General features: G+C 43.8%; 2 protein-coding genes and 2 long non-coding RNA genes across 7 annotated transcripts; 2 read left to right on the top strand and 2 right to left on the bottom strand.

Annotated features, from left to right (window-relative positions):
- Window positions 1–37,839: 37,839 nt before the first annotated feature.
- Window positions 37,840–38,900, bottom strand: LOC123157608 (uncharacterized). Its single transcript, XR_006479073.1, has 2 exons — window positions 38,553–38,900; window positions 37,840–38,278 (listed from the first exon to the last, which is right to left on the bottom strand). It is a non-coding gene; the product is annotated as an uncharacterized lncRNA (long non-coding RNA).
- Window positions 38,901–57,474: 18,574 nt separating this feature from the next.
- Window positions 57,475–99,535, top strand: LOC123156705 (protein SWEETIE). Of its 3 annotated transcripts, none has more exons than XM_044574863.1 (48): window positions 57,475–57,751; window positions 58,268–58,475; window positions 60,144–60,250; window positions 60,635–60,871; window positions 60,978–61,067; window positions 61,134–61,221; window positions 61,879–61,943; window positions 66,191–66,295; window positions 66,743–66,832; window positions 66,929–67,009; window positions 67,389–67,457; window positions 68,293–68,418; window positions 69,096–69,202; window positions 70,063–70,195; window positions 70,284–70,390; window positions 70,991–71,107; window positions 71,191–71,358; window positions 77,317–77,403; window positions 77,505–77,598; window positions 78,306–78,374; window positions 78,475–78,597; window positions 78,683–78,754; window positions 78,839–78,943; window positions 79,171–79,259; window positions 80,804–80,960; window positions 82,147–82,296; window positions 82,763–82,812; window positions 82,918–83,017; window positions 83,154–83,210; window positions 84,239–84,306; window positions 85,688–85,781; window positions 86,378–86,598; window positions 86,709–86,856; window positions 86,962–87,030; window positions 87,500–87,556; window positions 87,749–87,835; window positions 87,921–88,049; window positions 88,153–88,353; window positions 88,429–88,872; window positions 89,474–89,527; window positions 95,940–96,037; window positions 96,137–96,230; window positions 96,336–96,471; window positions 96,793–97,103; window positions 97,185–97,328; window positions 97,408–97,572; window positions 97,662–97,787; window positions 98,061–99,535. In XM_044574863.1, exons 1-48 carry the CDS (start codon window positions 57,581–57,583, stop codon window positions 99,006–99,008), a joined length of 6,816 nt encoding a protein of 2,271 aa, XP_044430798.1. In that variant the 5' UTR covers window positions 57,475–57,580; the 3' UTR covers window positions 99,009–99,535. The 3 variants fall into 3 exon arrangements, with proteins under 3 accessions (XP_044430798.1, XP_044430800.1, XP_044430799.1); XM_044574865.1 differs by having other exon boundaries at window positions 96,140–96,230; XM_044574864.1 differs by having other exon boundaries at window positions 69,099–69,202.
- On the top strand, window positions 90,133–92,327 carry LOC123156706 (uncharacterized). The gene is made up of 2 exons (XM_044574866.1): window positions 90,133–91,743; window positions 92,025–92,327. Exons 1-2 carry the CDS (start codon window positions 90,663–90,665, stop codon window positions 92,069–92,071), a joined length of 1,128 nt encoding a protein of 375 aa, XP_044430801.1. The 5' UTR covers window positions 90,133–90,662; the 3' UTR covers window positions 92,072–92,327.
- Window positions 99,536–109,262: 9,727 nt separating the features above from the next.
- Window positions 109,263–116,469, bottom strand: LOC123155513 (uncharacterized). Of its 2 annotated transcripts, XR_006477474.1 has the most exons (4): window positions 115,104–116,469; window positions 112,095–112,229; window positions 110,878–111,312; window positions 109,263–110,190 (listed from the first exon to the last, which is right to left on the bottom strand). It is a non-coding gene; the product is annotated as an uncharacterized lncRNA (long non-coding RNA). The 2 variants fall into 2 exon arrangements; XR_006477473.1 differs by having other exon boundaries at window positions 109,263–111,312.
- Between the last annotated feature and the right edge of the window lie 27,710 nt (window positions 116,470–144,179).

The following is a 144,179-nucleotide window of genomic DNA, read 5'->3' on the forward strand; positions in this document are numbered from 1 at the left end:
GATGCTACGATGGAGATCAAGGTGTCGAGCCGGTGATGATGGAGATCATGACGAGCCTAGCATATACAGATATGGCCTCGGAACACCGGAGACCGAAAGGTCAAACGTGAATCATATAGTGGATATGATCAACATAGAGATGTTCACCATTGGTGACTACTCCATCTCACGTGATGATCGGACATGGTTTAGTTGATTTGGATCACGTATCATTTAGATGACTTGAGGGATGTCAATCTAAGTGGGAGTTCTTAAGTAATATGATTAACTGAACTTTAATTTATCATGAACTTAGTCCTGATAGTTTTTTGCAAATTACGTTGTAGATCTATAGCAAGCGTTGTAGCTTCCCTATGTTTTTTATATGTTCCTAGAGAAAACTAGGTTGAAAGATGATAGTAGAAATGATGCGGACTGGGTCCGTGATCCGAGGATTATGCTCATTGCTGCATAGAAGAATTATGTCCTTGATGCACCGCTAGGTGACAGACCTACTACAGGAGCAAATGCGGATGTTATGAACGTTTGGCTAGCTCAATATGATGACTACTTAATAGTTTAGTGCACCATGCTTTATGGCTTAGAACCGGGACTTAAAAATGTTTTGAATGCCATGAAACATATGAGATGTTCCAAGAGCTGAAATTGGTACTTCAGACTCATGCCCATGTCGAGAGGTATGATACCTCTGATAGGTACTTTGCTTAAAAGATGGAGGAGAATAGCTCAGCTAGTGTGCATGTGCTCAGAATGTCTGGGTACTACAATCACTTGAATCAAGTTGGAGTTAATCTTCCAGATAAGATAGTGATTGACAGCGTTCTCTAGTCACCGTCACCAAGTTACTGGAACTTTGTGATGAACTATAATATGAAAGGGATGACAAAAGCGATTCCTGAGCTCTTCGTGATGCTGAAATCGATGAAGGTAGAAATCAAGAAAAAGCATCAAGTGTTGATCATTAAACAAGACCACTAGTTTCAAGAAAAGGGCAAAAGGAAAGAAAGGGAACTTCAAGAAGAATGGCAAGCAAGTTGTCACTCCCGTGAAGAAGCCCAAAGCTGGACCTAAGCCTGAAACTGAGTGCTTCTAGTGCAAAGGAAATGGTCACAGGAAGCGGAACTACCCCAAATATTTGGCGGATAAGAAGGATGGCAAAGTGAACAAAGGTATATTTGATATACATGTTATTGATATGTACCTTACTAGTTCTCATAGTAGCCCCTGGGTATTTGATACCTGTTTGGTTGCTAAGATTAGTAACTCGAAACAGGAGTTGCAGAATAAATAGAGACTAGTTTAGGGTGAAGTGATGATGTGTGTTGGAAGTGGTTCCAAGATTGATATGATCATCATCACACACTCCCTATACTTTCGGGATTAGTGTTGAACCTAAATAAATGTTATTTGGTGTTTGCGTTGAGCATGGATATGATTAGATCATATTTATTGCAATATGGTTATTCAGAATAATTGTTGTTCTGTTTACATGAATAAAACCTTCTATGGTCATGCACCCAATGTTAATGGTTTATTGAATCTCAACCGTAGTAATACACATATTCATAATATTGATGCCAAAAGATGCAAAGTTGATAATGATAGTGCAACATATTTGTGGCACTGCCGTTTAGGTCATATCGATGTAAAGCGCATGAAGAAACTCCATGCAGATGGACTTTTGGAATCACTTGATTATGAATCATTTGATACTTGCGAACCATGCCTTATGGGCAAGATGACTAAAACTCCGTTCTTCGGAACAATGGAACGAGCTAATGACATATTGGAAATAATACATACCGATGTATGCAGTCCGATGAGTGTTGAGGCTCGTGGCGGGTATCGTTTCTGACCTTCACAGATGATTTGTGCAGATATGGGTATATCTACTTAATGAAACACAAGTCTGAAACATTTGAAAAGTTCAAGGAATTTCGGAGTGAAGTAGAGAATCATCATAACAAGAAAATTAAATTTCTACGATCTAATCGTGGAGGAGAATATTTGAGTTACGAGTTTGGCCTTCATTTAAAACAATGTGGAATAGTTTCATAGCTCACGCCACCTGGAACACCACAGTGTAATGGTGTGTCCGAACGTTGTAACCGTACTTTATTGGATATGGTCCGATCTACGATGTCTCTTACCGATTTACCAATATCATTTTGGGGTTATGCATTAGAGACAGTTGCATTCACTTTAAACGGGGCACCGTCAAAATCCATTGAGACGACACTGAATAAACTGTGGTTTGGTAGCAAACCTAAGCTGTTGTTTCTTGAAGTTTGGGGATGCAATGCTTACGACAAAAGGCTTCAACCCGATAAGCTTGAACCCAAGTCTGAGAAATGTGTCTTCATAGGCTACCCTAAAGAAACAATTGGGTACACCTTCTACCACAAGTCCGAAGGCAAGATTTTTTTGCTAAGAACGGAACCTTTCTAGAGAAGGAGTTTCTCTCAAAAGAAGTGAGTGGGAGGAAAGTAGAACTTGATGAGGTAATTGTACCTGCTCTCAATTTGTAAAGTAGCTCATTTGAGAAATCTGTTCCCATGATGCCTACACCAATTGGAGAGGAAGTTAATGATAGAGATCATGAAACTTCAGATCAAGTTACTACAGAACTTCATAGGTCTGGCAGATCATGGTCCGCACCAGAGTGGTATGATAATCCTGTTCTCGAGGTCATGTTACTTGACCATGACGAACCTACGAACTATGAAGAAGCTATGATGAGCCCAGATTCTGATAAATGGCTTGAGGCCATGAAATCTAAGATAGGATCCATGTATGAGAACAAAGTGTAGACTTTGGTGGACTTGCCCGATGATCGGCAAACCATTGAGAATAAATGGATCTTTAAGAGGATGACGAAGGCTGATGGTAGTGTTAATATCTACAAAGCTCGACTAGTCGCAAAAAGTTTTCAACAAGCTCAAGGTGTTGACTACAATGAGATTTTCTCAACCGTAGCGATGCTTAAGTCCGTCCGAATCATGTTAGCAATTGCCATATTTTATGCAATTTGGCAAATGGATGTCAAAACTGCATTCTTTAATGGATTTATTAAAGAAGTGTTGCATATGATGCAACCAAAAGGTTTTGTCAATCCTAAAGGTGCTAACAAAGTGTGTGAGCTCCAGCAATCCATCTCTGGACTGGTGCAAGCATCTCGGAGTTGGAATATACACTTTGATGAGTTGATCAAAGCATATAGTTTTATACATACTTTTGGAGAAGCCTGTATTTACGAGAAAGTGAGTGGGAGCACTACAACATTTCTGATAAGTATATGTGTATGACATATTGTTGATCGGAAATGATGTAGAATTTTCTGGAAAGCATAAAGGAGTGTTTGAGAGGAGCTTTTCATAGAAATACCTTGTTGAAGTTGCTTACATATTGGGCATCAAGATCTATAGAGATAGATCAAGACGCTTAATAAGATTTTTCAATGAGTACATACCTTGACAAGATTTTGAAGTAGTTCAAAATGGAACAGTCAAAGAAGGAGTTCTTGCCTGTGTTGCAAGGTGTAAAGTTGAGTAAGACTCAAAACCCGACCACAGCAAAATATAGAAAGAGAGTGAAAGTCATTCCCTATGCCTCGGCCATAGGTTCTATAAAGTATCCTATGTTGTGTACCAGTCCTATTGTGTACCTTATCATGAGTTTGGCAAGGGGGTACGATAGTGATCCAGGAGTGGATCACTTGACAGTGGTCAAAGTTATCCTTAGTTACCTAAGAGAACGAAGGAAATATTTCTCGGTTATGGAGGTGATAAAGAGTTCGTCGTAAAGAGTTGTCCCGATGTAAGCTTTTACACCGATCCAGATGACTCTGAGTCTCAATCTGGATACATATTGAAAGTGGGAGCAATTAGCTAGAGTGGCTCCATGCAAAGCATTGTAGACATAGAAAATTTGCAAAATACATACGGCTCTGAATGTGGCAGACCCATTGACTAAACTTCTCTCACAAGCAAAACATGATCACACCTTAGTACTCTTTGGGTCTTAACCACACAATGATGTGAACTAGATTATTGACTCTAGTAAACCCTTTGGGTGTTGGTCACATGGCGATGTGAACTATTGGTGTTAAATAACATGGCGATGTGAACTAGATTATTGACTCTAGTGCAAGTGCGAGACTGAAGTAAATATGCCCTAGAGGCAATAATAAAGTTGTTATTTTATATTTCCTTATATCATGATAAATGTTTATTATTCATGCTAGAATTTTATTAACCGGAAACTTGATACATGTGTGAATACATAGACAAAACATCGTGTCCCTAGTATGCCTCTACTAGACTAGCTCGTTGATCAAAGATGGTTAAGTTCCTAGCCATGGACATGTGTTGTCATTTGATGAACGTTCACATCATTAGGAGAATGATGTGATGGACAAGACCTATCCATTAGCTTAGCATAATGATCGTTCAGTTTTATTGCTACTGCTTTCTTCATGTCATATATATTCCTCCGACTGTCAGATTATGCAACTCCTGGACACTGGAGGAATGCCTTGTGTGCTATCAAACATCACAATGTAAATGAGTGATTATAAAGATGCTCTACAAGTATCTTTGAAGGTGTTTGTTGGGTTGGCATAGATCAAGATTAGGATTTGTCACTCCAAGTATCGGAGAGGTATCTCTGGGCCCTCTTGGTAATGCACATCATATGAAGCCTTGCAAGCAATGTGACTAATGAGTTAGTTGCGGGATGATGCACTATAGAACGAGAAAGAGACTTGCCGCTAAAGGGATTGAACTAGGTATGAAGATACCAACGATCGAATCTCGGGCAAGTAACATACCGATGACAAAGGGAATAACGTATGTTGACATTGTGGTTCGGACAATAAAGATCTTCGTAGAATATGTGGGAACCAATATGAGCATCAAGGTTCCGCTATTGGTTATTGACCGGAGAGATTTCTCGGTCATGTCTACATAGTCTCGAACCCGTAGGGTCCGCACGCTTAACGTACGATGACGATATGTATTATATGAGTTATGTGTTTTGGTGACCGAAAGTTGTTCGGAGTCTCGGATGAGATCACGGACATGACAGGGAGTCTCGAAATGTTTGAGAGGTAAATATTGATATATTGGAAGGTGGTATTCGGACACCGGAGGGGTTCCAGAGTGTATCGGGTACAAACCGGAGTATCGAAGGGGTTACCGGAACCCCCCCCCCCTAGTGGAAGATATGGGCCATATGGGCCATAGGAGGGAGGCTAACCAGGCCACAAGGGGTTGGTGCACCCCCACAAGGGAGGATGCCGAATTGGACTAGGGAAGGGGGCGCGACCCCACTTTCCTTCTCCGTCTCCCTCTCCCTCCCCCGTTCCCCCTCCGTTAGAAGGAAGGGGGACGACTAGGACTAGGAGTCCTAGTAGGACTCCCCCCCATGGCGTGTGCCCTCGGGCCGGCCTCCTCTCCTCTCCCTCCTTTACATACGGGGGCGGGAGGGCACCTCTAGACACATCAATTGTTTAGTCGTGTGCGATGCCCCCCTCCACTGTTTACTCCTCTGGTCATATCGTCGTAGTGCTTAGGCGAAGCCTTACGCGGATCACCTCACCAACACCGTCATCATGTCGTCGTGCTGACAGAATTCATCGAATCCTTCATACCTCTACTAGATCAAGAGTTTGAGGTATGTCATCGAGCTGAACGTGTGCAGAACTCGGAGGTGCCATACATCTGGTACTTGATTGGTTGATTCAAGAAGATGTTCTACTACATCAGCCGCGTTAAGCTAACGCTTCTGCTTTTGGTCTATGAGGGTACATGGACACACTCCCCCCCCCTCTCGTTGCTATGCATCTCCTAGATAGATCTTGCGTGAGTGTAGGAATTTTTTTGAAATTGCATGCTACATTTCCCAACAAGTGGACAGCCCACAAGGGGTGGCCGCGCCCTCCCCCCATGGGAGTCCGAATTTGACTAGGGGAGGGGCGGCACCCCCTTTCCCTCTCCTACTCCCTCTTCCTTTCCCCCTTTGTCACTCCAGAAAAGGAAGGGGGAATCCTACTTGGATTGGGAGTCCTAGTAGGACTCCCCCCATGGCGCGCCCCTCTAGGTCAGCCGCCTCCTCCCCTCCTTTATATACGGGGGCGGGTGGCACCCCAAAGGCACAATAGTTATTCTCTTAGCTGTGTGCAGTGCCCCCTCCACATTTTACTCCTCCGATAGTATCATCGTAGTGCTTATGCGAAGCCCTACACGGATCACATCACCAACACCATCATCATGCCATCATGCTGACGGAACTCATCGACTCCATCGACACTCTGCTGGATCAAGAGTTCGACGGACGTCATCGAGTTGAACGTGTGCGGAATTCGGGAGGTGTCGTACGTTCGGTACTTGATCGGTTGAATCGAGAAGATGTTCGACTACATGAACCGTGTTAAGTTAACGCTTCCGCTTTCAGTCTACGAGGGTATGTGGACACACTCTCCCCCTCTCATTGCTATGCATCTCCTAGATAGATCTTGCGTGAGCGTAGGAATTCTTTTGAAATTGCATGCTACGTTACCCAACAGCTGGATACCGGTCGAAGTGTGGAGTAATACTAGTAGGATCATTGCCTTGGATATCGTCATAATTATTTGCTCTTCTATCAATTGCCCAACAGTAATTTGTTTACCCACCGTATGCTATTTTCTCGAGAGAAGCCACTATGAAATCTAAGCCCCCCGGGTCTATCTTTTATCATATTGTTTTCAGATCTATTATTCCAAAAACCCAAAAATACCTTCCTGCACTTTTTCTTTACTTATATTATTTTGTGTTTTTGCTAGATCTATTTGTCCAATCTCATACAATTTAATCTATCTTTTTACCGAGGAGGGGCTGACAAACCCTCTTAAGCGTTGGGTTGCAAGTATTTGTTCTTTGTGTGAAGGTACCGTTTACATAGTGTTGCTGTAGCGACCAGACCTCAAACAGTCTAGTCTGTGTGCATCAGTGTCATCCCTGGATCGGTAATGCTGACACGCACAGTACTTGTGGATTTATAACAGAGTTTCAATCACACACTTATTACATTGAATGTCTCAAAAGAGAACTTATTACAATAATATGGCTTAAAGCCATCTAAATAAGATAACAATGGAAGGCTTGGAAGATAAAGTGAGTCCATCAACTCCAACGGCATAGCTGAGTGAACGACAACGACCTATAGGCACCTTACTTGTCGTCTGAAAAGTTTGCAACATGATATGTTCTAGCCCGAAACGGGTCAGCACATGGAATATGATGGCAATGTAACACAAGAGAGTAATGAACAGAATAAATGCTATCACTACATGCATATATGGCTGGTGGAAAGCTCTATGGTTATAGTTTTTGCATAAAGCCAATTTTTTCCTACAACAAAGGAATAAATTTTATTTAACTATCATGGTGGTTGTTAAACATTGAGAAGGTTCCTCCAACTCAATCCCAATTAAGCAATATCAATTAACCCAACAAAATAATTTAGAGTGATGAGATCAACATGATAATCCAAGAACCAGATACTCAAGATGTCCATAATCGGGGACACGGCTAACCATGATTAGTTTATACACTCTGCAGAGGTTTGCACACTTTTCCCCACAAGACTCGATCTCCTCCGTTAGATTTCTTGCACTACATGGTGTTTGAGAAACGGATGACCGAGAGACAATCTTTCAGAAACATTAACTCTTTACTCTGGATGGACAGTTACACCTACTTTCCCCTACATCTGATAGCCCACCACTAAAAGAGGTCATGCAACCTACTCAACTATGCTAGAGCCCATAATAGCTTGTGGCTGCACACGGAAGTTTCGAGCATGAAATATCTTATTATCCCTTTGAGCCTGGGTGGCAAACCATAGGATGATCGCACGGGTACTCCGGGATATCCTAGGACAACATTGGATTCTCCACGTGCCCTGACAACCACTGGGTGCTCCAGGGTGCCTCAACCAATCCACCCAGATGTGTATTTAAGTAGCCACCTTAAGTTAACCATTAATTAACAGTACTCACATCTGTCATGGATACACTCACCCAATCCACGTCTACGAGCATAGCATAGCAATCCTGAGCATAACGTAGAAGTAACTCCCAAAGGTTTGATAATAAAAAGGGCAATAGGTTCTACCTCATCATCTACTTCCCAAACCCACATGTTATTCAGATCCTAACCATGCAATGTTTGAGGATTGGAACTAATGCATAAAAACTGGGTAATAAAGGGATATGATCAAAGTGTTACTTGCCTTGCTGATGATCCGCAAAACCTAGAGACTCGTAGTAGCACGCTTCGCACTCCGGAAATTCTATCGCAAACAAACAATAGCATACATAAGCACTCAATCTAAAAGCACGGGTAAAACTCAAATAGGAAGATCTAACTAGAAAGTTCAACTGGAGAACTCCGGTTTGCAAAAAGAATCAAATCAAACGAAGCAACGAAACTCAAACTACGAAAGAAACAAGATTCGTTTACTAATCTGGACTAAAGTCAAGTTTTACAGTACCAAAATCATGTTCAAGTTGGTTAAACAGAAAGAAGGCTTCGAGACGAAGATTTAAGCGCTTGTTTCATCTAATTTGGATAAACGAGCGAAAAGTTATACTAGATCGAAGATCAGGGCGGAGATCGTGATCGAAAATAATCGCGGATAAAACCCTGGAAAATAAATGAGACGAATAGGCTAACGAACGAACGTTCGTTAACAGAACCTAAACTATGAACATCGTTTGTTAAAATGAACGAACGGACCAACGTCCGCTAAATAACTAAACCAAAAAAAACCGAACCGATCTATTTTAAAAAATAGATCTAGGGTTTTAAAAAAAACGAATGGTTAACCAGAAAAAAAATGACAAACTACGGCGGCGGTGGCGGCTACCTTCGGTGAGGCGTCGACGGGGCGGGGTGGCGTCGGCGGGGCTCCGGCGGCTGCGGTGGTGAGGGGCGACGGTGGCGCGGGCGATGGGCGACGGCGGCGCGGCTGCGGTGGCGGCTGTGGCGACGGGCGACGGTGGTTGTGGGTGCGGGGCGGCGGTGGCGGGTGGCGGAGAGGGCAGCGGCTTATATAGAGGGGGGTCGGGGTGGAGGCCGACTTGGGGGAGGGGGCGGCCAGCGGCGGCTCCGAGCCGGACTCCGAGAGGTGTCCGCCGCGAGCATGGAGGGGAAGGCGGCAGCGTTGGGTGGGCCGGCCTGCTCGGCTCGGCTCCGGCCTAGTCGGGCGGGGATTTTTTTTAAATAATTCCGCTGAACAAGAAAAAAAATCCTACTAAATTAATTTAAAAAATTCTAAAAAAATGCCAAAAACAATTTTCACCATCTAAATAAAATATTTAGAACAGAGTGAACATTTTTCTGGCCTAAGAATGCAATTTTGAAAACATGCATATTTTCTAATTCAAATAAAATAGCAATAAAACTCCAAATAAAATAAACTATTTGATTTTAACATTTTCATCCAATATTTCTTTTATTTTGGAGAAGTCATTTTATCCCCTCTCTTTTATTTTGATATTGGAAATATTCGGAGAGAAAATGATTAAAACCAAAATGATCCTTTTTTCAATATTTGAGAAAATTCAAATATGAAAATAAACGAAATCCCCAACTCTCTCTGTGGGTCCTTGAGTTGCTTAGTATTTCTAGGATCAACCAAAATGCAATGAAATATGATACACTTATGATGACCTATGTATAACATTCCAAATAGATGAATCTTGCCTGGGAAGCTTCTCTGGTATCTTGCGAGGGAAGATTGGGTTGCTTACACCAGAAGCTTCTTATTGTGATATGCGGACCGATTTCCACATGTATAACCATCTTAATATTTTTGCTATTGATTTCTTGTATGAAATGGGGTTTTGGAGGACTATCCTTCCTTCTGAGTATTAAATACATGCCATATTTTTGCTTGCTTCTAGGTACATCGGGTTCCAAAATCATCCTCAACGAAAAATTAAACTTGTATCTGATCCATACCTTTGATAATATTCTGTTAGTCTTGCACACAATTTATCTTCTTGCTGATTTAATCATTTTGTTGTGAGGAGTACATGCTAATGCAATCTTGATACTGACAGTCCATCCATGATTTCTTTGCATTTAGATGAGATATTTCCAATTTTACTGCAGTCTGCTGATAATTCCATTTTTTAGCTGAGTTTCCAAATATATGCATTTCTGGCTGACTCTTCGGGTCCGGTGTCGGCTGACGAGCAACATTAATAGGGGAAAATTTGTAACACCTAAGGCCCAAAGAAAGGAACAAAGGAAACGACTAAAACAAAAACACACAAGCATACTACTAATATAATTAATCAAGCAATCATCACATTTTTACTGTTACTCACACAATAATATGCATGCACACCTAAGCACACAAATCTCGCGGAAACTCTGGTATTACGGGCTAATATGTTGTGGCGGTGTGCACGAAAATTGTATCCATGTGTGCAATGAGTTGGCGTAACCGAAGCTACACCAAGCACTGGCTGAACACCGGCTAGATCTAGATGGATACACAGGTGAGGACGGACTTGATGTTCAAGTAGCGAGACAAAAAAGTCACGACCACATCATCATCAAGCGTACGAAAGGAACCGTACACGTCCAAAGAATAGAATGACTGGGTAGAGTAGCGGTGGAAAAGCAAGGCTCGCTGACATTGCCCTTTTTCTGATAACCAAGATCAGTAAGGGTTGCCAGAGGGATGAGAGGGATGGCATGATTCGGGATAGAAACAAGTCTATCACCGAAATAATATGGGTGGGTGGCGAAAAAATATACGCGATACCTGATCATAACTCCTGCAAATGGTGTCTGGAACACTGGGTACAAGGGCATCACTCTGTTGGGACAAAGATGACGCCGAACACCAAAGAGCAGACATGCTAAGAAGGAGGGTGCAGGCGGTGGATCGAAAACGACGCCACCTACACTCACAAGATTAACGGTTAGTGACAAAATAATAATCTATATGCATGCTATGCGACAAACAAATGCAGCAATCAAGTGCAACAAACCAACTGGGGTCTATACTACCGCTTTCTAACATTCACGCGGTCTAGGGCGCCCTACAGCCAGACCTGCTCTGATACCAAGCCTGTGGGCACTAATACGTCTCCAACGTATCTATAATTTTTTATTGTTCCATGCTATTATATTACCCATTTTGAATGTTTATTGGCTTTACTTTACACTTTTATATCATTTTTGGGACTAACCTACTAACCAGTGGCCCAACCCATATTGTTGTTTTCTTGCCTATTTCAGTGTTTCGAAGAAAAGGAATATCAAACAGAGACCAAACGGAATGAAACCTTCAGGAGCGTAATTTTTGGAACGAACATGATCCGGGAGACTTGGAGTACAAACCAGGGAAGCTTCGAGGAGGCCAGGAGATAGGAGGGCGCGCCCACCTCCCTGGGCGCGCCCCCCTATCTCGTGGGCCCCTCATGGCTCCACCGACTGACTTCTTCGCCTATATATTCCCATATATCCTAAAACCATCAAAATAGAAGATAGATCGGGAGTTCCGCCGCCGCAAGCCTCTGTAGCCACCAAAACCCAATCGGGAACCTGTTCCGGCACCCTGCCGGAGGGGGATCCCATCACCGGTGGCCATCTTCATCATCCCGGCGATCTCCATGACGAGGAGGGAGTAGTTCACCCTCGGGGCTGAGGGTATGTACCTGTAGCTATGTGTTTGATCTCTCTCTCTCTCATGTTCCCTCTATGGCATGATCTTGATGTATCGCGAGCTTTGCTATTATAGTTGGATCTTATGATGTTTCTCCCCCCTCTACTCTCTTGTGATGAATTGAGTTTTCCTCTTGAAGTTATCTTGTCGGATTGAGTCTTTAAGGATTTGAGAACACTTGATGTATGTCTTGTCGTGCTTATCTGTGGTGACAATGGGATATCACGTGATCCACTTGATGTATGTTTTGGTAATCAACTTGCGGGTTCCGCCCATGAACCTATGCATAGGGGTTGGCACACGTTTTCGTCTTGACTCTCTCGTAGAAACTTTGGGGCACTCTTTGAAGTACTTTGTGTTGGTTGAATAGATGAATCTAAGATTGTGTGATGCATATCGTATAATCATGCCCACAGATACTTGAGGTGACAATGGAGTATCTAGGTGACATTAGGGTTTTGGTTGATTTGTGTCTTAAGGTGTTATTCTAATATGAACTCTATGATAGATCGAACGGAAAAATAGCTTCATGTTATTTTACTACGAACTCTTGAATAGATAGATCAAAAAGGATAACTTTGAGGTGGTTTCGTACCCTACCATAATCTCTTCATTTGTTCTCCGCTATTAGTGACTTTGGAGTGACTCTTTGTTGCATGTTGAGGGATAGTTATATGATCCAGTTATGTTATTATTGTTGAGAGAACTTGCACTAGTGAAAGTATGAACCTTAGGCCTTGTTTCCTACCATTGCAATACCGTTTATGCTCACTTTTATCATTAGTTACCTTGCTGTTTTTATATTTTCAGATTACTAATACTCATATCTACCATCCATATTGCACTTGTATCACCATCTCTTCGCCGAACTAGTGCACCTATACAATTTACCATTGTATTGGGTGTGTTGGGGACACAAGAGACTCTTTGTTATTTGGTTGTAGGGTTGCTTGAGAGAGACCATCTTCATCCTACGCCTCCCACGGATTGATAAACCTTAGGTCATCCACTTGAGGGAAATTTGCTACTGTCCTACAAACCTCTGCACTTGGAGGCCCAACGTCTGCAAGAAGAAGGTTGTGTAGTAGACATCAAGCTCTTTTCTGGCGCCGTTGCAGGGGAGGTGAGTGCTTGAAGGTATATCTTTAGATCTTGCAATCAAATCTTTTTGTTTCTTGTTTTATCACTAGTTTAGTATATAAAAGAAAACTACAAAAAAATGGAATTGAGTTTGTCTCATACGCTTCATCTTTTTAATATCTTTCGTGAGAATGATGGTAAGGAAAATTGTGCTCACATGCTAGAAGAAGAAATCTATAAAATGTTTGGTACTAGATCTTTGTATGATGAGCATGATTGCAATGTTGTTAGTATGAACTCCTTGAATATCCATGATGCTAATGATATGCAAAGCCACAAGCTTGGGGATGCTATGTTTGATGAATATGATATTTTTTGTCCCCCAAGTTTTGATGAGAATATTTATTATGATGAAAGCATGCCTCCTATTTATGATGATTATATTGATGAAAGTGGGTTTGGAAGAGTATCAACTTTAGGGAGTAATGATCCCACTATTTTGGAGGATGTTGAATCTTATTGTGATGAATATGAAAGTGGATTTGGAAGAGTGTCAACTTTATTTAGTGATGAATCCACTATTTCGGAAGAGGTTCCAATTGATTATGAGAATAAAGTTGCTACCTATGATGATTATTGTGATGACTTGTATGCTATTAAGAATAATCATAACCATGAAACCCGTCATCGTGATTTTAGTTTTCAATTGGATTATGCCCCACTTGATAGTTATTTTGTTGAGTTTGCTCCCACTATTATTCATGAGAAGAAATTTGCTTATGTGGAGAGTAGTAAATTTTCTATGCTTGTAGATCATGAAAAGGATGCTTTAGGTGCTGGTTATATTGTTGAATTCATTCATGATGCTACTGAAAATTATTATGAGGGAGGAACGTATGCTTGTAGGAATTGCAATAATATCAAGTTTCCTCACTATGTGTTGAAAATCTTGAAGCTATGCTTGTTTTGCCTTCCTATGCTAGTTGATTATTGTTCCCATAAGTTGTTTGCTCACAAAATCCCTATGCATAGGAAGTGGGTTAGACTTAAATGTGCTAGTCATATTCTTCATGATGGTCTCTTTATGTTTCAATTCTTATCTTTTATGTGAGCATCATGGAAATCACCATGCCTAGCTAGGGGCATTAAATGTTAGCTCTTGTTGGGAGGCAACCCAATTTTAGTTTTGTTCCTTGATTTTTGTTCCTGTTTAGTAATAAATAATTCATCTAGCCTCTGTTTAGATGTATTTTTATGTTTTAATTTGTGTTTGTGCCAAGTAGAACCTTTGGGAAGACTTGGGTGAAGTCTATATGATCTTGCTGTAAAAAACAGAAACTTTAGCGCTCACGAGATTAGCTGCCCTTTTTTACTGGAGAGTGATTTTAGGTTGATTATTTTTGCAGATGATTAATAGACAAATTCCTCAGGTCCAGAAATTTATTTCAGAATTTTTGGAGTTCCAGAAGTATACATTTGATACATATTACTACAGACTGTTCTGTTTTTGACAGATTCTGTTTTCTATGTGTTGTTTGCTTATTTTGATGAATCTATGAGTAGTATCGGAGGGTATGAACCATAGAGAAGTTGTAATACAGTAGATATTACACCAATATGAATCTATAATGAGTTCACAACAGTACCTAAGTGGTGATTTAAGTTCTTATACTAACGGAGCTTACGAGTTTTGTTTTGAGTTTTGTGTTGTGAAGTTTTCAAGTTTTGGGTAAAGATTCGATGGACTATGGAATAATGAGTGGAAAGAGCCTAAGCTTGGGGATGCCCAAGGCAGCCCAAGGTAATATTCAAGGACAACCAATAGCCTAAGCTTGGGGATGCCCCGGAAGGCATCCCCTCTTTCGACTTCGTTCATCGGTAACTTTACTTGGAGCTATATTTTTATTCACCACATGATATGTGTTTTGCTTGGAGCGTCATTTTATTTTATTTTGTATTGCTTGCTGTTTGAATAAAATACCAAGATCTGAAATTCTTAAATGTTAGAGAGTCTTCACATAGTTGCACAATTATTCCACTACTCATTGATCTTCACTTATATCTTTCAGAGTAGTTTGTCATTTGCTCTAGTGCTTCACTTATATCTTTTAGAGCACGGTGGTGGTTATATTTTGTAGAAATTGTAGATCTCTCATGTTTCACCTATATTATTTTGAGAGTCTCTTAGAACAGCATGGTATTTTCTATGGTTATAAAATTGGTCCTAGAATGGTAGGCATCCAAGTTGGGTATAATAAAAACTATCATAGGAAGTGAATTGGATGCTATGATCAATTTGATACTTGATAATTGTTTTGAGATATGGAGGTAGTGATATTAAAGTCATGCTAGTTGGGTGATTATGAATTTAAAGAATGCTTGTGTTGAAGTTAGCAAGTCCCGTAGCATGCACATATGGTTAAAGTTGTGTAACAAATTTGAAACATGAAGTGTCCTTGGATTGTGCATCCTTATGAGTGGCGGTCGGGGACGAGCAATGGTCTTTTCCTACCAATCTATCCCTCTAGGAGCATGCGTGTAGTGCTTGGTTTTTGATGACTTCTAAATTTTTGCAATAAGTATATGAGTTCTTTTGACTAATGTTGAGTCCATGGATTGTACGCACTTTTACCTTTCCATCATTGCTAGCCTCTTCGATACCGTGCATTGCCCTTTCTCACCTTGAGAGTTGGTGCAAACTTCGCCGGTGCATCCAAACCCCGTGATATGATACGCTCTATCACACATAAACATCCTTATATTTTCCTCAAAACAGCCACCATACCTACCTATTTATGGCATTTCCATAGCCATTCCGAGATATATTGCCATGCAACTTTCCACCGTTCCGTTTATCATCATGACACACATTACTATTGTCATATTGCCATTGCATGATCATGTAGTTGACATCGTATTTGTGGCAAAGCCACCATGCATAATTTTTCATACATGTCACTCTTGATTCATTGCACCATCCCGGTACACCGCCGGAGGCATTCATATAGAGTCATATTCATATGTTGTAATCAATAAAAGTGTGATGATCATCATTATTAGAGCATTGTCCCCAAAAATAAAAAGAAAAAGGCCAAAAAAGGGCAATGTTACTATCTCTTTTTCCACACTTGTGCTTCAGAGTAGCACCATGTTCTTCATATAGCGAGTCTCATATATTGTGCTTCAAAGTAGCACCATGTCATTCATATAGCGAGTCTCATATGTTGTCACTTTCATATACTAGTGGGAATTTTTCATTATAGAACTTGGCTTGTATATTCCTACGATGGGCTTCCTCAAATGCCCTAGGTATTCGTGAGCAAGCAAGTTGGATACACACCCAGTAGTTTTCTTTTGTTGAGCTTTCATACATTTATAGCTCTAGTGCATCTGTTGCATGGCAATCCCTAGTCCTCATGTTGACATCAATTGATGGGCATCTCCATAGCCCGTTGATTATCCTTGTCAATATGAGACTTTCTCCTTTTTTGTCTTCTCCACACAATCCCCATCATCATATTCTATTCCACCCATAATGTTATATCCATCGCTCACGCTCATGTATTGCGTGAAGGTTGAAAAAGTTTGAGATTATTTAAGTATGAAACAATTGCTTGGCTTGTCATCGGGGGTGTAGAATTTGGGAACATTTTTGTGTGACGAACATGAAGCATAGCCTAACTATATGATTTTGTTGGGATGAACTTTCTTTAGCCATGTTATTTTCAGAAGACATGATTGCTTTTATTAGTATGCTTGATGTGTTACTATTTCTTATGTCAATATGAACTTTTATTTTGAATCATTTGGATCTGAACATTCATGCCACAATAAAGAAAATTACATTGAGAATTATGCTAGGTAGCATTCCACATCAAAAATCTTGTCTTTATCATTTGTCTACTCGAGGACGAGCAGGAATTAAGCTTGGGGATGCTTGATACGTCTCCAACGTATCTATAATTTTTGATTGTTCCATGCTATTATATTACCCGTTTTGGATGTTTATGGGCTTTACTTTACACTTTTATATCATTTTTGGGACTAACCTACTAACCGGAGGCCCAACCCATATTGTTGTTTTCTTGCCTATTTCAGTGTTTCGAAGAAAAGGAATATCAAACGGAGTCCAAATGGAATGAAACCTTCGGGAGCGTAATTTTTGGAACGAACATGATCCAGGAGACTTGGAGTACAGGCCAGGGAAGCTTCGAGGAGGCCAGGAGATAGGAGGGCGCGCCCACCCCCCTAGGCGCACCCCCTGTCTCGTGGGCCCCTCGTGGCTCCCCCGACCGACTTCTTTCACCTATATATTCCCATATACCCTAAAACCATCAAAACAGAAGATAGATCAGGAGTTCCACAGTTGCAAGCCTTTGTAGCTACCAAAAACCAATCGAGACCCTGTTCCGGCACCCTGTCGGAGGGGGGTCCCATCACCGGTGGCCATCTTCATCATCCCGGCGATGTCCATGACGAGGAGGGAGTATTTCACCCTTGGGGCTGAGGGTATGTACCAGTAGCTATGTGTTTGATCTCTCTCTCTCTCTCTCTCTCTCTCTCTCTCTCTCTCTCTCTCTCGTGTTCTCTCTATGGCACGATCTTGATGTATCGCGAGCTTTGCTATTATAGTTGGATCTTATGATGTTTCTCCCCCCTCTACACTTTTGTGATGAATTGAGTTTTCCTCTTGAAGTTATCTTCTCGGATTGAGTCTTTAAGGATTTGAGAACACTTGATGTATGTCTTGCCATGCTTATGTGTGGTGACAATGGGATATCACGTGATCCACTTGATGTATGTTTTGGTGATCAACTTGCGGGTTCCGCCCATGAACCTATGCATAGGGGTTGGCACATGTTTTCGTCTTGACTCTTCGGTAGAAACTTTGGGGCACTCTTTGAAGTACTTTGTGTTGGTTGAATAGATGAATCTGAGATTGTGTGATGCATATTGTATAATCATGCCCACAGATACTTGAGGTGACAATGCAGTATCTAGGTGACATTAGGGTTTTGGTTGATTTGTGTCTTAAGGTGTTATTCTAATATGAACTCTATGATAGATAGAATGGAAAGAATAGCTTCATGTTATTTTACTATGGACTCTTGAATAGATAGATCAAAAAGGATAACTTTGAGGTGGTTTCATACCCTACCATAATCTCTTCGTTTGTTCTCCGCTATTAGTGACTTTGGAGTGACTCTTTGTTACATGTTGAGGGATAGTTATATGATCCAGTTATGTTATTATTGTTGAGAGAACTTGCACTAGTGAAAGTATGAACCTTAGGCCTTGTTTCCTACCATTGCAATACCGTTTACGCTCACTTTTATCATTAGTTACCTTGCTGTTTTTATATTTTCAGATTACAAATACTCATATCTACCATCCATATTGCACTTGTATCACCATCTCTTCGCCGAACTAGTGCACCTATACAATTTACCATTGTATTGGGTGTGTTGGGGACACAAGAGACTCTTTGTTATTTAGTTGCAGGGTTGCTTGAGAGAGACCATCTTCATCCTACGCCTCCCACGGATTGATAAACCTTAGGTCATCCACTTGAGGGAAATTTGCTACTGTCCTACAAACCTCTTCACTTGGAGTCCCAACAACGCCTGCAAGAAGAAGGTTGGGTAGTAGACATCAGGCACCCCGGCTTAGAGAAAACCAGAACGCCCCGTATTCCAGCCCAGAGATCAAGGAGAAGTCTTCTGGAATACGACACTGCTTAGCATAGAACAAACCAGCTCTTTATTACAATTCATTTGGGTACAAGGGTTTCCGATATAATGGGGAATTACATCGGCACGACGACACTATGCCTGCCACTGTTGCTCTATGCAAGCAGCAGAACAACTCGAAGCAGCGGAATAACTCTAGCAGCGGAATAATGACGACGGTGGTGAATTCCACTCCGTAGGGACTCTGACTAGAACACTTATCCTAGCTCGCAAACAAGGAATCCACGGCAAACAAGCAATCAACTTCGGCATGACCTGCAAACTGGCATGACACGCCATGTCAGTACATTGAATGTACTTGCAGGCTCACAACAACCAGAAGCATTCAAGACAAACAACATCATGGCAATTACAGGTTAAGCAGGAATTAACATGATATCATCAGAACAACATAGCATGAACAACATGAACATGGTACAGCTAGAACAACATGAACATGGCATGAACATATGAATCTGACGATACTAGCATGCAACATGATGACACTATCATGCACCATTTATTCTGTTCGGGTTACCTCATGACCATCACATGCACAAACTTACCAACCTCGGACATCACATGATCATCTCAGGATCAAATCAAGCTTGGTACAAACAATACCACAATAGTCGTTACATGACCACAAGGAGCTTGATCTTTACCCATGATTCTTGCACAACATCACGAATATCCAACAACTCGGTATGCTCGATACCACAATGATTAATCACGGATCACAAATGGAACCACACTTGGTTCAACGGGTTACATCATAACCAAACGGTGATCATTCACGGATCACAAACGGAACCACTCTAGGCTCAATGGGTTACCTTGTAACCAAACGGTGATCATTCACAGATCACATAACCAACTTATCTCATCATCGAACCGTGTTGTTATTAAGCACATTATTATTATTATTACTGTTGACCCATAGTGTGACCGACACGAACTGGCCCTTATCCACGGGCACGGCTATCAATAGATTTAACACACACTCTACAAAGGTTAGCACACTGTACCCACACCATGGAACCCATGGCCTCGCACTCCCATTTGGGTGGACCAACGGCGTTCCGACAAAACTGCCCTACTGCCATGACACTCTCCCGGCCACTCCGACTCACTCCCCACTGGGCTAAGTCATGGGTGCCCCCGTGTCTACCCCAAACACCAACAGCCACCGTTGTGGCAAAACGGCCACCATAGTGGCAAAATGGTCCCAAACAGGGACAAGGATCCATACAACAACAACAAGCACACAAGGCTTATGTCCACCTACCTGATCAGGGTAGTGCGCGCCCATAACCTTCCCTCGTTGGAGGCACCGGTGAGAGGCATGACAATAGACCCAGTTAGGTCCTTCCCATAAAGGCAAGCGTGGTTGCACTGGTCAGCTTGATATGGTGGCACCATGACTTAGCCAACAGTTGTTCAAGTTCAATTTAATCCAGTTAAACTTGAATGCAAATATGTTGAGTCATGATAAAATAACATGATGCAATTACAATGCATGAGCGTGGTATCAACATAAGTATGAGGGTACAACATAACTATCAACCATATCAACACTGAATCATATCCAACTGAGCATGGCACAATGACGTGCATGAATATAACAAGTACAACACTACTCATAGAAACCTAGCATGACCACTAGCATCAACAATAAATACCATGCAAGAACATATCAACAATGCTACCATGCAAGCATTTAACCAACTGGATGCAATGGAACATGCATACGACGGCACTCGGAACAGACGATAGTCATGCACCGAAAACCAACACCAACATCAACATGCACTACTAGCAAGCATAAGCATATGAAAGGAATACTAACAGGTAGAACATGATAAACAGGTGCATAAAAACAAAGCACGAGAGTAAACATGAAACTCTAAGCATCACCAGAACAACGATCACCAAGTTTTAAATAGACAAACATTTATTAAAAATGTTGGGGAATGTTGCAGAAAATAAAAAAATTCCTACGGTCTCACCCAGATCAATCTATGAGTTCATCTAGAAATGAGAGAGAGGAGTGCATCTACATACCCTTGTAGATCAAGCAGAAGCGTTCAAGGGAACGGGGTTGAGGGAGTCGTACTCGTCGTGATCCAAATCACCGGAGATCCTAGCGCCGAACGGACGGCACCTCCACGTTCAACACACATATGGTTGGGAAGACGTCTCCTCCTTCTTGATCCAGCAAGGGGGAAGGAGAGGTTGATGAAGACCCAGTAGCACGATGGCGTGGTGGTGGATGCAGCAGGGATCCCGGCAGGGCTTCACCAAGCGTCTGCGAGAGGGAGAGGTGTAGCAAGGGGAAAGGGAGGCGCCAAGTGCATAGGTGCGGCTGCCCTCCCTCCCCCCTCTTTATATAGGGCCCCTAGGGGGGCACCGGCCCTAGGAGATGGGATCTCCTAGGGGGCGGCGGCCAAGGGGGTGCCTTGCCCCCCAAGGCAAGTGGAGGTGCCCCCACCCCTAGGGTTTCCAACCCTAGGCGCAGGAGGGCCCAAGGGGGGTGCACCATCCCACTAGGGGCTGGTTCCCCTCCCACTTCAGCCCATGGGGCCCTCCGGGATAGGTGGCCCCACCCGGTGGACCCCCGGGACCCTTCCGGTGGTCCCGGTACAATACCGGTGACCCCCGAAACTTTCCTGATGGCCGAAACTCGACTTACTATATATAATTCTTTACCTCCGGACCATTCCTAAACTCCTCGTGACATCCGGGATCTCATTCGGGACTCCGAACAACTTTCGGTTTACTGCATACTCATATCTCTACAACCCTAGCGTCACCGAACCTTAAGTGTGTAGACCCTACGGGTTCCAGAGACATGCAGACATGACCGAGACGCCTCTCCGGTCAATAACCAACAATGGGATCTGGATACCCATGTTGGCTCCCACATGCTCCTTGATGATCTCATCGGATGAACTACGATGTCGAGGATTCAAACAACCTCGTATACAATTCCCTTTGTCAATCGGTACGTTACATGCCCGAGACTCGATCGTCGGTATCTCAATACCTCATTTAATCTCATTACCGGCAAGTCACTTTACTCGTACTGTAATGCATGATCCCGTGACCAGACACTTGGTCACATTGAGCTCATTATGATGATGCATTACCGAGTGGGCCCAGAGATACCTCTCCGTCATACGGAGTGACAAATCCCAGTCTCGATTCGTGCCAACCCAACAGACACTTTCAGAGATACCCGTAGTGCACTTTTATAGTCACCCAGTTATGTTGTGACGTTTGGTACACCCAAAGCACTCCTACGGTATCCGGGAGTTGCACAATCTCATGGTCTAAGGAAATGATACTTGACATTTGGAAAAGCTCTAGCTAAACGAACTACACGATCTTTGAGATATGCTTAGGATTGGGTCTTGTCCATCACATCATTCTCCTAATGATGTGATCCCGTTATCAATGACATCCAATGTCCATAGTCAGGAAACCATGACTATCTATTGATCAAAAAGCTAGTCAACTAGAGGCTCACTAGGGACATGTTGTGGTCTATGTATTCACACGTGTATTACGATTTCCGGATAATACAATTATAGCATGAATAACAGACAATTATCATGAACAAAGAAATATAATAATAACCATTTTATTATTGCCTCTAGGGCATATTTCCAACAAAAAATTCATGTTGAAAACCAAGGCTACTGCATGACTATCATGCAAGTGGGTATTGTGGCTTGCCTGGGGATGAAGAAGGCACCGGGGAGAAGTGCGGTGAAGCCGCGGAAAGATTTGTCGGAAACAGTTCTCTCCCAGAGGGGGCTATTTACGTGCAAGGGCCAAAAGGTCATTCTTAGAATGTTAACTGTAACGCCCCGGATACAACTTTCCATATTAGTAACTCCGACTCTTGCCATTTCCGGCTATGTGATTTATTATTTCCGTCGTGGTTGGGTTTTTGTCTTTTGTTTTGCATTTTGTTCATGTCAGGCATTTCATCTCATAGCATCATGTGCATTGCATCGGCATCGTTTTCATAAAACTTGCATCCGTTCTGGTTCCGCCGGTTCTCTCTGTTGTCCGTTCTGAGCACGACCACACTCGCACGCGCCCGCGGCACCTCCGAAATATTATTTTATAAGTGGCATAAAAATGTTCTCGGAATGGGATGCAACTTGGCGTGCGATCTTATTATAGTGTAGACAGGCCGCCTGCCAAGTTTCGTCGCATTCGGAGTTCGTTTGATAGCCCAACCGTTAAATGTATAGCGGCACCGTTGCCGGTACCTTCGTCGGACGTTTTCGGTATTCGGAAACTGTTGCCGGGCCTCTCTTCTCTTCTCTCCTCTCAGCTCGAGGCCTCTCTTCACAGCCCGTCTAGCCCTCCTACACTTCCCCTCGATCCGGAGCCGTCCGATGTAGATCTGAGGCCCCGAAACCCCCCTAAACCCCCTAGAGACTAAACCCTAGCCCCCCTTTCCTATTTAAACTCCCCCTCCTTCCAAATCTGGTCGTCCTACCCCCCCCCCTCCTCCTCTTTTTCCGCGCCCCCAACCCGCAGCCACCACCTCCTCCCACCTCGGGGGCCGCGCCGCCGCCTTCCCCCTCCAAATCCGGCGCTAGCCACCTCCCGGGCGCCACGTGGCAGCTCCCCATTGGCCAGCCGCCTCCGTGCCGTCGCCCTCCACCTCTCCCTGCGCGCCACCTCGCCTCCCCCAGCGCGCCTCCTCCACCTCAGGCCCGCGAGGACCAGATCGGGGCCCGCCGAAGCCCATCTGGGCCCGAGCTGCCCCGCCCCTGCGCCCGAGCGCTCGCCCGAGCCGCCATGCTCCTTCCTCGTCCCCGCCTCCAGCCTCCCTCGCCGGAGCCGCCGTCTCCGTCATCCCAGGTCGCCGCCTCCGTCGTCTCCCGCCCCTTCTCCTCCTTCTCTCCCTCTCGCTGCCTCACTCCCTCTCTCTCCATCAGGGATCTCGCAGGTCGCGCCGCCGCCTTGGAGCTCACCGCCGGCCCCATCCTGCCCTGCTTCGTCCAGCTCCGGCCAGATCCGGCGCCCCGAGGCCGGATCCATCCATCCCCGACCTCGCCGGAGCTCTTCCCCACTGCGTCGTCGTTCCACATCGCCGGTAGCCGCCGCCGCGCCCGTTCCTGCCTCTGCAGCGAGCAGAGGAGGACGGCGATCCCCAGCCCCGTCCGCCTCCATGTCCGCGCGTGGGCCCGACCGCGCCAAGGCCCAGCCGCGACCCGCGCCACCTGCGTGGGCCTCCCCAGCGCCCCGGCCCAGCCAGCGCCAGGAAGGCCCAGCCTCCTATGCGGCCTGCCCGCACCCCCTCAGCCGCCTACACCGACTGGGCCTGGCCTAGGGACCGGCCTCGCTCGGCCTCTCCTCCAGCTGGGCCGAAGCCCATGGTGAGCTTTAGATCCAGCGCCCCCCTGTGCACTATTTGGGCTAGGCAGATTCGGCCCAGAGTCTATTTTTTTAGGCTATGCGATTTTGCCTTTTATCCTGTGATTTACCAGTTTTGCAGAAAAACCCTTGAACCTCATGCATGTAATAACTAATTAACCGTGCATCGGATTAAAGTAATTTATATATGTAAAATGCTTAGAATTTTGTGTAGATTAATAATATGCCATTTTCATCCATGTTTAAAATGTTTAAAATGATGTTTGTGTTAATTTGCTTATATGCCATGTTAAAATGCTTTAATTCATAACTAAATAACCGTAGCTCTGAATTTAATAAACTTTATATGTAAATGGGGTGGAAAAATGCCTAGATTAACATGGTCCACTTTATTTTCCTGTTTAACAACTCTAAAATTATGTAATAGGCAGATCAGTACCAAAACTAGATTATGGACATGAGGATTTTCCGGACTTGTTGTTTGTTGTTTCCGGCCTCATTTAAACTTGCCTAGTAGGTAGTTTCATTATGTTTCACCTCTTGCCATGTTTAACAACATTTAATATTGTTGGGTACAAAACCGAGCGAGAACTAAATAATTGATGTGGTGTTTCGTCAATATGCAACTCGTTGCATATTGAGCTCCACTTAATTGGTAGTATTGTTTGTTGCACTTTGCCATGCCATGCCTTATTAAACCGGACATGCATCATACTTGTTTGTGCATCATGCCATGTTTATGCTTGTGCATTTACCATGTTGTTTGTTTCTTTCCGGTGTTGCTTCTTAGTTCCGGTAATGTTGCGATTGTGAGGATTCGTTCGACTATGTCCGTTCGTCTTCTTCATGGACTTGTTCTTCTTCCTTGCGGGATTTCAGGCAAGATGACCGCTACCCTGGATCTCACTACTATCATTGCTATGCTAGTTGCTTCGTTCTATCGCTATGCTGCGCTACCTATTACCTGTTTATCAAGCCATCCCAAATTGCCATGAACCTCTAACCTTTGACACCCTTCCTAGCAAACCATTGATTGGCTATGTTACCGCTTTGCTCAGCCCCTCTTATAGCGTTGCTAGTTGCAGGTGAAGTTGAAGATTGCTCTATGGTGGACCGGATTTTGGTTGGGATATCACAATATCTCTTATATTATTAATGCATCTATATATTTGGTAAAGGGTGGAAGGCTCGGCCTTATGCCTGGTGTTTTGTTCCACACTTGCCGCCCTAGTTTCCGTCATACCAGTGTTATGTTCCTGGATTTTGCGTTCCTTACGCAGTCGGGTGATTTATGGGACCCCCTTGACAGTTCACTTTGAATAAAACTCCTCCAGCAAGGCCCAACCTTGGTTTTACCATTTGCCTCACCACCACCTATATTTCCCTTGGGAGTAATTAACCCAAGGGTCATCTTTATTTTAGCCCCCCGGGCTAGTGCTTGTCTAAGTGTTGGTCCGAACCGGGCAGACTACGGGGCCACCTCGGGGCAACTCGAGGGCTGGTTTTACTCGTAGGCTGACCTATCCGGTGTTGCCCTGAGAACGAGATATGCACAGCTCCTATCGGGATTGTCGGCGCATCGGGCGGTTTTGCTGGTCTTGTTTTACCATTGTCGAAATGTCTTGTAAACCGGGATTCCGAGTCTGATCGGGTCTTCCTGGGAGAAGGTATATTCCTTCGTTGATCGCGAGAGCTTGTCATGGGCTAAGTTGGGACACCCCTGCAGGGTATAATCTTTCGAAATCCGTGCCTGCGGTTATTGGCAGATGGGAATTTGTTAATGTTCGGTTGTAGATAACTTGACACCAGATCCGAATTAAAACGCATCAACCGTGTGTGTAGCCGTGATGGTCTCTTTTTGGCGGAGTCCGGGAAGTGAACACGGTTTCTGGGTTATGTTTGACGTAAGTAGGAGTTCAGGATCACTTCTTGATCATTGCTAGCTTCACGACCGTTCCGCTTGCTCTCTTCTCGCTCTTATTTGCGTATGTTAGCCACCATATATGCTTAGTCGCTACTGCAACCTCACCACTTTACCCCTTCCTTTCCCTTTAAGCTTTGCTAGTCTTGATACCCATGGTAATGGGATTGCTGAGTCCTCGTGGCTCACAGATTACTACAACAACAGTTGCAGGTACAGGTTATGCGATGATCATGACGCGAGAGCGATGCTTGCTTGCGTTGAGTTCGTCTTCTGATACTTCTTCGATTAGGGGATAGGTTCCAGGTTGGCAGCCTGGGCTAGCAGGGTGGATGTCGTTTGAGTTTCTGTTTGTGATTCATCCGTAGACGGATGATGCTCTGATGTATTGTAATGTCGTATTCGTGTGGCATTGTATGCCTTATGTATGTATCCCCATCTATTATGTAATGTTGATATAATGATATCCACCTTGCAAAAGCGTTTCAATATGCGGGTCTATCCTTGGTGGGACCTTTGAGTTCCTTTTGGATAGGGTCGCATATTGGGCATGACAAGTTGGTAATCAGAGCCTCGACCGACCATAGGAGCCCCCTTGATTGTTGGCCGTTGTTGAGTCTAGAAGAAAAACTATTTTGAGTCTTAGGATTATATATATCGGAGAGTAGGATTCTTTTTACTCCTCAGCCCCCTTCGTCGCTCTGGTGAGGACTCATGACGTAGATGTTTTGACTTTCCTCTCCTCAAATTCCACTAAATTTTTGTTTAGGATCACGCGGGTATCTTGGAATCGTTCCTATGGTTTTGTGACGAGAACATTGTTCTTGGTGCCTCCTGTCTATTTATGTGGCTTTGACCCGGGGAGTCGAGCTCTGAGGTGTTGTCGTCACAATTTTATCGTTGCAATTCTGGAATACCTGAGATTTGCCGACATCAAAAATCTCTTTTATGCAGTTGTTGGTGAGATAACCCCGATAACCCAGTACTGGGGCGAGCTCGGGAGTATTGCCATAACTCGTATAACGGATGCTTTTCGAAGGTTGAGGTACACGATTTCCGAAGGTTTCTTGGTTATGTGTTGACGGATGGATACAGCTGGATGTAGGTATTGTTAGTTTGGGTGAGATATATTGCTTCCCCTGTATCCCCAACACCAGATTGCATAACCAGAAAGTTTCGGGAGTTTTATAGGTGGGAATTCAAGTAGCTCCTAGAATATCTTTTCGACAGATGCATGATATGAGATTGGGGTTTGACGTCTAGTGGTCCGCCTTTCCACGGTCATTTTTACAGTGGTCTCGTTATGTCTTAAAGAACCCTTGGCTATGCTGGTTCGGGGACACTTCGTATGTCATGTGCACTGCCTTGTACATGATGGTGTTGTACACTCGAGCCTGTGTGGGCCCCACCACGAAAACTTCGGACGAAATCTCTATCATATGTATTTGTTCCGGCTTATTCTGCAAGCCAAATCCTTTGTTTTGTTTTGAGTTGTGGTATTTGAGTTGCTTCAATGTCAAGTGTTGATTCCATACCTTTTCTAAGCGGTGGTCTCATATTTCTATGGGAGTGCTAATCCTTTTGATCATCGAGATTGTCATGTCAATTCTTTTCAACCGGCGCGCCTCTCTTCAAGTGGACCCGATCATTTTCAACATCCGTAAGATCAACTCTAAGTTTTCTCACCGGTGTTTGTTTCATCCATCCCAAGTTGTCTTTGTTTTCCCGCCCTCCCACCCTTTTTTCTTCAAGGACTCATATATGTTAATCAAGTATCCATTTATGCATATGAAGTCTCTTCACTCTTTTCAATCAATGTTTTTATCCGGTGATTCTCAGGAAGATACTAACGGAGCTTCAAGTTCATCATCCTTCGTTCTTTTTCTTCTCCGGTGGATCCATTTCAAGCTTTCAGTGTTGATCATATTCTTTTCCTCGTGTCAAATGCTTTTTCATACCGGTGCACCTCTTAATCTTTCACTTCTCGCTATTCATTTGGAGTGCTGAAGATATCTCGGAAGACTTGTGTTTCCATTCTCAATCCGTTCAAGATATTTCGAGGTTGTTATCTCATTCAAGTCATTTAATTCAACCGGTGCAATCCCCCCTTTCAATCATTTCAACGGTGTTTCTCTTGAGTGGGCCCATAACCCACAGGTCTTTTCCCAGGATCTTACCTGACTCTTCTAATTATCAGGAGTGATTCTCAAATTCATTTCCAAGTTTGACGTAAGAATGAATTATCACCAGTCAAATGTCTTTCTCCAAGATCTTTCAAATTCTTTCGTCGTTGGTTCAACCTTTCTAATTTTCATTCCGGAGTGTCTCAACAACTCATGGTGGTGTTTCTCATCGTCTTTCTCAATGCTTGAAGACCGAGGAAGAGTTTTTCCTCCAAATCTTGGTCCATTCTATTCAAGATTCGTGGTTCTAGCTTGATGCCATCCTCTCATAATTGTTTGGATTGTGAGAATTCTTTTCACCCATCCGGAGCATTTCATGAGTTGTTTCCATTTCTTTCCTCCGAAGTCCATCATGTCATAATTCCTCATTCTCAACCTTCAACTCTTGTTCTCCAAATCTTACCAGTGCACTGCTCAAGTACCCTCTAATCAGCTCGTGATCTCTTCGTTCTCTTGTATCAAAATCCCTCAAGTATCTTCATTCGTTCTCTAATTCTTACCGGTGATTCACCCCTTTACTTCTTTCATTTTCAATTCTTACGGTGGTTCGTTCAAGATTTCTCTTCCTTCGTTATCATATCAATTCATTCATTGTTTCCAAATCCTACCGGTGGTTCCATCAATAGCTTCTCAAGTTTGCGCTATATCTCTCTTAATCCTTTCTACGAGAATAAGTAGTATGCCTAATCCATTGCTTGCCATCAATTTAATTTGATGAAGGATAAGCACACAATAATTCTTACTCTTGTTTCATCCAAGTGATTAATTCCTTCTTCCGGAGTTTGTTCATCAGGAAGTAATTCTCGGTTCTAGTATTCATCTTTTCTTTCCGGAGTTCCAAGTTCTCTCGGTTATATCATCGCAAAGCTCCATCTAAATCATTTCAAGGCTTCACCTTGTTCTTTCAACTTCTCTTTCTTTCTATCATCCTTTCATTACCGGAGTTCTTCATGGAAGCTCTACATGATGGTTCATCAAGGATTTCTTTCATTCTCATTTTGTTCTTCAAGATTTCTCTCGGAGTTAAGATCCGCCAAGCTATACTCTAAAATAAACATGGTGCTCAACACATGTCTTGTTTTGAGGAGTTCAAGTGTTTCTTCTTCTTGCATTCCGAAGTGCAATTCTTTCTACCTTATCTTTTGAGGTGGTGTTATATCATTCTTGACAATTTTCATTCATGTTTCGCGACTCACATATTGTCAAGAACGAGGTATTTTAAATCCATCAATATCTTCCTTGGAGTTATCTTGGTATAGATTTCACCTAAAGCCTTCCCTAAGGAATGTTGCTATTGTGGTGCTTATCTAAGATCCAAGTTTTTCTCCTATCCTCGCGGCGAAAGCAGTTTTCATCTCTTCGTTGATCTCAAGCAAGCAATTGTTTCAGTTAGTGGTCGGTTGTCACCTCATAATGTTGAGATGTTTCCATAAGCCCACTACAAGCTTATTCTTTTCGTTGTTGGTTTTCCAACAACCCCGTTGTAACCATCTTGGAAGGGTGCTTTCCAAGCTCATTTGTGGTAGAAGTTGGCATTTTCTCCTACATATTGTTATTCCAATGATCTATCTTCTATTCTTTCTTCCGGAGGCATTGTGATGTTGCTCTTTTCACTCATCATCTCGAATTGTGAGGATCGTGTTCTTTTTATGCTTATCCATTTAACCGGAGTGTTGTGTCATCTCTTCAAGCTCTTTCATCTTATCAAGTTTTGCCTCTCTTTTCAACCGGAGTGCTGTCTGAAATCCTTCTTACCCATTATGCCATTCTTTCAATAGTTCCGGAGGAAGTGTGTTGTTGATTTCATCAAGTATCTTCCCATCTTCTCAAGTTCATGTTCCATTCCATCCATGTTCAACCAGAGTGTTGCCCGAATTCTTCCTCTCTCATCTTGTTTCAACCAGAGTGGTTTCAATTCCTTCTTGTCCATTAAACTCTTGATTCATGTCTTTGCAACCTTCAAGTTCTCGTAATGTTCCTTGTTCCTCTTTTCTAACGGATTGTTTGCAATATCGTTCATCTCTATTGTACTCTTTCTTTCAATTTGTTCAACCTCTCAAGGTTCGTGGTTTCACTCATTTGTCAAAGAAGCAACTTAGTTTTACCGCTTATCTTCCTCTTCCTTTTCCCTACGGGGCCATCCTAGATCTCGGGACGAGATCCTCTCGTAGTGGTGGAGTGTTGTAACGCCCCGGATACAACTTTCCATATTAGTAACTCCGACTCTTGCCATTTCCGGCTATGTGATTTATTATTTCCGTCGTGGTTGGGTTTTTGTCTTTTGTTTTGCATTTTGTTCATGTCAGGCATTTCATCTCATAGCATCATGTGCATTGCATCGGCATCGTTTTCATAAAACTTGCATCCGTTCTGGTTCCGCCAGTTCTCTCCGTTGTCCGTTCTGAGCCCGACCACACTTGCGCGCGCCCGCGGCACCTTCGAAATATTATTTTATAAGTGGCATAAAAATGTTCTCGGAATGGGATGCAACTTGGTGTGCGATCTTATTATAGTGTAGACAGGCCGCCTGCCAAGTTTCGTCGCATTCGGAGTTCGTTTGATAGCCCAACCGTTAAATGTATAGCGGCACCGTTGCCGGTACCTTCGTCGGACGTTTTCGGTATTCGGAAACTGTTGCCGGGCCTCTCTTCTCTTCTCTCCTCTCAGCTCGAGGCCTCTCTTCACAGCCCGTCTAGCCCTCCTACACTTCCCCTCGATCCGGAGCCGTCCGATGTCGATCTGAGGCCCCGAAACCCCCCTAAACCCCCTAGAGACTAAACCCTAGCCCCCCTTTCCTATTTAAACTCCCCCTCCTTCCAAATCTGGTCGTCCTACCCCCCTCCTCCTCTTTTTCCGTGCCCCCAACCCGCAGCCACCACCTCCTCCCACCTCGGGGGCCGCGCCGCCGCCTTCCCCCTCCAAATCCGGCGCTAGCCACCTCCCGGGCGCCACATGGCAGCTCCCCATTGGCCAGCCGCCTCCGCGCCATTGCCCTCCACCTCTCCCTGCGCGCCACCTCGCCTCCCCCAGCGCGCCTCCTCCACCTCAGGCCCGCGAGGCCCAGATCAGGGCCCGCCGAAGCCCATCTGGGCCCGAGCTGCCCCGCCCCTGCGCCCGAGCGCTCGCCCGAGCCGCCATGCTCCTTCCTCGTCCCCGCCTCCAGCCTCCCTCGCCGGAGCCGCCGTCTCCGCCGTCCCAGGTCGCCGCCTCCGTCGTCTCCCGCCCCTTCTCCTCCTTCTCTCCCTCTCGCTGCCTCACTCCCTCTCTCTCCCGCAGGGATCTCGCAGGTCGCGTCGCCGCCTTAGAGCTCACCGCCGGCCCCATCCTGCCCTGCTTCGTCCAGCTCCGGCCAGATCCAGCGCCCCGAGGCCGGATCCATCCATCCCCGACCTCGCCGGAGCTCTTCCCCGCCGCGTCGTCGTTCCACATCGCCGGTAGTCGCCGCCGCGCTCGTTCCTGCCTCTGCAGCGAGCAGAGGAGGACGGCGATCCCCAGCCCCGTCAGCCTCCATGTCCGCGCGTGGGCCCGACCGCGCCAAGGCCCAGCCGCGACCCGCGCCACCCGCGTGGGCCTCCCCAGCGCCCCGGCCCAGCCAACGCCAGGAAGGCCCAGCCTCCTCCGCGGCCTGCCCGCACCCCCTCCGCCGCCAACACCGACTGGGCCTGGCCCAGGGACCGGCCTCGCTCGGCCTCTCCTCCAGCTGGGCCGAAGCCCATGGTGAGCTTCAGATCCAGCGCCCCCCTGTGCACTATTTGGGCTAGGCAGATTCGGCCCAGAGTCTATTTTTTTAGGCTCGGTGATTTTTCCTTTTATCCTGTGATTTACCAGTTTTGCAGAAAAACCCTTGAACCTCATGCATGTAATAACTAATTAACCGTGCATCGGATTAAAGTAATTTATATATGTAAAATGCTTAGAATTTTGTGTAGATTAATAATATGCCATTTTCATCCATGTTTAAAATGTTTAAAATGCTGTTTGTGTTAATTTGCTTATATGCCATGTTAAAATGCTTTAATTCATAACTAAATAACCGTAGCTCCGAATTTAATACTCTTTATATGTAAATGGGGTGGAAAAATGCCTAGATTAACATGGTCCACTTTATTTTCCTGTTTAACAACTCTAAAATTATGTAATAGGCAGATCAGTACCAAAACTAGATTATGGACATGAGGATTTTCCGGACTTGTTGTTTGTTGTTTCCGGCCTCATTTAAACTTGCCTAGATAGGTAGTTTCATTATGTTTCACCTCTTGCCATGTTTAACAACATTTAATATTGTTGGGTACAAAACCGAGAGAGAACTAAATAATTGATGTGGTGTTTCATCAATATGCAACTTGTTGCATATTGAGCTCCACTTAATTGGTAGTATTGTTTGTTGCACTTTGCCATGCCATGCCTTATTAAACTGGACATGCATGATACTTATTTGTGCATCATGCCATGTTTATGCTTGTGCATTTACAATGTTGTTTGTTTCTTTCCAGTGTTGCTTCTTAGTTCCGGTAATGTTGCGATTGTGAGGATTCGTTCGACTACGTCTGTTCGTCTTCTTCATGGACTCGTTCTTCTTCCTTGCGGGATTTCAGGCAAGATGACCGCTATCCTGGATCTCACTACTATCATTGCTATGCTAGTTGCTTCGTCCTATCGCTATGCTGCGCTACCTATTACCTGTTTATCAAGCCATCGCAAATTGCCATGAACCTCTAACCTTTGACACCCTTCCTAGCAAACCATTGATTGGCTATGTTACCGCTTTGCTCAGCCCCTCTTATAGCGTTGGTAGTTGCAGGTGAAGTTGAAGATTGCTCTATGGTGGACAGGATTTTGATTGGGATATCACAATATCTCTTATATTATTAATGCATCTATATATTTGGTAAAGGGTGGAAGGCTCGGCCTTATGCCTGGTGTTTTGTTCCACTCTTGCCGCCCTAGTTTCCGTCATACCGGTGTTATGTTCCCGGATTTTGCGTTCCTTATGCGGTCGGGTGATTTATGGGACCCCCTTGACAGTTCGCTTTGAATAAAACTCCTCCAGCAAGGCCCAACCTTGGTTTTACCATTTGCCTCACCACCACCTATATTTCCCTTGGGAGTAATTAACCCAAGGGTCATCTTTATTTTAGCCCCCCCGGGCCAGTGCTTGTCTAAGTGTTGGTCCGAACCGGGCAGACCGCGGGGCCACCTCGGGGCAACTCGAGGGCTGGTTTTACTCGTAGGCTGACCTATCCGGTGTTGCCCTGAGAACGAGATATGTGCAGCTCCTATCGGGATTGTCGGCGCATCGGGCGGTTTTGCTGGTCTTGTTTTACCATTGTCAAAATGTCTTATAAACCGGGATTCCGAGTCTGATCGGGTCTTCCTGGGAGAAGGTCTATTCCTTCGTTGATCGCGAGAGCTTGTCATGGGCTAAGTTGGGACACCCCTGCAGGGTATAATCTTTCGAAAGTCGTGCCTGCGGTTATTGGCAGATGGGAATTTGTTAATGTTCGGTTGTAGATAACTTGACACCAGATCCGAATTAAAACGCATCAACCGTGTGTGTAGCCGTGATGGTCTCTTTTCGGCGGAGTTCGGGAAGTGAACACGGTTTCTGGGTTATGTTTAACGTAAGTAGGAGTTCAGGATCACTTCTTGATCATTGCTAGCTTCACGACCGTTCCTCTTGCTCTCTTCTCGCTCTTATTTGCGTATGTTAGCCACCATATATGCTTAGTCGCTGCTGCAACCTCACCACTTTACCCCTTCCTTTCCCTTTAAGCTTTGCTAGTCTTGATACCCATGGTAATGGGATTGCTGAGTCCTCGTGGCTCACAGATTACTACAACAACAGTTGCAGGTACAGGTTATGCGATGATCATGACGCGAGAGCGATGCTTGCTTGCATTGAGTTCGTCTTCTGATACTTCTTCGATCAGGGGATAGGTTCCAGGTCGGCAGCCTGGGCAAGCAGGGTGGATGTCGTTTGAGTTTCTATTTGTGATTCACCCGTAGACGGATGATGCTCTGATGTATTGTAATGTTGTATTCGTGTGGCATTGTATGCCTTATGTATGTATCCCCGTCTATTATGTAATGTTGATGTAATGATATCCACCTTGCAAAAGCGTTTCAATATGCGGGTCTATCCTTGGTGGGAACTTCGAGTTCCTTTTGGATAGGGTCGCATATTGGGCGTGACATTAACATATGGTGAAAGTGTGGCCAACAGAACGGGCTCGACGAGACAAATAAATGGGCTTTGGAATCACCTCATTTGGAGTTACGAGCAAAAAGTTGTGAGGTGTAGAAGATCATGGACTTTTCTACAAAAAGAATATTCACAGACGGGTCCCTGAGTGGATAAGACAGAAACAGATTTTTAGAAATACGCTTTCTGAATTAGAAAACGTACTCTGCGAGTTGACGCTTCCACTTATCCACGTCATCAGAGGCGGGACCGGGCACGTGCGGGTCCCATGGGGTGGGGCCCGTCACTTATCCACGCTGGACCGGCAGGGTCAACGCGCGGGTGGCTGACCAGGGGGTCCCACCGTGCTCTCTCTCTCCTCCTGGTCCTTTCCTTCTTCTTCCCTGATGCACGCCCACGGAGCAGAGGAGGCCGAGCACTCCGACGACGGCTGCTGGGGCTATAGGGCACCTCCGGCGAGGCTCCGCCCATGGATGAGCTCGTCGAGGAGAGCCGCATCCAGAGGGACAGGTCACGGCCGTCGGGACGGGACAAGCCGACGGCAGGTTGGACTCCGACGGGGTGGCTTTCGGGCACGGGTGGGTTCGGGGCGTTGGGTTGCTCTGGCGACGAGGGAAAAGAATTGGAGAACTCGCCGGAGCTCAGGGGAGCTAGTGGTGATGGAGAGAGGAAGGGAAGAGGCACGGCTTGACCGAATCGAGGAGGGGCAGAGGCGGCAATGGCGGGCTTGGGAGCTCTTATAGCTCAGGGGAGGGGTCGGGGAGGACTGAGGGAGAGTGGTGAGGTGAGTGGTGTGCTCGGGAGGACTCGAGGTGGCTCTTATATAGGCAGGGCGAGGGAGCACGGCTCAGGTGCCGCCAAGGACACGCTGGCCAGCTCTGGTGATGGCCAGATGCATCACGGGGAGGGCGAGGAACGCGATGAGAAGGAACCGGACAAGCTACAGAGGCGCATAGGGTAGGAGGGGCCGAGGGGCACAAAGGGGAAGCGGCCACGGCGCAATTAATGCTCGGTCGGCCACAGTGCGCCCGTGGGCGTGCGGCGACGAGCATCGACGGAGAAGCGAACGGAGGGGGAGATGGCTCCAGGAGGACGGTGACGACACGGGGAACACGCTGGATAGGCTCGTGCTCGCTGAGACGCCGAGCAAAGGAGGGGCCCGAGCAAGAAGACGTTCTAGACGTGGCCATTGCCCGCCAAAGTAGTGGTCACTGCGCAGACTTGCATCAAGAAGAGCCAAATGGATGGCAATTGATTTCTAGGGGTAAGTCCTTCCAAGGAAGGTTTCAACTGAGGTGGTAGCTCGGTTAAAGACGCAGTGGTTAAATGGTAGCAATCGTCTGAAGTTTACTGCAGTAAACTTGGCCGTGCACTGGTGATCAACAGGGAAGTGATTGAGGTAAATGGAGTTGTCTGAGGTGATTAACTAAGGAAGAACTACAATACTGGAGAGTTTGGCAGACTAAGGCATAACCTAGTGGTGAAAAGGGGCTGATGCCTTTCCACCCACCCAGGTTCAAGGCATGGTACTTGCAATTTGGGTTTGTTGCACCAATTAAACTGTAGGGGGTTCCCTTACAGTCTTTCAGTCAAAAAAAATACTGGAGAATTTGGTAAGAAATGGACCAAGATTTAATGCACTTCCTTTGCAACTGCATAATTTGGTCCAGAAACTTGATCAGGAAGGTGCACTCACATGGAGTGTCAAGTTGAGCTCAAATTAGGCAAGGCAGAGTCATTTGGTCCTATGAAGATGCTCAAAAAGTCTCATACCAATTTGCCAAACCAAAATGATACTTCCTTCGAAAACATCTCCTCCGGATAGAAACTTGCAAAAAATTCTAGAGGAATAATGGATTGATGAAATGTGCCCAAAATGGGTGGAGATAGGTTATATGGCTAATAGAAGGCCTAGAAAAATTTACAGCCATAATGAAGCAAGATACAATATACTTGCTTCACAAACTGAAATTTTGACCAGAAACTAAGAATTGAAGATGAGATCACATGGAGGCATGACATGAGCTCAATTTGGGTGGAGGGCTATGATATGATCACTAGATCATTGATGGCGCGCGTTGCTGCGCCCTTCTATTTTTTCAATGAAATGATAGTGACTTTTTTAATATGTGAGACATAAAACATGAAAGTAACTTGTAAAGATGATTGTCACACCCATAGAAGAGAAGAGGGAGTTCACAACGAAGGAGTGCAATAGTTAGATAATTGTTTACAAAGAAAGTAAGAATTATACGGACAAAGGCAACAATTTGTACCAAATCCTCCATTGCTCACAAGACTTGGCAATTAATTTAATCAAGCAACTCTATGTGTCTTATTAAAATGAATATATAATAAATTACTTCAAATTACTGTTTTTCAAGTCAAGACCAACATATACTTCATTACTCATATTTGTATGAACTCGTATGGAAATAGGAGAAACTAATCTCACAACTCTAACCTTCTGATTGATTGGTAATGCAGAGCAACCATCTGATGTACCCTCAAAGAAAAAACAACCATCTAATCTGCACCTGTGAGCAGATTTTATTGAGTGTTACCATCACCCTGAAGTTGATCAGTTGACACTACTATAAGGAAGTCCTCACTTCATACATCATGGACATGACAATGGAATATCACAGAGATGGCATAACTAACGCCATGCCCTCTTTAACAATTTGAGAACTTACATAACATTAGAGTCAAAAAGAAGCAGGTCATGCAACATGGCACCTTGAGAACTTACACACCATCAGCGTCGAAAAGAAGCGGGTCATGCGGCATGGCACCAACAATTGTTGGGAATGAAAAGAACTCCAAATGTGTAATATATGCATACATTTTCAGTTTTCTGCAAGTATAGGAGAGCATGGACCAGAACATATGTCATGATTGGAGGAAACTTCACAGGAAGTGCCATATGCAAAAAACGATCTGTTGGCCCTCTAAAAATTACATCCATTAATTATGGAGTGCATTCAAATAAGCAAAAAAAAAATGCAAACTCAGTTGTACAATCACTTCAGATGGTTTTTTTTAAAAAAATGGGTTAAATTTTAACGAAGAAAAATCTAGTATCTGTGACATGGCTGGCAAAGTAGAAGTTGCTCTACAACTTTATCTCTAGATATCTAGTTCATCCTCCCCGGACTAATAAAAAAACTGGCCAAGCAAAAGCCATACAATACTCAACATCAGTTTTAACAACAGGAAAGGTTAAAAAAGGAACTCCATAGAGTAGAACCTAACTGAGCTGACAAGCTGTATCTTCTTTAGTTACTCGATTCCTATTTCCAATCCCACAAGATTTTCAGTTCCATTCCATAGATGTAGATATATATATATATATATATATATATATATATATATTTGATTCTTCATAAATCTGCAGTGGTCTTAAGATTCTCCGTAAGAGTTGGCAAAGGCAATACATCAAATTTTGCAAAATAACAATCCAAAGAAATCAGTAATATCTATTTCAATCGAAACATTATTTGAGGGTACATAATCAGTGCTCTCATATCATCTCGGCGAGCTATATAATATCTTCACGGATGTACATAGAATGAAAAAAGAGAAGTTACATGCTCATCGCATGAATATGCAAATTAAATAAATATTGCTCAGTGGAACAAACGAACTTGCTATACTTCCATTGTTCTATAGTAATAAAAACTTTAAACAATCACTTGCAGATAATATCCAAAAGCCAGTCAAAAGATGGATCTGGTAGTAGAGAACTACAAAATCACTGGTCAGCTAGGCCTAGGTGTATTCAAGAAATATAATAGTTGAAGATACATAATGCACGCCTGCAAGGTGTAATGACACACTCGAGTTGATGGAATATAAGAATACACATTATGAAGGTAAAGTGCATATCTTCAATCTGAACAAAAATGATTTCCCTTAAAGATAGACAGAGGAAAGTACATGGTGTATGGACATATGATTTATCTATCGGTAGTTCCCCTTTCATATGACTGAATGAATTGAAGAGAAAGAAAAATCCTTCATCACGCTTTTCGATCTGCAGTAACAAAAAACTATTGATCAGGCGGTGCCCATTGTGGTACTCGTGTTTGCCTAAAATGGCATTAAAATCGCTCCATGAGTAATCAGTAACATCCAGATTGCAATATCATAGCCCGGAGTGACTAATTTTCAACTATGTCATTGAGTTTTATATTGGCCCGAGTGGAGGGCATTCAAGTGAATGAGCTAGGTCGGGGCGGCGTCGCTGGAACACGTCCTGCTGGTGGTGGGGCTTGACTAGGATGGAAGAGGGAAGAAGGAACACATACTGCTGGCAGCGGCAGAGGGAGATGGAGGCGGAGGTCTTGCTGGTTGCAGAGGAGCTCGATCAGAGCGGCGTCGCTGGAGCATGTCGAGATCACGGCGGCGCTCAAATGGGGCAGCAGAGGGAGATGGAGAGCAGGTCCTCGTCGCGGTGGCGCTCGTGCGGGACATCAAGGGGGAAGAAGGCGGCGCTACCGGGGCATCTGGTTAAGGGCGGCGTGGCCGCGTGCTTCGTCCTGTCGGCCGCTGCCGCGCCCCCTACGATGCACTGGCGGCTAGGGTTGGGAGTGGGACTGTTGCGGGAGAAGGGCCTGGCCGATTCATCGGGGGAGAAGCGCTTGTTCAGTGCGCGACACGGGTACATGGTCCCGGATAAACCATGGGCCTCCAAAAATGCTATCGGGGTAGCGACCCTTCACGAATCAGGCCGATCGCGGCCCATGGCGTGGGCTGGAGTGATTTCCGCGTGAATCGGATGACCTAGAAAGATTGGATCGCAAGAATGGATGGCTGAGAATCTGATAGCCTGAGATGCCTCGTAGAGTGCTTAGTTATAATGTATGTAAATATTGAGTTCATGCATAAATGAAAACTTATTTTTGTATGCCTAGCTTGCACCTCCTTCACAAAGCTTTTTGTGGACAGAAACTTTGAAAAATCATAATTAAATAATTGCTAGGCAAATGAGGTTGCATTTTGGCATGTGGCAATGATCTGGACATGAAAAGGTGTCCAAGGAGTTTGAGATCAATTGGGCAAAGGAAAGTAACACTTGTTTCACAATGTGACACTTAGGGCAGAATAGGAAATGAATTAATTGAGGATTATTTTTTATCATGGCAATGAAAAGTTTTGACATATTTGATCAAGATATGACCCAAAAAAATTATGAGAATTACTTGGGAATTTTAGGAGTGATGGAAATATAGGTTGCTTCACAACCTAGGGAATTTGAGTTATTCCTTTAATATAAAAGGAATATTCCCAATAAAAAGAATATTGGGATTTGGTCCAAGGTGGAAATGGAAAGGTTTAGGGAAGAATTTGGATATCACAAGCCACTCCGGAAGCAAAGAAGAGGTCACCTTCTTCAGTTTCCAAACCACAAAACCACGGAAAAAGAAAACTCAAGCAAAAACCTTAGAAAAACAAAAGAAAAAGAAAGGGCCAAAAATTAGGCTGTCACACGCTCCTATACTTAAAAGAACTAAAACTTACGTGGAAGCTATTTCAGCACTAGTTCTGAAACTTGAAAATAGATTTATTCGTACTCATCCTAGATTGCAAAGATTGTTTTATGAGCTAGCAGTTATAAAGGATCCAAAAGCTAAAAAGTTATCGACCCTTGTTCTTATGAATGAATTTGATCACATAATACAGGAAGCTAGGGAAATTTTTGAGTTTAATGGCATGAACCATGAAAAAATGGTAATAGATGAGATCCTTTGCAATAGTGATTATGTGTTGAGACATTTGCTTGGAAATAATCAAATTTTTTATGAGAACCTTAAAAAGGAAATCCCCGTTTTGGATGTGATCCAACAAGTTTTTAGTGATGTTAATCAACAATATTCTAGGATTGTAGCTGGGAATCAAAGGGGATATAAAGATGGACAAGTTGATAATGCTAAAATTTCTATGGACAATGTGTTTGAAGTTATATTTGATAAACCTCCTGACAAAAACACATCTATGGCGGATAAGAAGAAAGGTGACAACACTTGAATCTATGCAGTATGCCTAGTTGGGAGGCAGCCCAATGAATTTTTTTTTTGCATTTTTCTTTCTGTTCTTGAGTGTTTACACAATTATGCCTCTGTTATGATTGTGATTTTTATGGTTTAGTTAGTGTTTGTGCCAAGTAAAGCCTTTAGGATATCTTTGGGTGATAGTTGATTTGATCCTGTTGGAAAACGGAAACTTTTGCGTCTAGTAATCAAATTGTTAAAATTCACAGAAGCTGTAATTTTTTTACACTGTTGCCCTAATTTTTTAGAATTTTTGGAGTTGCAGAAGTATGAGTAAAATTCGTGCCTTTACAGACTGTTCTGTTTTTGACAGATTCTATTTTCTTTGCATTGTGTGCTCATTTTGATGAATCTATGGATTGTATGGGGGGGGTATAAGCCATGGTAAAGTAAGAATATAGTAGGGGTAATGCAATAACAAAATATGAATGGGTTTTCAATAGTACTTAAAGCAAAGATTGGTTTTCTTATACTAACGGATCTCACAAAGGTTTTGTTAAGTTTTGTGTGATTGAAGCTTTCAAGTTTTGGGTGAGATCTCGATGGATGAAGGAATAAGGAGTGAAAAAAGCCTAAGCTTGGGGATGCACATGGCACTCCAAGGTAATATTCAAGGATAACCAAGCAACTAAGCTTGGGGATGCCCCGGATGGCATCCCCTCTTTCTTCTAACAACCATCGATAATTTTACTTGGAGCTATATTTTTATTCGTCACATATCATGAGTTTTTCTTGGAGCGTCTTGTATTATATGAGTCTTTATTTGTTTTGCTTTAGTTTGTCGCAATCATACTTGCTGGACACATCTATTTGAGAGAGCCATAATTATGCTATGATTTGTTAGAATTCCTCTATGTGCTTCACTTAAATTTTTGAGCTAATTGCTCTAGTGCTTCACTTGTATCTTTTTGAGCACGTTGTGCTTTAATTTTGAAGACATTCTCTCATGCTTCACTTATATTATTTTGAGAGATGACATTTTTTATGCTCATGTTCTTCACTTAAATTTGTTTGAGCTTGTCAAAAGCAATTGCAATATATGAAATTAGTCCCAAAGTGATAGATATTCAAGAGGGATATAATAAACACTTTCACGAAGATCATTGGACAAAATAAACTTGATTATTTGTAATAGTTTTGAGACATGATGATAGTAATATGTGAGTCATGTTGGTGAGTAATTATGCTTTAGTAAGAATATTGGTGTTAAGGTTTGTGATTCCCTATGCAAGCACGAAGGTCAATAGTTATGCAATGAAATTATATCCTACTTGTGGTGCATTATTCAGTGTTAGTTATGCTTAATGCTTGTTTATGAGATTTTTTTCCTTGGTTGGTTGCTTCTCAATCTATTTGCTAGCCTTTCCTTGCACTATCTGGGAATACTACTTGTGCATCCAAAATCCTTAAACCCAGTTATGCCATATGAGTCCACCATACCTACCTATATGCGGTATTTTCGTGTCGTTCTAAGTAAATTTGTATGTGTCAACTCTAATTTTCAAAATGAATTTCCTTTTTGTGTGCTCGTACCACTCATGAAGCGGAAGGGAGTGTCCGATATTTTTCCATGCTAGATGTGTTATTATCAAGATGAGTGTTTATTCACTTGTCATTGCACGAGAGTGTGGCAGTAATAGGGATGCCCAATCTCGAAATGAAAAAGAAATTTACATTATGTTGTTAAATAATAAATTCCTTGGGAAGTGTTGGTATGGAAGGCACCCGTGGATACAGCTAGCCATGTATTGTGAAAGAATGGTGGAAAAAGGAACAAAGTTTATTTTATGTTTAGGAACCGCCTATGATGTATCTAGCATGGAAAGTATTGGAAACTACTCGGTCATTTTCGTTGACAGGAAAAGCATGCCTCTCAAAAAAAAATCTCCCAAATTAAGCTTTGAGCTCTGGTACCTCTACAAATCTCTGCTTCCCTCTGCGAAGGGCCTATCTATTTACTTTTATGCATTTTCTTATTTTTACTTGAGTCTACATATTCTCTTATAAAGCACCAACTAGGGAGCACTATAATCATACTTGTGCATTGGATGTAGCTAATATTCGAGTGTGTTTCGTGAATGGATCAATGATTGAACATGATGGGCTAGGGATAGCTTTCTTTAGTGTTGATATTTTGAAAGACATGGTTGCTTGTTGATATGCTTGAGTATTGAAGTCTTCATGTCAATTATAGACTATAGCTTTGAACCATCTAAAAGTCCAAATGTCCATGCTACAAAAGAAAAGAATATGTGATGAACATGTTAGGCAACATTCCACATCAAAAAATCTATTTTTATCGTTTACCTATTGGAGGACGAGCAGGAATTAAGCTTGGGGATGCTGATACGTCTCCAACATATCTATAATTTTTTGTTGTTCCATGTTGTTATATTATCATTCTTGGATGTTTTACCTTCACTTTATAGCAACTTTATATCATTTTTTGGGACTAACCTAGTGACATAGTGCCCAGTGCCAGTTGCTGTTTTTGCTTGTTTTTTACTTCACATAATATCCCTATCAAACGGAGTGCGGACACAGCAAAACTTTTTGGAGATTTTTTTGGACTAGAAGACAACTTGGGAGCCAAGGAAGCACCAGAGGGGAGGCCCATGGGGCCCACAACCCAGCAGGGCACGCTAGAGGCCCCTAACACGCCCAAGTGGATGGTGGGGCCCATGAGGGTCTCCTCCACCATCGATTTTAGCTCTATAAATTCTCAGATATTATAGAAACCCTAGGGGAGCGATCGAAACACAATTCCAGCCGCCGCAACTTCCAGAACCTCGAGATCCAATCAAGAGCCATATTCTGGCACTCTGCCGGAGGGGAACACTATCACATAGGGGTTCATCATCCTCATTGGTGCTCCTCCATGATGCGTGAGTAGTTCACCATAGACCTACAGGTCTGTATGCAGTAGCTAGAGATGGCTTCTTCTCTCTTTTTGATTCTCAATACAATGTTCTCCTCGATGTTCTCGGGGATCTATTTGATGTAGTGACTTTTTGCGGTATGTTTGTTGGGATCCGATGAAGTGTGAGTTTATGATCAGATCTATCTATGAATATTATTTGAGTTTTATTTGATCTCTTATATGCATGATTGTTATAGCCTCGTATTTATTCTCCAAAACTTTGGTTTGGTTTGGCCAACTAGATTGATTTTTCTTGCAATGGGAAGAGGTGCTTTATGATGGGTTCGATCTTGCAGTGTCCTCACCCAGTGACAGAAGGGGTAGCGAGACACACATGTATCATTGCTATTAAGGATAAAAAGATGGGGTCTATTCCTACATGAATAGATCTTATCTACATCATGTCATCATTCTTATTGCATTAATTTGTTTCTCCATGAACTTAATACACTAGATGCATGCTGGATAGCGGTCGAAGTGTGGAGTAATAGTAGTAGATGCAGACAGGAGTCGTTCTACTAATCTTGGACGTGATGCCTATATACATGATCATTGCCTTAGATATCGTCATAATTATTTGCTATTCTATCAATTTCCCAACAGTAATTTGTTTACCCACCGTATGCTATTTTCTCGAGAGAAGCCACTAGTGAAATTTACGCCCCCCTGGGTCTATCTTTTATCATATTATTTTCAGATCTATTATTCCAAAAACCCAAAAATACCTTGTTGCACTTTTTCTTTACTTATTTTTGTGTGTTTTTGCTAGATCTATTTATCCAACCTCATACAATTTAATCTATCTTTTTATCGATGAGGGATTGACAACCCCTCTTACGCGTTGGGTTGCAAGTATTTGTTCTTTGTGTGCATGCACCGTTTACATAGTGTTACTTGGTTCTCCTACTAGACTGATAACCTTGGTTTCATAACTGAGGAAATACGTACTGTAGCTGTGTTGCATCATCCCTTCCTCTTTGGGGAAATACCAACACAATTTCAAGCCACGTCACTGTGTTGCGTCTTTAACCTCTGGTCTTCTTGCTCTAGTCGCCCAAACCAGTGCCCGTCGTACCGCCTGCTCCAGCCTCCTATGGCCGGATGTGCTGCCGCGTAGGCCTCACTGCCCGACCATACTACCACTAGCCAGGCCTTGCCTCTACCCACCCACACCCCCTGTTATTCTCCAGCGATGGCAGCCTTACACCGTAGCCGAACAGTGAACCCTCGTACTCCCCTCCACGTGGGCATCCACCTGCCTCGTCTTCCCTAGCTCCATGTCTTTCCCTTCCTAGGCCTCGCCGACGTCCACCGCCTTGATGCTCTCAGTGCAGCGTGGTCAACAAGGTCAATGAATGATAGCCATCGGAAGAGGACTTTAGGCGGTGAGGCTGACAGCTGGACCCACCAGCTACATCTTAGAACACAAGGAAGTGCCTCCTTATTAGTAGAAAAATAAAAATGATTCCTCCCCTGATAGCTGGGACCCAACATCTATATCTTCACAGACAGAGAAGTGCGTCCTTATCCTCCCTAACAGCTGGGACCCACCTGGTCAAAGCGTACGTAGCTTTGTCTATCTGGTCGCGAATGTGTACATACACACTGGTCGATCGGTCTCTCTGCAATGATGAAATGTGGTCGAGTAAGTAGCGACACGTGTTATAGTAGAGCCCCCGACATAGCGGTTCATGCAGTCTCGTCTAACCGTGTACATGTATGTACAACCACATGCCAAAAAATACGACCACACACGTTCTTACGGGCGGGGTCTCAAACGCGTACTCGTGCATACATATGACCAGGGCTCATGTACATGGAGAGGCAACAGACGGCAGCAACGACATCCTATTCATCGGCAGCCAACCGGCTGGGTCGGAATGGAGAACAACATCATGTTCATCGGGGGGCAACGAAATGCGTCATGTTCATCGGGAGCTAACCGGTTTGGACGAAACAAATGAAACGAGCCCTGACATACTGCAAAACAGAGGAAACGGCCTTCTATTCGACCGCCTACGGTCGAAACGGGATCCTGTTCTTCGGGAGGGGGTTGCCATACCGCAAAACTAAGGAAACAGACTTCTGTTGGAGCGCCTATGGTCGAAACGGGGTCCTGTTGATCGGGAGGGGTCTGGCGTACCGCAAAATGGAGGAAACAGACTTCTATTGGAGCGCCTAAATCGAAAGGGGGTGATACGTCTCCAACATATCTATAATTTTTGATTGCTCCATGCTACTTTATCTACCGTTTTAGGCAATATTGGGCTTTATTATCCACTTTTATATTATTTTTGGGACTAACCTATTAACCGGAGGCCCAGCCCAGATTCGCTGTTTTATTCCTATTTCAGTGTTTCGAGGAAAAGGAATATCAGACGGAGTCAAAACGGAACGAAATCAACTGGAGAAGTTATTTTTGGAAGGAAAGCAACCTGATAGACTTGGAGTGCACGTCAGGGGAGTCCCGGGCTACCCACGAGGGTGGGGGCCGCGCCCTACCCCCCTGGGCGCGCCCCCCTGCCTCGTGAGCACCCTGGAGGTCCACAGACGTACCCCTTGCACCCATATATACCTACGTACCCTAAAACTTCCAAAACAGAAGATAGATCGGGAGTTCCGCCGCCGCAAGCCTCTGTAGCCACCAAAAACCTCTCGGGAGCCCGTTCTGGCACCCTGCCGGAGGGGGAACCCATCACCGATGGCCATCTTCATCATCCCGGCGCTATCCATGACGAGGAGGGAGTAGTTCACCCTCGGGGCTGAGGGTATGTACCAGTAGCTATGTGTTTGATCTCTCTCTCTCTCGTGTTCTCTCTCGTGTTCCCTCTATGGCACGATCTTGATGTATCCCGAGCTTTGCTATTGTAGTTGGATCTTATGATGTTTCTCCCCCTCTACTCTCTTGTGATGAATTGAGTTTCCCCTTTGAAGTTATCTTATCGGATTGAGTCTTTTATGAGAACACTTGATGTATGTCTTGTCGTGATTATCTGTGGTGACAATGGGATATCATGTGCCACTTGATGTATGTTTTGGTGATCAACTTGCGGGTTTTGTGACATCGGGAACCTATGCATAGGGGTTGGCACACGTTCTTGACTCTCCGGTAGTAGCTTTGGGGCACTCTTTAAAGTAATTTTATGTTGGTTGGATGAATCTGAGATTGTGTGACACATATCGTATAATCATGCCCACGAATACTTGAGGTGACAATGTAGTATCTAGGTGACATTATGGTTTTGGTTGATTTGTGTCTTAAGGTGTTATTCTAGTAGGAACTCTTTTATAGATCGATCCGAAAGAATAACTTTGAGGTGGTTTCGTACCCTACCATAATCTCTATGTTTGTTCTCCGCTACTAGTGGCTTTGGAGTGACTCTTTGTTGCATGTTGAGGGCTTGTTATATGATCTATCTATGTTATTATTGTTGAGAGAATTTGCACTAGTGAAAGTATGAACCCTAGGCCTTGTATCCTATCATTGCAATATCGTTTACGCTCACTTTTATCGCTCGCTACCTTGCTGTTTTTGTTATTTCAGATTACAAAAACCTATATCTACTATCTATTTTGCACTTGTATCTTCATCTCTTCGCCGAACTAGTGCACATATACAATTTACCATTATATTGGGTGTGTTGGGGACACATGAGACTCTTTGTTATTTGGTTGCAGGGTTGTTTGAGAGAGACCATCTTCATCCTACGCCTCCTACGGATTGATAAGCCTTAGGTCATCCACTTGAGGGAAATTTGCTACTGTCCTACAAACCTGTGCACTTGTAGGCCCAACAACGTCTACAAGAAGAAGGTTGTGTAGTAGACATCAAGCTCTTTTATGGCGCTGTTGCCGGGGAGGTTAGCGCTTGAAGGTATATCTTTAGATCTTGCAATCGAATCTTTCTGTTTCTTGTTTTATCACTAGTTTAGTTTATAAAAGAAAACTACAAAAAAATGGAGTTAAGTTTGTCTCGTACGCTTCGTCTTTTTAATATCTTTCGTGAGTTTGATGGAAAGGAAAATTGTGCTCAAGTGCTAGAAGAAGAATGCATTAGAATGTTTGGTACTATATCTTTAAATGATGAGCATGATTTCAATGTTGTTAGTATGAATTCCTTGAATATTCATGATGCTAATGATATGCAAAGCCACAAGCTTGGGGAAGCTATGTTTGATGAATATGATATTTTTTGTCCCCAAAGTTTTGATGAGAATATTTATTATGATGAAAGCATGCCTCCTATTTATGATGATTATATTGATGAAAGTGGGTTTGCAAGAGTGTCAACTTTAGGAAGTAGTGATCCCACTATTTTGGAGGATGCTGAATCTTATTGTGATGAACATGAAAGTGGATTTGGAAGAGTGTCAACTTTATTTAGTGATGAGTCCACTATTTCGGAAGAGGTCCCAATTGATTATGAGAACAAAGTTGCTATCTATGATGATTATTGTGATGACTTGTATGCTATTAGGAATAATGATAACCATGAAACTTGTCATCATGATTTTAGTTTTCAATTGGATCATGCCTCACATGATAATTATTTTGTTGAGTCTGCTCCTACTATTATTCATGAGAAGAATTTTGCTTATGTGGAGAGTAGTAAATCTTCTATGCTAGTAGATCATGAAAAGAATGCTTTAGGTGCTGGTTATATTGTTGAATTCATTCATGATGCTACTGAAAATTTTTATGAGGGAGGAACATATGCTTGTAGGAGTTGCAATAATGTCAAGTTTCCTCTCTATGTGCTTCAATTCTTGAAGTTATGCTTGTTTTACCTTCCTATGCTAGTTGATTATTGTTCCCATAAGTTGTTTGCTCACAAAATCCCTATGCATAGGAAGAGGGTTAGGCTTAAATGTGCTAGTCATATGCTTCATGATGCTCCCGTTACGTTTCAATTCTTATCTTTTATGTGAGCATCATTGCCATCATCATGCCTAGCTAAAAAGGCATTAAAGAAAAGCGCTTGTTGGGAGACGACCCAATATTTATCCTTACTGTTTTTGTGTGTCCACATGATTATGCTACTGTAGTAATCATGTTTTATAGCTTTTATTTCAATAAAGTGCCAAGTAGAACCTTTGGGAAGACTTGGGTGAAGTTTATGTGATCTTGCTGTAAAAAACAGAAACTTTAGCGCTCACGAGTTTAGCTGCCATTTTTTATTGGAGAGTGCTTTTAGGTTGATTCTTTTTGCAGATGATTAATAGACAAATTACTCAGGTCCAGCAATTTATTTCAAAAAAATTGAGTTCCATAATTATACGTTTGATACATATTACTACAGACTGCTCTGTTTTTGACAGATTCTGTTTTCATTGAGTTGTTTGCTTATTTTGATGCATCTATGGCTAGTATTAAGTGGTATGAACCATAGAGAAGTTAGAGTATAGTAGATATTACACCAATATGAATTTAGAATGAGTTCATTACAGTACCTAAGTGGTGGTTTTATTTTCTTATACTAACGGAGCTTACGAGTTTTGTTTTGAGTTTTGTGTGGTTGAAGTTTTCAAGTTTTGGGTAAAGATTCAATGGACTATGGAATAAGTATTGGAAAGAGCCTAAGCTTGGGGATGCACAAGGCACCCCAAGGTAATATTCAAGGACAACCAAGAGCCTAAGCTTGGGGATGCCCCGGAAGGCATCCCCTCTTTCGTCTTCGTTCATCGGTAACTTTACTTGGAGCTATATTTTTATTCACCACATGATATGTGTTTTGCTTGGAGCGTCATTTTATTTTGCTAGTTTTTGCTTGATGTTAGTTAGATTAATGTTTTGCATCTTTAGTTTCAATAAAAAAAGTCAAGGATAGCCTTTGCCATGCTTATTTTGCTAGTATACATGTTGCTGTTTGAAAACAGAAAGTTTACCGTTGTTGTGAAAATTCCCTAGAAAAGTTAGAGAATGGTATAACGTTGAATCTTTTTGCATATTAAGCTCTGATAAATTTATTACAGTGGGAATTTTAGTTCATAATTTTTGGAGTCAGGGAAGTATTGTTACTCTTGCATTCTTTACAGACTGTACTGTTTTGACAGATTGCTGTTATGGTTGCATTATTTGCATATGTTTGCTTGTTTAATGATTCTATTTGATGATAGGAGTATTAAATATACAGAGGCATTTAGTATGCAATGTTGAATAATAATTTTAGTGATTTGTTACAGTAGAAGATGATAAGGTTTTGCATTGGTTTATACTAACCTATCTCACGAGTTCTTGTTGAGTTTGTTGTGAATGAAGCTTTTGATAAAAAGAGAAACCATGATATAAGAGGAATTAAGGAGACACAAAAGTTCAAGCTTGGGGATGCCCAAGGCACCCCAAGATAATATTTCAATAGGTCTCAAGCATCTACCTTTCTTCTTCGACAACTTTCGGTTAGTATCGGTTGAGCCTAAGTTTTTGCTTCTTCACATGAGTTGTGCTATCCTTGCAATGTAGTTTTCTTTAGCTTTGCTTGCTATTTGAATAAAGTATCAAGATCTGAAATTATTTAATGGGAGAGTCTTCACATAATTACATAATTATTCGACTACTCATTGATCTTCACTTATATCTTTCGAAGTAGTTTGTCATTTGCTCTAGTGCTTCACTTATATCTTCTAGAGCACAATGGTGGTTTTATTTTGAATAAATATATGAACTATCGTGCTTCGCTTATATTATTTTGAGAGTCTTAATAGCATGGTAATTTGCTTAACATTAATATACTTGGTATTCAAGATATGTGAAACTTTCTTTTGAGTGCGTTGAATACTAAGATAAGTTTGATGCTTGATAATTGTTTTGAGATATGGAGGTGATAATATCAAAGTGATGCTAGTTGGGTGATTATGAATTTAAAGAATGCTTGTGTTGAAGTTTGTGATTCCCGTAGCATGCACGTATGGTGAACCGCTTTGTGATGAAGTCGGAGCACAATTTTATTTATTGATTGTCTTCCTTATGAGTGGCGGTCGGGGACGAGCGATGGTCTTTTCCTACCAATCTATCCCCCTAGGAGCATGCGCGTAGTGCTTTGGTTTTTGATGACTTCTAAATTTTTGCAATAGGTGCATGAGTTCTTATGACTAATGTTGATTCCATGGATTATACGCACTCTCATCCTTCCACCATTGCTAGCCTCTCTAATACCGCGCACCTTTCGCCGGTATCATACACCCACCATATACCTTCCTCAAAACAGCCACCATACCTACCTATCATGGTATTTTCATAGCCATTCCGAGATATATTGCCATGCAACTTTCCACCATTCCGTTCATATGACACACATTACTTTTGTCATATTGCTCCTTACATGATCATGTAGTTGACATCATATTTGTGGCAAGGCCACCTTCATAATTTTCATACATGTCGCTCTTGATTCATTGCATATCCCGGTACACCGCCGGAGGCATTCATATAGAGTCATATTTTGTTCTAAGTATCGAGTTGTAATTGTTGAGTTGTAAGAAAAATAAAAATGTGATGATCATCATTATTAGAGCATTGTCCCAATGAGGAAAGGGTGATGGAGACTATGATTCCCCCATAAGTCGGGATGAGACTCCGGACGAAAAAAAAGAGTGGCCATAAAAAAAAGAAAAGGCCCAAAAAAATGAGAGAAAAAGAGAAAAGGGACAATGCTACTATCCTTTTACCACACTTGTACTTCAAAGTAGCACCATGATCTTCATGATAGAGAGTCTCATATGTTGTCACTTTCATATACTAGTGGGAACTTTTCATTATAGAACTTGGCTTGTATATTCCAATGATGGGCTTCCTCAAAAGTGCCCTAGGTCTTCGTGAGCAAGCAAGTTGGATGCACACCCACTTAGTTTCTTTTGTTGAGCTTTCATATACTTATAGCTCTAGTGCATCCGTTGCGTGGCAATCCCTACTCACTCACATTGATATCTATTAAGGCATCTCCATATCCCGTTTGATACGCCTAGTTGATGTGAGACTATCTTCTCCCTTTTTGTCTTCTCCACAACCACCATTCTATTCCACCTATAGTGCTATGTCCATGGCTCACGCTCATGTATTGCGTGAAAGTTGAAAAAGTTTGAGATTACTAAAGTATGAAACAATTGCTTGGCTTGTCATCGGGGTTGTGCATGATTAAATACTTTGTGTGATGAAAATAGAGCTTAGCCAGACTATATGATTTTGTAGGGATAACTCTCTTTAACCATGCTATTTTGAGAAGACATAATTACTTTGATTAGTATGCTTGAAGTATTATTACTTTTATATCAATATGAACTTTTGTCTTGAATCTTTCAGATCTGAATATTCATGCTACAATTAAGAAGATTTACATTGAAATTATGCCAAAGTATCACTCCGCATCAAAAATTCTCTTTTTATCATTTATCTACTCGAGGACGAGCAGGAATTAAGCTTGGGGATGCTTGATACGTCTCCAACGTATCTATAATTTTTGATTGCTCCATGCTACTTTATCTACTGTTTTAGGCAATATTGGGCTTTATTATCCACTTTTATATTATTTTTGGGACTAACCTATTAACCGGAGGCCCAGCCCAGATTTGTTGTTTTATGCCTATTTCAGTGTTTCGAGGAAAAGGAATATCAGACGGAGTCAAAACAGAATGAAATCAACTGGAGAAGTTATTTTTGGAAGGAAAACAACCTGATAGACTTGGAGTGCACGTCAGGGGAGTCCCGGGCTGCCCACAAGGGTGGGGGGCGCGCCCTACCCCCCTGGGCGCGCCCCCTGCCTCGTGAGCACCCCGGAGGTCCACCGACGTACCCCTTGCACCCATATATACCTACGTACCCTAAAACTTCCAGAACAGAAGATAGATCGGGAGTTCCACCACCGCAAGCCTCTGTAGCCACCAAAACCTCTCGGGAGCCCGTTCCGGCACCCTGCCGGAGGGGGAACCCATCACCGGTGGCCATCTTCATCATCCCGGTGCTATCCATGACGAGGAGGGAGTAGTTCACCCTCGGGGCTGAGGGTATGTACCAGTAGCTATGTGTTTGATCTCTCTCTCTCTCTCGTGTTCTCTCTCGTGTTCCCTCTATGGCACGATCTTGATGTATCCCGAGCTTTGCTATTGTAGTTGGATATTATGATGTTTCTCCCCCTCTACTCTCTTGTGATGAATTGAGTTTCCCCTTTGAAGTTATCTTATCGGATTGAGTCTTTTATGAGAACACTTGATGTATGTCTTGCCGTGATTATCTGTGGTGACAATGGGATATCATGTGCCACTTGATGTATGTTTTGGTGATCAACTTGCGGGTTTCGTTACATCGGGAACCTATGCATAGGGGTTGGCACACGTTTCTTGACTCTCCGGTAGTAGCTTTGGGGCACTCTTTGAAGTACTTTTATGTTGGTTGGATGAATCTGAGATTGTGTGACGCATATCGTATAATCATGCCCACGGATACTTGAGGTGACAATGGAGTATCTAGGTGACATTAGGGTTTTGGTTGATATGTGTCTTAAGGTGTTATTCTAGTACGAACTCTTTTATAGATCGATCCGAAAGAATAACTTTGAGGTGGTTTCGTACCCTACCATAATCTCTATGTTTGTTCTCCGCTATTAGTGGCTTTGGAGTGACTCTTTGTTGCATGTTGAGGGCTTGTTATATGATCTATCTATGTTATTATTGTTGAGAGAACTTGCACTAGTGAAAGTATGAACCCTAGGCCTTGTTTCCTATCATTGCAATACCGTTTAAGCTCACTTTTATCGCTCGCTACCTTGCTGTTTTTATTATTTCAGATTACAAAAACCTATGTCTACTATCTATTTTTCACTTGTATCTTCATCTCTTCGCCGAACTAGTGCACCTATACAATTTACCATTGTATTGGGTGTGTTGGGGACACAAGAGACTCTTTGTTATTTGGTTGCAGGGTTGTTTGAAAGAGCCATCTTCATCCTACGCCTCCTACGGATTGACAAACCTTAGTTCATCCACTTGAGGGAAATTTGCTACTGTCCTACAAATCTGTGCACTTGCAGGCCCAACAACGTCTATAAGAAGAAGGTTGTGTAGTAGACATGAGGGGGTCATGTTCATCGGGAGGGGATGTGGCGTACCGCAAAACGGGACTCCACGGGTTACTGTTCATCCATTGTCTACTTCCTCCAGCCTCCACCTACTACTATTAATGCATCATTGACCTCTTAGCCTCCACCAGCCACTGTTAATCCATGGGCTACTGTTCATCCAACCTCCACCGGCTACTGTTCAACCAGCCTCCACGGGCTCCTATTCATTCTCCCCCCAACCGGCTAGGATGTGTGGTGCCGTCCTCGGGGTCGTGTTCATCCAGTGGCAACCACGTACTACCACGGGGTCATGTTCATCCAGCGGTAACCGCCTACGCACGATCGGGGTCCTGTTCATCCAACCCCCACCGGGAATTATTCATCCACAGCCAACCAACCAGCTGAACTCACCACGTCTCGACTCGTTCTATGTATCACGCGCATGGCAGCAACGAGCATTGTTCATCCAGAGGCAACCCAACCGGCTAGCTATGCCTCGCACGGGGGTTCGATCCGGTTCAGTTAGCAGCAGCAACGATCAATCAGGTTTAGTTAGCAGCGAAGGAGTCAGTCGAATTTAGTTAGCAGTGAAGGGATCGATCGGCTTCAGTACATAGTGCTAGTAGTGAGATCGCTCAGGTTCAGTAAGCGAACGCCTCTCGCTCGGGTTCAGTTATAGCGACACGGCGTGCGCCATGCGCGTGTACGAGAGAGAAACGCGCAAACCACACTACATCGCTCGGCCCCAACCACCCACCATAACAGGGAACTCCGCGAAAATTTCCTCGCCCTCACTTCTACTACAATTTTTTATGTCGTGGACGGCCCAAAGAATGCCATGCAGGCGTGTCCCAGGCCCGCCCAGGACGAAAAGCCCATTTTCTGTCATGAATGTTTGTCATACAAGTAGGAGCCCACCACATCTATCATTATACATGTTTTGGTCACAATTATCGTCATAGAAGTGTCATAACCATGACATATTTTTTTTCGTTCGAGGCATAATGTCATGTATGTGTCTTTTTTTTGTAGTGTAGCTAAGGGAAAAATGTTGAGTGATCAACTTCACCCAACGTCAGAAAAAATATTAACATAAAACATACAAGGGTGATGTCAAATCCTATCTCAAATTAGGACCCAACATACCAGGGTTCCTCTGTATCCCCGAGAACTAGGGGTGCTCGAACATAGAGACAACAAAGCACCAAAGGGGTAATCATGGCAATTATGTATGAATAATCAAATTAGTACACGTAGGAATCCATCTAGGGTTTGGTATTACAAAAAGATGGATAGGGGGATGGTGATGATGATGGTTTATGTTGGAGTCTCCTTAATCAGGTTGATGGCGTGTAGCGGAGCCATTATTGGTTATGTCAAAGTTTTTTTTATCTCTCTTTGTCCATGTTCCGCGATCCGAAACCACTGAGGTAAAATAGTGGACCAAGGGGAGGCGATAACACCTGGTATGAGCGCTGGTACGAGCTGGCACACTCTTACCCGGCACTGTCTTTTCTCTTGGAAGCGTTGGTGCGTTGGAATTTGCTCAGTTTCGATGCTTCTTATGGGAGGTTCCCATCACGCCAATCAACGTGATTTCACCCATATATTTCTTTCTTTCTTTATTATTTAATGCTCCAAATCTCCTCCTTAGTCGAGATTCTGGTGAAACTAGAGATCATACCCCGCGCGTTACTGCGGGATTATGATGTAGTTATTTCTACGAGAGTTGGCAGTATGAAACTTTAGTATTTGGATTAGCAATACAAAAATTGAACTGAAGTATATATAATTTATTATATAGTTCGAAAAAATATTTTTATTATGAGTAGCATGCATGGTGCGTATTAAGGCAGGTCTTTTCCTAGAGTGCCATGGTGAGTTGGAATAGTTGCATGTTGAGAATTGAATTTAGTGGAGGCATGTATGGTAGCATGATGAGTTGACATAGTCGCATGTCAAGATAATTTAGTTAGTGCGGATCAACTATTTAGATATATAGGAATATATAGGATAAGACAAAAGGGTGCACAGACACAATAAAATCCCATAAATCCTATGACTACGATGCAAAATGTAAAGTAAAAAAGTGATGCCAATTTGGACTCATCAATGATGATGTAAGACTGTTATGTTAAGTAGTTCTACAAACTTGTTGGTATGGTTAAGTGATTATGTAAGACTGTTAAGTAATTCCACAAATCTGGTATGTTAATTGTTTATGATGATTGATATGTGTCCTATGTATCTATATTTTTTGTATGTTTCATGCGTATTATCCTTTAAGTTTGCAATGCTTTAGAACCATTTCGAGGGACTAACCTATTAATTCAGTGCCCTAATGCTAGTTTTTGTTTTGTGTTGTTTTTGGAATTTCAGGAAAACAACATAGAAAAGTCCTCGAAAATAGCAGAAAAAATAGGAGAGAAGTTTTTGTGTTAGAAGAGGACCAGGGGCAGGACCCAACCCCATGAGGGGTCCCCGGTGCCTAGGCACACGTTGTATGTGGCGGCGAAAAAATGCATGATAAATTGGAGGACGATTTTCTAGTATATATAGGCCAATGGGCACCAAAGGCCACTCGAGGGGTGCTCAGAGTGCTTAGGATGATCCTGCCCACTTAGTTTTTAGTAGCTATGCGTCCTTGGTGGGAGTATGTCTTAAACCTTTGGCACCAGCTTGTTAACGCCTGCACATCACCAGCAGAGAATGAGATCACATCATAATATCAAAACATCAAACTTTATTCAACTTCACATGGTTACTAACAACAAGTTTCTACCAAGTCCTCAAGAATGTAACAAACTACTCATAAGAAATCATAATGAACATTATCTGTGGGATAATGATGTGGTGATGTAGGGCAAACCCTAGATTCGAGATCTTGTTCACACTTGGAGGTGGAGAGGATGAACACTCAAGAATGAGAGAGAGAGAGAGAGAGAGAGAGAGAGAGAGAGAGAGAGAGAGAGAGAGAGAGAGAGATTGACTCAAACAAACCCAAATCACACATCCACTAAGATAGTACACATGAGATCCACGAGTATACAAGAACAAGTCAAGGGGAAAAGAACAAAGGTAATTATTCTTCTCAAATCCAAATGAGACGAGGTCTTGGAGGTAGGTAGACATTCCCTTCTCAACTCCAAGGGAGATGAGGTCTTGGAGGTAGGTAAGTCTTTCCTATAATAGGGACCTTGCATCCATGGAGGATCTTCCCATACAGGGGTATTGCATCCACTAGGGGATCTTCTCACGTGGAGGTCTCAACCTCCAAGAGGAGTAGTGGATAGGAGCAAAGCTCTACTAGTTCTCTATTATGTCTTTGCCCCAGGACGTAGGTAGGAGAAGGGTATTTATAGTTTAGGGCGAGAGAGGGGATACATGGGTGAAAACCGAGTTGTTGCGCGCAGTTAGTTCCGGACATTCAATCGGTTGTTAGGGACCATACGTCCGGTGGGCGCCGGATGTTCGCTGATTCTTCTCGCGTGCAATGGCACCAGATTTCGGGAAGGTCTAGACATCCGGTGCATGTCAGATTTCCGTCGATTTGCTTCTAGACATGTGGTACCGGATTTCTGCTGGAGACCGGTCGTCCGGCCGTTGGGATTTTGCCGGATGCTCGTAGTGATGATTTATTGCCCACTCTAAGGTCTACCACACCAAACATGGGGACTTGACGCAGGAGGCGAAAACACAAAAGTTCGGAATGCTAGAATGGATCTGAAAGAAGGGATCACTGAATGCCAATCAGACAAGACTCAATGTGGTGTATCACCGACACCGAACCCAAGTCCCAAGGCAAACCCAGCGTTAGGACAAGCCCCCCTAACTAGTTTTTTAGTTGAAGTCCCCCTAACCTGTGATTTCATTTTATAATTCGATGCCAAAATTATCCATGAAGCAAGACAAACTGGACCATCAATGTAAGAATTTTTCAAGGATATATACGTTTGCCAGTCTATTACACCGTCGTTTAGATCATCTTATCGCCTCGACGAGATAGACATAACATATAACGCACTAGGAGCATGATTGGTTGGTTGGCAAAAATCGAGCTAGCAACGTTTTGTAGTCAACTCAAACCAGTGTCCTAATAAAATTAAGAAAGTCATTTTTTTTCCAATTTCTTATAAGCTGCCAAAATTAAAGAAGCTTTGGAGTTGCAAATGTTGGCTAAGCTAATTTTTTGACTACCAACCAAGCACCCCACCGCGCGGCACGTCTACTCTAGATCTCCATCCCAGTGGTACCGGAAAAAGGCCATCGGCCCAAACACCCGCACGCCCTCCCGCTCCCTCCTCCCCCACCTTTCGCATGGCGAAGCGCGGCGTCGCCGGCGGCGAGCCAATTCCGCTGTCGCGGTTCGGCGCTCTGGTGGCGCAGTTGGAGTCCGTGGTGGCGTCGGCCAGGCAGAAGCCCCCCGACGCGCTCCTCTGCTTCGACCTCCTCTCCGAGCTCTCCTCCGCCCTCGACGAGGCCCCCAAGGTCGCGCCCCAACCCTCCTCTCCCATTGCCCTAGATCTCACCTTCCAGATCCCTGCTGCTATAGCAATGCCTACGCGTATGCTACTGCCGCACGAGCTCCCTCGATCGGTGTTGCTGTGCCGTGATCTGCTTGAATTGGCTCGCTATGGGGAGTAATTTCGGTAGTTCACTGCTAGAGTTCGGTGTCCTTGGCTCCTTGCAAAGCTCTACTCTGTTCTAGTTGCTGGGTCGGAGGATCCTAGTGTGGGGTCATATGGTTGCTTTTAGCTGCGTCTGAGGGGGCAGAAGAAGTAAATAAATGCTTCATGATTGACACGCATTTGAACTGAAAATTGCTCACAATTTTGCATCCCTTCCTGCTTGCACGTGTCAAACTTGCGATGTATGAGCCACCATGAGGAAGTTCGCTCTTTGATTATGTTAACGCACAAAGTGTAATATGCAGCTTCAGGCGATGAATGGGGGATTTCCTTGGTACCTCTGATTTTGAATTGTGTGTTTGATGTTGTTATTCAGGACACCATACAACTTTGGCAAAGGAAATGCGAGGATGCTCTCCAGTCCTTGCTTGTCTTTGGTGCTTGCCGCCCTGTTCGACGGTTGGCGTCATCAGCAATGGGGCGGATAATTCAGAAAGGTGATGCAATATCAGTATACTCAAGGGCAAGCACCTTGCAGGGGTGGTTGGTAGATGTGAAAAGAGCGGATCCCATGGCATGTGCAGGTTAGGAATCATAATTCATGCTGTATAAATTTCTTAACTTATTTCGAATGTGTTGGCAGTTGTAATTTATCTATCGAAAAATCCGTTTACTTATAGACTTGTAGCCAGCGGGTGAACATAAATGCCCACAATTATCAAAAAAAGAGAAATCATGGAAATACTCTCATTAGCTGAATGAAAAGAACGATCTACGCTGTTTACTTGTCGAGACCCAATAGCACTGTTCTCATTATGGCCTACTTGCAGGGCACACACGCTGATAACATTGAGAACCAAGTCCCCTGAGAGCCTGGCTTAATAGGAATGATAGACTACTCATATCAACAAGGAATTCCTTCTTTTCCGGGAGCCAATTCGAAAAGAACTCCAAAGTTAAGCGTGCTTGGCTTGGAGCGATTTGAGGATGGGTCACCAACCGGAAAGCTGATCTCGGGTGCGCACGAGTGAGGACAAAAGTGCGCAGGAAAGACTAGTGTTGGTCCGTGGGGCCAGTCTAGATCCTGCCAGCCGTAACGGCTATGAACCGGTGGATGTGGCCGGGGCGTTACAAGTCCCCAACTAACAGTTTGACCAGGATAATTGGTCCCCTCACCTCTCGATGTCTACCTCTCCATACTTGAGGCCCTTGTTGATCAAGATGCTTGCTCCACTTTTTACTTGCAGTTGTCCCCGTGTACCACATCTTGAAGCCGGTATCCTCCACCTCCTTCGCCTTATGCCCCCTTCATTTGGTTTCTTGGACGCAAAGGATCAACACCTCTCCTCACCGCTGTGTCAACTAGCTTCCCTTAACTTACCTGTCAAGGACCCATGTTCCAGCTACCTAAGCGGATCCTACTAGGCTCGGCTAGCTTCCTTAGCACTCGTCGAGTCAAATGCGAGGACCCTCGCTCATTTTTCACTACACCCGGGCGTATATGTAGCGCGCCACTAAGGATGCAACGACCTGATCCTTGCTCACTTGTCACCGTATCCAGATCAGTATATGGCGCACCACCAAGGGGGTGATGGCCCGGCCCTTGCCCATTTGACACTACACCCGGGTTCCCATATGGCGCATTGCTAAGAGGGTTACACCCTAATGACGTTCTTCTGGGTTTCATCTCCATAAGAATGGCTGGGTTTTGCCGTTGGCTCGCCAAGTCTATCACAACCCTCCTCCTTTACCCGGGCTTGGGACTGGCTATGTTCAGACAACATAAGCGAAGCTTATGATTATTATTATGAGTGGCTTAGATTATGGACCCTGATAAGTGCCACACGTGTGGCACGATGCAATTCCGCCATGACGTTTTTTGATGACAAGCTTATTTACAAGAGGATGCAACTTTAGTTGTGAAGCATGGCGACTTTCTGTTTGGATGGCAAGTTTCAATTTTTTTTGAGTTTTTTTTTCGGATGACAACTTCAGTGTAAAAACGTCAGGGAGGTGTTACTTCGTGCCACAGTGTGGCACTTATCATTTGGGTAGATTATTTGGTTATGATTATGTGCCTGCAAAAAAATAATAGTATGATGTAGTAATGCATTTTTCTGGTGTGCATTGTGCAATGGTCTGGATTAGATGGCCCCTGCTATTTCTCATAGAAGTCATGCTATAATGATATGGTCTGCTTATGGATTGTGATTGTGTTTCTAATGATGTAAAACCAAATAATTTCCTAACAGGTGCAGCACAATGCCTAGGAGAAATTTACCGCTTATTCGGGCGCAAGATTACCGCAGGATTGATTGAGACATCAAACATCGTAGCAAAACTGATGAAATATCATGAGGTCTGTGCTTCTCCCTTCAGTTTCCTTATTATTCTTTCTGTTCTCATTCCAGTGCCTTCTACAGAATATTATCTGACTGTTATTTGGTATTCATATCATCTTTTTATTTCTCTTGCAATACAACATCTATGTTAAAATATGTGGAGTACTTGCTTTTGTTTGTCTAAAAACAATGATTCCTACAAGATCGGGGACCTGCTGTAAATCTGAATATGTTCACTTTTGGGCCTTTTTGTTCCTTCTTTTTTCTCGTTTCCAAGGACCCACAATTTTCTTAATAGTGTTGATGCAGATCTCCAGCTCCGTTTCTGGTGTTCCTTTTGCTCCTGGTTCATTTTCTAGTTTCTACCAGTAAAAGCAATTTTTTCTTACTTGAATCTTCAGGACTTTGTAAGGCAAGATGCACTCCTCTTGCTTGAGAATGCATTGGAAGGCTCTGGTGGTGGTGGTAGTGGTGCAGCTTACTTGGAGGCTTTCCGCATAATCATGCGAGGAGGCATAAGTGACAAATCATATATTGTTAGAGTAGCAGCAGCGCGATGCTTGAACGCCTTTGCTAATATAGGTGGGCCTGGGTTGGGGATGGCTGAACTTGATACTTCAATGTCTTGTTGTGTTAAGGTATCATTTACTCATTTTATTTAGTCCTCATGTTTACTGCAAGTTAAAAACCAGTGGTTGAAGTTATTTTAGCTGAATTTATTCTTTGCTTGATGGCATTTTATAGGGCTTGGAAGATAATGTGTCAGCAGTTAGAGATTCATTTGCAGAAGCACTTGGTGCCATACTTGCTCTTGCAGTGAACCCAGATGCACAGGTATATAACTTCATATGTTCTTAACTTTTTTCCTGTCAGTTTCTGTATATGACTTTTAGTTGACAGGTAACTAAAGGAGGAAAAAAGCAAAATGTTTCTACAAAGAAATTTGATGATGGTATACAGAAGCATTTAATTTTGCCATTTGTTAAAGGTAAATAATGGTGTCCTTTTCTAAGTGTGATGAAAGCTATTTAAAGACATGACTGTGTATGTATGTTGTTGTAACACTGTTCTGAATACAGTTTTTTCATTCCAGTCTTGCATATTTGCTGTCTTTATTTAAAAAGGAACTAATATGAAAGCATTATGAAAAAGAGGCATGTGAAAGTGAAACAATGCTTTGCCAGTATGAATTCAGTGTGAACCACAATTGCTAAACTTGTTGCCGAACTCACCCTAAACTGAAAATGGGCATTGATCCTAGTATGTGCTTATTGCTAGTAGCACGCTCAAGGCTGTCTAGAATTAGCATTCTCAATATTTGAATAGGGCACATGGTCAATCCCTAGGTAGCTCCATGGTGGGATGTGTATCCAAGTGTCTTCCTCCTAGGAATGTATCACCGGGGTTCCTTCCCTCTTGGTCCTCTTTTTATATTGATATGATATTGCAATGTGTGCAATGCTTTCTTTTTCTTATTTTCTGTAATTATTTAAATTTATGCTACGGTGCTCTTTTTATCAATTATACCACCAATGTAAGCACGCCGCTGCTTGTGCGTATGGCACAGATAGCTATCATGTGTGACTTAGTCGACAATTCATGCTTATGTGCATTCACTGAAATGTTCCCTGTTTTCCTATTGCAGCAAATGGAGCCAATGCAAAGAAACTCCGAGTTGGTTTGTCTCTATCGTGGGTGTTCTTTTTGCAGGTAAATTTTTATTCAAAATGGAATAAAGGTTTTGTAGGAAGTAAACACAAAGACGTGAAAGAAAAATCACGGAATTAGAATAGTGCAATACTAAGGTGACTAAATTTATGCAAGGAGACTACAAGGATGAGCTATTAAGCGTAACTGACCATAAAGTAAGTAAAGACACTACGAAAACATCTGAGTTAGAGTGCCAAGGTCAAATATGTACAAAGATAAGAGAAATTTAATGCTGAAGTGGGCTCAAACATTTTGTAATCTGACTACGCCCCATCTTCTCACCCATTGTGCATATCCCATCTTCTAAAAATTTGTAAAATGGCGCAGTAGGGGCCTTCCCTACTGTTTTCGCTCAAAAACAACGACACAACAACAAAGCCTTTAGTTCCAAACAAGTTGGGGTAGGCTAGAGGTGAAACCCATAAGATCTCGCGACCAACTAATGGTTATGGCACATGGATAGCAAGCTTCCACGCACCCTTGTCCATGGCTAGTTCTTTGGTGATACCCCAATCCTTCAGATCTCCCTTTACGGACACTCCTCCCATGTCAAATTCGGTCTACCCCGACCTCTTTTGACATTATCCGCACACTTTAGCCGTCCGCTATGCACTGGAGCTTCTGGAGGCCTGTGCTGAATATGCCCAAACCATCTCAGACGATGTTGGACAAGCTTCTCTTCAATTGGTGCTACCCCGACTCTATCTCGTATATCATCATTCCGGACTCGATCCTTCCTTGTGTGGCCACACATCCATCTCAACATGCGCATCTCCGCCACACCTAATTGTTGAACATGTCGTCTTTTAGTCGGCCAACACTCAACGCCATACAACATTGCTGGTCGAACCGCTGTCCTATAGAACTTACCTTTTAGCTTTTGTGGCACTCTCTTGTCACAGAGAATGCTAGAAGCTTGGCGCTACTTCATTCATCCGACATTGATTTGATGGTTCACATCTTCATCAATACCCCCATCCTTCTGCAGCATTGACCCCAAATATCGAAAGGTGTCCTTTTGAGGCACCACCTGCCCATCAAGGCTAACCTCCTCAACCTAGTAGTACTGAAACCGCAACTCGTGTACTCGGTTTTAGTTCCACTGAGCCTAAAACCTTTCGATTCCAAGGTTTGTCTCCATAACTCTAACTTCCTATTGACCCCGTCCGACTATCGTCAACTAGCACCACATCATCCGCAAAGAGCATACACCATTGGATATCGCCTTGTATATCCCTTGTGATCTCATCCATCACCAAAGCAAAAAGATAAGGGCTCAAAGCTGACCGCTGATGCAGCCCTATCTTAATCGGGAAGTCATCTGTGTCGACATCACTTGTTTGAACACTTGTCACAACATTATCGTACATGACCTTGATGAGGGTAATGTACTTCCCTTTTTGCGGTTGATGGTAATGTACTTTGCTGGGACTTTGTGTTTCTCCAAGGCCCACCACATGACATTCCGCGGTATCTTATCATAGGCCTTCTCCAAGTCAATGAACACCATATGCAGGTCCTTTTGCTTCTTGTATCTCTCCATAAGTTGTCGTACCAAGAAAATGGCTTCCATAGTCGACCTCCCAGGCATGAAACCAAACTGATTTTTGGTCACACTTGTCATTCTTCTTAACCGGTGCTCAATGACTCTTCCATAGCTTCATTGTATGGCTCATCAGCTTAATTCCACGGTAATTAGTACAACTCTGAGCATCCCTCTTGTTCTTGAAAATTGGTACTAATATACTCCGTCTCCATTCTTCTGGCATCTTGTTTGCCTGAAAAATGAGGTTGAAAAGCTTGGTTAGCCATACTATTGCTATGTCCCCGAGGCCTTTCCACACCTCAATGGGGATACAATCAGGGCCCGTCGCCTTGCCTCCTTTCACCCTTTCTAAAGCCTTCTTGACCTCAGACTCCTGGATTCGCCGCACAAAACGCCTGCTGGTATCATCAAAGGAACAATCCAGTTCAATGGTAGAACTCTCATTCTCTCCATTGAATAGCTTGTCGAAGTACTCCTGCCATCTATGCTTAATGTCCTCGTCCTTCACCAGGAGTTGGTCTGCTCCATCCTTGATGCATTTGACTTGGCCAACATCCCTCGTCTTCCTCTCCCGAATCTTGGCCATCTTATAGATGTCCCTCTCGCCTTCCTTCGTGCCTAACCGTTGGTAGAGGTCCTCATATGCCCGACCCCTTGCTTCACTGACAGCTCGCTTTGCGGCCGTCTTCGCCATCTTGTACTTCTCTATGTTGTCTGCACTCCTATCCAAGTATAGGCATCTGAAAAAATCTTTCTTCTCCTTAATCTCCTTCTGAACATCATCATTCCACCACCAGGTATCCTTAGCTTCGCTTCTCCTTCCCCTGGACACTCCAAACTCCTCCGAGGCCACCTTACGAATGCAAGTCGCCATCTTCATCCACACATTGTCCGCATCCCCTCCTTCCTTCCAAGGACCCTCCTTAATGACCCTCTCCTTGAACGCATGAGCTGCCTCCCCCTTGAGCTTCCACCACTTCGTTCTAGCGACTTTGGCACGCTTATCCCGGTGGACACGAATCCGAAAGCGGAAGTCAGCAACCACCAACTTATGCTGAGGGACAACACTCTCTCCAGGTATCACCTTACAATCTAGGCACGCACGCCTATCTTCTCTTCTCGAGAGGATGAAATCAATCTGGCTAGTGTCGACCACTACTAAAAGTCACTAGATGTGACTCTCTCTTTTTAAAGGGGGTGTTAGCTACGATCATGTCGTAGGCTAGAGCAAAGCTTAAGACATCTTCTCCTTCTTGATTCCTGATGCCATAGCCAAAGCCCCCATGCACCCCTTCAAAACATGTGTTAGATGTACCCACATGGCCATTGATGTCTCCTCTTATGAAGAGCTTCTCGCCAATCGGTACACTCCTAACCATGTCCTCTAGGCCTTCCCAGAACTCCCTCTTGGTGTTCTCATTGAGGCCTACTTGTGGGGCATACGCGCTGATAACATCGAGGACTAAGTCCCCAAATACCAGCCCGACCAAGATAATCCGGTCCCTACGTCTCTTGACGTCTACCACTCCATACTTGAGGCTCTTGTTGATCAAGATGCCTACACCATTTCTGTTTGCAGCCGTCCCCGTGTACTACAACTTGAAGCAGGTATCCTCCACCTCCTCCACCTCCTTCGCCTTCTGTCCCCTCCATTTGGTTTCTTGGACGCAAAGGATATCAACACCTCTCCTCACCGCTGCATCAACTAGCTCCCGAAGCTTCCCTGTCAGAGACCCTACGTTCCAGCTACCTAAGCGTATCGTCCTAGGCTTGACTAGCTTCCTTACCCTTCACACTCATCGAGTCAAATGCGAAGACCCTTGCTCATTTTCCACTACATCCAGACGCCGATGTAGCGCGCCACTAAGGATGCGACGACCCGATCCTCGCTCACTTGCCGTTTGCCACCATATCCAGATCAAGATACGGCGCGCCACCGCCCGCGCGGGGGGGGGGGGGGGGGTGTGACGGCCCGGCCCTTGCCCATTTGAGACCACACCCGGGTTCCGATGTGGCGCGTCGCTGAGAGGGTTACGCCCCAACGAAAATCTTTTGGGTTTCATCTCATAAGAGTGGCTGAGTTTTTATGTTGGCTCGCCAAGCCTATCACAAGCCTCCTCCTTTACCCGGGCCTGGGACCGGCTATGCTGAGACAACATAGGAGGAGCTACTGTTTTCGCTCAAAAAATAAAGAAAATAAAAATAAAATCATTCTTTGAATTATTCTATGTATACAGTGTACCAAACTGATTATCATGAACACCTAAAAAGGTCGTTGAGTAGTAAGTACCCTTTCAAAGGGTTGTTGCCGTTCACTTCCATCCTAAGGGATGCATCATTAGGCATCTCAACTTCATTATATTTATCTTTCAATTGTTAGCTTGTCGCTGTAGTTAATTAGCAACCAACCTAGCTCAGTGGGTGGATGAGCGGATCTACAACCCCATCAATGGGATTTAAGTCCACTTTTACTTGAACATCGGTGCTTTTCTTCTAGCCAGCAAAAAAACAAACAAACATACCTACTTCCTACTAGTTATTTTCACTTGGCTCCCTCACAAAAAGTTGTCTTCCTATTTGAACTAGAAAGATTCTACGCCTCAATTGTACTAAATTTACCATAGTTCACAAGTAGCCTGATTGCATTTTGTAGCACATTGATATTTCATTTCTCTCTCTTAACAAAAGTTTTCTGGTGCAGATGATCCATATGAAGTACGGTACCCTGGACAGTGAACTTCAAAACTATGCTGTACAAGTGATGGAAATTCTCCAAGGGAATGGTTCTCCTGATCCACACGCATTGGTAGCTCCCGTTGTCAATTTTGGTTTGAAGTTTGAACTTGTATATCCATATTTTTTTTCAACCATGAATTATTATGTTTAAAAATGGGCTGTATTGTCAGCAAATATTTCCTTCACAAGAGAGACTGCTTTTTCCACATGTGGTTTATCAATTTATTAGAATTTATTTTGAGGACGGATTGATGCAGCTGGATGAGTTACCTAGAAATATGAATGTCCACATGGAATTAGTTCACCTATAGATGACAGAAATGTGACACAAGAAGTGGAACATGCGCTTTGTAAGAGCCCAGCAGTTTGATGCTTGTTTCCAATTAGTCTAAACTAGTATGTATTTGTAATTTTGTTTGTTAAGAAAACAGGATATCAAATACTGGCAAGAAAATGTTATTCCACTTCAGTTGCTTTAGTTTAAAGGTTCTTATTGCTTTTATATCTAAATGCCCAGGCATGTGTGCTATATGTCCTCCGAGTTGGTTTTGCTGACCAGATGACCGAGCCAACGCAGGGTGAATTTTTGGTATTTCTGGGGAAAAAGGTTCGATAGCTTCAACCTGGTTCTAAAAAACAGTATAAAAAGCGCGAGTTAATTTCCTTACATCCTTTGAATTTCTGTATGTATTGTTGAGTGCAGTTGGAGTCTTCAAATTATTCTGCTCCGACGAGAGTGGCAACATTACGCATTCTATCTTACCTCTTGAGAAGCTTGGGCGAGGTATTTGCACTCGAAGGGATGATGTATTATCAATGTTTTTTCCCTGTTTAATTTGCAGCCTCGATTGTTATAACTCAACCAAGTAGCATACTTGATGCATTTCCAGCTACTCTGAGTTACGTGTATGATTTTATATTCTCTTTGGCGAAAGTGTTATTCTTATTTGCTATCTGTTTATGGGCAATTGCTCAGTACCATCACACAGAGATCGAGAAGTTGGATAAGTACTATCCAATGTGTTACTCACATGTGGCTCTGAGCCTCATATATCATTCCCACTAGCAATGATTATACCTCTTTGCCATAGTACTCAGCTAATTTTCTGTTTTTGGATCAATGCTATGCGTACATGAGTAACATCCCATGCTCCATCACACAGGTTCCATCTGAATTCAAGGATATTCTTGATAATACAGTTGTTGCAGCATTATCTCATTCTTCAGCAAATGTATGTTGCAAAATAGGTTTCCTGAATTTTCATTTTGTGTACTCTTAAATTCATAAGTACATGAACATTTTGTTTTTCACATCATCTCTGTTGTACATATCTGCTATGCAATTCTACGATTAAACACATGTAGCTTACTGAATCCTCATGTATGATAGATGTATACTACAAAATTATTTTATTTCAGCTTTCAGAGATATATATTACTAGATGACTAGATAACCATGTAGTCACAGATCCACTTGCTTGTGCCATTGCTATATTACATGTCATGTTACTCCGTCTTGAGAACATTTTCTTCGTTGTTCAACTGCTTGTTTTTTCTCAACATCAATGACATCAATGAAATAGTAAACCACTGATGTTCAGTAAACTACACATATACTTTACTTACTTTTCTGGTGCCAATATTCATTTTTCTGATTGCATATCATATTTCATCAATCTGTTTCCTGCAAATGACCAACATAGCTTATCACACACTTGCCTGCTTGTCAATACAAAATTTGCATGCAGTGTCTGAACTTCACATTCAGTGTATCATTGATCTTGCTGCCTACTGTATTACTGAGTACCGAGGAAAACTGAATATTACTGTGATCTTCCATTATATTCTACAAGGTTCCCTTTAATATGAGTAAATTGAAAGCTGAATATAGTGGCAGTCATTTTGGCATGTCCTGCTGTTGCTGCACCTTGTACAGTTGTTTCTTCTAAAAATGAAACTCAAGCCATGCTTAAATTTTCTGTTACTATCAATCAATGCTACAGATGTTCATTTGTATGTTATCTTAAGTGGTTGATCAACCCTAATATCTTTGTTGACATTGTATAGGTTCGTGTCGAGGCAGCTTTAACATTGCGTGCTTTAGCGGAAGTTGATCCGACATGTGTTGGCGGTTTAGTCTCATATGGTATTACAACATTACATGCTCTCAGGGAGACTTTATCATTTGACAAGGTATAGTGAAGCTTGTCTGTTGCATTTCATACACTTATTATACCTAGGGATAAGCGGTTGTTCCGGATGTTCACAGTGCACAGCTAGACATGCTACTTTAATATTTAGTACTCCCTCTGTAAACTAATATAAGAGCGTTTAGATTACTAAAATAGTGATCTAAACGCTCTTATATTAGTTTACGGAGGGAGTATGTACTTAAATAGTTACTCTTTAAAGCGCAGAGTCAACCGATGTCGCTGCTTCTAATTGTAATTGAACCTCTCATGTTACAATCTTGAGAATTGATCTGTGTTGCAGCTTCATAATTACTTTCTGCTGTCTCACAAAGAGGAAACAGTGGTTAAAAAATATGCATCATGCATACAGCATGATAAATACATGTAAGACTAGAGCATGGTACTTGCAGCACTGACAGAGTCTTTGCACACTTGTTTTTACTCACCTCACTCATTAATCAGTACAAAGGTTTGCCGATCTAGTCCGGACTTTCCTATAGGATGAGTTGGCACTAGTCTCTAACATATTATGTTGTGTTTGTAGTTTAATATGTTCATCAGCGACTATTGGTTTATCTTTTCATTAGTTATTGCTACTTTATACTGTATTTGGCATCATATATGCATGATACAGTTTTACTGCCTTGACATTTACCCTCTTGATAAATTTATTTAAAGCAGGGTAAAAATCTGAACCATGAGCTTGATTCGCTACATGGACAGGCTACTGTATTAGCTACTCTCGTTGCGATCTCGCCAAAGTTACTTCTTGGTTACCCTGCAAGGTTCATTTCATTATACTTCGCGATATTTTTCTTGGTTTTGAATGGGAAATGGCATTCATAAGTTCTCATATGGCAGTAGTTTGTGGGGCTGCTTGCATTCTTTCACTACTACATATTCATAGTATTTTCTAGCTTTAGAAATTTGCCTAAGGTTTGTTGCATCAGTTTGCTGCTGTATTCCTAGGTTTGTTTGGTAACGATGTAGCCTTGGGCCAAGTTTTAGATTGGATCTTTGGCAGTGTGATCTGGTTGGGCTACGTTCAATATTGGGTTGAACCAATATTTTTTACAGTGTGTTGCGTGCTCTCATATATCTCTGAGTACCATTAGCACCCCGTGAAACTGTACTAGGTCATTGTTGTTGTCAGGTTGTTCACCTGTTGACTGTATCCAAGTCCCTTCTGGCATAATAACACAAATAATTTCATGAATTAACTAGCGCCTAGCATTACGTTTCTGTAGTTGATACAGAACCTACCTTGTTATTCATGTGAACAAAGCAGAAGCAGTGGATAAAGAAATGCTCTAACATTCTGGAATCTGAACCATATATTTGGCATGAAAAGGCTATAAATGCTCTAATATTCTGAAATCTGAACCATATATTTGGCATGAAAAGGGTATGATACTAGGTTGTGCCAACTTTGTTTTGGATCTATTGTAGCAGGTTCATAACTTTGATAAGCATTCTTAACAGTGCCAACATGTATTAAAATCACAATGTTAGAATGGATAACTCTCATTTATTATTTCTGTTAGTGGAAATTATGCCCAAAGAATAAGCGCTCTTTGTTTTTCCAATGTTTTGACCCTCACATATTATAAATTTATCTTACTTTTCCTATTCAATAAACGTGCAGGCTGCCCAATTCCGTACTTGAGTTGTCCAAAAAGATGCTGAATGGCTTCAGCCGAAACCCAGTGGCTGCTATAGCAGAGCGTGAAGCTGGCTGGTTGTTATTAGCTTCTCTTTTAGCATCCATGCCAAAAGAGGTATTGCAGATACTGTCTATGTGTCTCATGTATATATATTGCTATAAAGCTTACATATCGATGGCTCTTTTCTGTGGTATGTATGCAGGAGCTGGAAGATCAAGTGTTTGATGTTCTTTTGCTATGGGCTAGTCCTTTTACTGGAAATCCTGAGTCGTACCTTAGTCATATACAGGACTGGGCATCAGAACTGCGGTTCGTTTCAGCAACTACACATGTATTGCATGTTTCTAGTTCATAGATAGTTTCATAATAGCTTCAAAAACATTTTTGCGATACCGTTCATTGTCATCCTGGATGTCTTGTCTTCCATACCTGCAAGCTTTGCAACCTTGATACTTCTATTTCTTCCATGATTCTTTGTTTGATACCAAGTTGTGAGTTGTGACATGCATGGTTGGGCATGGGTCTGAAGACTGAAAGTAGAGCAATCGACTGTAGGGGATCACCCTCATCTAGCCGTTGGCAGCGCTCTTCCCTGAGTTGGTAGATAGGTATTCGGCCTTTTGCAGCCTTGGAGAAGGAGGGGGAAACTAGAACTTCTGGTTATTTTTTGCTTAAGGATCTCAATGATCTGCCTGCCCTTCTATAGGAATAGAAGTCCCTAGCCACATCAAGTAAGATAGGCAACAATGCCATGAAAGGTTCACATCGGTTCCTACCAGATACAAGCAGATAAAACAAGAAAGTAGAGATAAAGAAAAAATTACACCGGACAACTTCTGCAAATCTGTTCATTGCTAAAGTTCTAATTTTTCCAGTTAATTTGCTGATTTGTTTAGCTTTTTGCTGCAGTGTTCTGTCGGTTGCAATCGAGGCTCTTACTGCTTTCATAAGAAGCTTTGTTTCTCCCATCATCGCAACTGCTAATGGTGGAATCTTACTTAACCCTGTCCTGGCCTACCTTGGTGGGTGCGTAAAATTCACTGCTGAATTCCTATTTTAGTCTTTAGTGTGTATTCCGTGAAGGCTAAGTTTCAAGCTACACAATGCAGAGCTTTATCCCTTATATCTTCATTGAGAGCTAAGCAACTGCCAAATCTCAAGTCTGCACTGAATCTCTTCACAACTAGAACACTGATGGCGTATCAGTCCCTTTCCAATCCAGTGGTTTATCAATCAGAGCATGAGCAAATGCTTCAGCTGTGTTCAAGCCCATTCAGGTGGTGTATTTTGAATAGCATGGTTTTATTATATTTATGCTTGGCTTGTCATTATGCATTAAATTGTACTCCCTCTTTAAACTAAAGTAGTGATCTAAAAGATCTTATATTAGTTTACAGAGGGAGTAGAACTTAATAAAAATTAACGAGCACCAACACCTGCTACCAACCTTTGACCATAATACATTCCAACCTCCCTTTTGATTATTTGGAGCGTTACACTGCACGCCCCACAACTTAATTTTGTGTGCTCAATTACCCTAAATTGGTTTGTTTATTTCAGTCCATCTACTTAATTTAATTTAATCGGCTACACAGAATTGTGCAACTGTATTTGAGCACCAAGAATTTTTTAACTAGGATTTTATTAAATTCTACCCAATCATGTATCTTATCTGCACAAGAGAGATTTCGAACGGGTCTGCCAAGCATACTTGAACTGCAATAAACACTCGACGAAAACGTTTCTGGGACTCAGTGCTACAGTACAATTTGCATAACTGTTTATCCTTAGTGCTGCCTGTTAGAACAGGGTTGTGCTGTGTGTGTAGTTATCATATTGTATAGGGGCTTCTTTGCTTATTTCCCTTCATGTATATGTGCTGGCCTGTTGGCCCGATGGAATATAGGCTCACTTCATAACATGGTATAAGAGCTAGGGTTAGGTTCCCCAGCCGCCGCCGCCGCCTCTGGTCGCCGCCGCCGCCGCCGCCGCCGCCGCCGGCCGCCGCTCCTCTCTTCATCGAGCCTCTCCCCTCTTCTTCCTGGTAGCTGCTGCCGCCTGCTGGTCCAGGCCGCCGCCGTTCCAGGCCGCTGCTGCCGCCGTCCTTCCCGGCCGGCGCCGCCGCCTCAACGTGCTGCTGCTGCTCTTCAACGAGCTGCTGCTGCTGCTGCTCCTCTTCTCTGCTGCTGCTGCTCTTCTTCAACGAGCTGCTGCTGCTGCTCTTCTTCAACGAGCTGCTGCTGCTGCTCTTCAAAGTGCGGCTGCTGCTGCTCTTCTCCTCCTGGTCTGCTGCTGCCATCAAGCTGTGCCTCCTGCTGCTGCTGGTCTTCAACGAGCTGCTGTTGCTGCTCTGCTGCAATGGCGCCCTCCACCACCACCGGTGCTGTCCCAGTCCCACGATGTCCTGTTATCTTCAACGGACAGAACTACAGGGACTGGGTGCAGCACATGAAGCTGCACATGAGGGGCCAGCTGGTCTGGGAGCACCTCTCTGGTGCTCTGCCTTGTCCCCTGCTGCCCACTCCTCCAGCTGAGTTGGCCTTCCCTGTTGATGCCGATGAAACCAAGCAACGTGAGATGCTAGATGCTTTTGAAGAGGCCACTGAAGAGTATCAGAATCAACTCCACTTATACAAGCAATGGACAAATGATGATGCTCGAGCCTCTTCTATCTTGGTGAACAGCATGGATGTTGATCTCACCATGGATGTGGTGGCCCTTACCACTGCATATCAGATGTGGGAGCACCTTCGCCATCGCTATGAGTCTACAGGGGATGCCATGTATCTCTCTGTTGTTCGTCAAGAGCAACAACTACAACAGGGAGATGCTACTGTGGATGATTTCTACAAGGAGATGTCGGCGGTGTGGCGCCAATTGGACTCTCTGGGAGCTGATGTTTGTCGCAGATGTCAGTGTTGTGTGCGGCAACAAGCTAAGCTGGAGGTTCGTCGCCTCTACGACTTCCTCACTCGCCTCCGGCCGGAGTTCGAGCAGAGACGTGCTCAGCTATTGGCACGCCATCCTCGGCTCTCTACTCTGGAGGCCCTTGCTGAGGTGCGATCTGAGGAGGTGCGCCTACGGAGCACGGGCTTATTGCCATCCTCTTCAGCAGTCCTGGCTGCCCGCGTTCCACCACCGCTGCCTGGTGTGCCCTCTTCTACACAAGTGGCAGCAACCTCCACTAGTGCTTTCTACAACTACTGCAAGCAGGATGGTCACATGATCACGGAGTGCATCAAGAGGAGGAAACAGGGTCGCCGCGGTGGCCGTCCTCAAAAGGACTCGGGAGGCTCCTCTAATTTTCGTGAGGGCTCCCTTGAGAAGGTTCACCAGGAGATGCTCACCTTGCTGCGCTGCCTTACTGCTTCTGCACCATCCTCAGGTTCTGCTGGTTCTGCTGGTCAGACGTCTGGTCCACCACCGCACTCTTCGTCAGGTACATCTTTGCCCTGGATTCTTGATTCTGGGGCCTCCTTCCACATGACACCACACAGAGATCATCTTTGTGCTGTCAATTCCGTGCCTTCTCCTCTTACAGTTCAGACTGCAGATGGCACTTCTCTTTCTGTTGCCGCAAGAGGGACTCTTTCCACGTCTTCTTTTCATGTCCCTGCCGTTTCTCATGTTCCTAAACTGACTATGCAACTTCTATCTGCTGGTCAACTTACTGACTTGGGTTGTCGTGTTATTCTGGATTCTGACTCTTGTTGTGTTCAGGATCGTCGTACGGGGACTCTGGTTGGGATCGGTCCTCGGCGCCATAACTCTCAGCGCCTTTGGGAGCTCGATTGGCTGCGCCTTCCTTTCGCTGCGTCCTCTAGCCAGTCGGACATCACCACCCCTTTTGCTTCAGCTGCCACCTCCACCACATCCTTCGCTCAGTGGCATCATCGATTGGGTCACATTTGTGGCTCCCGCTTGTCTTCTTTGGTTAGGAGTGGTGTTCTAGGGTCTGTATCTGGTGATAGTTCACTAACTTGTATGGGTTGTAAGCTTGGCAAGCAGATACAACTTCCATATCCCTCTAGTAATTCTGTTTCTCAACGACCTTTTGAACTTGTTCACTCTGATGTACGGGGTCCTGCCCCCTTTGTTTCGAAAGGGGGTCACAAATATTATATAATTTTCATTGATGATTTTTCTCGCCACACTTGGATCTACTTTATGTCATCTCGTAGTCAAGTGCTTCAAATTTACAAGTCGTTTGCTACCATGGTTCGCACTCAGTATGATTCCTCTGTTCGAGTTTTTCGTGCTGATTCGGCTGGCGAGTACTTATCTCGTGCGCTTCGTGGTTTCCTTGCTGAACAGGGTACCCTTCCTCAGTATTCCTGTCCTGGTGCACACGCTCAAAATGGGGTGGCTGAACGCAAACATCGTCACGTCCTTGAGACTGCTCGGGCTCTTCTTTTATCTTCTGCTGTTCCCCCGCACTTTTGGGCTGAGGCTGTCTCTACCGCTGTTTATCTCATTAATATTCAGCCTTCTGTTGCTCTTCAGGGAGGGATACCAGTTGATCATCTAGGTGATGGTCCAGCTGATTATAGTGGTCTACGCCTGTTTGGTTGTGCCTGTTTTGTTCTTCTCCACCCTCATGAACGCACCAAATTGACTGCTCAATCTGTTGAATGTGTTTTCCTTGGCTACAGTTTGGAGCACAAAGGTTACCGTTGCTGGGACCCTATTGCTCGAAGACTGAGAATCTCCAAAGATGTCACTTTTGATGAGTCTCGCTCCTTCTACCCTCGTCATTCTTCTACTGCCACAACCGAGTCGTTAGTCGAGCCTCTCTCTTTTTTGACTCTACCTGATTCTTCACCTTTATCGTCACCTGGTAGGTCCACTCCTAGCCTTTCACCTGTGTCTGCTCATGAGCTTCAGCTTACACAGGACGAGGTTTCTATTCCTGACTCTCCTACTCGGGTTGAGCCATCCACTCTCTCTCCTTTTCCTTTTACCTACTCCCGTCGTGCTCAACACCCTTCTCCCTCTGATGCGCCACCTTCCACTTCCCCTCTCTCTCCGCTTCCTTTTGTCTACTCCCGTCGTGCTCGGCACCCTTCTCCCTCGGATGCGCCCACTTCCACTTCCACTCCTTCCCTGTTGGGTCCCATTCCTTCAGAACCACCTACCCCTCCTGCTCCTCGGTATAATCTGCGTGATCGCCACACTCTCCAGCCTCCTGCGTACTATGTTGCTGCTGCTACCACTCTTGTTGAGCCGTCTACATATCGTGAGGCTGCTGCTCATTCTGAATGGCAGCATGCTATGGCAGAGGAAATTCATGCTCTTGAGCGCACAGGCACTTGGGACCTTGTACCCCTGCCTACAGGCGTTAGACCCATCACTTGCAAATGGGTCTACAAGGTTAAGACACATTCAGATGGTTCTCTCGTGCGCTACAAAGCTCGTCTTGTTGCGCGTGGCTTCCAGCAGGAGTATGGTCGTGACTATGATGAGACTTTTGCTCCTGTTGCTCACATGACCACTGTTCGCACTCTTTTGGCTGTTGCTGCTGTTCGGCAGTGGTCCATCTCTCAATTAGATGTCAAGAATGCCTTCTTGAATGGTGAGCTGCGGGAAGTGGTCTATATGCAGCCGCCTCCTGGCTATACTGTCTCTGATGGCACTGTCTGTCGCCTTCGGCGCGCTCTTTACGGGCTGAAACAAGCTCCTCGTACCTGGTTTGAGCGTTTCTCCGCCGTCATCACAAGGATCGGGTTCTCTGCTAGTGTTCATGATCCTGCTCTGTTTATTCACACTTCTCCTCGCGGTCGCACCCTTTTACTACTCTATGTTGATGACATGATTATCACAGGGGCTGACCACCAATTCATTGATTTTGTGAAGAAACGTCTACATGAGCAATTCTTGATGACTGATTTGGGTTCTCTTCGCTACTTTCTTGGACTTGAGATCATTTCTTCCCCTAAGGGTATTTATCTCTCTCAAGAGAAGTACATCCAAGATCTTCTCACTCGTGCCTGCCTCACTGATCAGCGCACGGTTGACACTCCTATGGAGTTTGGTCTCCATCTTCGTCCTGGTGAGGGTGAACCCCTTGCAGATTCCACGCGCTACCGCCATCTTGTTGGGAGCCTTGTCTATCTAGGCATCACTCGTCCTGACATTTCTTATGCTGTGCACATTCTAAGTCAGTTTGTCTCTGCTCCCACTCAACTAAACTACAGTCACCTTCTTCGTGTTCTTCGTTACCTTCGTGGTACCGTGACTCGTCGCTTATTCTTCCCTTGCTCCAGCTCTCTTCAGCTTCAGGCCTACTGTGATGCTACCTGGGCCAGCGATCCCACTGATCGCCGCTCTCTCTCTGCCTATTGTGTTTTTCTTGGCTCCTCCCTGATTGCCTGGAAGACCAAGAAGCAGAATGCTGTATCTCGCTCCAGTGCTGAGGCTGAGCTGCGAGCTATGGCGTCCGTGACTGCAGAAATTACTTGGCTACGATGGCTTCTTCAGGATTTTGGTGTTTCCACTGCTACACCGACCCCTCTGCTCTCCGACAGCACTGGGGCACTCAGCATTGCCCGTGATCCTGTTAAGCATGAGCTCACCAAGCACATCGGTGTTGATGCCTCCTACACTAGTTCTCAGGTGCAAGACAGAATTGTGGCCCCTCAGTATGTGCCCTCGGAGCTTCAGCTTGCTGATTTTCTGACGAAAGCTCAGACACGGTCCCAACACAGCTTTTTCCTGTCCAAACTCGGTGTCCAAGATCCCCCTTGAGTTTGAGGGGGGGTGTTAGAACAGGGTTGTGCTGTGTGTGTAGTTATCATATTGTATAGGGGCTTCTTTGCTTATTTCCCTTCATGTATATGTGCTGGCCTGTTGGCCCGATGGAATATAGGCTCACTTCATAACACTGCCAACATTTGGACATTATTGTGCTGTATATGAATTTCTTTCTAAAACTCTGAATGATTACACAATATGGCATTATCATGGTCTTAAAAGGCAATTCTGTCTTTTCAATTTATTCTTTTGAGCGCTATTTTCACATATGCTTCACCTGGCTACACGAACTCCCAATATGATAGAAATTTTATAATTACGTTGTAGGTCCTTAGTGTGCTCTAAAACATAGAGACTTAAAGCATGTAAATTCATCTTCAGCATTGACAGCCAATATTCCCTTCTTTTTTCTCATTCTGCATTCCTTTAATACTGTATCACTCGCCTTTTGTTCTATGTATTAACTTTCCGGGTGATGAAACTAGTGACCCTTCCGGATGGGAAGAAAGCTCATGCTTGAAGTTTCTGTTAGACAAGAGAGATGCTTCTTTGGGCCCGTGGATACCTGGAAGGTAGCGTGCCAAGTATGAGTTCTCGTTGTACTGAACTATGGCCAACTACACTGTCTTCTTTTAAAAATATTTATGATAGTTTATTGGTTATTACTTATCAGGGATTCATTTGAGGATGAACTACGAGCTTTTGATGGTGGTGTTGATGGATTTCTACCATGTGTGTGGGATGACGAAATCAGCAACTTTCCTCAGGTAGTTATCTTTTCAATACCTCGGCCCAGCTATCTTTATGCTTATGTTTGCTCAAAACTTGATACTATTGATTTGTTTCACATGCATCCAGACATGGAAACAACACTCTAGGCCAGTTCTAAAATACAATAACTCTAGGCCAGTTCTAAAATACAATATCTGGTTCAGGAAGGAACTAATTTAGTATTAGTCAATAAGAATCCTACATTAAGCTTATACCTAGAAAGCACTATGTACATAAGGATTTTTGAAAATGTTCCCTTTTACAAGAGAAGCAATTGCTAATTAACAAAGCTGCCTGTGCCTGGTAAGCTCTTTTGATGCATGTATTGAGGGTATACTACCATTCTGAAAATCGATACTGTTTCTTCCTTTAACTGCACTTCTTTTATTTAAACAAAATTGTGCGAAGAAGTATAAATAGGAAAATAGCATCCAGTGTGCGGACTGAGTAAGGGTACATGATAGCGAGTGTGTCCTATGAGGCTATGATCACTTATCAGTCACACACTGAAGTTATGTTTGAACTGGGATAATGTTTGCAGTGTTTTTGATCGGTTGTTCACTTACTCATTAGTAACTTCCTTATATATTAATCCAAACTTCAACTAAGCTTATTACTGTTGATACATGTGGATGTCATCGACTTTCTACAGTCAGGTGCACACTCTGAATGGGCTAATATATGTTTGTTTTTCTTATTGAAGCCAGAATCAGTAAGCAAAATGCTGGTTAATCAGATGCTTCTGTGCTATGGTTCTATCTTTGCATGTCAGGTGCACTTAACTTCAGCAATTCATTCATTTTTAACTTGGGAATTCTGCTTTTGTTGATTAATGATTTTCTATTTTTGTTTGTTCATATGCCTATTGACAGGACAATACTGCCAAGATAAGACTCCTGAACAATATTGACCAGTGCCTCAAGGCTGGGAAGAAGTACTCTTGGTATATGTTTCTTGTTTCAAATGCCTGTGTTGCTCTATTGTCAGGGCTAAAGGTACTTCTAATATTTGTTATAAGCTGAGAGCGCTAACAGTCTGATTTGTTTTCTTAATTTTAATATCATCGTGCTCTCTGTTCAGGAGTTACTGACTTTACGTGGCGCTCAATCATTGCCAACTGATATATTTAGTATGATCCAATCTATATTCAAGGTAAAGTATGTGTACAGAATACAGACCAAATTTGCGAAACTACACCCCCCCCCTCCCCCAATTTAACGTGATTACTGGCATCAGGGCATCCTAGGGGAGAGTGAAATTTCTACAGCACAACGGCGGGCAGCATGTGAGGGTCTTGGTTTACTGGCACGCACTGGGAATGATATATTCACCGCAAGAATGGTTTGTCTCTTGAGTGTGGTCATACTTTTGCTCTTAATATTAATATTTGCCTGCTTTGTCAACTTCGAATTTTGTATAAAATTACAATTTTTTTATCAGTTATGCACTTTATTCTTCATACTTTCCACTCTCCAGGCATGATGTAGATGGTTATGCATTTCATTTCTCCCCAGATACATTTTCATTTTCTAGACTCTAGTAATGGAAGTGGTTTTTGAATTTACTAGGCTCGTTCCCTTCTTGGAGAGCTAGCAACACCAGTGGATCTGAGCTATGCAGCATCGGTTGCACTTTCATTGGGATGCATTCATCGAACGTAAGTTCTGCTTATTGTATTTATTCTTCCTCTCCCTATAAAAGACAGTTCAGGCTTTACCTGGCGGAAGCCTTTTTTTTTGTCACCTGGGATATTGCTCACCTTACTTCGATATATTCAGTACTGTGTTAACACAAATATTTCGTCATTTGTGTTGCATAAGTATGAAGGAGCCAAACCTACATCAAGCTTGCATTGCACAGGCTTGTACCCGCAAAGTTTAAATCATCTCGCTTTTGTAATTTGTATTTCTATCAGTTTCTGTACTAGTATAGAGACTGGTGAATGGTGATGACACCTTCCCTCTTTGTCTCCCCAACTCCCAGTTGTATAAAGCAACTAAAACAAAACCAGAGAAAGAGCTAGCAAGAACAAATCCTAGCTATCCCACAAAAAGGAAATCTCATAACTAAATCCTAAATAGCCACCCTGCGATGTGTGTACACAAAATCACACTAGTACACCATGGTGCATGACCTCACCGAGTAGACCGGAGAGTGCTCCCCTTAAGTCTCGGGGATTGGACAAAAAATAAGAGGGAAATTAAGCAATTTAGTAGAGCAATTTTGTGTCTCAACTCCTGAACTACCCTTAATAATAACACTAATCAATGAAATTGCTTAATGTCGTTGCTGGTTACAAAAACTCTGTAGCATGTGCATGCCTCCATTTTAGCAAACTGCAGCAACAACTGGTGGTTCTGTCTGATTTTACCATTATGCAATCCAACAAAAGGTCAACGGCCGTAAAGTTAGGGGGTATGGTGTGGCATAAGGTTGACGACGGCAAACTCGAGGGGATGGCAGGGGCCAAGTACAATGGTGGTAGTGCGGTGCATGTTGGCATGGACCATGGCTGGGAATTCCAGCAGAGCCTTTAATTAAAAAAAAGTGTCTAGGGTTCAAAAAGGAAAAATTGGGCTATGTTGGCATGGACCATGGTTGAGAATTGCAGCAGAGCCTTAAGTTAAAAAAATGTGTCTAGGGTTCAAAAAGGAAAAAGATTGGGCTATGTTGGCATGGACCATGGCTGGGAATTGCAGCAGAGCCTTAAATTAAAAAAATTTGATGTGAAGAAGTATGAGAGCTGCAATTAAAAATTTAGGGCGTGGTTAGAGCTTGTAATATTATTTTCTGCCTCATGTGTAGAAAATGCATTGGACTAGTCGTACATATATGTTATACCAGTTCTACTCCCTCCATTCCATAATGTAGCGTGCCCGCGCTTTTCGAGATTCAACTTTGACCATAATGGTATAATTTTTGCTCCCGCCACAATCGCCCACGTTGGTTAAATTTATGGTCAAAGTTGAATCTCGAAAAGCGCGGGCGCGCTACATTATGGAATGGAGGGAGTAGTATTTAACTGTCTTATGTATGTGAAATTGCTCTTTAGAAGCATGTATCACCTTGTTTATTTATTGGGATTTTGTGGGGAGATGTAGTGGTGTCTATAGGGTAAGTTGTTACCTATGTGGAGTTAATTTGTGTGAGTATGTTTGACACGTGGAGTTCACGGCAGTAATGCTCTTTTTGTTGGTGCAGTGCAGGGGGAATAGCATTATCTACTCTGGTCACTCCAACTGTGAACTCGCTGTCTCATTTGAGTAAGAGTTCTAATTCTAACCTGCAGTTGTGGTCACTCCATGCTCTTCTTTTGACCATCGAAGCTGCTGGCTTGTCTTACGTCTCCCAGGTTCAGGTATTTTTCATCAGTCTTATTTCATAAGTTGTAACACTCTTTTAGAGTAATGAATTGTGTACGAATTCAACCTAGTGAGTTATACACTGGCTGTGCAAAGGTTTTCAGTGACTGTTCTTACACCATCTTAGTTAGTAATTACATTCTCATCAGATTTTCATACGCAGAGAAATCTTGTAATGTGGCAGCCATGCATAGGTTTCAATAGTATTGTTAGTTTCCTTTTGGTTTATGTCATCTTTCATACATGCCATGCAGTTTTTGTAAACTATCTACGCTGTTGTGTTGAAGGGGAGCCTTGGCGCAGTGGTAAAGCTGCTGCCTTGTGACCATGAGGTCATGGGTTCAAGTCCTGGAAACAGCCTCTTACAGAAATGTAGGGAAAGGCTGCGTACTATAGACCCAAAGTGGTCGGACCCTTCCCTGGACCCTGCGCAAGCGGGAGCTACATGCACCAGGTTGCCCTTTTTTTTTATCTACGCTGTTGTGTTGATGGTGTGAGGATTTATACAACACACCAGAACACACCGGTATTAAGTACATTTTTGTTTAACATCTCTTAAATAGGGGTATGAGATGCAGGGATTGTAGTCTTCACCATTTTCTATCTCAAGGGAAACATGTGGAATATTATCCTATTTGAGAGTAACATGTGGATCTACATGTTTAGCATCATAACTGTGCCACTTTGGCAAAGCAATTTCCATTTACTGTCAAACATCCATGGATACTTAATCAGGAGGGATCCTTCCATGCAATTCGCCTTCACACATATTAAACATCTCAGTTTCGTGGAATTAGGGTATCTTTGGTTGGTATACTAGGGGCATGCTTGGTTCAAAGCTAACCTTGCCATATCTAAGCTTAGGTATAGTGTGGTAAAACCACTTTTTTGGCAAATTACCAGGCAATGAAAGTGAAAGCCATGTTGCCAAACCAAAGAAAATCTTGTCCCACCTTTCTCAGTCAGTGGCCGGGCCCATGCTGTAGTAAATGTATCTTGGTACAAGTGCCGCCTCTGACCAAACAGGGTGACGAACTCAGGCAAACTAGGCACCAACCAAGCAGGCCTACTTCTTAATATCACCTTTTCTGCCTTTATTTCGCCCACTAGTTGCACAATAATTGTGTTCTTGTACTGCTGATTGTAAATTTGTAATAGGTGCTTTGATATGTTGTTACACAGGGGACACTTTTCCTTGCTATGGAAATTCTTCTGTTGGAAGAAAATGGTTACGTGGATTTTAGACAGGAAATAGGCCATCTTATCAATGCAATAGTGGCAGTTCTCGGTCCTGAACTTGCTCCGGGTAGCATATTCTTTTCACGCTGCAAGGTTGGACAATTTTTTCTGTATAATTTTCTGGTAACTTTTATTCAAGAAAAAGGAAGATCCGGCCTATTTTTCATTGGATCTTGCTAATAATTAATGTCTTATTAATGAATATACATGTCAGTCTACCCTTTTAGTTTTGTTATTACATACATGTCATTTTACCACTTCAAGGTTCACATGTCATTCTACTGCTTTGGGATGCACATGTCACATATCTTCCATAATGAAAACTTCTGGCTATAGCTATGTCAAGTATAATACAGAGGGTATTGAACTAATGAACAGTGTAAAGTTTATCTTGTTAAGTCTCTCTTGTGCTTGAGTTCTTGTGCATGTTGCTAGAATGACATGTATCTAGTAATGGAGGGACCATTTACTGTCTTTAAGAGACATGATCTTGCAGTTATTTTTCTCCTTTTTTGTTTCTAGAGGAAGTTGTTCACACGACTCATATTGTTAAGTTCAGTCTGTCATTGCAGAGATAAGCTCCTCAAATGAAACGGCTACACTTCTAGAGTACGTAATGATCATAAATAATATCTATTTTCTTTAATAAGTAGGTGATTAGGAGAGGTCAGCTTTGGATGTTGTGCTCAAAGTATTTTCTGTTGTATGTTGCAGATCAGTTAGGTTTGCTCAGCAGCTTGTTCTTTTTGCTCCTCAAGCTGTTCCTGTGCATTCCCACGTTCAAGGTCTTGTCCCAACGCTTTTCTCAAGACAGGTACGTGGTCCTGTGTAGTTGTTTACTTTCTTATTAACATTTCCTTTCTATAAACAGGTAGGTCATGTTGTAGTGCGTATTCATTTACTTCGATATTAGCATTCCCTTCCCTTACTGTGGCCTACTTTTGTAACAGCCAAGCCATAGGTATTTAGCAGTGTCGACATTGCGTCATCTGATTGAAAGAGACCCGGTAAGGAATGCAAGCTGAAACCCTTTATTTTAGTGCTTCAGTCCAAATACCTGACAGTCTCTAGTATCAGTTGCATAAAAAGTTATAATTTTCCGCTTTATGTTGTACTGCCTCCGTCCGGGTTTATTGGGCCTGTAAGCAACACTCATGCGCACAGTTTTACAAGGCCCCTGCAGGGGGAAGCCCTCGATTTTCTCCCGAATTAATCTTGCATGCAGTTTTAAAGCGCGGGACATTTCAAGAAACAGCTAGCGCATGCATCTTAAATTGTCCTGATTGGCCATGCAGCCACGATTATTGCGCGCATGAGCATGCATTCGTGCGCCTTCTAGGAAAATCGCAGGCACAGTTACTGCGATCCCGGCGGCCTAAGTACTGGTTCCAATCAAAGCTATATCTCTGCGTTCGAGGTTGCCTTGGTCTCTAAGTTTTGGTCCAAGGGCCCAATAAACCCGGACGGAGGGAGTACAAGCATGGAAATGAGGATTTATTTTTGATTGCTTGTCACTGTATATTATTTGGCATAAATTCTCATACTGATTTGTCTTATTTTTTGTAAAAGCTACCTGTGCATGCAAATTTTCTTACAAGGGTAACTGTCTAAACTTATTGCTATTTCTGGAAAGTATGCATGTAATCTTTACTACGTAAAGTAAAATCCAGTAGCAGCAAGTGTGTTAGCAATAAGCACTCACTAATTACTGCCAACTCTGCCATTTTGGATGCCATTAACTTTGTATGCAGGAAGATCTGATGTCGTTATATTATTTTGTCATATTTTTCAAATTGATGTTTGATTTGTCACTGATAACATTTTAATATGAGTTTGATGGACAGCTAGTTCATTAATCAATTAAAATTTAGCTCTTTCACTTGAATAAACTTGAATGACCTCTTTGATGCTATAACATATTTTGGCATCTTTATGGTAAGAACACATATGTTTCTTTTTCAGAATTTCCTGTTGTGGAAGAATCCTATGCAATTACTTCCGCTTGTCTTATTTGCCGCTGAATCTTCTATGTCAGGCTGCAATGATCAATGAGAACATCGAAGAGAATCTGTTCAGTATGCTTGATGGGGAAACCGACTCTGAGTATGTTACTACCATTGGTGTGTGTGTGTGTGTGTGTGTGTGTGTGTGTTGCATCTGTGGTATATCCTGTATTCTTCGCACCTAGTAGTTATAATCTTTTCGTGTCCAAGTAAGCTAGTTCTTATTAGGTTTTGAATTTCCATATTGGTTGAAATATATCTTCCTGTCTTCGCATGCATCACCGTGCTGTGATGATGCTGTCCTTTTGCTGCATAATACAAAGATGCCAAGACTGGCATTGTCATATTTGTCTGTGTGCCATCATAAGGTGGCAGCATGCTATATTTTTGCACCCATCTGTAGCTTCTTATTACGATTATATTATATATTTACCAAAGTAAAGGTGGACTAGTGCAACCGTACAACTGAAGGGATGGAGTGCCGGTGTTAGGTGCCAGTATGTCAGATTTTGGCACCCATGTATAGCTTCTTACCGTCATCATATTATACTCCCGTCTGTTCATCTTTGCATGACGTTCTAGGCTTCTTACCACCATCATATTGAGCTTTGCATGACATTCTATCCCACTTAATTACTCCTTTGAATGAGCCATGTTAAATCCAATCTCTGGCTGCCATATTAGATGCTTGTGTATGCACATCAAATGCAGCCAATATAGGGCCACCGCCGCTTAGGGAATTTATATATGGATAACACTGTTGAAGTTTATATGTGGATTGCCTAGCCCTTTCCATCAGTTCGGACTTTTGGTTGCGTTGGCTAGTGCATGAAGCTTAACATGGTATCAGGGCCTAAGATCTTGAGTACAAGTCCTGGCTTTCGCAGTTTATTCAAAATTGTTGTTCCCCCCTTTGTGTCCACGTATAGGCCTCTTGAGCCATACCTCTGAGTCTATCCATGTGTTGACTTCCCGCGTCACACGTGAGAGGGAGTGTTGAAGTGTATATGTGGATTGCCTAGCCCTTTCCATCAGTTTGGACTTTTGCTTGCGTTGGCTAGTGCATGAAGCTTAACAAACACAAGGGTATTTATTGTGGATTGGGAAACTGTGAAATACTAGGCGTTTACATTTCAAAGAGAATGGTTGACAGCATTTTCTACTGAACACTTAAGAAGGGCAAGGGTCTCGTAGTAAATGCGGAACATTCTCTTTGAGGGTGTAAACGCCATGGTATTGTTTAACAAACATACTGAAAATATTGTATGCCCAAAATGTCATCTATGTGCATTGTGCAAACAGAGGACATACATATTGTATCACCTTTCATTCAATGCTTGTACATGTGTGTATTGCTGACACTTATTCTGGATTAATATTTCTATAAAATCATTGTTTGGAAGGTGGAAAATTTATTACTATTATAAAAGGTTCTTGTCAGTTGTGAGATGGAAATTAATTTTCAGTTTTCAAATGTGCAGAATAGCAACATTGGTTCGGGCGACTATTATTCGCTTATTGTATACATCATGTCCACTGCATCCATCTCGATGGTTAGCCGTTCTGCGGAATATGGTATGTTTAATAGGCCTTGCATTGAGTTTCAATATGTTGTGTTTAGTTCCTAAGACCTTCTGAATATATGTATCTTGTAATTGTCCGAGTTAGTTTGTCCCCATCATAAAGAGAGACATGCATCACAATAATTATCTGCAATGGCATATATTCTTTTAATGTTCTGATTATTCATTCTGCGCCGAGGGTAGATATCATATCTCTACTGGCATACTGTTCCTTGTCTCAAAAAGAGAATCATGCAAAATGCTATAGATTCTTGCAACTAGTATGTTCTATGCAATTTAACTGTAGCATGATGGCATTTCTTATCTCAATACCTGTCTTCCTATTTGCATGCGCGCTGACAGAAGGCTTTTGGTAGTATATGCTAAACATTTTCTTGCCTCTGAATTTGTTGATTCTCATCATGAGCGCATATTCTCAGTAAGCGAATCATAGATTGGTGACGCTGTGGTACATTCATCATGGATCTAGTATACATGATGATAAACATGCGTATTAGTTCCTTCAAGTGTTGGTACATAATTCTTCAGGAGGAGAATTCATGCTTTGGAGTTGGTATGGCTTATGTTGATTTTTTTTTTGCCATTCAGGTTCTTGCTACATCAGTTACAAGAAATACGAGTGAAAGTCTGACCAGTTCTGGACATGATTCCGTTGACAGTACACATGAGAATGATGTGTATGGAGAAGATGACGACAATATGATTTCCGGCCCAAAGCAGGAGCAAGTAAACTGGTCTGCTCCTATATCGAGTCAGTTTTCTCGAAGAAATAAGCACCTCAGATACCGCACTAGGGTATTTGCAGCCGAGTATGTTGTGTATATGACTTTTGCTTCTATTGAGCCCAAACTTTTCTGAAGATACCACGAAATATTCTTTGTTTCCCACTCATCATGTACTTTCTATTTTGATAAAACAGATGTGTTAGCCATGTACCGGTTGCAGTTGGAACAGAACCAGCTCATTTTGATCTCTTGTTGGCAAGGAGTGCAATAGCTAAGGGGACTTATTTATCAAATGATTGGCTCGTGCTTAAGCTACAGGAGTTGGTCTCGCTTTCGTATCAGGTCCAAACATAAAACAGATCTTACATACAGACCATAGAACTATCTGAAAGAAGTTCTTAAGTCAAATTTGCCTGTTTAAAGCTAACAACTACATTTGCATGGCAGATAAGTACTGGACAGTTTGAGGGCATGCAACCGATAGGCGTGCAGCTTTTATGTTTGATTATGGACAAGGTATCTCAGCTCTTCCAAAGATATAGGCCTTGACATAAATACATAAGTTATTCATGCAATCAACCATTCACTTTATAGCAATTCTAAGGCACATCTGTGACTTGAATTATAATATGGAAGAACTGGTCAAGGCTTGTTGACCATGCATATTATGTTGCCTTTAAAATGCCGCGTAACTATAGTACATTGTTTTGTGAAGTATAATGTTGTACATGTGTCCTGAAATGATTTAGGCACCTAGTAAGTCTAGTCTGTCTATCATGCAATAATGAAGTCCTGTTATCTGCTTGCACAAAGCATGTGGTAGTCCTTATAATTGTTTCACCAGGGATATTGACTACCGAATTGAGATTTTTAAATTATCTATCTTTTTGTATGAATCCTTTCCTGTGATTATATTAGTCCTCTAATTATCTATTTTAAATTATTTACTCTGTTAAGCTCAACCTGGGCCCTTTTTTTTTTCTAGTTTGGCATGACAGTGGATCCTGAATTTCCTGGACATATCTTGTTAGAACAATTTCAGGTGATTCTCTGATCTCATCACTTCCTAATAGCAGTTTTGAGCAAAAAAGAAATTCTTGATGGCCTGTGTTCTTACTGTGTAATCCAAGACATGCATGCGGCAGATGTATGCTGACAAATCATCTATGCTGATATAAATTAACCAAGTGATTGACCAATTATTTGATGCACTGTTGCGTACTTCAAAATGCAGGCTCAGCTTGTTTCAGCTGTTAAAACGGCAATAAGTACTACTTCTGGTCCACTTCTATTGGAGGCTGGCCTTGAACTTGCTACAAAGGTGAAAGCTCTATCCCTAAATGAATCCTGTTCTTTCCCTTTGATATTGATCTCCACTTATAAACAACTATGCTCATTAACACCAGGTTATGACGAGCAGCGTCATTTGTGGGGACAAAGTAGCCCTTAATCGACTCTTTTTGCTAATATCCCGTCCACTAAGTGATATAGAGGGCCTTTTTTACCCATCTTTTGCTGACTGGGTTGTGTGTAAGGTATTTCTCCTAGTTTTTCTTCTGTAGTGATACATCTCTTCTGTTTTTGTTTTCAGTATCTGGTACCTTCATTGTTTCTGATCTATGCTGTGCAATCATACAGATCAAAGTGCGCCTTCTTACAGCGCATGCTGCAGTAAAATGTTACACCTATCAATTCTTGAGGGCAAAGGAAAATGTCCCTGATGAACACCAGCAGCTGGCACCTTTACTAGCAAATAGCTCAACGCTATTGGGGAAATATTGGGTTGGAGCCCTCAAGGATTACTTTTCTATAATCTTTGGCTTGCATTCAAGAATTAATGTAAGACCATCCGTCAAACTCCAATTACTGCACACCTAAGATTAGGAAATGACCTATATTGTTTTCTTTAAACAGCACAAGCCATTCCTTGATGGAATTCAGTCATTATTGGTCTCGTCGAAGGTACAGAAGTATCTTGATGAAGTTTGGACACTGATTCTCCAGGCAACAGCTCTTGATGCAGCTCCTGTGGAGTTCGGCGCGGATGATTCTGAAGATGTTCATGAACACATGTTTATCTCTGGACGTAGTATGGTCAAATTGGAGGAAAGTGATTTCCAGTTTCTCTGGGGACAATCTGTCCTTGTGCTATTTCATTCACACCAATCGACGGAGAATGGTTCTGTCAAGATGAAGCTTGACTGTAGCAAAGAGAATTTTTTTTCGAACATTGTTTTCTATGGACTAGATAATCCAAGACCATGTGATCAAGTCTTACCTGTGTTATTGTCCCTCACAACTGAAGCCTTTTTCAGCAAGGATTTCCTTTCAGTCGATATTTGCCAGGAACTCCTTCAGGTCAGTGCATTCTGCTCTATTCTCGATATTTACTTGTATTCTTGATTATGATGGGAATCTGAGTATAGTGGTAATGTATGCATTACTAGGTGCATATACACATCTGATGAGTGCGATGGTTCTCTAGTTTAGTTTTGAGTATATTTCCGTCAACCTTGAGTTAGTAGAGCGGCTGAGCCTACTATAGCCATGCAAATTTCAATGCAAGGGAACAACTTTGGCCATGGCAGTCTCTACCATTAGCTAATAAGCTCAAGTATTTAGCTTTTAATATGACAACAGAGTCTTATATCTTAGTTATTTCTGTTTCTGAGGGAACTTGCGTCGGCATACCCAACTAAACACTATTCATGTTTCCAAATGATAAGATGCCTAGATGCAATTCTGATACGCCATCAGTGTTCTTTAACTCCATGGACACCTTTGGGTGATTGCATAGTTGCAAATTGGTATGCAGGTCTGAGGTTATCAAAAAAGATATGAAGCTGCTTGCTTAGATGTGTTACTGTTTATTCTTCTATTTAGTTGTGAGTTTAACTTTATTAATTGTGTCATATCCTTCTCAAGGCCATTCTTACGTTAGCAATTTGCATCAATGCAGGCTCTAATATATGCTGATTGCTCTGGTGCTCCTGTTGTATCTCTGTTCTCAAAGGTAATCTACCAATGACAATTCATCGTGCTTTCATCATGAGCACTCCTGAATGTGAACATTATCCTTATGTATAATATGTTTGAGAATATATGATTATCAGTACACGTGAAAATGCAAAGAAAGAAGATGAAAGTTGAAAACAAGTTCATAAGTTGTCAAAATGATTTGGGAGACACAGTGAAAACTGCTGCATCTGACAAATTTACCTGAATTAAGCATTGATTATGCTGATCTGGGAGAAACAGTATGCGAGATCAGGCGAATTAGCCTGATACATCCCTTGGCTAAGCTCTTTGCCTAGATGCTAGTATCGTGCCTCTCTCCTAAGCTTCCGGCAATTGTGCCTACAAATTAATGCACATTCATCTGTAGAACTCATAATCCATGACAACAGTGGCGGAGCCAGAAAATATGTATCAGGGGGACCAAGTGCTGCAAAAACAAGTTAGGGAGGGCTAAAGTATTGAAAAATAGATTTTCAGCAGCAAAAAATACTGACTATGTCACTGTTTGTAGCAAATTTGCAGCAAAATCCTATGTGCGCGGGGGGGGGGGGGGGGGGCACTGCATGACAACTTTATGACGGTGCAACTTGTTAGAACAGGGTTGTGCTGTGTGTGTAGTTATCATATTGTATAGGGGCTTCTTTGCTTATTTCCCTTCATGTATATGTGCTGGCCTGTTGGCCCGATGGAATATAGGCTCACTTCATAACATGGTATAAGAGCTAGGGTTAGGTTCCCCAGCCGCCGCCGCCGCCTCTGGTCGCCGCCGCCGGCCGCCGCTCCTCTCTTCATCGAGCCTCTCCCCTCTTCTTCCTGGTAGCTGCTGCCGCCTGCTGGTCCAGGCCGCCGCCGTTCCAGGCCGCTGCTGCCGCCGTCCTTCCCGGCCGGCGCCGCCGCCTCAACGTGCTGCTGCTGCTCTTCAACGAGCTGCTGCTGCTGCTGCTCCTCTTCTCTGCTGCTGCTGCTCTTCTTCAACGAGCTGCTGCTGCTGCTCTTCTTCAACGAGCTGCTGCTGCTGCTCTTCAAAGTGCGGCTGCTGCTGCTCTTCTCCTCCTGGTCTGCTGCTGCCATCAAGCTGTGCCTCCTGCTGCTGCTGGTCTTCAACGAGCTGCTGTTGCTGCTCTGCTGCAATGGCGCCCTCCACCACCACCGGTGCTGTCCCAGTCCCACGATGTCCTGTTATCTTCAACGGACAGAACTACAGGGACTGGGTGCAGCACATGAAGCTGCACATGAGGGGCCAGCTGGTCTGGGAGCACCTCTCTGGTGCTCTGCCTTGTCCCCTGCTGCCCACTCCTCCAGCTGAGTTGGCCTTCCCTGTTGATGCCGATGAAACCAAGCAACGTGAGATGCTAGATGCTTTTGAAGAGGCCACTGAAGAGTATCAGAATCAACTCCACTTATACAAGCAATGGACAAATGATGATGCTCGAGCCTCTTCTATCTTGGTGAACAGCATGGATGTTGATCTCACCATGGATGTGGTGGCCCTTACCACTGCATATCAGATGTGGGAGCACCTTCGCCATCGCTATGAGTCTACAGGGGATGCCATGTATCTCTCTGTTGTTCGCCAAGAGCAACAACTACAACAGGGAGATGCTACTGTGGATGATTTCTACAAGGAGATGTCGGCGGTGTGGCGCCAATTGGACTCTCTGGGAGCTGATGTTTGTCGCAGATGTCAGTGTTGTGTGCGGCAACAAGCTAAGCTGGAGGTTCGTCGCCTCTACGACTTCCTCACTCGCCTCCGGCCGGAGTTCGAGCAGAGTCGTGCTCAGCTATTGGCACGCCATCCTCGGCTCTCTACTCTGGAGGCCCTTGCTGAGGTGCGATCTGAGGAGGTGCGCCTACGGAGCACGGGCTTATTGCCATCCTCTTCAGCAGTCCTGGCTGCCCGCGTTCCACCACCGCTGCCTGGTGTGCCCTCTTCTACACAGGTGGCAGCAACCTCCACTAGTGCTTTCTACAACTACTGCAAGCAGGATGGTCACATGATCACGGAGTGCATCAAGAGGAGGAAACAGGGTCGCCGCGGTGGCCGTCCTCAAAAGGACTCGGGAGGCTCCTCTAATTTTCGTGAGGGCTCCCTTGAGAAGGTTCACCAGGAGATGCTCACCTTGCTGCGCCGCCTTACTGCTTCTGCACCATCCTCAGGTTCTGCTGGTTCTGCTGGTCAGACGTCTGGTCCACCACCGCACTCTTCGTCAGGTACATCTTTGCCCTGGATTCTTGATTCTGGGGCCTCCTTCCACATGACACCACACAGAGATCATCTTTGTGCTGTCAATTCCGTGCCTTCTCCTCTTACAGTTCAGACTGCAGATGGCACTTCTCTTTCTGTTGCCGCAAGAGGGACTCTTTCCACGTCTTCTTTTCATGTCCCTGCCGTTTCTCATGTTCCTAAACTGACTATGCAACTTCTATCTGCTGGTCAACTTACTGACTTGGGTTGTCGTGTTATTCTGGATTCTGACTCTTGTTGTGTTCAGGATCGTCGTACGGGGACTCTGGTTGGGATCGGTCCTCGGCGCCATGACTCTCATCGCCTTTGGGAGCTCGATTGGCCGCGCCTTCCTTCCGCTGCGTCCTCTAGCCAGTTGGACATCACCACCCCTTTTGCTTCAGCTGCCACCTCCACCACATCCTTCGCTCAGTGGCATCATCGATTGGGTCACATTTGTGGCTCCCGCTTGTCTTCTTTGGTTAGGAGTGGTGTTCTAGGGTCTGTATCTGGTGATAGTTCACTAACTTGTATGGGTTGTAAGCTTGGCAAGCAGATACAACTTCCATATCCCTCTAGTAATTATGTTTCTCAACGACCTTTTGAACTTGTTCACTCTGATGTATGGGGTCCTGCCCCCTTTGTTTCGAAAGGGGGTCACAAATATTATATAATTTTCATTGATGATTTTTCTCGCCACACTTGGATCTACTTTATGTCATCTCGTAGTCAAGTGCTTCAAATTTACAAGTCGTTTGCTACCATGGTTCGCACTCAGTATGATTCCTCTGTTCGAGTTTTTCGTGCTGATTCGGCTGGCGAGTACTTATCTCGTGCGCTTCGTGGTTTCCTTGCTGAACAGGGTACCCTTCCTCAGTATTCCTGTCCTGGTGCACACGCTCAAAATGGGGTGGCTGAACGCAAACATCGTCACGTCCTTGAGACTGCTCGGGCTCTTCTTTTATCTTCTGCTGTTCCCCCGCACTTTTGGGCTGAGGCTGTCTCTACCGCTGTTTATCTCATTAATATTCAGCCTTCTGTTGCTCTTCAGGGAGGGATACCAGTTGATCATCTAGGTGATGGTCCAGCTGATTATAGTGGTCTACGCCTGTTTGGTTGTGCCTGTTTTGTTCTTCTCCACCCTCATGAACGCACCAAATTGACTGCTCAATCTGTTGAATGTGTTTTCCTTGGCTACAGTTTGGAGCACAAAGGTTACCGTTGCTGGGACCCTATTGCTCGAAGACTGAGAATCTCCAAAGATGTCACTTTTGATGAGTCTCGCTCCTTCTACCCTCGTCATTCTTCTACTGCCACAACCGAGTCGTTAGTCGAGCCTCTCTCTTTTTTGACTCTACCTGATTCTTCACCTTTATCGTCACCTGGTAGGTCCACTCCTAGCCTTTCACCTGTGTCTGCTCATGAGCTTCAGCTTACACAGGATGAGGTTTCTATTCCTGACTCTCCTACTCGGGTTGAGCCATCCACTCTCTCTCCTTTTCCTTTTACCTACTCCCGTCGTGCTCAACACCCTTCTCCCTCTGATGCGCCACCTTCCACTTCCCCTCTCTCTCCGCTTCCTTTTGTCTACTTCCGTCGTGCTCGGCACCCTTCTCCCTCGGATGCGCCCACTTCCACTTCCACTCCTTCCCTGTTGGGTCCCATTCCTTCAGAACCACCTACCCCTCCTGCTCCTCGGTATAATCTGCGTGATCGCCACACTCTCCAGCCTCCTGCGTACTATGTTGCTGCTGCTACCACTCTTGTTGAGCCGTCTACATATCGTGAGGCTGCTGCTCATTCTGAATGGCAGCATGCTATGGCAGAGGAAATTCATGCTCTTGAGCGCACAGGCACTTGGGACCCTGTACCCCTGCCTACAGGCGTTAGACCCATCACTTGCAAATGGGTCTACAAGGTTAAGACACATTCAGATGGTTCTCTCGTGCGCTACAAAGCTCGTCTTGTTGCGCGTGGCTTCCAGCAGGAGTATGGTCGTGACTATGATGAGACTTTTGCTCCTGTTGCTCACATGACCACTGTTCGCACTCTTTTGGCTGTTGCTGCTGTTCGGCAGTGGTCCATCTCTCAATTAGATGTCAAGAATGCCTTCTTGAATGGTGAGCTGCGGGAAGTGGTCTATATGCAGCCGCCTCCTGGCTATACTGTCTCTGATGGCACTGTCTGTCGCCTTCGGCGCGCTCTTTACGGGCTGAAACAAGCTCCTCGTACCTGGTTTGAGCGTTTCTCCGCCGTCATCACAAGGATCGGGTTCTCTGCTAGTGTTCATGATCCTGCTCTGTTTATTCACACTTCTCCTCGCGGTCGCACCCTTTTACTACTCTATGTTGATGACATGATTATCACAGGGGCTGACCACCAATTCATTGATTTTGTGAAGAAACGTCTACATGAGCAATTCTTGATGACTGATTTGGGTTCTCTTCGCTACTTTCTTGGACTTGAGATCATTTCTTCCCCTGAGGGTATTTATCTCTCTCAAGAGAAGTACATCCAAGATCTTCTCACTCGTGCCTGCCTCACTGATCAGCGCACGGTTGACACTCCTATGGAGTTTGGTCTCCATCTTCGTCCTGGTGAGGGTGAACCCCTTGCAGATCCCACGCGCTACCGCCATCTGGTTGGGAGCCTTGTCTATCTAGGCATCACTCGTCCTGACATTTCTTATGCTGTGCACATTCTAAGTCAGTTTGTCTCTGCTCCCACTCAACTTCACTACAGTCACCTTCGTGTTCTTCGTTACCTTCGTGGTACCGTGACTCGTCGCTTATTCTTCCCTCGCTCCAGCTCTCTTCAGCTTCAGGCCTACTGTGATGCTACCTGGGCCAGCGATCCCACTGATCGCCGCTCTCTCTCTGCCTATTGTGTTTTTCTTGGCTCCTCCCTGATTGCCTGGAAGACCAAGAAGCAGAATGCTGTATCTCGCTCCAGTGCTGAGGCTGAGCTGCGAGCTATGGCGTCCGTGACTGCAGAAATTACTTGGCTACGATGGCTTCTTCAGGATTTTGGTGTTTCCACTGCTACACCGACCCCTCTGCTCTCCGACAGCACTGGGGCACTCAGCATTGCCCGTGATCCTGTTAAGCATGAGCTCACCAAGCACATCGGTGTTGATGCCTCCTACACTCGTTCTCAGGTGCAAGACAGAATTGTGGCCCCTCAGTATGTGCCCTCGGAGCTTCAGCTTGCTGATTTTCTGACGAAAGCTCAGACACGGTCCCAACACAGCTTTTTCCTGTCCAAACTCGGTGTCCAAGATCCCCCTTGAGTTTGAGGGGGGGTGTTAGAACAGGGTTGTGCTGTGTGTGTAGTTATCATATTGTATAGGGGCTTCTTTGCTTATTTCCCTTCATGTATATGTGCTGGCCTGTTGGCCCGATGGAATATAGGCTCACTTCATAACACAACTGACCGCTGCACCATCATGGAGTTTGCCCAGAGGTTTACAATCTTGTGCCCAGCTGTGTTATGGCAGGTATTCAGACGGCTAGTTTGCCAGGATTGGTGTTGGACAGCGGAGTATCTGCTTAGGCACTAGCTACCACACGCTAATCCTTGTCTGCTGTTGGACCAAGCACCAGAAACGGTGCAACATCTCTTGATCGCGGCAGCTTTGGCGTGAGATTCTGTCATGGATTCAATCCACTGGACAGCCACCTGGGTCTGGAGATGACTTTGTAGAGTTGTAGATATTCACGATGCACAGCATGCCCATGGTGCAATGGAGGTGTATGTAGCCTTCCTTGCCATGCTCTATGCATAGTAGATTTAAGTGCTGAAATGTTGCCCTCTTCAACGATCGTCATCGCTAAGCTGATGTCTGCCATCCAAGCAGAGGCACGACTCTTGAGTGGTGGTTGGCACGAAGGGTTACAGTTCACATTACCATCCATGCCTAGCCTGTGACAACTTATTTAATTCTATCTTTCAATGCATCAAGACCCGTGGCTTTTGTGTTATCTCAGGAAAAAGGACTTGCTACTATTGTTTCTTTTTTTAATATAAGATCATCATTTATTCATGTGTGCTAAAAGCTTGTGGGAGCATTGCACCTTTGTGCCATAAAAGTATTGCTGCTGGTTTGGAATTTGGGGCATCTGTTGGTTTGTTCTATTTCAACATGCTTTATGGCTATTTCACTAACAAATTTTTCCTCTTGAAGATTATAAGACTCTGCCCTGACAAGTTTTTTGAGGCGGAAGACTTTGTCTTTGTTGCATTAGAGTTATACTCTTATTGTCTTGCCATGGTACTTCAAAGGTATTTCTAAACTCCAAATCCCATTTTATGAGCTCGTGATTATTTCTTCTTTCCTCAGCATAATATTGGCAATTGGTTCCTTTTTCTCTCTCATTGCAGCAGGGATGGAAATTCCCAGGAATTGTCAAGTAACAACTTACTTCCTGAACTATCTTCTGCAAGTGAGACTATGGGTTGCCGAATGAACAATAAGGTAGTGATATGATGCAACCCGAACTAATATCTCTGACTGTGCGTGTTAAAATTCCTTATTGCCTTTTGTGACTTATGAAAGCTAATAGCTTAATTTATGTGGCAGCATTTGTGGAAGCTAATGATGGTACTGCTATCCACATCGCATCAATCGTTTCAACTAGTCTCGACTGATCAGTGCTTGTCAAATATCATCTCCTTTCTGCATAATATCTTGCCTTTCATGAAGAAGTGCTTTAGAGGTAGCATCTTCCTGTTGTTCTTGACCTACTTCCTTTAAGAGAACTTTTTGCTTGTGTCTGTACAATATCTGCATATTTCAGAATTTCCTTGAAGACATAATAAATATCTACATTGCCCTTGGTCCTTTCTGTACGCATCTTGAGGTTCAGTAAACTACTGGAGACTGGTCAAACCAGTCTGGAAAATATGAGTATCTATGTTTGCCATATGTACCAAAAACAAAATTTTGCCAAAAGGAAAATCATAGGTAGCTTTAAACTTTTCTGCCCACAAGTGCCGACTGAAAAGGACTATATATATTAATGTTGCCTGTTTTGCAGAAAGAGTTGAACCAGGTGATGTGCACACCAATCTGCAAGTTGCATTAGGAGCTTTGATTAGCCTGTTGGCATACTTCTGTACAGAATGCGATAATAGGATTTCAATGCTGGAAAACAAGATTTCTGATTCCTACAGGCTGTTGGCGAAGATACTATTTTTTTGTTCCGCAGAAGTCATTGCTCTTGCCAAACTTGTTCACGAGATAGAGTTTCTTAATGAAAATGGTACTAAGAATGATGTGCATATGTGTGACAGCTTTAGGCATTGCATACACATTATTCAGGGATCACTTCGTAGCACCAACATGCAGGTACCTAACTGGCTTTGCCTACTATGTGCACCTAACATTTCAGATTGTGTTAGTAACTAAGAAGATGGTTTGACCAATCAGGTTCAAATGCTTGGGATACATGTGCTAAAAACTTGTGCGCAGAGAGAGCTAACTGAAGTTTCACAAACAGAGACTCATTCTTTTATGATATTACTTGGGGAATTACTAGGAGATGTGTTTGATTTGATGCAAACTGCACTGAAGGTACTAGCTGTATTAATTTTGATATTATTGACATTTCTACGAAATCAGATGGCATGCTTTGACAACTTTCCTTCTGCAGAATTGTTCAAGCCAGGAATCTGTCAACGTGATTGATGATTGTTTAAAATTGCTGTTCCTCTTCCACACACTAGCACAATCACAGAAATACCAGCAAGAGGCTACAGTACTTCTGTTGGATGCCTTGCTGATGGTTTTCTATTTGTCCGATGATAATGCTTCACAGGTAGCAAATCGATATATTTTTCCCAATTTCATATCATGTGTATACTATCGAGTTTGGTGTTAATGTCTGTCTAAGCGGATCCCTTTCAGGAACTTGCTGAAGTAAATACCATCTCCAAGAAGTTCTTCTCTCATTTTATTCAGATTCCATCAGCCGCCATACAGATCAAAGATGTAATGCTGTCAGCACCACCTACAAAAAGACAGCAGCTTCAGGTATTGTGCATTAGTATATACCTGTCATTCATCACGTGAATGTTTTTATTTATACATCTTTTGGATCCTGATTTTCATGATGGCTTCTAATTTTTTTGTCACCTTGCGTTCCATTCTCTTGTAATTTGAGATTACCTTCATGCTATCCAGCTGCTATCCAGCTGCGGTGCAGCTTTCTTTTGATGGGATGTGGGTTTGGGGCATCTTTTGAAGTGCTAAATATCTGCATTCTTTGCATCTTAAAGCAGTCTGTGCTCTTGCCTTTTGTTGTAGGACATGATCCGAGCTTCAGTCAGCCATGGTCAGATCATGGTGCCATTGAATACGAGTGCACAATCACAGCAGAATGTTCAGGATAGCAGTAAAAAACCTGGGTCTGTAGCCATAGGGTCTGGTGCTGATGCAGTCGAAGAGAAGGACGGAAATGAAGTTAGTGATGATGACTGGGATGATGATTGGGACACTTTCCAATCTCTTCCCGCAACTGCTACCAAGGATGATGCAGATTCTGCTATAGCTGTCTCACCTATTCCTGAACAGGGCTCCATTGCAAGTTCTCAAGAACAGATCCATCAGGGAAATACTAATCATGATATTGGTGATATGGATGTAGCAGTGGGCACAATAGAAGGCAGAAAATCTGCTGACAGAGTATTTGGGGAAGCCTCTGCTTCACAATGCTCTAGCCCTAAGCCACAGATCAATAGAGAATCCCTAGAGTCGTCGTATGAAGATGACGAGGAAGTTCCAAGATATCCAGCAGTTGATTGCGTGGAGCAACCGGCGGATGTTCTGATGAATGATAAGACAGTGAGTGAATTGCCGCAGGACCATGACAACCAGTTTGGTTGTAACGAAAGAAACAATGGTGACCTGGAAGATGAGGGCACTGATTCAGCTATCGAAGATAACAAGGAGGATGCTCTTGGAGGAACTCGAAGCTCCGAGGGAGATGCCCTAGATGAAAATATTGCTTGCAGAGATGATTCCACTAACAGTTTGAACAAGAGTTCAGATGTTGTGGTTAGTGAGGGCAGCGACATGACATCAACTGTTGATACTAAGGAGTCTGGGGTAGAGTTAGCACCTTCCTCTCATGGCCCTGGTACGATGAATGCTAGCTTATCCGGGAATCATATCAGTACAAGCAAAGCAAGCGAACACCCTGGTAGTGCCGACGCCGAACCAGAATCATCGGTAGGTGAAAGCTCAGAATCATAACTGAGAGGAACTTGTTGTAGATCACATACATCACTGCAGAGAATTGTATATGCTGATCGGAGGATAGGAAATGAAAAACAAGGTTGGCTTAGCTGCAAGCACTTAATCCTCATTGCCTGACCTTGATGATACAATCCGCGTGCTCAAGCCTGCAGTCTAAAAGAAGTGTCTGCGCCGAGGTGTGGTGAGATCAGAAGCATCGCTCCACGATAGAAGACTCTTGTTCATAGCTACGGGTAGCTTGGGCTTGCAAGTTTGGCCGAGTTATGACGGATTGTATTGTATGTTTGTTCTCACATGTTTGCTGTCGGTTGTGGTTGCATGCTGTAGAGTTTGTATATCGAAATTTTAATACTTGACAGTTCAGACATCAGACGCTGGGGTTGTACACATGTATCTACTGTGCAATTGCTGGCCTCATCTTTGTGTTGGGAATAGGAGGCCAGCTGATACCATGTTTGTATGGGAACCTGATCTACATCATGACATTTTGTTGACGTCATGGATATTCATTACGTTTATATGAAGTCGAGCGCGCGTGTGGCTTGCATTTACTGATGTGTTTATGCGATGTTAGCTTGCAATGCTATGTGTTTACTGATGTGTTTATATTCAAGGCAAAGGTATATCCGCAGAACCTAATAAAATACCTAAAGGTCGACCATTTATATAACCTGTTACTAAAATACAGAAAGTTTGACCCCTAGCACGTTGATGGTTCCCGAACATCCGAGGAGAACGATCGAGCGTGCACATACTTGAGAAGTTCGGCCGGCGACAGGGTTCAGGCTTCAGAGTAGCCGAGGGCGCTGCCGTAGATAACAGTGGAACACCTAAAGATGACTGTCTGTCAGAGAAGCATGCCGATGTAGACATTGTCTGCGAGACAAGAGCTGAGGAAGATATACCTCGGCCAAGCTTGAAATCGCCAAACTTCATCAACGAAAGTTTCTTCACGCTCGGGTGCTCGGGGCCCTTCTCTATTCCGGCCCTATATATATGTCAACGAAGAATCGACGTGGAACTTGAGCTGTGTCAATACCTGAACTTACCGCTGAAATCAGTCGTGGAGCCAAGTGTGAGACGCGTGTCCACTGTGCTTCACCATTTTCACAGAGCAAAAAGAGGTTCAATCCAAAGCGCACAGTCACGCTGACGCTATATGAAGACGTCACAAAACGTTCCTCAGCAAGGGCACCTGAACGTGCCCTTGTAACGCGCAGACGCATCATCAAACGCACCTCCCTTCCAGCAAGGCCAGCAGAAACGAACCCGCATCCGCACATGCGCGGACGGACACGTCCTATTCAGCAAATAGCGAAACGTAGATCGCACGGTTTGTTTGGAAAGCCGAGTGAGCAGCATATGCATATTGATCATTCGGACGTTGATCCGTGACATGACCTCAGGAATATGCCAACAGTACGTCGCCCAAAAGAGTTCTCCACAAAAAGATGATTCATTCATCTAGCCATCCGTCCTTATTTCTGCCTGGGCAATGATATAATCTCTTGGAAAAAGATGGTATGTTCAGCCTTCTATTCCTCCCTGGCAATGATATAGGATCTGTTGCGAACCACATGATCCATGTTAGGTTAGTGGATCACACCTACACCTGTGGGCTGTGGTTGTGTGCTATTACCGGTGGATTTGGATCTCATTCATCCTCTCCCATATGTCACAAACCCTTTTCTCCTTTGCACCTTCCATTAGAAGAAGAAGCCAGAATGGAAAGGGCGATCTACGCACTGTGCATACCAGGTGGGAGTGGGGCATTGTGGATCACAGATGGAGTGGATGAGTATCAAAGCGCACACGGTTTATAGCTGGTCTTCTTCCGTCCATCGGTTTGAGATAGAACTGTTTTGCATGGTCGGGATGGAAAGGGACGCCTGTGCCAACTTTGGAAAAGGGGGCCTAGGCCCATTTCGGGATGGCATGATGACCTTGTGCGTGGGGCCTCAGGTGTATTTACAAGGGTTTGAAGCTTCCTGCGTCGATTCCTCATACGGAGAGGGGTAGAATGGCAAGCAGAGCTAACTGACATGGTTACTGCGTGGCAACGGGAACGAGAAGCGGCATCGGCTATCGTGCATGCCCCACACAATTGGTTGAGGAAGAGGGCTCTGGCAAGTGGGCCCTACCCGTCAATGGAACGTGTGAAAATAAAATTTGCAGAAAGTTCAATTAATGGCCTGACCGAGGACCATTTTGTGCAATTCTTGTTTACCTTTAGATTTTTTGTGGGTGTAAGAAAAGGGCAACCAGAATTGTTTCATAGTCATCTGCACGCATTATGTATCCATATAAAAAGTTCATCATATGGACGGGTTCGTTCCATCTTACAAGTTTATAAACTTTACAAATTGTTCCCGCCTCGCAAGTTCACTTAACCCTGATCCCCGAATTATTAGGAAGAGGAAGATGGCATCGGGCTATCGTGCATGCCCCACACAATTGGTTGAGGAAGAGGGCTCTGGCAAGTGGGCCCTACCCGTCAATGGAACGTGTGAAAATACAATTAGCCGAAAGTTCAATAAACGGCAAAGATAAAATCCTACCGACTGGTGGTTTGCAACAGGCGCGTACGACCTGATGGCCCTTCGATCCCCAACTAGGACGCACACAGTCGCTCGATAATTTCTTTCACAGTCACACACGAGAAAAAGAAAGCTCCCCGCGAGCGACCGGAACGCCCGCCGCCGCCCCTCCCGCGAGCGCCGCTGCCGGCTGCCACCTCCCTCTGACCCGTACAACCCCCAATCGATCCCCTCAATGTTTCATCTCCATCCACGCGAGATTCTGCTCCGTTCGCGCCATGGCTGCCATGGCCGAGCTCAGCCAGCTCCGGCTGTGAGAGGAAGAGAAACGGGAGAGGGAGAAGTCCAGGTGCCCACCACCGCCGGCTGCATCGACCTCAGGCTGGATCCGCTCCCCACCATCGCCGCATGTGCCTCGACCTCAGGCTGCATCCGCCGCCCATCATCACCGCCAGTGCCTGCCGCTCGGGCGGCAGAGGGAACCTCGTGCCGCTGCTCGCCTTGCGCGTCTGAGGGAGCGGCTGCAGCAGTGGCAGTTTTGGCCTCTGAAGAAATTGCAGCAGCTTGCATCTGACGGAGTGACTGCACTTTTGGCCTCTGAATAAATTGCAGATTTGACCTCTGAAGCAACTGCACTTTGCTTCCAATTAGAATACCAAATGAGCAGCGGCAGTAACAGCTAGAACATGCGTACAAATGCATCATTTCAATCCAGACAATTCTGTTTTTTAGCGTTCTTTTCTCTGAAGAAAGTGTATGAGGCCAAGTTCTACTATTAGTTTTCAGAAAATTCAGACTTTCATTGTTCCATTCTCTCTTTGTGAAATGCAGCTTGGGTAAATTAAGAGGTAAATTTAGTTTCAATAGATAAATCTGAGGGACAATAGATGCAGTTTGTGTCAAGTAGATGTTCTATTATATTTACGAAAATGCTAAAATCCGAACCCAGATAACTTCTATGTGAATAGTATGATAATTTAGGCATCATGGAGCTGATAATTTGCATACAAACACCGAGGGGTAATTTTAACCCGGGGAATAAGTTGTTGAAAACATCCCTGACAACTTATTTGTAAATCGCATGGTAATATACACATCGAATACCTCATAATTTAGGTACAAACAACACGAAAACTTTGACGCATGAAAAAAAGTTGTTAAAAACATACCACCGATAACTTTTCGTGTAAATAGCACGATAATATAGGCTCCTGGACATGATAACTTAGGTTCAAACACCACGATAACTCTGCCCTGTAAAAAAAGTTGTTGAAAATATAGTACCGATAACTTCTTTGTAAATAGCATGATAATTTAGGCACCACAGAGCTGATAAGTTGCATATAAACATCGTGGGGTAATTTTAACCCGGGGAATAAGTTGTTGAAAACCACCCCTGGTAACTTATTTGTAAATTGCATGGTAATATATACATCGCGATAATTTAGGTACAAATACCACGATAATTTTGACACATGATTTTTTGTTGTTGTTGAAAATATACTCTTTTTGTAAATAATATGGTAATATACACTCCCGGACCTGCTAACTTAGATACAAACACCACGATAACTTTGACTCGGGGAAAAAGATGTTAAAAACATACCACCGATAACTTTTTGTGTAATAAGCATGATAATATAGGCTCCTGGACCTAATAAGTTAGGTACAAAACACCACAATAATTTTGACCCGTGAAAAAAAGTTGTTGAAAACATACCACTAATATCTTCTCATGTAAATAACATGATAATATACACTCTCAGACCTGATAACTTAGATACAAACACCACGATAACTTTGACTCGCATAAAAAAGTTGTTTGGAAACATACTCCGGTAACATCAATATAAATAACATGGTAATATAGGCTCTCGGACCTGATAATTTAGGTACAAACACCTCGATAACTTTGACCCGTGAACAAAAGTTGATGAAAACAAAGTTTGGTAGGATCTGTGTAAATAACACGGTAATGTACGCATAGCAGAGCTGATAACTTATTAGCCCAGGCATGATAACTTTTGACCCAAAAAAAAGTATTCGAACCATGCCAAAAAACATGGTCTCGCCGTGGCGGATTTTTTTTTGTGAAAACAGATTTTGGATCGAACAAGCGGTCTGAGCTACAAAATATTTTAAAATTTCAAAATAAAAACAATCTATGATGACATTAGTTTTTCCGCACTTTTTATGCCCGGAATCAGGGTAGAAAGCTGGAAGAAGTCATTTTTATGGCCGGAATTTGCCTATGTAAACATTGTGGTAACTTATGTATCATATACGTGATAACTTTCATACCCAGTCGTGGTAACATTTTGCCTTCAAAAAAAAGTTGTCGAAACATATTAACATGGGATCTAGTTTTGAAGGTCTCGTCGCGCCGAATTTTTTATGTGAAAACAACTTTTTGATCGAACCGACGGTTTGAGCTATAAAACATTTTAAAAATTCAAAATATGAGAGAATCTAGAGTGATGTCATCAATTTCGTCTTACATGCATGCATGTAATTAGGCATTGTATTAAGAGTCATGACATGTGCATGAAGAGAGAGAAAAACTAGTAATCACATGCATATGAAGAAAAGTGGCTGCATGCATGCACGCACTAGTTAGGTCGTCCTGATTTGTTGTTTAAAATCCGAACGACCGCGCGTTAGTACAGTTCAATAAATGGACTGATCGAGGACCATTTTCTGTAATTTTTGTTTACTTTTGGATTTTTTCGTTCTTGCAAAAAAAGGGTGACTAGAATTGTTTCGTAGTGATTTGGACCATTATGTACCGTATAACAAGTTAATCACGTCGACTGGTTTGTTGCATTTTGCAAATTTATAGACTTTATAAATTGTTCCCGCCTCTCAAGTTCACTTGCCCCTGATCACCGAATCATATTTACCTCCGTCACAAAAAAATTATCTTAGATTTATCTAAATGCAGGTGTATCTCCGTACCAAAAAGATTGTCTTAGATTTCTCTAGATATGAATGTAAGAGGGAGTATTAGACTTGGGCAGCTGGCGCGACATGATCAACATAGTAAATCAATCAAAGAGATAACCTGGGAAGAGAGCTTAGCATGTGAACAGCCGTGGATCACGCTTGTACCACCACCACCTGATTAGGATCCAGCGCGCAGCTGTCCCGTTTACTTAGGTTTATAGTTATACGTACGGTTTTCCTAATATTATAAGCGGGCAGGCACGTCCATGCTTATCGATGCATCATATCCCTACGGAGCAGGCCATTGATGATAAGCTATCGCCATCACCATTTGTCCCTAATGTCAACCCTTTGTACGGAATCCCAAGCAGATCTTTATGCTAGTATATATGCTACGCGGTACTCCCTCCGTCCGGGTTTATTAGGCCTAAAAACAACTTTTCTTAGACCAAGACACATAGTAATTTGCTCACATGAATTCTTCAATTCCACTCTCAATGCACTCTTTCACATGCATGCAGCCAATGAAAAAGCACGCATGAAGTGTATTAATTTTCCATTCATGGCACCAACAACAATGGCTTTCAAGGCAACCAATGAAATGGTTGCACGCATGCACCTTTCCAAAGCGAGGCCTTCTAAAAAGGGACATGCTTATGATGCTAAGAGGCCTAATAAACCCGGACGGAGAGAGTACTCCGTAAGAGGGAGATGAAGTCCAATTTTGTTTGTCGCCCTTTCGTGGATGATTTGTCGTCACGTCTGCTCTTTTAACTAGATTTTGCAAGGATTTGAGTTTTTGTTTTGCTTGTGGTGTCATATACCTGGGGTTCAGTTATTACTATTAGCTGAAAACCAATCGTATGTATTCATCTTTGTGGATGTTTTAAGATGATTTCTTTTAACACGGTACAAACGCATGTTCATATATACGCGCATACACTCATCATCCATGCGAGAGAATAGTTATATATAGACGACCTCCATGCAATAACATAGGAAGTTATGCGGCGCCAGCTCTACAAGTCTAACGGACATGTCACGGATATTCATGGTATACACGCACTCCAACGCTACCACAACGTGATCAAACACAGAAACCATGTGATGCGCCATAGATCCCAACAACGAAATGGGACTATATCACAACTTGCACACTTAATTAAAGCTACTTGGTACATGAAACCCTAGCGTGTGTTCTTGTTTAGCATCTGGTTGATTAATTGTTTTTCTTCCGTTTGTGAGGGTTAATTAGTATCATGAACGCTTCATCTAAATTTGATTGAGAAACGCATGACTTTTGCATGTACCATGAAGAAAGCTAAGAGTTACTTGGAGAACACCTATGTATATTCCCGTAGAAAATTTTATGTCAGCACTTGTGTTTTTCTTCTATGCGACTTGCGACTTCTTTGCCTCCAAACACGGGTCTTGTTGTCCGTACCAAAGAAATTTCAAGCACTCAAATGTGGCGACGCTGACGCATTTGGACCAGGTACGTACGTCTACATGTACGGCAGCTCTTCTAGCTACCTTGTTGCTCTCCAGTTCCAGCACACTAGTCATGTATATCCTCTTCTTAACTAATTGCTCTTGCATACACAGTATATAGTGCTTCCTCCTCCGTCCGGAAATACTTATCATCAAAATGAATAAAATGAGATGTATCTAGACACATATTAGTTCTAGATACATTATTTTTTATTCATTTTGATGACAAGTATTTTTGAACGGAGTAGTATGAACGTAAGCTTCATATATGACGTGCCCTTCCGTACAAATGTTCGTCGACTTCGATCGGGCGCTAATTTTCCGTCTGTGACACACATGTGATTTTGACATTAACGTTAGCGCAAGCAACCAATATTGACTGGTTCAGCTCATATAAAACACAATATTCAGCTAGTCAAAACGATTCTTTGATGCACCCAGGGCCCAAAGACACCTGGCTTTTATTTATGGATTTCTACAACATAACCAAATAGATAAAAAAACAGATTCTTGGACAAAAAAGATCGTATGAAGATGCATGCTACATGTTCATTTCATGCTACATGTAGAGTATTTGTTCTTCAAAGGTGAAATAATTTCGGACGGCCGAAAAATTAGTGTGTAGTGTCAGATAAATTACGAGTACATAATGCACATTCGCTGGATCAATCTTGGTGGGTGTACAAGGATAAGTACGGATGCTTATATACCAAAGGAAAATTTGAATGAAGAGTTTTTTTTAATGAAGAAAGAGGCTTGTAGGCAGCTGGGGCGCGATATGTGTCAAACACACATAATAGCTGGTTTCTCTTGATTATGGATGACTGAAAGAAAATAATATGACAATTATCATGTAGAGTATTATTCCACCACCAATTTTAGCATAACAAACATAACTTTATTCTAATAATTTATCGTCTAAACTACTGGCCCTCTTGGGCTTGAAAAAAAAAACTACTCGCCCTCTCCGGAAAAGATTCCCTGTGAGCGAGCCTACCTATGAAAACCAAAACCAACCTGTCCTGTCCTTTGAATTCTGTAAGCCTGGTTTTCAGTAATGAAAATCGGAAGGGGAAAGCCCTTCTTTGATAAAAAGAACCCTATGAAAACCAAGGCTTAGGCAGTAAGGAAACTCTTCATTAATTAATTTCTAATAAATTTTCTTTCCAAGCATCTCCCCTCAGGCTGGTCGTAATGGGAGTATTATAGGTAGTATCACGCATGCCAACTAAGTAATTTTGATGAGGTGTCATGGAATTAAATAAGGAAAGAGAAGCTTGAGTATCATATTATGATACCGTATCATATTAAATGATGTGTTACTTTGTGTCATGCATGACAATAAATGTAGTCCTATATGATACCAACATATGATATAATGCATTTCGGATGTAGTATCATACAGTAGTATCATATGCATGATACTAGTATATGATACTCCGCATTACAACCAGCCTCATGATATAGTATACTCGGTCAAAGTATTTGCATGTGACATTATTAGTAAATTATTAGATAAAAGACCCAATTGAATGGTTTGTGGTCAACCGAAGAAGTACGGCGACTGATCTAACCAACATGATTTTTTTAATAAGTGAGTAATTATTTTTGAATTAAGCATTGAATTTTGTTAATTTGAGGGTTGTCATTTCAACATTGGTTAAACCTAGAGACCCCATGTTGAGAAATATTAGTAACAAATTGATGTGCTCGTGTAAGCATTATCATCATCATCATCATCATCATCATCATCATCATCATCATCATCATCAAGTTCCACTTTCTTCGCGAACCAACCTATGGTTGGATGGTTAGTCACTTTCTTCGCAAACCAACTTATGGATGGATGGTTAGAAGGACGGTGGTATCCCCATCCACTAGGGTTCAAGTCATAGAATTGACATTGGTGCTCGCATCATTCCTAATTTATTTCAGGCTTCGGGTGATGTTCGCTCAGTGGGAGGAGACATTTCGGTCGACTACTAGACACCTGTAGTGACTTCGTAAAATCTCAAGATGCTATGCCGGCTCAGTCTCTCGAAGGTTCTCATAAGGGTAGGTTGTGCGTGCGTGCTTTCACAGGAGTGACGATATGCTTGTGTATATGAATGACATCAATTGTAATGTGTTCGAAAACAATGTTCCATTTTCTTCAATAACTGGAGGACTACATGCGTCACACTATCTATACAAATAATTCAGGATGCAAATAACTGGAGAGCGTTCATCAGAAGAGGGGACCATGGCGAATCAATCACCCCCACCCCAAGCAGGGAGCGATCAAATGTTTTTGTTCAATGGAAGCAACCCCCACAACGAGAGCAACTAATTAAGGAGTACACTTTCGGGAGCCCTCGCAAGGGTCACTTAGGGTGGGGTGAGAGCGTGTCGGGAGCCGCCGCCATGTGTCACGCTTTGGGCTCTCCCTTCGATTTTTTCTACTAGTTGACCCGTTGCGCCAAATGGCGCAGAGACCCGCTAAAACCATGTTGTCGATGAAAATAGTTTCATTTTGCAGACGCTGGTAGTAGTAAGCCTATTTTAAACCATGCCATATTGAAAATGGCACATAGACCTGTTTATTCCATGTTAGCGATGAAAAGAAATCCATGGTTTAGTTGATTTCGTTACGGGCAAGCACATATGGCAACAAATTTAATCTCTCTTAATTGAAGAAAATAGGGGCTTGCAGCCAACAAAATATATCTACCCCTTCGAATTGCTCTTCATTGGCTATTGCGATCTGGAAATGTCTTCGATTAGTTCTTCATTGACTATTGTCGTAGCTGAACAATGCTCTTTTTCTTAACCTATTGGATCCAACCCCATGTTTCTTTAGAGAACATAACATAATTACAATAACATCAACATGAAATTTACAACCAGGCAAACACCTCATTTCTTTATAGCAAGCAACATGAAGTTCATCTTTCGCAGGAAAAGTGCATAAGACATCCATATTTCCACTGACTACAAAGTGAACAAATTCAAACAAACTTGACTCGGTTAGTAGCATGTTGCACATGTTATATTCATAAAAATTCTATCTTCATTTGATCACGAACTACACAAAAAATCACATAGAGTAGCTTCCAAATATGACATAGAAGCTGCAGCTGCGTACCAACTGAATATTGAAGGAGATTTCTCCTTCTTTGTTGTTTATTTTTGGCACAACAATCCAAAATTTCTGATGTAGAAAGTTGGATGTTGGTTTTACTACCATTTTTATACTTTAACCACCATTAATGCAAACCAGAATGTGTATCTTTCAATAATCAAAAACAACAAAAGAGCCAGTGTGCATCTATTCTTTCACCCACAGAAATAAGGTCTCAGTTTACAACTATTTTCGATGCATCAAGATTCAAAAGTTAAAGTAAACTACAGGGCTAATATAACCATTCCATACACTAAGAATAGACCACGAAAGACATAGAAGCACACAAGCACAACAAGGGAAACTGCTTACATTCAAATCATCACAATAAGCTCTTGAGATTTCTTACGGCCACCATAAGTTTTTGAAGTGGCAGATCAGCCCAACGGAAGTGGACGGTGTGTGTCGGCCCCAGAGCCAAGCAGCCTGCCTCGCTGGCTAGTGCTATTGCCGCTCTCGTCCTCTCATCGACGAAGGCGACGACACTCATAGTAGTCCAGTACTTATAGTGAAAGCAAGTGGTATTCTAAATAGTATACTGAAATCTGAATTTAGTGGGTGGCATGTATGTATAGACAACCTAGCTACTCCAGCTTCAAAAGAATCAAAGTTCCAACTCCAGAACACAGATGACCATTACAGACCACTTTTCAGTACCACCATTCTGGCTTTACAATCGCATGGCAACCAAATTGGTACTCCCGGTTTTTCCAAAGCAACTACTCTACTGACCCTTCATAGACACAACTCAATTAACCGGGTGGGCCAACGTTAGAAAAAATTACCATTATCTATTTCTAAAACATAGATGAGCAGTATACCTAATTATTTTAGTCAGCCAACAATTTTGTACCAGATGCAATCTTCAAGTATATACTGGGGCCAACTTATTTGTTGATACTAAGAAATGTAAAAAGAAGCTAGAGTAGCAAAGGTATAGAGGTTGTACCAGTCAGTGAATCTGCACTATTTGGAAGAGCGTCACACGGATCCAGCTATCTCTAGTCAGAGACGCACCAAAGTCTGACCTGACAACCCCTCTTTTCTTCTTTAGCAAAGGAAAGCTCCACGAGAATTGAATAACTTGAAATAAATAAGCGACAATTAAATGAGGCAACTAAGGAAAAACTTAATTTTTTGTATGCCTTCTTTTTACTGACGGTAAAGCCGAGAATACTTCCAGTCACCGCGGACAAAGTAAAACAAGACACATATTACTGAATGTACTTATATGTTCTAAAAGAAAATACTAAATTAAGAAGATAGTATATTATGGTGTTCCACTACCTACTATGTAATCTCTACTGATGAGCAGACGCACTACAAAGATCCAATCTTTTGTGCAACGTGTAGATGTAGGCAGACCTTCAAAGAATACCGCTTGCAGTTTGAGCCAGCTTATCTCAATTTAGGCAAGTGTAGTAGGAAAAAAAATGAAGAGATTAATACACAAAATAGCCTGTAGTTTAAAGAATCAAATTCAGAACATAACTTCCAGCTATATCTTCAACAAAGAAATTTAACTTGAACATCATAAGGGAATTTATTGCTATACCTATAGGCTTTCGATCCCTGTACAGCTAGTGCAGAGCAGTCACTGCTTTAATTTCTTCTTTGTCCCAACTCCCTTTGCACCACCAGAGTTTCTTAATTTCAAGGTGTGTATATACAGACAATTCGACTGTCCATGTGAATTTAAAGTACATAGATAAAGATACAAGAGAAGCTGCAGCACCTATTGTTCTTGGGGATCTGAATGTGATCATCCTTTTCTTCAGAATCAAGCGAAGAAGCATCAGCCTGACCATCAGGGGTGGCCTGAATCGCAAAACAAAATGGATCAGGAAGCAAAGATGTGTATATACAGCTTGGCTGCTTCGTCAGACTGGAGCACAGGTTCTTATGGTATAGATTTGAGTAAAGTGTGCCGATGCTGAATAGACAATCTAAGGCCAGCCGTGGAGCTCAATAACAACCTAGATTATGTATGAACATCCGAGAAAAAAATCATTAGTTTTCCTAACATTGCGCATCTAGGGGAGGTGGGGAGGATGGGAGCACACCCGAGACAATCGCTGCATTGTTGTATACCAATGATGGCCGCTATCACAGCCGGCATAGGGATCACCTACCACTCAAAACCCAACCCTTCCATGGCATACCTCATCATCTGCAAAACAGCCAAGTAGAAAAATAATTTTGTAAGCAGTTAAATCTCTTTGAGGTAGGCATTACAACAACTAGCAGGTTGTGCTGCCACCTCCACACAAAGTTACTAATTCATCTTAAAGAAGAAATCACATCATGAGTTGGAAACGAGACAACAAAATCACTAATTTGCGCACTCTGCACACGGAACGCCCAACGCCGGTGTTGCTTCTATCAAGTGGAGGCCAGCTCCTCGGCCCAACTCCGGGTTTCAACAATTTGACTAGCACAAAACAAATTATTAACATCCTGCATGTATATACGTCTACTGTACAACAACTCTTTCGAGGAAATTCTGTTTTTGTTCATGGTAAAATTTGTTTTTTGTTTACATCACTGTGGATATAGGTGTACTACAGCAGCTCTTACAGACATTAGCACAAACAATTTGCAGGCAAACTTATACCTGGCAGAACACAACCCATGAGAAGGCAAAGTTTCACCACGAAAACATAGGAATGCATTATACAAGTGCAAATCGCCATGGTTATTGGTCTATCAACGAACAACAGTTCAGAGAGACAAATGCTAGCAAGGGATTGCAGAGAATTTTGCTATATGCTCTTTTCTTTGTACAAATAACTTAATATATTTGGTGCTAAAGTTACTAATTCATCTTAGAAGAAGGAATCCATCATGAGATGGAAAAGGAGAGAACAAAATCACTAACTATCATCTGAGATCAAGACGAATCCATCTAACAATTTAGAAATTGAGAGAGGGGAGAAAGGGAGTCGAGCCTACCTCGGTGTTGTGTATCGTGGGGAGCCGCTGGTTGTGCCTTCATGGCAGGAGGCGCTCCATCAAGAGCTACCACTGGTGCCATGGCTTTAGTCCGCTTCCCAGTTGCTGGCGCCATTCCGCAACCACAACGACAAACTTGGGAACAAAAAATTTGAGAAAGTAACAATCGAGGACAAAAGCAAGCTTGACAGATGCAAAACGACCACATTCTGAAACTATACTTTAGATCCAAATTACAAAGGAATAAAATAATCTAATAGAGCATAAACATCATGTATCTTTAGTAACAAATTTTAAGATCATGGTACCGCATAAAGCCAGAAGGCGCTTAAAGATAAGAAAGATTGCTTCAGACGCCTATACCTAGATAGGAGTGCAGACAACATAGAGAAGTACAAGATGGCGAAGAAGGCCGCAAAGCGAGCTGTTGGTGAAGCAAGGGGTCGGGCATATGAGGACCTCTACCAACGGTTAGGCAGGAAGGAAGGTAAAAGGGACATCTATAAGATGGCTAAGATCCGGGAGAGGAAGACGAGGGATATTGGCCAAGTCAAATGCATCAAGGACGGAGCAGGCCAACTCTTGGTGAAGGACGAAGAGATTAAGCATAGATGGCGGGAGTACTTCGACAAGCTGTTCAATGGGGAGAATGAGAGTTCTACCATTGAACTGAATGACTCCTTTGATGAGACCAGCATGCGTTTTGTGCGGCGCATCCAGGAGTCTGAGGTGAAGGAGGCTTTAAAAAGGATGAAAGGAGGCAAGGCGATGGGCCCTGATGTATCCCCATTGAGGTGTTGAAAGGTCTCGGGGACATAGCGATAGTATGGCTAACCAAGCTTTTCAACCTCATTTTTCGGGCAAACAAGATGCCAGAAGAATGGAGACGGAGTATATTAGTACCAATCTTCAAGAACAAGGGGGATGTTCAGAGTTGTACTAATTACCGTGGAATTAAGCTGATGAGCCATACAATGAAGCTATGGGAGAGAGTCATTGAGCACCGCTTAAGAAGAATGACAAGCGTGACCAAAAATCAGTTTGGTTTCATGCCTGGGAGGTCGACCATGGAAGCTATTTTCTTGGTACGACAACTTATGGAGAGATATAGGGAGCATAAGAAGGACTTGCATATGGTGTTCATTGAATTGGAGAAGGCCTATGATAAGATACCACGAAATGTCATGTGGTGGGCCTTGGAGAAACACAAAGTCCCAGCAAAGTACATTACCCTCATCAAGGACATGTACAATAATGTTGTGACAAGTGTTTGAACAAGTGATGTCGACACCGATGACTTCCCGATTAAGATAGGACTGCATCAGGGGTCAGCTTTGAGCCCTTATCTTTTTGCATTGGTGATGGATGAGGTCACAAGGGGTATACAAGGATATATCCCATGGTGTATGCTCTTTGCGGATGATGTGGTGCTAGTTGACGATAGTCGGACGGGGGTAAATAGGAAGTTAGAGTTATGGAGACAAACCTTGGAATCGAAAGGGTTTAGGCTTAGTAGAACTAAAACCGAGTACATGATGTGCGGTTTCAGTACTACTAGCTGTGAGGAGGAGGAGGTTAGCCTTGATGGCCAGGTGGTACCTCGGAAGGACACCTTTCGGTATTTGGGGTCAATGTTGCAGGAGGATGGGGGTATTGATGAAGATGTGAACCATCGAATCAAAGCCGGATGGATGAAGTGGCGCCAAGCTTCTGGCATTCTCTGTGACAAGAGAGTGCCACAAAAGCTAAAAGGCAAGTTCTACAGGACGGCGGTTCGACCCGCAATGTTGTATGGCGCGGAGTGTTGGCCGACTAAAAGGCGACATGTTCAACAGTTAGGTGTGGCGGAGATGCGTATGTTGAGATGGATCTGTGGCCACACGAGGAAGGATCGAGTCCGGAATGATGATATACGAGATAGAGTTGGGGTAGCACCAATTGAGGAGAAGCTTGTCCAACATCGTTTGAGATGGTTTGGACATATTCAGCGCAGGCCTCCAGAAGCTCCAGTGCATAGCGGACGGCTAAAGCGTGCGGAGAATGTCAAGAGAGGGCGGGGTCGACCGATTTTGACATGGGAGGAGTCCGTTAAGAGAGACCTGAAGGATTGGAGTATCGACAAAGAGCTAGCTATGGACAGGGGTGCGTGGAAGCTTGCTATCCATGTGCCAGAGCCATGAGTTGGTTGCGAGATCTTATGGGTTTCACCTCTAGCCTACCCCAACTTGTTTGGGACTAAAGGCTTTGTTGTTGTTGTTGGTACCGCATAAAGCCAGAATTAGACATATCAGATTGAGTCACTCACAAAAGCAACACCACCAAATTTAACTTTATATGTTCTTCCTAAGATCCGCACATATCATTTTTTCAAATCGATGTCAACAATAGGACCGTACTGCAGAAGCAAAGAAAGAGAAAATTAAATTGACATGCCGGAATGCTTGACTAAGAAGAAAAATAAAAACATATTGTGACACCAAATTGGCATGCCTTCTGGTTGAATATTGTTCTACATGGAGGTTCAGTAATCCTTCTTACACGAAAAAGTGAAATTCCGTCCACATGTTTTTCAATTTAGCAACCCTTAACCTAATATGCCGATTCAAATATAACAAAAAGTTATGAACCCGTAACATCCCTTGTCTGTCTGCTAATGCAAATTACAGTTTAAGCTGATAACAGACAGGACCATCGTAGGTACAGGTAAAGAAACCTACGCTTCAACCTTTGTTGTATTATAGGATACCAAGCTAAATAGGACCGAATCATGTAATGTACTTTGAATACTAGAAACCTGAATGCTCTAGACGAATCTATTACAGTCCAAACAGCAGAAAAGTAGTAATACAAGGACAGTAGATTCTCAATCAATTCACATGATCAAAAATGTGAAGTTTCTGTTACTTTGTCCATACAGTCTCACCAAGATATTTGCTACAGAAGTAGATTAAACAATGGCATGATGCTCTAAAATCTGAATTTTGTATTACTTTGTCCATATAGTCTCACCGTTCTAGGTATCCTCAGTTGTAGAGGGTCTGCACTGCTCCTGTTGAGAGCCGGGAGGAGGGAGAGACGACGTACAGCAGCGACACGAACTCATGAGCTCCTCGCATATCAAGTACATAATCAATTCCTCTTGACAAAATACATCAAACAAAATGGGAAAAAGGAAAATAAATTTAAATATACTGATGCTCCAGGACTTACAAACGTTTTTGTCACTAAATCTGCTACAACGCACAAATATGCAAGAACAGCCACCGCAAAAAACACATCTCATACCAGAATTTCCATGAGATATGTTAAGTTTATCGAATAAAAATTGATAGGAAGGTCTATCCTGAAAGTCCTACAGCTGAAAGGAGGGTAACACATCAGGCAAACGAACAAAAGCCACATATGTAAAGAAAGCAGCTCTAGGACAAACCCGCCCCCCTTCTCGATGAGGAAAAAGCGAGGTGCCAAACAGCCAAAAAGACAACAAAAAGCCTTCTAGTAATCTAGCTAGATCCGAGAGCATCTTCTAAATAGGAAGAGACAGAATCCCCTTTGCAGGAACATATGCGAGGTACCCAACAAAATCAACGAAACAAAAAAATTTTCCTCCAGAGAAGCCTAGCTAGATGTGAGCATCAGGTAGACAAAAAGAAATAAAAATCCCCCTAGCAGATACCTAGCTAGACCTCATCATCTCTCTGAAAGGAAAAGAAGAGGATGAAGCACCTAACAGAGGAGGGCAGGGGGGAGAGGGAGCAGGAGGAGAGGTGGAGTGGGAGCTAGAAGAGAGAGGTCACATGGGGAAGAGGTAGTTCCATCCCGACCTCCTCCCCTCTGCAGCTTTTTTGACCTTGTGGCTCCTACGACGGCTCTTCGATGGTGAGTCATTGAGGCTCTTCCCATGACGACACGACCCACTCTTGCTCGACACCACGGTCGCCGGAAACAGGGGACCAGACAGTAGCTCACCCCGCCGGCTTGTCAACGGCTCCCCAAGCAAGCCTCGGCCAAGAGAACGTTGGCGTTCCATCTCGTTCTCCTCCTGGCCGGCGGCGGCGCCCCGGAGATCCTTGTCGACCGCGCGCACGATGCGGAACAACTCGTCATGGCGGGAGGCGGCGGGGCCGAGGCCGGCGGCGGCCGCCTGGACGAGGCCCTCGGCATCCGTCACTCCACCAGCCTCTACTACTTCCTCCTACCGGCGGACTCCCCACGGCTTTCTTCCCCCGCCCTGGCCCGGCTGCCACCATGGCATCTAAGGAGGGAAGGCGGATGAGGCAGGAGGGAGGAGTGAGAGGCACGACGACCATGGGGAACCGTGGAGAAAGGGCTAGGGTTTGTTGCTTTGGCGGCTGATGAGGGAGAGAGATCGAGGAGGGAGGGGATGCCGCGTGCGGGCGAGGGGAAAGGGTGAGGGGCTGTCGAGGACATGACCTGCCGTCCTGCCCCACGACGTGCACACGGCGCGCGAGGAGAGGGCGCTCACTCACCCCGAAACGGCCGACCCAGCCAATCGCGGGCGAGGCCGAGCCCACAGGTCATTGGCCCTCCGAAATTTCTGCACGGTGAAAACCAGTCGCGAGGATCCAACGCATCAGATCATACAAAAGACTGTTTTGATCATCATCTGACGGCTCAGAAGGCAGGAAATCGAGGGAGCGCTCAGGAGGGCGGGTCGCCCAGCCTCCTTTTCTATTTAAATACGTGTTTTCGCTTTTTTGATGATTTTTTTGGCTTCTTGGGTTTCCCCTGTTGTTTTTTCTTACATTTTGGACAAAAATAACTTGTGCAAAAAACAAATTTTTTCCCTTTCGCGGGAGGAACGGATTTTCTTCCGTGAGAGGCACGTCCGTGCTTCTCGGAAAGGAAAAAACATGTTTTCTTTTTGTTCCTTTCGCAGGAGGCAGGAATTTACTTCTCGTGGAGGCATGGATTTGCTTCTGCCGTGCCTCTCGACAAAGAAAAACATGTTTTTTCCTTCCACAAGAGACACGGTTTACTTCTCGTGCAAGCATGGGTTTGCTTCCACGAGAGGTACGACTGTGCCTCGTGGAAAGAAAAAAACGAGTTTCCTTTTTTATTTCCTTCCGTGAGAGGCATGGATTTACTTCTTGTGGAGGCATGGATTTGCTTCCACGAGAGGTACGTCTATGCCTGACAGAAAGGGAAAATGTGTTTTTTTCCTTCCGCAAGAGGCACAGATTTACTCCTCGTGGATTTTTTTGAGAGACATGACCGTGTCCCTCAGAAAGAAAAATAACATGTTTTATTTTTTTCCTTCTCTGAGAGGCATGGATTTAGTTCTATGGAGGCATGGATTTGCTTCTGCGAGAGGCATGGTCGTGCCTCTCGAAAAGGAAAAAACATGCTTCAGTTTGGGTTTTTAATCCATTTTTTTGTGAAAAAAAGCTCGCTGAACCTATCAACATGGGATCTGTTTTGAAGATCTCGATTCAAGGAATCCAATGGTGTAGACAGTTCGAGAATCTGACACTCAGTTTGAAAGATAAAAACATTTTGAATAAATGAATCTATGAAAAAAGGAAAACTCACAGGTTACAACAAGTGGCGCACATGCAGTGTGACACTTGTACGTGGGAAGGAGGGAATGACCTTTCGAACGAGTACTTCTTAATTAGTGATTTCGTCCCATAGTGAACTATGTAGCACGTGGCAGAAAAACTGGGCCAAAAAGAAGGCCCTACTTTAACGACAATAATGGAAAGAAACCCCCAAACTGCAAAAACCACAATGTTTATGAGAATATATTTTTATTTATTTTTTCCATGGACTAGTACAAAATGCCATGTGACAGTATAAACAAAGTTTGCCATGAATTAGAAAAGCAAAAAAAATTTCATAAATGTGCCATGTGACATTGCAAAATTATAAAATAATTGGCACCACTTTGTGGGTCAAAAAAATATATGTATTTTCCATTTTAGCATAAACATTTCTTCTAAAAATGCTATGAGTTAGCACAAAAAAATTATAATTCTGTCATGTCAAAGACGAACTAAAAATATGTACATTTGCCATGTATGAAGCGAAATTGCCATGGTGCGTCAAAATAAAATTGCCATATTACCTACGATAAAGCTACCATGGGCTAATTAATAAATTTCATTGGTCTACGTAATAAAAGTGCCATGGTATAAATATTAAATTGCCATGCTACCCTACAATATATTTTCCTTGGTAAGTCCACTAAATTTGCCACTATAAGTGTACTATATTTGCAATGGTAAGTATAGTATATTTGTCATGGTAAATGTACTAAACTTTCCATGATCCAAAAAAACATATTTGTGTACAATTGCCATGATGCATACATACTATTTGCCATGATGCTCTAATAACAAATCATGACTTGCCTGCATGCGAAACAAAAGTTTGCAAAAAATCTGAAAATTGCCATGTTTTGGAAAAAAGGAAAATGTTTGCCATCCAAACTTTGCCATGTGACTCCTAGCAACAATTAAAAAAATCCATGGTCAAAACGATAAATTTTCCATGCCATTAAAAACAAAATAAACATGTTGTAGATAACAAAAATTGCCATGCTCATTAAAATAGAACTGCCATGCTTTGTACACAAGAACGAGTCATGAAACATCAGAGAGTTTTTTTAACTTTCCTATTCCCCGTGGCAAGTATATATATAGAACATGAAAATTTTAGGGATTTATATTTTCATGCCCTTGGTTCCTTAGTTGTACTCAATTTGACCCCACCATCTAAGTTTTGCTCACTTTTGCCCTTCTCCTTCTAGTTGAATCTCACATATGGCCAAATGCAGCGTTTCCGTTGGGTCAACCCCTTTGACCGTTACATGGATGAGTGGTACTGTGATAAAATAGACATGTGGGGCCACTGTAAACTCTGGCCACGTCGACCAACCAACGGTTAGTTGTCGATGAAAAGTAGTGCAAAGCAGAGTTGCTTGTCTATCTGATTCCAGCGATGGCTGGATGCGATCTTGGCATCTACGGGTTTCTGGTGCTCGTGTGGGTCGAGGGATAGGATCAGTGTGGCCGGGGGTGGACAAAAACAACATCGGTGGTGAGTTTCATCATGGTTGGAGTTTGGTGGTTACAAGCAACCAAGCTAAAGCATGGATTCAAACAAGTTTTTGTGCTGGTGTTGTTCTACAGCTGCGGGTGGTGCAGTTTGACATGGGCACATGACCAAGTGGTCACCTGAGCGTCTTCATGAGCTCATGCGGGATCAACAAAGGGAGCTCATGGTTAATGGCATCACGACACAAAATTGATGACATGGAGAGAGGGAAAAGCGACTGAGCTCATGGTAAGGCCGTAGAGCACATTAGTGAGCTCAGAGATGTGCTATAGGCAATGGATCGACAACGGCATCCTCGGCTACAGACGACGAAGAAGGCGATGATGGTGACGATTCAGGGTGTCCAATCTTGCGATCTTCATCGTAGAGGTTCACAGTGTTGAGACGAAGATAAAGGACACGATGGTGAGGCGAGGAGAGCATAATGGCTATGGTAATTCATGTCGACGCTACCATTGCATTCTCGGTCGTGAGTGGAGAGTGAGAAAGAGGAGGGGAAAGTGATGGATAGTAGATAGGTTCGGCCGAGTGTTATCGTGCATGTCTGTTGGCATAGAGCCCAGCATGAAGGAGGCCTTGACGGCGCGAAGCAGGAGATGGCACTCTCGGACGCGTCCTTCTCTACCACTAGGTGCGAGGTTAAAGACATGGTTGCCCCTAGGTGGCCTGGGCTGGACAATGCTAGGCTACCATGTAAGTTTTCCTCTCTCTCTCTCTCTCTCTCTCTCTCTCTGAAAGAACATGTGGTGCCCCCATGTGTGGTTTTGGTAATTGATGACATTCTCTATGGACTAATGGTTGCCTTGAGTTATATTCATAGGATTTGTCCATATGATTTTATTAAAGTCCATTTGTTGGTTTCAAGGAGTTTATATGTTGGCTAAGGTGCTTTTCAAGGAATTATCCAAAGATTGGTCATGTGAGAGTTGAGCTTATTGAAAGCATGTCTTGAAGAAGAAGATTGTGTGAACATTCATGTTTACCTTCAAGGCATCATCCTAATGAAGAGAGTTGGAAAGATTCAACATTGATCAAGACTAAATACAGAGAGTGATTCAAATTGATCAACACACAAAGCATACAAGATGTACCGAGTGAGATCAAGTGATCCCATGGTATGGCAATCATTGTCCATTAACTTTGTGTACTAACCCATGGTCTACGTGAGCGTTCAATGTGGGGTTAGGTATGTTCCCATGGGCTTGCGTCAAGAGGAAGATCTCATATAATGCATGGAGGATGACATCAAGTGGTGATCATCATCAAATTTGCGGTGTGCAAGTTCAAGTGGAGCAACACAAAGAGTGGCTCACCCATAATGGAGTATGGGGGAGCAATCATGCTTGAAGCTTGCCGTCTATTGTGGTGGAAATGGACTTGTGAAGATGTGCCGAAGAGCGGCTCACCCACAGTGGAGTATGGGGGAGCAATTAACTAGTCTTCATCGAGCCAACCCAATCAAGATAGGTGGTCCAGCTTGAGGAAGTCAAGATTGTCATCATCTAGCCCAAGTGGACTATGTGCAAGGCACATGTTTGCCATTGATAGGTTTTGTATTTTACCGGTCTCATGGTGGTAGTTGGGAGACCGGGTTATAGGACCGTTTGCCGTGCTATCAAGGGGGACTCTCAAGTTATTAGCTTGATCGTATCGTTTGTAGAGAGCTCAAACCATTGCATCCTTGCATCATATTTCTTGGTTCTTGTTTGGTGTTTCTCTTTTTGAGTACTCGTTGTCATCATCTATCCAACAAGATTGAGTTCTTGTTTCTCTATTTGGATAGTACTTGTCGTCATCTATCCAACAAGCTTGAGTTTGCTCTCTGTTCGGAGCCCGTATGGAGGAGTTGTGGTGGTTTTAGTCTCTGGGCAGTTTTCCTATGCTCAAGCGGTAGTACTGCTCTGTACCACGGTAGTACTGCTTAGGCGGTACTACCACTATGGACTACCGTTGCTTCTACCGCTTGGGAAATCCTTCTGTGCTACTTTCTGTTGCCCATTTTCTTGTAGCGGTAGTTGCACGATAGTAGCCCGGTAGTACCACTTAAGTGGTACTTTCGCACTCTACTACCGCGTCTAGTACCGCTTAGGAAATTCTTTCCGTGCTTGTTTCTGGTTGCCACCTTTGCCTAAGCGGTAGTACCGCCGTGGGATGGACGACAGTACCGCTTCAATGGCACTACCACTCCTGCGCTTCACGTGCCTACCATGCTTTTCCTGGAACTTCCGCTTAAGCGATAGTACCACTCCTAGGAGCGGTAGTACCGCTTCACTACGGGCTGGGCAGATAACGATAGGATTTTTTCCCCACCTATAAAAGGGGGTCTTCTTCCCCATTGGACCTTATCCTTTGAGCTCGTGTTCTTCCCCCATTGTTGACCTTCTTCAAGCTTGCTATCTCTCAATCCCTCCAATGATTCTTGCTAGTTCTTAAGGGAAAAGAGAGAGGAGATCCAGATCTACGTTTCCACCAATCACTTTATCCTCTATGTGAGGGGAACCCCTTGGATCTAGATCTTGGAGTTCTTTGTGTTCTCTTCTTCGTTCTTCCTCTCATTTTCCTCCATAGCATTAGTTGTTGTGGAGGGATTTCGGAGAGAAGGACTTGGCCACTCCATCTGCCCTTGCCATGCATTTGGTGCATAGGTTTTAGTTCTCCACGGTGATACATGGAAGTCAACACTACTAGGGAAAAACTTATACACAGAATCTTAGCAGCAGCGCGGCACAAAAAGAAGCGCTACTGCTAATTAGCAGTAGCGCGGGTACAAAACAGTCGCTACCGATACAAATTTAGCAGTAGCGCGTGCGGGCGAAACCGTGCTGCTACAAAAATCGACTGACAGTACCCACCAACCTAAGTTTAGCAGCAACGCGGTGTCACAACACGCGCTACTGCTAATGCAATAGTAGTAGCATGCTTTTTACTCCGGTCGCTCCTGCTAATTTTGAAATTGGCCACATGGTTGGCCCCGCTTAGCAGTAGCACATGTGTGTAAAGCGTGCTGCTGCTACGCTCTTATCAGTAGCGTGTTTTCCCTCCCGCACTACTGCTAAGACGCAACACAACGCCACCTTCCCCCCATATCCTCTCTTCCCTTTCCCCTACCTCCCACATCCTCTCTCTCTCTCACTTTGCTTCTTCCTCAATACTTCTCCCCCATTACTCTCCCTCTTCTACCTACCTTTCTCTCTCTTCATTACTCCTAGCTAACTACACCACCTCCATTAATGCATCTCCTTTCTCTTTTTCCTTCCCCCTCCACTAGTTGAAGTTGTCTCCTCCCAAATTAGCTAGCTAGGTAGATGTAGCATTTAGTTAAGTAACCTATCTGCCCCCTAACTAGATCTATCCTTGTCAAGAAGAGCTTTGTGCACTTTTGATCTCCCTACATCATCATCTCCACTGTGTGCTCGATCTCGAGATAGAGGTGATTAAAATTTCATGCTTTTGCAAGAATGGAAATATGTGTATGTGTGTGTGATATGATAATTGGGCGATACGATGGAAATTGTGTGTGTGGCATGAGTTGACGCCGAATTGTGCTTTTGAGTTGCCTATGTTTTACCGAAATGTCAATTTATTTCCGTTTCGGCGAATTCTGGGCAAACTCTAGATCTATATGTCCTATTTTTAGGGAAGGTCATGCCGAATTTTTGTATGACTTTGATGCATGCACGCATTTTTATAATCAATTTGTTTATTATTACCGTGCAGACGTTCATGATGGTCAGTGGAACGATGGTGGACAGGTGGTTGCGGTCGGCGGTGCAGGACATGAAAGAAAATAACCTGACAGAGGTTTTATGTCCGTGTCGAAAATGCAAAGGAATAGTTTGGCTCGACCCCTATGACGATGGTCGTGTCGAAGCACACTTGCTCATGACTGGTTTCATGGATGGCTATACTCGATGGATAATTGAAGATGAGGATGATGATGTTGAGGACGTTGATGGGGTAGGCAATGACAACACGGGGCAAGACGAAGAGATGATCGATAATGGCGGCGGGCAAGAGGCCGGACATGGCGGCGGAGAAGGGGCCGGACTTGGTGGAGAAGAAGGGGCCGGACATGGCGGCGGAGAGAACATGGACTCCACGCACCAGAGTTCGTCGGTACTAAGTTCAATCGTGCGGGACCCTCATGTTCAAGCACTGCTTCACCAGGAGACGAGTACTGAGAGAGCTGCTTCTAGAGATGAGGCTAAGCTGCAGCAACTGGTGGTAGACTCGAACACTCGATTGTATGATGGTTGCAATCCTGAGGTGACCCGCTTGAGTTTCACGCTCCAACTCGTGAAGACAAAGGCTAAAAACAAATGGACCGACACTAGCCTCGATGAGCATCTCAAGTACCTAAAGGATGTTCTTCCCGCGGGGAATCTATGTCCTACTAGTGTTGATGAGGCCAAGAAGATCGTGTGCCCTCTTGATCTGCCGCACGTTAGATACCATGCATGCATCAATGATTGCATAATTTATCGGAAGGATCACGCGGAAAAAACAAGTTGTCTGGTGTGCAATGCTTCTCGATACAAGAAGGCCGGGAAGAAATGTCCCCAGAAAGTTGTATGGTACTTACCGATCACTCCCCGTCTCCAGCGGTATTTCGAAGATCCCAAAGAAGCAAAGCTAATGCACTGGCACGCGGAGAGGAAGAAGCCCAACGATGGAGATGATCCAAAGCTGAGACACGTCAAGGCTGGAAGCCAGTGGAGAGCGTTGAACAACTTTTATCGGTATTTCGAATGTGATGCAAGGAACATCATGCTCGGCGTGTGTACCGATGGCATGAATCCGTTTGGCAACCAGAACACCAACCATAGCACATGGCCCGTGTTTGTATGGATGTATGACCTCCCCCTGGTTGTGCATGAAGTCGAAGTACATTCACATGAGCATGCTGATTCAAGGGCCGAAACAACCAGGAAATAATATTAATCTGTATCTGGGGATACTTCAAGAGGAGTTAGACACGTTATGGAAAACACCAGCCAAGACATGGGACGCCAGCAAAGGCGAGTATTTCTACATGAGAGCCGTGCTGATCACGAAGGTGCACGACTATCTCGGTTATGGATATGTCACAAGCCAGGTGTGCCATGGATATTGCGGATGCACGCGGTGCATGGATGATACAACATCTCAACAGCTAACGTCAAGGAAAGATGGCGGGTCTAGGAAAATCGTGTACATGGGGCATCGAAGATGGCTCGAACCGGATGACCCGTGCAGAAACCGTGGAGATCTATTAAATGGTCACGCTGAGCATCAAGGACCTCCACGTAAGCGGAGCGGCGCCGAAATGTGATGAGCTGTTGAAAAATTGGAAGCAGTGCCCCGCGCCGGGAAAGACGATGAAAAAGGCGCCGGAGCCGCCGCTGAAGGTATGTAATACGAGGTTTGAGTTTTGGGACTTGGAGTACTGGCACAAACTTACACCTCATTGCCTTGATCAAATGCATATAAGTAAGAATGTCCTTGAGAGCTTGCTCGCGACATTGATGAACATGCCGGATAAGACCAAGGATGGGCCGAAGGCAAGAAAATACTCGCAAGATTTGAATATCAGGGAAGATCTGCACATGTCGCCCCGTAAAAAGTCAGACAAGACAGAGGCGTAGACAAAGGCGCGGGAGAAGAAGGGCAAGAAAATAAAGGAAGAGGATTATTGCCCCCCTTCTTGCTTCACCTTAAGTCAGGCTGAGATCGATCAATTCTTTAAGTGCCTTACCGGAGTCAAAGTTAGTTCTGGTTACAGTGGCAAGATAAGCAGATATCTAGACACGGACAAGAAAAGGTTCAGCGGGATGAAGTCCCATGACTGTCATGTGATGATGACGCATATACTACCTATTGCCCTTAGAGGGATAATGGACAAGCATGTCCATGACACACTTATTGGTCTCTGCAACTTTTTCGATGTCATCTCTCGAAAGTCGATCAGTGTGAAGCAGATCCGAAGGCTACAGGAAGAGATCATTGTGATACTGAATGACTTTGAGATGTACTTCCCGCCCGCGTTCTTTAACATGATGGTGCATCTGTGTGTCCATATTTTGGACGACATAATAGACCTGGGGCTGTCATTCCTGCACAACATGATGCCGTTTGAGAGGATGAATGGGATCATCAAAGGATTCGTTCGTAACATGTCCCATCCGGATGGAAGCATCATCCAGGGCTATCTGACACAAGAGTGCATCTCTTTCTGCAAGAATTTTCTATATGGCGCAGACCAGCCGCTTGGTGTTGGTGTTAATTTGCCAGTTAACAAGCACGATGGGAGGCTCAAAGGATAAGGTCACTCCAACGGTCGCAGGGAACTGCACGTGGCATACTCAGATCGATGCAACGACTTTGACAGAGCAAACTTGGTAGTGCTACAACACCTAGACGAGGTAGATCTTTTCGTGGCACTGCACAAAGAAATTATCGCAAAGAAGTATCGTGACCGGGGGTATGCAGGACGGACGCCAAAGTTACTAGAGAGCACAACCCCACTTTCCTGCATTGGTTCAAAGAGCATATTATTGCTAATCCCCCGGAGGAGGGCTCTAAGGACGAATTGCTCATATACGCCTTAGCACATGGCCCCTCGCCCAACCTCGTAACCTATCAGGCATACGATATCAATGGATACACGTTCTACACCGAGGCCAAAGATATGGACAGTGATGATCAGAACTCAGGGGTGACGATGGAATGCATGACCGACATCGACAACGGCGCAACTGATAGATTTTACAGAAGGGTCGAGGAGATCTGGGAGTTTGACTACTCTGGACTGCACAACACGACGATGTTCCATGTCAGATGGGCTAAGAATGTCGAAAGAGAAAACCGGTATTTCACTACCATGACTATATCCGACGCCAAGAGCGCTACCGTGAACGCTATCACAAAAAACGAGCCATGGGTACATGCTAACCACGTGACACAATGCTTCTTCATAACCGACCCGCGCAATCCCAGCCATGTTGTCGTGAGGAGAGGCAAAAGGAACATCATTGGAATGGATGGAGTCACCAACGAGGAAGACTACGGCCAGTACGGCAACCCAATGAGGGAAGATGACGATGATGATGAAGTATATGTCAAAAGAAGAATCAATACTATATTACCTAAGAAAAATCATACTCCATGGAAAAGGAAAAGTCACAATGAGGGGCTCAATCATTCTTCAACGAACAAGAAGGGAAAGAAGCTCACTCAAAAACGAAACGTCAACGCTGAGGAACCGTATGTTATCGGTCAAATGATGTAATATATATGTTCCTATTTTCTATACACACTTAGCCATTATTATGCATGGGTCCAATGATGTAATATATATGTTCCTATTTTGTATACATACTTAACCATCAAATGATGCAATATATATCGCCTTCCCTTCGTTCACTACTCTCGGAAAAAAAGAAAAGAACAGTGAGAGAAAATAAAATAAAAGAAAACAGAAGGAAACAAACATGAAAACTGCTATATAGGTACTGGTTATAGCAGCAACGCTTTTCTGAGAAAAGAGCTACACCTAGTCAAGATAGCAGTAGCGGTTTCTTCATAAAACTGCTATAGCTACCTGGAGTAGCTATAACGCATTTTGTTTAAACACACTACTGCTATGCCCACTTAACCCCAAAATCCCCACTCCTCTCTTCATCCCGCCTCTTTTCCCCCAAATCCCCACACTCTCTCCTCCCCCGTCGCGCCGCTGGAGCCCTGCCCTCGCCGTGCCCCTGCGCTCGCCCCCGCCCCAGACCCCGACCCCGGCTCCGGCCCTGACCCTGGCTTTGGCGCTCGCCCACGGCCCTGGCCCCAAGACCCCAACTCCGGCCCCGATGCTCGACCCCGACTCCGACCCCTCCCAAGCTCGGCCGTCGTCGGTCCTGCTGTCGGTGTCAAAACCGGCGGATCTCGGGTAGGGGGTCCCGAACTGTGCGTCTAAGGCTAATGGTAAGCGGAGGCGGGGGACACAATGTTTACCCAGGTCGGGCCCTCTCTATGGAGGTAATACCCTACTTCCTGCTTGATTGATCTTGATGATATGAGTATTACAAGAGTTGATCTACCACAGATCATAGAGACTAAACCCTAGAAGCTAGCCTATGATTATGATTGTTCTTGTCCTACGGACTAAACCCTCCGGTTTATATAGACACCAGAGGGGGCTAGGGTTACACAGGGTCGGTTACACAGAAGGAGATCTACACATCCGAATTGCCAAGCTTGCCTTCCACGCAAAGGAGAGTCCCACCCGGACACGGGATGGAGTCTTCAATCTTGTATCTTCATAGTCCAACAGCCCGGCATAAGCATATAGTCCGGCTGTCCGAGGACCCCCTAATCCAGGACTCCCTCAGTAGCCCCTGAACCAGGCTTCAATGACGATGAGTCCGGCACGCATATTGTCTTCGGCATTGCAAGGCGGGTTCCTTCTCCGAATACTCCAAGGTAGATTTTGAACACATGAATCGTGTCCGGCTCTGCAAAACAAATTCCACATACTACCGTAGAGAGCACAATGTTTCACAAATCTAATCTGCTGACAATTTTTCATAGCGTGACATCACGCCACGACCCGGTCATTATGCGAACCGTTTTTCTCAACCTGCCACTTCACGTCTTGCAAGGCGGTTTTATTGACACGTCTTGTCGAAGCAGATATCGTGTTCCCCTTATCACGGGATTCTCATAAATACGGGCATGGGTAACCCAACCGTGTTGTTAGTATGAATCCTCGGTTTTAGGCAAGCTCCAAACAGCCACACAGAGGACGCTTGATATTCGCCCTCTTTATAAGGAGGCCAAGACCTGTCCTTTTCTTTCCACGCTAGATCCTTCCCTCTCCCACCTCGAGTTCCAACACCCAAGGCTCAGTCCAAGCACTCCGGACCTTCAACTATGTCCGGACCCAACCTTCAAGGTCGGTGGATGGCCTCTTCTGTCATAGAGGAGGACATCAAAAAGCTCAGGGAGGCTAGGTATCTGACCGCCGAGATTCTTCATAGGCTACCCGCTCCAGGGCAGGTTATCCCTACTCCCAAACCCAACGAGAGCGTCGTATTCATCTCCCACTTCTTCTGAGGGTTAGGCTTTAGTCTTGATCCCTTCATTAGAGGGCTCATGTTCTATTACGAGCTAGATTTTCACGATCTAGCTCCAGATTCCATCCTCCACATCTCTTCTTCTATCGTCTTGTGTGAGGCCTTCCTCCGCATTACCCCCACTTTGGCTTATGGCTCAAAACCTTCGACGTGAAGCCAAAGATGATCGACGGGCGACACACGGAGTGCGGAGGCGCTATAATAAGCAAAGGTGTCGATTCCTTATGGCCAAAGGGTTCCTTCCCGGAGGTATCCGACCTATGGCAACGGGAGTGGTTTTACATCACAGCACCCCGAGGTACAAAGTGGGCGGCCGCCCCAGCCTTCCGCTCCACCTCTCTGCCACAACTGGCATCATGGGTCAACAAGGGGCTGGACTGGGGACCAGCTAATGACGTGCTGACATTGCAAAGCCGCATCTGAGATCTCCTCAAGAGGGATATCAGTCTCGTCAAAGTAATTCAAGTAATGTTGGTTCGTCGAGTCCTGCCATGCCAACGCTGATCTCTCCGTATGTGGGAATTCAACCCAGAAGGATCGCGAACCATTAAACACTTCTTCGGCGTGACGCTCGAAGGGATGTATCGATTATTCTTCAGATCACGAATAAAGTGTCCGGACATCACCGATGATGCAGGTCTCAACTGCAACCGTCTAGATACCCAAGTAAGTAACTCTGCGACTGAACATGCTGTCATTATATTTGTCATAACATTATTCTGAAAAACCTCCCTTGGCCAGGACTGGATAAGAAAGGCAGAGAGGATCAGGTGTTCGGCCCCCCTTCCCGAAGGCTCACTGGATCCTGTACTAACCAGGATGCTGGCTCGCACACCTTATCAAGTGTCATCAGGAGAAGACGAGGGGAGGAGTAGAGAAGCCGAAAATAGGCTTCATACACTGCGCCTCCTAACCGGGGGAATTAGTGCCTCCATGTTGGAGGATGATTGGGGAGGTGAATCTAAAATCTCCTCTCCCCGCGGGAAGAAAAGGGCCGCCCCTGAAGACTTGGAGGTTTCCAAATAAGGGAAGAAACCTTCACTAGGGGGCCCTGCCTCGGAGGGCATCCTTGCCGCAAAGCGCCCACAAGGGGGCCAGCCGTCAACCGAGCGTAAGTGAACAAAGGCACTTTAGTAAACATGCCCTGCTCCTTTCCTGAGAATAACAACCGAGACATATGTTTTGCAGTCCGGCTCGTAGCCCTTCTCAACAATGTTCGTCCTCGGGGGATCTTCTTCCGGAGATGATGGAGAGCGAAACGCCCCCTCCTGCTTCCCCACCTCATGAGGCGAACCACCCAGAGGTGTCGTCCCGGAGGATTTCTCCCGATCCGCAAAGTCCATAAGGTAACTCTTTGGCCACCCGAGGTCCGGAGTTCCCAGCTCCTAAGGAGACCAACAGAAAATGCCCGAGATTGTCCGGTGGACCGCCGGACACATTGATGGGTCTTCTGGAGCAAGCGGCTATCTCAGAGGCACATTGTACCATAATGGGTATGGTGGTTGAGAGGATTTCATCCACAAAAAGCGGGTTGAATGAAGCCTTCACGAGCCTGCTAGGAGGCTTTGAGGTATGCGAAGTAATGATATATATTTTTGGTTGTACCGCACACACAAGGTGTACTTTGTATAGATAGTAGCCCCTGAGACTTTGGTTGCCGTCTAGAAGAGGCGAACATAGGATCACAGTCTCAGGTAATGATAGTGCTGCTTTTTTGCGCATGCGGCTTTAGATCCGGCTATTAGCCAGACTGCTGAATTTGCCGAATTGAGGCGGTAACTAGACTTGGAAGATGCGGACATCACGCTTGTAAACAAGTGGCTTGATGAGGCACATGGTATGTATATTAGGGTGATCGGCAGATATTTAGAAGAGCATGATTCTAGTATTAATGGTATGCTATGATTGCAGATGGAGCTACGACCGTGGAGACCCTACGGGCGGAACTTGCCCGGGCCAAGGAGCAAGCCAGGAGAAGTGATGCGGCTGCCATGAAGGCAGCCGAAGAGTTAAAAGCCGAACAGGCTGCTCATCGCCAAAGTGAGGGTAAAATAGTCGATATGGCAATTGAGCTACAAAATGCTGCTAGCCATTATGAGCTTCTCGAAAGGGAAAACAAAACAAAAACGGCTGACCTGGAGAAGGCATTGCAAGTAGCAAAGGAAACTCGCTCTGAAATCAGAGCGGCGCGGGAGGAGCTTCGGCAGGCCAGTGATTTCACGACTGGAAAGCCCTTTTTATTATGAACGAAGTTCGGCAATCCAAAGTATGCCCCTCTTGATCAACTGTGGAGTTCTGCAGACGCATACTTAGATTTAGCAAAGAGTGCCGCTGATGCGATGGAGTTTTTCAAAGATCGGAAAGATCATGAGGTGGAAAGATTGTTCTGGTCGCAGTTCAGTTCTCCAAAGCGTCCGCTGCTATTGAATGAGTGAATGGCGGAGTGGGCCGAGCTCCATAGGTTATCCGGTCTTGCCATGAAGGCTGTCGTGGATCATTTGTGGCTGAAGGAACTGAGCCCGGATAGTTATTTTGGTTTTGTGCAACAATTTCTTCGTGCTGTTCCGCATATCAACGCTGTCAAGAGGTCGGCGTGCATAGAGGGTGCACGGATGGCTCTTGTCCGTTTAAGACATACTGGGCGAAGATGGAGGCCACCGATATTGCAACCAGGGGTCCGCCCGGGGGTCAGGACTCGCCCGAGCACTATTTTGAAGAGGTTCTAGAAGGTGCCCATTTAATAGAGGCTCGGTGCTCAAAGAATACCATGTTCCAGTGACATGTATCATGATTGTAGAAACAATGCTTTTGATAGGAAAGGCTATATTTATACTTTTGTCCATTAAGTATTGTGGTGCCTCCTGTGCGGCCATTTTTGTATGTATGTATATAACCGGAAAGTTTGTAGTCGTCGTCTTCAGCCCCCACGCATATAATGCGGGGGTGTTCAGCAAAGCACATAATCACACTTGTTCCAACGTCTTGGTCCGTTACGGAGGTGATAACACGGCGAACCAGGCAATCAGACTATATAAATTTAACACTTTCACTTAGCCATAGGAGTTTGATGGTGGGGCTACTATATAACCCCTGGTATGTCCGCGCTCATCTGAATGTGGTGCGTGTACATACGTGACTGGGAAAACGGTCCTTAGTTAATGTGGAGGAATCGCGAAGATTCCGCTGGGTCATCGAGTGGTTGACCAGTTTATCGCTTTATCATGACAATCAGTTTTCGGCTTTCTCTACTGAGGTGCTCATCCAGGTGAACCAGGGCACAATCGCAGTAGTTCTCCTGGTGCCACCTTAGCCGATAGAGCAGAACATAAGGTAGCAAAACACGGGAGCCGGGCAAACCCAACTATTGACCAAAGACATGATTCAGAGCTGATGCATATAAGGCCAAACTCGCGACGCCGAACACTCCCGAAGGTATTCGGACTATGCAATTTATAATGATCCCTGAATTTCCGGATACATGCATGTATTCGGCGTGACGAAAGAGTAGCTGTGGCGAGGACATAAATCCCAAAAAACACATTGGGTGCTGCCCTTATGTCGTCTATTTTAAATCGGCGAATAATAATTTTGCCAATAATGCCGGTGTCCCTCGTGGTCGTTTTAAGTGCCGGGAGGGCGTGAGCCAACAAGAGACAGTAAAAAGGTTTACACAGGGTCTTAATCTAAAAAGAAACCTTGGAACGGGTCCCTGCTGCACGTCTGCGCCTTTGTCTCTGTTGTGCCGCATCCTGGAAGGGTGTAGCGCGGTAGTCATCTGTAAAAAAAGAAGGAAAAACTCAGATGAAATAATCTTGTGTGACCGTGTACAATGTTGGTTAAACTTAATGAACTGTGAAAAATTTGATTTCTTAAGTGTAAATAGGATCCAACCGAGCTATGGATTCTTTTCATGCGGGTAGCCCCTAGCACCACATATGGGGGCATAGCCGTTAGTCAAGCTCAAGTTTATCTGAGCTGCTACACATAGTGGTGCGCCGAACACATCTAGCCGTGTCCTGTGATCTCGACGACCGATCAGATACTTGGGTTGGAGAGCCGGTCAGTGGTTTGGCTGCTAGAGCTGCCACATCTTCTTCCGCATTGAGGGAACGCTCTATGTATCCGCTAATTGTAATGACGCCACATGGATTGGGCATCTTGACTTTAAAATAAGCGTAATGTGGAATTGCGTTAAAATGAGCGAGTGCCATTCTTCCGAGTAGTGCATTATAGCCGCTTCGGAATGGAGCGATATCGAAGATTAGTTCTTCGCTTCGGAAGTTGTCGGGAGAACCGAACACAACTTCTAAAGTTAGAGAGCCCGTGCAACGGGCCTCTACGCCTGGTATTACTCCTTTAAAGGTAGCATTGCTTTGGTTGATTCTTGACGGGTCTATCCCCATCCTGCAGACAGTGTCCTGATATATCAGATTGAGACTACTGCCACCGTCCATGAGGACTCGGGTGAGATGGTATTCGTTAATTATTAAGTCAAGCACCAAGGCAGCCGAACCTCCATGCCGGATACTTTCCGGATGATCCCTGCATGAAAGTGATCGGGCAGGCCGACCATGGGTTGAATTTGGGGGCGACTGGTTCTATAGCATAAATCATGTTCACTGTTTTGACCTCTGGTGGAAATTTTTTCTGTCCCCTGGTGTTCGTCTGGCGAGGTTCATCCTCGTCTTCACTTGGCAGCTCTCTCCCCTTGTGTTCGGCATTTAGCTTGCTGGCCTGCTTGAAAACCCAGCATTCTCTGTTGGTGTGATTGACAGGTTTCTCGGGGGTGCCATCAATCTGACATGATCTGTCTAGAATTTTGTTTAGGCTGGACGGTCCATCTCTGCTGCCTTTAAATGGCTTTTTCTGTTGACCGGGTCGAGAGCCCCTAAATCCGGCATTTACCATCGTGTTGTCTGGGCTGTCTTCATTATTTCGACGCTTGTTTTTATTACGTCGCGACTTCCCATTACCGTCCCTGATTTCGGATGTGCTTGGGTCACTGGTGCCGCTATGGGCCAACCAACTGTCCTCGCCCATGCAAAAGCGGGTCATAAGGCTTGTTAGGGCTGCCATTGTCCTCGGCTTTTCCTGGCCGAGGTGTCTGGCGAGCCATTCGTCCCGGATACTGTGTTTGAAAGCCGCTAAGGCTTCGGCATCCGGGCAGTCGATGATTTGGTTCTTCTTGGTGAGAAATATGTTCCAAAGCTTACGGGCTGACTCTCCGGGCTGTTGGACTATGTGACTTAAATCGTCAGCATCCGGAGGTCGGACATATGTCCCTTGAAAATTAGCCCTGAAAGCGTCCTCGAGTTCCTCCCAACTTCCAATGGAATTTTCGGGAGGCTTTTCAACCGGTGCCGAGCTGGTCCTTTAAACTTGAGGGGTAGGTATTTGATGGCGTGGAGATCGTCTCCACGAGCCATGTGGATGTGAAGAATAAAGTCCTCAATCCAGACTGCAGGGTCTGTTGTTCTGCCGTATGCCTCGATGTTCACGGGTTTGAACCCCTTTGGAAATTCATGGTCCAGCACCTCATCGATGAAACACAGGGGATGTGCGGTGCCCGTGTGTCTGGATATGTCGTGGCGTGGGTCCGACGGCTGTAGTGTTTGATGTTGATTCTGAGCTGGTAGTTGATCAGTATGGACAGTTTGGTTGTCGTGATCTTGTGTAGGAACACGTTTCCTAGACCCGTAAATGGATCTGGCCATACCAGCTCTCTTGTCAAGGTGCTCACGTAGATCATGTGCTGACTTGTCTGCATCATCACCAGCCACTCTGTCTCGACCACGGGGTGGTCGGTTCGGCCGATCGGCTGTATTGTTTTTCGGTGGGATGGGCTCTACGGCCTCGTCGTCGAATTCGGGCAGCAACTTGCGCTTTGGGTAGCTTTTTGTGTGGCGATCGCCACCGTGTTCCTCGTTAGTGTCGAGCACTTTGTTTCATCTGTGGTTGAGCGTTTCCTGCGCGGCCTTAAGCCTTTGCTTCTGCTTCTTCAAGCTCCTCACAGTGGTGATAAGCCTTCTGCGGAGGTTTTCTTGTTCCCGGTGCTTCTGCGGGATGGCGCGTGCGTCATCGACCGGACTGTTCTCCTCTCCGGAGCTAGGTTTATGAGTTTTGTCTTCGGCATCACCATGATCAGACTGCGGCCCTGGACTGTGTTCGCCGTCCCCTGGCTCATCCTGCTCTATCGCTGGGTCTATGGGGTCGTCGTTATTCTTAGAGTCATCTAGGGTATTGTTCTTTCTTGTGCCGTCATTGCTGGTTTTGCTGTGGCGGGCTTTGAAGCGGCGCCGCTGACGTTGGAGCTTTGTTTGCCTTTTAAGGGGATTATTCTCTGTTGTGTCACCGCCATTGCTTTCTTTGGGTGTGTCCACCATATATATATATCATATGATGAGGTGGATGTCCAGCGCCCTGTGGGCGGTGGTTCTTGTTCTTCTCCGCCATCGTTGTCCATATCGATGATGTCTTCGGAATCGAGCATGCCGGTTAAGTCGTCGACAGTGGCTATTAAGTGGGTGGTGGGTGGGTAACGAATTTCTTCGTCATCCGCTCCCCCCTCGAGCCGAACATAGTTCGGCCAAGAGTCTCCTGATAGGGAGAGAGATTTTAATGAGTTTAGCACGTCGCCCAAGGGCGAGTGCTGAAAGATATCCGTGGAGCTAAACTCCATTATCGATGCCCAGTTAGATTCGATGGGCACAGATGCACGCGGTTCAGAGCCTATGGCCGGAGACGAGTTCGAAGGTCCGGGACACAGACCTCACTGGAGGCGAAGTCCGTGTTCGACTCTATTTTCGATGAGTATGAGGCTTCCGTGGTGGGGTCTATCCGATCGTCCTCGGATGGCAAGATCTGCTCCGGATTTAGAGCCGGGGAGGCTGCATGCGCGACTTCCTGGACATGGTCCGATGGCTGATCTAGGTCATGCTCGTCGTGACCGTACGACGCGCCTGTCATGGGCTCGAATCCATCGAAGATCAAGTCTCCGCGGATGTCGGCAATGTAGTTCAGGCTTCCAAACCTGACCTGATGGCCAGGGGCGTAGCTATCGATCTGCTGCGGATGGCCAAGCGAGTTGGCCTGCAGTGCGAAGCCGCTGAATACGAAGATCTATCCGGGGAGGAAAACCTCACCCTGGATCACATCGTTGTGGATGATTGAAGGAGCCATCAAGCCTTACCGTGACGACATAGTGGAACTCTCAATGAAAGCACCAATGTCGATGTCAAAACCGGCGGATCTCGGGTAGGGGGTACCAAGCTGTGTGTCTAAGGCTAATGGTAACAGGAGGCGGGGGACACAATGTTTAGCCAGGTTCGGGCCCTCTCTATGGAGGTAATACCCTACTTCCTGCTTGATTGATCTTGATGATATGAGTATTACAAGAGTTGATCTACCACGAGATCGTAGAGGCTAAACCCTAGAAGCTAGCCTATGATTATGATTGTTCTTGTCCTAAGGACTAAACCCTCCGGTTTATATAGACACCGGAGGGGGCTAGGGTTACACAGAGTCGGTTACAGAGAAGGAGATCTACACATTCGAATTTCCAAGCTTGCCTTCCACGCAAAGGAGAGTCCCACCCGGTCACGAGACGAAGTCTTCAATCTTGTATCTTCATAGTCCAACAATCCGGCATAAGCATATAGTTCGGCTGTCCGAGGACCCCCTAATCCAGGACTCCCTCACCTGCACCCTCTATAATCCCCCCACCACTCCTCCTCTCTCTGGTAGCTAGGGTTCTTTGGTTAATTTTCTTAGGTTTTAGTTAGGGAAGATGGTTAATTAGGTTATATATTTATTTATGAATTTATCTAGGTTTTTTCTTCAACTTTTATATTATTCTTCCTTTTATATGCAAATTTGAAGTGGACATGTGATATGTGGACATGTGATGTTTTGGACATGTCATATTTGGAATTTGGACATGTCATTTTGACATGATGATTTTGTGCAGGGTAAATGATCCGAGTGGCCTATGTTACGCCGGAATGATGATTCATTTCTGTTCCGGTGAATTTCAGGCGCTCGATATGTCCATTTTTTAGCAAAGGTCATGCCGAAATTTTCCATGAACTTTGGCATGATTTGTGCTAGATAGTAGGCATATCGAGTGCTGGGAAACGACATTCTGGCAAACATAGATTTCTTTTTTATGTCATTTCTCATTTTTCATAGTTTTAGAATTAAACAAGGATACTTAATCATAGGAAACATGTTGAACAATGAAGAAACTGGGCCTTCTGACCAAGATGCAGACGAGATGGATTATGATGGTGAACAAGAGTACCTCAACTTTTTGTCTGCTAAGCACAATCAAGGTTTGCAGGTCGGCCTCGATGATGGTACTGACACCAACATTGACACCGACGGCGCCGACACCGATGGCGGTGCCGAGATCGGCGGGAAAGGTACCGGCGGGGAAGATACTGACGGGGAAGGTACCGACGCCGATGCCGCTACCGAAAAGAAGAATCAGAAGAACCAGAGGATACAAAAACCTAACAAACTAGGGATTGGACGACTAATGATCACAAAGATGGCACCTGGCAAGTTTAAGCCATAAGAGCCAGAAGAACCTTGCAAGTGCTATGAGAACCAAGTAGGATGGAATCTACGGGAATGCGCGAGCATCAACGACAATGACTTAAGGAGTAAAGAACATTTGACGCAGTTGCTCCTGATGAAGTTGCACAAGAGATTCAAGTTCCCCGACCGAGATGATAACATAGAAGAACCATGGGATGATCTGAAGATGAAAAAGATTAACAATCACGCCATGTGCATGTTCAACAATGATTTGGCCTCCTGGAAAGGGAGGGTGAAACGAGCTATTGAGGCTGAGGAACCCCTGTCCAAGATTCTGGAGGAAAATCCGACACTTACGGAAGAGGAGTTCGAAAAGTTCAAGGATACTTGCGCTACCGAGGCAGCCAAGGCTAAGGCTATGAAATTCAAGAGCCTTCAGCAAAGGAACACGAGGAAGCATCGCCTCAGAAGCCGTGGCTACCTTGGTAAAAGGCCCATATGGGATAATGAGGACGTGGAACATGAAGCCGCGAGTATCCCAGACCTCTTCGCGAAGTTCACCAACCCCTTGGAGCGTGACTTCATCAGGGTCCACTACAAGTGGGACAAGGAAAATAAGGTTTTTACACAGACTAGATCACGAGGAGATTGATTAGACTACTGGTAATTATTCTTCTACCACCTTACATTTAGCTCAAGATCTAGTCGATTACACATCCCTAAACGGTTCACGTTCCTTCTGCAGGAGAAGCAACACCAGCTTGCAGCCGAAAGCCCTACTTCTGTGATGAGGCCCAAGTGGGACACCCCTCTCAACCGGGCCTTGAACAAACTTAAGGGACTCCCTTTGGGCCAGCGGCCACAATATGGTCGTGTGCACGACGCTGGAGACGGTGCCACGTGGAAGGTGTTTTACAACGAGGGCCCGGAGGCCAAGAAGTAGAAAATAAGTTTAGTCAGGCGGACATCAACGAGAAGGTGAAGCTTGCGGTCGAGAAAAAAGCAGTTGAGGACACAAAAAAATAGCCGAGGAGAAAAAATGAGTTGCTACAGCAGGCAGTCAATGCAGCTGTAACTGCCTGCAGAAATGATTTTGCTAATAACTTGGTTCCAGCTATCATCAACTGGACGAAGGAAAATCCAGACAAGACCTACATGATTTTTCGTTGCCCAGTTTCATCGCGAGCAACTCCATGAACAACAACACCACCGCATCGTCACTTGCTCACGCAACCGGGCCTCCTCTCGCACTCGCTCCCGCTCATAGCAGCCCGTCCTCAGTCTCTGGCGCGCTAGGTGGGCCTTCGTCTTTCACTGAGCTCGACGCCCTGACGGTAATTACATCTCGCACCAATATATATATATATATATATATATATATATATATATATATATATAATATTCCATTTTCGTTGCCTTTTGGATGTTTTACGCCATAGACATGTGTTTGCAGGCCGACGAAACCCCGTGCACCATACTCTACTTGATCAAAGGCCAGAAGGTGGATGTGGAGAAGGGGGTGATAATGAACTCCTTGCAACCCACATTCCACAACCAGCCGATGCCCGCTGGGCACTTCAGGGTTAACTTGTCCAGTGTGAAATCGGGGCACAAGGATTTGCCTCCTCCAGTACGGCATGTGGGAGAGGATGACGAGACCCCGCCACGGATTGGAAGCTGCAAGGGTTGGGTGCTGCTATGACCGAAGAATCTTCTTCGTCTGGAGCTGGGCGAGAGCACACCAATAACCACACATCAACAAGCATGTGCGAGACCACCACCCCGCCTACGCAATTACCAGCTCCTGTAGTGCCGGGAGAGAGCGGCGGACGACGTGATGAAGGGGGTGCAATAGTACTGGCTGATGTAATTGGTCCTGTAGAACAGAGAATGGATGATGAGACGAAGGACCCAATGGCTTCCCTCAATACAAACGCGTATGAGGGTGACTTAGATATGATGAGTCAACCATATGACGAATCGGGCTATCAGCATGCTAATGAGGATATGGATGATCTGCCCGGGCAGGAAGGTCGTAGCAGGGATTGCAAGAAGTCTCTCTTCATAAAATCCTCAGAGGACACGCCTGAAGATGCCGCCTCAACACATGCTAAACTAGCCTAGGGTCGTACAATTAGCCTGGCAACACTGGGGTAGGGGTTAAGGAAGGGTCTGGAAGGTGTGCCCAAGAAAAAGGAAAGGAAGAGACCGGGAAAGATAGCCGCCTCCAAACAAGCCAGAGCACATAGCAGCCAGACGATGGATTCTGAAGAGCGTGTACCCGTGAAAGGTGTGGCCATGTTCCATCTCACGGGCGAGCCGATGCTACCGCCGAAACCGCTGGAGGCACTATAAGGGGATCTCAGGAGACTGCACGGCCATGTGTTGTCGATTGAGAAAAGCCTACTGATGTCTACTACGCAACCTTCTCCTTGTAGACGTTGTTGGGCCTCCAAGTGCAGAGGTTTGTAGGACAGTAGCAAATTTCCCTCAAGTGGATGACCTAATGTTTATCAATCCGTGGGAGGCGTAGGATGAAGATGGTCTCTCTTGAACAACCTTGCAACCAAATAACAAAGAGTCTCTTGTGTCCCCAACACACCCAATACAATGGTAAATTGTATAGGTGCACTAGTTCGGTGAAGAGATGGTGATACAAGTGCAATATGGATGGTAGATATAGGTTTTTGTAATCTAAAATTTTTAAAACAGCAAGGTAACTAATGATAAAAGTGAGCACAAACGGTAATGCAATGCTTCGAAACAAGGCCTAGGGTTCATACTTTCACTAGTGCAAGTTCTCTCAACAATAATAACATAACTGGATCATATAACTATCCCTCAACATGCAACGAAGAGTCACTCCAAAGTCACTAATAGCGGAGAACAAACAAAGAGATTATTGTAGGGTACGAAACCACCTCAAAGTTATCCTTTCTGATAGATCTATTCAAGAGTCCGTAGTAAAATAACACAAAGCTATTCTTTCTGTTCGATCTATCATAGAGTTCGTACTAGAATAACACCTTAAGACACAAATCAACCAAAACCCTAATGTCACCTAGATACTCCAATGTCACCTCAAGTATCCATGGATATGATTATATGATATGCATCACACAATCTCAGATTCATCTATTCAACCAACACAAAGAACTTCAAAGAGTGCCCCAAAGTGTCTACCGGAGAGTCAAGACGAAAACGTGTGCCAACCCCTATGCATAAGTTCACAAGGTCACAGAACCCGCAAGTTGATCACCAAAACATACATCAAGTAGATCACGTGAATATCCCATTGTCACCAAAGATAAGCACATGCAAGACATACATCAAGTGTTCTCAAATCCTTAAAGACTCAATCCGATAAGATAACTTCAAAGGGAAAACTCAATCCATTACAAGAGAGTAGAGGGGGAGAAACATCATAAGATCCAACTATAATAGCAAAGCTCGCGGTACATCAAGATCGTGCCAAATCAAGAACACGAGAGAGAGAGAGAGAGAGAGAGAGAGAGAGATCAAACACATAGCTACTGGTACATACCCTCAGCCCCGAGGGTGAACTACTCCCTCCTCGTCATGGAGAGCTTCGGGATGATAAAGATGGCCACCGGTGATGGACTACCCCTCCAACAGGGTGCCGAAACAGGGCCCCGATTTATTTTTGGTGGCTACAGAGGCTTGCGGTGGTGGAACTCCCGATATGGGTTATTTTCTGGAGGTTTCAGTATTTATAGGAATTTTTGGCATCAGGAACAAGTCAGAGAGGTCTTCGGGCTGTCCACGAGACAGGGGGGCGCGCCCCCACCCTTGGGGGCAGCCCGGGACGCTTCTGGCCCAACTCTTTCACTCCAGGGGCTTCTTTTGGTCCATAAAAAATCATCAAAAATTGGCACGTCAATTGGACTCTGTTTGGTATTCCTTTTCTGTAAAACTCAAAAACAAGGAGAAAACAGAAACTGGCACTAGGCTCTAGGTTAATAGGTTAGTCCCAGAAATCATATAAAATAGCATGTAAATGCATATAAAACATCCTAGATGGATAATATAATAGCATGGAACAATAAAAAATTATAGATACGTTGGAGACGTATCAAGCATCCCCAAGCTTAATTCCTGCTCATCCTCGAGTAGGTAAATGATAATAACAAATTTTTTGATGTGGAATGCTACCTAACATATTTATCAATGTAATCTTCTTTATTGTGGCAAGAACATTCAGATCCATAAGATTCAACACAAAAGTTTAATATTGACATGAAAACGATAATACTTCAAGCATACTAACAAGGCAATTATGTCTTCTTAAAATAACATGGCCAAAGAAAGCTATCCCTACAAAATCATATAATCTGGCTATGCTCTATCTTCATCACACAAAATATTTAAATCATGCACAACCCCGGTTTCAGCCAAGCAATTGTTTCATACTTTAGTATTTTCAAACTTTTTCAACTTTCACGCAATACATGAGCGTGAGCCATGGACATAACACTATAGGTGGAATAGAATGGCGGTTGTGGAGAAGACAAAAAGGAGGAAGATAGTCTCACATCAACTAGGCGTATCAACGGGCTATGGAGATGCCCATCAATAGATATCAATGTGAGTGAGTAGGGATTGCTTGCAATGGATGCACTAGAGCTATAAGTGTATGAAAGCTCAAAAGGAAACTAAGTGGGTGTGCATCCAACTCGCTTGCTCACAAAGACCTATGGCAATTTGAGGACCCATCATTGAAATATACAAGCCAAGTTCTATAATGAAAAATTCCCACTAGTATATGAAAGTGACAACATAGGAGACTCTCTATCATGAAGATCATGGTGCTACTTTGAAGCACAAGTGTGGTAAAAGGACAGTAGCATTTACCCTTCTCTATTTTCTTTTTTTTGTTTGGGCCTTTTCTCCCTTTTTATGGCCTTTTTTTTCTCTTTTTTTATTTTTCGTCCGGAGTCTCATCCCGACTTGTGGGGGATAGTCTCCATCGTCCATTTTTCACTGGGACAATGCTCTAATAATGAAGATCATCACACTTTTATTTACTTACAACTCAAGATTAAAACTCAATACTTAGAATAAAATATGACTCTATATGAATGCCTCCGACGGTGTACCGGGATGTGCAATGAATCAAGAGTGACATGTATGAAAGAATTATGAAAGGTGGCTTTGCCACAAATACGATGTCAACTACATGATCATGCAAGGCAATATGACAATGATAAAACATGTCATAATAAACAGAACGGTGGAAAGTTGCATGGCAATATATCTTGGAATGGCTATGGAAATGCCATAATAGGTAGGTATGGTGGCTGTTTTGAGGAAGGTATATGGTGGGTTTATGGTACCGGCGAGAGTTGCACAGCACAAGAGAGGCTAGCAATGGTGGAAGCGTGAGAGTGCGTATAATCCATGGACTCAACATTAGTCATAAATAACTCACATACTTATTGCAAAAATCTACAAGTCATCAAAACAAAGTACTACACGCATGCTCCTAGGGGAAGGGTTGGTAGGAGTTAACCATCGCGCGATCCCGACCTCCACACAGAAGGAAGACAATCAATAAATAAATCATGCCCCAACTTCATCACATAACGGTTCACCATACGTGCATGCTACGGGAATCATAAACTTTAACACAAGTATCTCTCGAATTCACAACTACTCACTAGCATGACTCTAATATCACCATCTTCATATCTCAAAACAATCATAAGGAATCAAACTTCTCTTAGTATTCAATGCACTTTATATGAAAGTTTTTATTATACCCATCTTGGATGCCCATCATATTAGGACTAAATTCATAACCAAAGCAAATTACCATGCTGTTCTAAAAGACTCTCAAAATAATATAATTGAAGCATGATAGTTCATTAATTTCTTCAAAATAAAACCACTGTCGTTCTCTAAAAAGATATAAGTGAAGCACTAGAGCAAATGACGAACTACTCCAAAAGATATAAGTGAAGATCAATGAGTAGTCGAATAATTATTTAACTATGTGAAGACTCTCTAACATTTAAGAATTTTAGATCTTGGTATTTTATTCAAACCGCAAGCAAAACAAAACAAAATGACATTTCAAGGATATCACACATCATGTGAAGAAGCAAAAACTTAGGTTCAACCAATACTAACCGAGAATTGTTGAAGAAGAAAGGTGGGATGCCTACCGGGGCATCCCCAAGCTTGGATGCTTGAGAATTGTTGAAATATTATCTTGGGGTGCCTTGGTTATCCCCAAGCTTGATATTTTGTGTCTCCTTAATTCCTTTTATATCTCAGTTTCCTAAATCTCGAAAGCTTCATCCACACCAAACTCAACAAGAACTCCTGAGATAAGTTAGTATAAACCAATGCAAAAACATTATCATTTTCTACTGTAACATATCACAAAAATTATTATTCAACATTGCATACTAAATGTCTCTGCATATTTAATACTCCTATCCTCACATAGAATCATTAAACAAGCAAACATATGCAAACAATGCAGACATAACATCAATCTGCCAAAACAGTACATTCTGTAAAGAATGCAAAATTCATCATACTTCCATAACTCCAAAAATTATTAAAGTCTACCACACTGTAGAAGATTTATCATAGCTCAATATGCAAAAAGTTTCAACATTTTATCATTTTGTGACTTTTCTAGGGAATGTTTGCAATAGCGGTAAACTTTCTGTTTTGAAACAGCAACATGTATACTTGCAAAATAAGCATGGTAAAGGCGATCCTTGACGTTTTTATTGAAAATATAGATGCAAAACATTACTCTAAATAATAGCAAGCAAATACTAACAAAATAAAATGACGCTCCAAGCAAAACACATATCATGTGGTGAATAAAAATGTAGCTCCAAGTAAAGTTACGATGAACGAAGACGAAAGAGGGGATGCCTTCCGGGGCATCCCCAAGCTTAGGCTCTTGGTTGTCCTTGAATGTTACCTTGGGATGCCTTGTAAATTCCCAAGCTTAGGCTCTTGACACTCCTTATTCCATAGTCCATTGAATGTTTACCCAAAACTTGAAAACTTCACAACACAAAACTCAATAGAAAACTCGTAACCTCCGTTAGTATAAGAAAATAAACCACCACTTAGGTACTGTTGTGAACTCATTATAAATTCATATTGGTGTAATATATACTGTACTACAACTTCTCTATGGTTCATACCCTCCGATACTACTCATAGATTCATCAAAATAAGCAAACAACACATAGAAAACAGAATTTGTCAAAAACAGAACAATCCGTAGTAATATGTAACTCTCGAATACTTATGTAACTCAAAAAATTCTACCAAATTAGGACAAACTGAGAAATATGTGTACCAATCCATAGCA

Source organism: Triticum aestivum, chromosome 7B (genome assembly GCF_018294505.1).
Source record: "Triticum aestivum cultivar Chinese Spring chromosome 7B, IWGSC CS RefSeq v2.1, whole genome shotgun sequence".
NCBI classification, from domain to species: Eukaryota; Viridiplantae; Streptophyta; class Magnoliopsida; order Poales; family Poaceae; genus Triticum; species Triticum aestivum.

Bases quoted from the DNA above. Each gene is read 5' to 3' on its own strand.
- LOC123156706 (XM_044574866.1), top strand. From the start codon at position 90,663: ATGGCGCCCTCCACCACCACCGGTGCTGTCCCAGTCCCACGATGTCCT. The intron at 91,744-92,024 runs GTACATCTTTGC...TGTTGTGTTCAG, and splicing joins ACCACCGCACTCTTCGTCAG to GATCGTCGTACGGGGACTCT.
- LOC123156705 (XM_044574863.1), top strand. From the start codon at position 57,581: ATGGCGAAGCGCGGCGTCGCCGGCGGCGAGCCAATTCCGCTGTCGCGG. The intron at 69,203-70,062 runs GTTCATTTCATT...ATAAACGTGCAG, and splicing joins CTTCTTGGTTACCCTGCAAG to GCTGCCCAATTCCGTACTTG. The intron at 78,755-78,838 runs GTAAAGTATGTG...TACTGGCATCAG, and splicing joins TGATCCAATCTATATTCAAG to GGCATCCTAGGGGAGAGTGA.